General features: G+C 38.9%; 3 protein-coding genes across 5 annotated transcripts; all 3 read right to left on the bottom strand.

Annotated features, from left to right (window-relative positions):
- Positions 1-83,034: 83,034 nt before the first annotated feature.
- On the bottom strand, positions 83,035-100,158 carry HSD17B3 (hydroxysteroid 17-beta dehydrogenase 3). The gene is made up of 11 exons (XM_087715110.1): positions 99,950-100,158; positions 98,279-98,325; positions 95,218-95,293; positions 93,691-93,798; positions 91,868-91,935; positions 89,970-90,005; positions 87,296-87,330; positions 86,371-86,452; positions 85,367-85,432; positions 84,906-85,055; positions 83,035-83,557 (listed from the first exon to the last, which is right to left on the bottom strand). Exons 1-11 carry the CDS (start codon positions 100,098-100,100, stop codon positions 83,462-83,464), a joined length of 915 nt encoding a protein of 304 aa, XP_087571236.1. The 5' UTR covers positions 100,101-100,158; the 3' UTR covers positions 83,035-83,461.
- A 16,598-nt stretch (positions 100,159-116,756) lies between these two features.
- Positions 116,757-134,156, bottom strand: SLC35D2 (solute carrier family 35 member D2). Of its 3 annotated transcripts, none has more exons than XM_014069258.2 (12): positions 133,884-134,153; positions 131,290-131,323; positions 130,630-130,716; positions 127,123-127,190; positions 125,311-125,382; positions 123,729-123,797; positions 122,297-122,399; positions 121,124-121,216; positions 119,539-119,606; positions 118,872-118,950; positions 117,077-117,159; positions 116,757-116,992 (listed from the first exon to the last, which is right to left on the bottom strand). In XM_014069258.2, exons 1-12 carry the CDS (start codon positions 134,027-134,029, stop codon positions 116,887-116,889), a joined length of 1,008 nt encoding a protein of 335 aa, XP_013924733.2. In that variant the 5' UTR covers positions 134,030-134,153; the 3' UTR covers positions 116,757-116,886. The 3 variants fall into 3 exon arrangements, with proteins under 3 accessions (XP_013924733.2, XP_013924735.2, XP_013924734.2); XM_014069260.2 differs by having other exon boundaries at positions 134,040-134,122; XM_014069259.2 differs by lacking the exon at positions 117,077-117,159 and having other exon boundaries at positions 133,884-134,156.
- Positions 134,157-136,062: 1,906 nt separating this feature from the next.
- ZNF367 (zinc finger protein 367) lies at positions 136,063-142,400 on the bottom strand. The gene is made up of 5 exons (XM_014051652.2): positions 141,802-142,400; positions 140,863-141,013; positions 139,002-139,121; positions 138,529-138,667; positions 136,063-138,263 (listed from the first exon to the last, which is right to left on the bottom strand). The coding sequence occupies exons 1-5, from the start codon at positions 142,180-142,182 to the stop codon at positions 138,026-138,028; spliced, it is 1,029 nt and encodes a 342-aa protein (XP_013907127.1). The 5' UTR covers positions 142,183-142,400; the 3' UTR covers positions 136,063-138,025.
- Positions 142,401-144,179: the final 1,779 nt, after the last annotated feature.

Raw genomic sequence — 144,179 nt, 5'->3', positions numbered from 1 at the left:
AAATCTAATAGTTCAGTCATATGGAAATTAAACTTGGATCAAGGTTTAATTTTCAGGATACAATTTCAGTCTCCATGAACAGTAAACAAATGGGCACAGATCATGAATGGATTTCAATCAGTGGTGGGATTCAAAAAATTTTGCTACCGGTTTTGTAGGCGTGGCATGGCTTGGTGGGCGTGGTTTGGCGGGCATCGCAGGGGAAGGATACTGAAAAATCCCCATTCCCTTCCCACTCCACTAACCTGCTTTCCAGCTCCATTCTCCTGTGCAGGGTAACAGAAGAAGACTCAGCCAGTCAGCTGGGACTTGGGAGGCAGTGAATAGATTGGGTGGTGCCAGTCAGTGGTGGTATTTGCCAGTTCTCTGAAGTACTCAAAATTTCCGCTACCGGTTTGCCAGAACCGGTCAGAACTGGCTGAATACCACCTCTGATTACAATCAAGTAATGCTATAAACCTATCGGTAGTAAATGAAAAGTAATTATTAGCTTCCTTTTATTGCACAATGTTAATTTCTAGTAAAAATAAATATGCCAACTGAAATAAATATATCACTAAGAAAGAAGACATGAAGCATCAAGAAAAAGAAATTTCAGGATCCCTACATCTCTTTAAAAAAGAAAATTTAGCTTTATTAGAAATATTTATTAGAAATCAGGTAGACTCACCACAAATTCTCTAGAAGATTCTGTTTCATTTCTGGCTGCACCGAACTGGAATTGACACCACACCAGTGTATCCTCAGGGTGCTGTGAAGCTTCCAGAGGTCCTTGCATGCTAAGCTAGTCAACTTGGAGCTTGATTGTTGCCATAAAGAAAACGCTCTGAAGAGAGATTTTGCAGCATTTTTTTCTGGAGCTACAGATTTTAGTTTCACAGTGATGGGTATAATTCATCTCATTTTATTTTTTGGCTCCTGGGAGTTCTACTGGATTTTCCCTCCTGAAGACAACTGTTTTTGAAGTGTCAGACAGGGAAAGAGAGGAAAATGGCAACATCAGAAAAGGAAAGAAAAAATGGGTTGCAGAAGTAAGTTTCCTGACATATTATTCCTAAGAACATGTGTACCTTAAAAACAACGTTTGTCCGTCTTATTATAGGAGGAGCTGGGAGAGAAAGCTTTGAATGACAATAAGCACAGCTTCTCTAAAAAGCCAAGAGTAATTAATAGCCTGGAAACTCCTCAGGATTCGTCACTAGATAGTTAATAGCAATGTCCAACATAAGCACAGCCTCCAAATGCAGCTGGAAAGAAAATCAGCCCAGGCTAGGCGGCCAGCTTTTCACACACATTATGAACTCTCCTTGACAGAACATGGAGCAAGTTTGCGTATTTCATTTCATGGAGTTGAAGAAGGAAATTGCCATTATCCATCATAAGGCTTTGGGGGATGGGGCAATGGATATATCAGAACAAATTAGCAATAACATGTGTTATCTTCTCTACCACTTATATCATTCTGTTTTGCCAACTGCTAATGTTTCTCTGAGTCAATGCTGCTTCAGGTCCATTTCAGTTTCCTCTTGTGACACCTGTCTGTCTTGTTCTGTCTTTATGCATTTCTAAAATCTGTTTTCATTCTTTGCACACAGGTACCAAACTGTGAATCGGGCATCTCTATGCATTTGAGTAAACCTTTGTAAAATGAGCTATAAAGGTTTTAAAGTTAAGATTTTTTAAAATATAATACTCACTCAGGAATTGCACTGTGATGTACTTTGCAGAACTATTTGTCAGCACTGAAATAGAAAACCAATTCACACTTCCAGCTTGCCTCGGTTTGAGGTGGGCTTCACATCATTTGAGGCTGGCAAGAATGGAGAACACTCCTGAAAGCCAGCCAGCCTTCTGGGAAGTGGTCTCCACCTGAGTTTTCTTGTTGTCCATCAGAAGTGGCTCAGTCACATGATCATGTTGTTTAACAGTGGAATTCCCAGGCCAATTAGCATCATTGAAGACAGACTGCCAGTATAAAATTGAAGGGTTTTGTTTTGTTTTTTTAAACTGAGTGAAATTGAGAAGAATTCTGCCAAGCTTCCCTTTCTAGTGAAGTGACAGGAAGAACTGTAAAACCCCTATCACCTCCTCTCCACTTCACCAAACTTCAGAAAATATCCTCACAAAAGGAAAGGAATTGGCACTTGATTTTTCTGGCATGGGAGAAGAGCAGAAGAAACAAGGGAATTCACTAGTTGAGGCTCATATAAACCTTGGTCTGGATAGAATACCTAGCCATCACTGTGGCCATAGTAGAGAACTGGATTCATTTCCACTTGATTCACTCATAAGAGACAAATAGTTGAAGGTTGCAATATGGAAAACCAGAGATGGTCCTATTCAGGATCCAGAAGGAGTAGTGAGGATAGTTCAATTTATATTTTGAGAAGCTTTCTGATGCCACAAATCTTGTACCTGAACACAACTAGAGAAACATATTGATAGTCAACAAAATTGACATTTATAACATTCATAATTTAAACATTAGAGAAAACTCAGGCATTTTCTGCATTTCTTGTAAAATCTCAGTGAAGCTATATGCATTGTCACAAAATCTCCCACAAGCTGATTAAAATCTTAGAAATCTCAATAAAATATTGAAAAACCCTAATCTCATATGAACTCTTATGAAAGCTGAGTCATTCTAATTCATGAGATTACCAACACTGATGAGATTTTGTTGTCTTGTGATCATAGATGACTTTCAAGTATTGTTCATTGGTAAGAGCTACAGTGTAACAGGAACCAATGGATCAGTGTACATACTGCATTGCTGGGAAGTCACATTTGCGGAGAAAAGCATGGGGAAAAGAACTTGGAGAAAATAGATTTTATAGGAAGAAATAATGCTAAAGGAATGGGTTGGGAAGTATGTTTTGGGAAGTATATTGCATGAGTTAAACATCTTAGTAGTGACACGCAATAAATTGAGTCTAAGAATGACAACAAAAATTGCAAAGGGATAGACTTAAAATCATGAGATCAGTGATATCAATAAAGAGACAAACTCTATATCATTTGGGACAATATGATGCACAAACTTGTTTTCTGTGTTGAAGCAGATTAATTTGGATGGAATTGCAATGTATATTAACCAGATTCATGACTTTATTTTTCTATTTCTTTTTTCAGATTATTTTACATGTCATTTTCAACAGTACCATTCCCTTTCTCACTTATTTAATACAGTTATTCCAGTGTGGCTCTGCAGAACCAATTCTTCTCTCTTTTTTTTGTTCCTGTCATTCTTTTATTTATACTGTAATTCTTTGTAAAGTACTACATTAATTTATGGCTCTCATAATTTATACTCACTTTTAAGGATATATTTCAATATGGCTCTCAGTGTTATGTTTTTGTAGTAGTTAATATCATTCTCAAGTCTGTTTCTCAGGCATTTTCTTTTTTAACAGCTTTTTTAAAAAAAACCTTGATTTAAAAAAGAAAAGCAAAGAAGAATTTTAAATGTTTTTTTTTCTCTGCAGTTTGAAAAGCAAAAGATTAAAAAAAAAACATTTGTCGTATTACAGTCAATGGACTGTCTGCAGCATTTGCTTGTAGCCAAACAGAATCTCATAGCTAAAGTGGCAAAAACAAAACAAAAACCTTCTTGCAAACAACTTTGTTAGAGACAATGTTGTGTGATACAGAATGGGCAGAGCCTGAATGTTTTTCCTTTGGAAAGTATTTCAGCACAGCTGCTGCTCTTAACTGTCCCATATGGTTGTATTTTTAAATATGGCTTGAACTTGAAGCAGTTTCCATTTAGAAAAATTCTTCAGCAAAACCATCTTTCCAATAATAATAATCTTCATATGTGTGCCTTTGCTTCTGATGTTTTCTCCCCTAATTAATTAATCTCTTAAAACATCATGCCCTTGGACTCATGCTTTTCTGCACTGGCATTCTTTTTCCTGCCTTGATTCTTAATGGCCTTAAGAGTGTGGAAAGGTTAGGCTACCTTGTTTTTATTTCAGAGAACTTAGACTTGTGTTATTATGACAATGTGTATATAATGTCATGCTCCAGATGTGGTGTCTCTCGACATTACATACTCAGCCTGATTTCTGTATGTTTAATGCACTCATTGAAAGAGATTCTTGGTCTGCTCCGTGGCTGTTTGGTTCTCATTGCAGGATTTAATAAATGGCTGAATGATTAGTGAGTGTTATCATTTACATGGCTGCCAAGGAATGAAACATATGCTATTGGGGGGGGGGGTGCTCAGCTACCTCTGATCCTCTCCCTTTCCTTCACCCTCCTTCCTGCAAGAAAGCTGAGGTCCACGACACGCTGTGGTTTTCCTGAATCAGGACTGAGCTGGCCTGAAACAGGACTGAAAAGCTCCTCCAGGCTTTCTGAGCAACCAGTACACAATGTGTTTTTTTTGCTGAAAAATCTACTCCCTATACTCAATCTGCACTCTAGCCAATCAGGATCAAGTCTGGTTTGGGAGTGTATGTTCTTAAAGAGATTGAGATTATTTTCAAGGAAGGTTTGCTCTATACCTTCCTAAATCACAGATGTTGCATTTACGCTAGTAAGAACTACCCTTAAATGTAGTAGTGTAAGATTGTGTGCAAGGTGCTAAACAGCTGTTGCGATTTCTCCGCAGGTCGCCCATGAGGCCAATGATGAGGGAAGACACGGACACAAGTTTCCTCGGGATGAGACGACCCAGAGCAAAGTCCGGGGCTTCTTTTATTGAGTATACACAAAGAAAGGTGGAGTTGCAAGGTCTATGTAGGCCAATCATACTATGGTATAGTAAATCATCTATTGCCACACAAACCTCTGACCCTACATAATGCTCTAAGTCAGCAAGTTGTGTTAATGACCTTATATGGAAATAATCGTTACTGTTGTTGTAGTCCCGCATATGTGTTCCAGCATGCCTATGCATGCCTGCACTTATGCTACAACAAGCCGTCAGACAGACTCTTTACCAAAAATGCTTCCTTGCATTTTCACTTTTCACTGAACTGTGTTTGATTTTAGTCCCCTTGAGATTTTTCCCATCCATGAAATCTTACTACATTTACAAGTGTTGGTTTTACCACGAACTTCTGATATTTCCTTCCTGGGCATGGATGGTACTGTTTTGGTTATATAGTTGCTCACACATAATTAACTGGTGGCATAGAACTGTTTCCTTCAGTATTTCTGGTATGCTCCATAAAAACAACAAACAGGATCTATAATTTGACTATAAACTTCTCAATAACCCTGCCGAGTGGAGAAGAGAAAGAACCACAGATGAGTTTGAAGCAACTGGGAAGAGACAACTCTTTTAACGATACTCAATCAACTGCCAACAGGAGTTCCAGTCTTTGAGTGTGAACATATTCTGCCTCTTCACAAAAAAGGTTAAATTTATCTACTTTCACTCCTCTATCTTTCCCTAGTATATGTCCAGGGGTGGGCATGGGAAAACCCATAGCTAACATTATGGCCAGTTCAGAGAACCTCCAAATCCCACTCTGCCCACCCCTGCCCACCCCTTCCACTCCATCCCATCTAGGAGTCTCCACGTGTCCCGTTTTGGATGCAAGGTAAGTACAGGGTCCGCGCGGAGGCTTGGGGAGGGAGGGAAATGGGCCTCTTGGCCTTTGGGGCCCGGGGGAGGCAGTTTTCACCCTCCCAGAAGGAAGACTCCAGAGTCTGGGGAAGGCAAAAACGCCCCCCCCCATACCATGGTGTAGGTGGCCGACTAGGCAACACCCACCATGGCCACACCCACCCAGCAATCAGGCAGAGAACCCATTTTTGAACCTTACCCCTGTATATATCAAACAATTAGCTGCAAATAACTGGGTGAGAAAAGGACTTGGTTTGAAGTTGATGGCTTATTATACAAAATGCTGAAAATCAGAATGATCTTGATATATATATATATATATATATGATCTTGATAGATATATATACATATACATATATATATATATATATATATATACATATACATATATATATATATATATATATATATATATATATATATATATATATATATATATATATGTGTGTGTGTGTGTGTGTGTGTGTGTGTGTGTGTGTGTGTGTGTGTGTGTGAGATGTATGTATGTATAAAACTACACTAATCCATTTTTATTTTAAGGTAACAAATCTTGATTATTCTTAAAATGTACTATCAGGTTTTTTAAATAACTTTTGGCTACCCTAAACTAACATAGTCCTCTTCATACAAAGTACACCCAATGATGGTAAAAAGTTGTTTTTTTTAAGTAAGATGGGCTGGTAGTTTGTCTCCTGCTAAATGAGTGGTTTCTAACTGCATGCCTGCCATGGCAGTCATTTTTTGGATAGGCAAGCCATTTTTCAGGACAGACATTTTGTCTATGTGAAAGAGAACTATCGTAGGGTTTAAATATAATAATGTTGAATCTCTTGTTGTGATGATTGTACTCTTGGCAAATAATGCAGAATTCCCCCACTTAATCAGAATGGAGGCAGCAAAGTGTCTACGGAGGTTCTCAGTGGTCCAAGTCATGGTTGTCCCAAAGGTGACAAGAGCTGAAGAAGCTTCCTGGATGAGGAGTGAAATGTCTTCAAAGAAAAACCAGAAAGTCCAGTTGCCTCTTGAAGGCACTTTTGGGAGAAGGCAGCAAAGTTACGGGATTAAGGAAGCATGATTAAATGAGGTAAAGATCTGACATAGCAACATGCAAACGTGGGGAAAATTTACAAAAGGAGAAACAGAGCAAAAGGCCAGATAAGATGCGATCAGAGACATTGTGAGTGTGTCAGACAGAACATTGCGTGCAAGTGAGGGTAAATAATTTCTGACATGTTCTCATTGATATCAGTGGAGTGGGACAGTTAAAACAGCTTTCTCTGTTTTCTGGAACAAAGCAAAAACTGTCTTCAGAGCCATACTATTTGTCCCAACATGGTGTGTGCACACTTTGTTCATTCTTCTGGGTTCACACAGGGACACAGAAACCATTTTCATAATTTCATGCCAGCCACCCTCCTCCTGGTGCCCTTTAAATATATTGGCTGACCACACACATACTAACCCCAGCAAGCACAACTGTGAGTTGGAGTTGCAATTCAACACATCTGGAAGGCGTCTATATGAAGCTGTAAATTAAAAAGTGGCTTATTTGTGAGAATTTAATAGATCAATTAATTTATCTCACCAAATATATCGGATTACTTCTTTCTGCTACAAAATTCTGGAAGCAGATTGCAGATACAAAGCCAAGACTGTCTACGGGTGTATATCAGCCATCCTTAAATTCTTTTGTTAAACTGGAGGCCAATATGCCTTTGGCTCTAAACCTATTTCAGGCAAGACATTTGAACCAGATGCTTTATGTCTTTCAGTTAGGTATTTTAAAGGATAAAAAGGATAACTAGAAAGGATGCAATCCAATTTTTTTTTAGAAGTATACTATTTCTGCCATGATGTGTGCCAGTTGTGCCAAATGTTTCAAATGGTAACCAAGATTTCACAAAATGAGATGAGGTGATGAGCTAACATTTTCAGCTTTGCATTCAAATTACCACTTTCCTTACTGGGGTTTAAATCCTTCACTACCTTGGAACAATTTCTGGATATCTGGGAAACCTACACAGGAAACCAGTGTGATTTTGCAAAGTGAAAGAGATTATTTGCTGGCATATAAATTCTGTTGATGTTCAAACCAATACAAGTAGAGCATCTAGTCGGGATATGCCCTTTAATAAGGAGAGTTTCCTGAATCTGTTTCACTGATCTTATGCCTATAGAAAACAGGGATGCTCAGTGCTCTAGATTCTATTTAGGAAAGGCACTTCTGAACACACAAAAACATAAATGTAACAACTCTCCGTGACTCATTAAAGCAGCCACATCTACTTTCAGGATTTCAGGCTAGAAGTTACTACTAGTAGGAAAGTATTTAAAGAAGCAGATATTAATATTCTTTGACAGTCCTTTTAGATTGAAGATTGCGATGGATTCTGTATTCTGATAAGAGCTGCCACTTGGAATAAAAAGAATAATCTCTGTTGTTCAGGTATTGTTCCACTATGTTTATTATAGAGACTTTCACGTAGAAGTTATTATTCCCTCTTTTAGATAGGACTGAAGATTGTCACATTTGCTTTCTTTTAATAAATTAGGATTTGGAGATAACAGAGAAAAAGCCAGATGTTGTGGTTGAAATTATTCAGTTCAATAAGGTAATTGTACAGATATATACTGTAGTATGTACTATATATACCGTTAGTAGCTATTTCTACTGCAGAACAAGATGGGTTAAATTCTGAACTGCTTACTGTTTTCTTTCTCTTTCTGTATTCTGATCCATGGTAGCAAATAGTTATCAATCTATTCATCCTTAATTACACTGTGGTGTCACCAATTCAATGGAATAAGCATTCCACCATTCCTTAATTTAATCCTTTAGAAGACTGAGTTAATTTTATTAATTAATTCTTCTTAATTCTTCTTCTTAATTACACTGTGGTGTCACCAATTCAATGGAATAAGCATTCCACCATTCCTTAATTTAATCCTTTAGAAGACTGAGTTAATTTTATTAAACTGTGTCATCTTTCAAAGAATCCCAGCTCTGCAGGCATTAGGTAGTCCTCTATCCTCTAAAACACAACTCAAACTTGCCATGTCAGATTGCCATCATATGACGTAGCACAATGTTTTCCCTTCCTGGAGCTGGGTGTGGCCTGCGCATGATGCAACCAGGCATGGGCCACCAGTTTGACACCCCTATTCTAAAACTAGCCCTTCTTCCCTCTTTTCTTAAGTAGCTGAAAGGTCTGTGGGATGTATAGTGTACATGCTCTCCTATCATTTTAAATCATGTGGAAGCATCTGATTTTATGGTCAGTCTTTTCCATAAAAATATGGAATTGCCTTCCATAGACCATTTTGTGTGTGTGTGTGTGTGTGTGTGTGTGTGTGTGTGTATGCATGCATGCATGCATATATGTATGTATGTAAATATATACCTTCTTCCCTGGTTTCAGCTGATGAGGACCTGTGGCTTAATGGCTAAGACGTCTGCCTAAGATGTAATACAGCACAGGTTTGAATCCCAGTAAGGGTATGGCTAGCTGATGAGAGCTAAATAGCTTGAAATAGATCTATACTAGTCTCCCTTTATTTATTTATCAACACAAATATAACACAAATGTAACAAAGACAACAGTAATAATATTGGGTTTCTGTCGTGATGGTCTCTTGTGACGAGCCGATTGACAGATAATGGAAGCAGTTAGTTTCCTCCCATAATTGAGGCATACCAAGGGTTGTGACACTAAATTATATATGGTTGTCTGTGCAATTGTTCCCTCACCCACCCACAGATGTAATAGAGATGTTTGTCAGTGCAGCTCACTCCCTGGAATGTTACTGTGGACCTCCCAAGGTGTCACTTCTCTGGTCTGTATGGAAGCCAGGAACCTGAACTGCATGGACAAGCATCTACAAGCATCTATGTAAGATGGATACAACTACAGAGGCAACAGCAGCCACACAGAAAATATATGTAAGGAGTTATGCCAATATCTTTGACCAAGATGTGAGCAACCACAAAGCAGAGGCTGAACTTAGAATAATATGAATAAAGGGGTCTTAATTCCAATATAAACTATGGCTTGGTCCAAAGTAGATTTAGAGAAGAAAGTTCTAGGTCCAATAATACTCAGTAGTGATGGCTTCAATGATCCATTAACAATCATGAGTCTGCATATCTGGAGTGTCACAGATTCCCTTCTCTTTTTCAAACTTATCCCAAATGACAATAAAGAAAGATTTGAAACCTGTCTAAGAATGGAAGATTACCAAGTTAACTGCAAACAATGGCACTTTTGATACTACGCTTGTTAATATTTACAAAAGATATGGGGAGATTATGACCCGGGGTGTCCAACTTTGGCAATTTTAAGACTTGCAGACTTCAACTCTCAGAATTCCCCAGACAGGCATGAAATTCTGAAAATTGAAGTCCACAAGTTTTAAAGTTGCCAAGGTTGGACACATCATATCATCTTGAACTGAAACTAGTTGTAGTACTATGGTAGTCCAATCCTATAATCCTGTTGTAGTCCAGCCTCTGGAGATTTTTAAGGTTATCAGTCTTGATTTATATCATTGGACTAATAGCATATTTGAAACAGGATATTTTTATGAGGTGTATGGGGTTGATAGAAAGGCATAACTCTTTCATCCATACCATGGTTGAGATCCAGATCTAGGTGTTACTTTGATTGGGGTGGAGATAATAATATGATGTGAAAAGAAAGAAAAAGAAAGAAAGAAAGAAAGAAAGAAAGAAAGAAAGAAAGAAAGAAAGAAAGAAAGAGATGAAAAAAGAAGGTAGGAAGGAAGAAATAATCAACATTGCTGCAATATTACATTACTTTTCTCTGGAACTGTATTGACATTTTGGGACTAATCTAAATTATTCCACAGGCAATCTTGCAGCATTTGAGTTTTAAGATTTCCTTCACTTATCATCATGAATATCAGGAGACAGTATTTCATAAGCTATATTGATGAACAATGGATGATTATGACTGTACTTTATGGTAAAAAAATAGAGGTGATGAATGAAAGATGATCCACCTTTTGACTTACTAATCTAAGTCAAGGGAGCTGGTCTTTGCTGGAATTGTCATTAAAAGGAAGGCAGAGAGCTAATGTTGCTTTCTGCAGGAAATCCTATAGCATTCTGGATTCCTTAGACAATTTGATGAGGAGCAGGAATCCCCTGGAGCATGGATTCCTTGCAGCTTTCATCAGCTTTTATGAGTGCAAAATATTCACACCACTTGAAAGCTGGGTATACTTGCCTAAAAAGAATAAATCAGGTGGATGGTGTCATGGATGTATATGGGATGCTCATTCAGAAGTCAGCATTATTTATCCTACTGTAACTGCAGGCATCTTTTTTAGATCACCTAGTCAAAATAAATTTTAGAAAGACCTTTCAGAAAGGCATCTACAATACATGCACACATCTCTATCTATTGAAAGATTGTGTACCCCAGTATTAATATTTATTATTGGTTTTGTAAAATTATCTACCATTCATTAGTATAAAATAAAATATCATATTTATCCAGGAAACCAAAATAAACAAAAACATATCGTATTTAATAGTAATACCGCACCAATTAAGAATTGCCTGCCTGATTTAAATCAGCTCTGGTGATCAATCAATTAATTTTTAAATAAAAGTTTATAGTTCTACTTTATGTCTTTTCCACAAATATCTGATGAAATATTATTTAAATTTCCATTTAGATAATTTCACTATATCCAACAACAACCTAACTAGAACTTAGAAGCAGCTTTGAAACGTAAGATCAAATTCATTTCATACTTCTAGCAATTTTTACACGTTCTCTAAGGTCACTGGACTCTGACTGTGAACTACAGCACATTCTGTTCCCAAAGCCTCATGTAGGCATCTAACAATTGTTATGTCTTAAATCCTTCTTTCTTTTCCCAGTGACTTCATGAGATAGTAATCTGACTTCATGAATAACTGCAATAAATGTGCAATGTGGAAATGTTGTTACAAGTCTACAAGAGCATTCCCGGGCTTTCCGTTGAAAGATAAGTACAAGTTATAATTATTTTGAGGCCTTAAACAAAATCTTGTTTTGAACTCATTTGTCCAGTTTTTCTTTCTTTTTAATTTTGCTTGGACAGTTATAGGAAAGCTATTCCAAAGATGAAGTACCTCATATATCATTATTTCTCAGCTTTGGCACTTAAAGATGTGTGGACTTAAAGTCCCAGAATTCCTCAGACAGCAAGTCTGTCTGGTGAATTCTGGTAGATGAAGTCCACACACCTTCAAGTTGCCAAGGTTGAGAAATACTGATATACAAGGTACTTCATTTTCACTGTACTGACATGCACTGTCCTATATACAGAGGTGGGATTCAAATAATTTAACAACTGGTTCTCTGCCCTAATGACCAACTGGGTAGGTGTGGCTGGGCGGTCGTGTTACTGGGTGGGCATGGCCAGGGTGGGCGTAATACGGGACTCATGTGGTGCTAAGGCAGGACTTCCCTGAGTCCCTCTCTCACTCTCCTCCAGTTACAAATGTAATAGAGCCTGCCAATTACATTTGTAACCTGAGAGTTCGTTTGGTTGTATCAGGTTAAATAAATATGATCACTCCCTGCTTTCCCCAATGCATTTGTTGATCGAATGCACAGGTCTTTAAATGCACATGAGATATCTCAAGCTGGGAACAGCATGTGGGGCTAGTGCTGAAGCAAACCATCCAAAGCCTCCGCCAATCCACTGAGATACCTCATGCTCCACTGGGGTCCCCACAATTGCTTCCCCCACCCCATCCTGCCCTGCTGGGTCTCCACCGACTGGGCCTGCTTTGCTAGAATCTCAGATTCCACTTACTTCTGCCCACTCCATTTTCCATGGCTTACTTACTTTTTGAAGATCTCCAGAAGACCAGAAGAGGCTGACCCACTGGCAGAGAAGCCCTTTCAGATGGGGAAAGCTGTTTTCCTCACATATCACGTTCTTACAGCTTCACTAGCTTCTGAATAAAAGACTTCGGCTTCTCTGCCTTGTGGGTCAGCCTCTTCTGCAGCTCTTTGAAAAGTAAGTATAGTAAAGCCATGGGAAATGAGGTGGGGAGGGTTGGGTTGGACCCAGGAACCCTCCATTTCGGCCTGTAACAGGCTGGGGGAGCCCTATAGAGGCCCTGTAATAGGCCATTCATGCTGGCAAAGAGGCAAAGAAAGGCTCACCAGGCAGGAAGGTAGCTGGGTCTCATGGGAGGAAGCAGAGAATGGTAAAGGAGGGCTTAGAAGGGAGCTGGGCTGCGTGGGACAATGGGGCGAATGCAGGCGTGGGCTGGGCTGCCATGTGGTTGAGGCAAGTGAGCTAGCGAGCAAGGGAGTCAGAGAACAGTATTTGCTATGCTGCGGCCAAGGCGGGTGAGGCAAGATAAGGAGTGACTGGGAGAGGTGGGGGTGGGGGGCAGACCAGGGCCAGCCACTGGTGTTTTATGAACTGCACAAAAATTTAACAACCGGTTTGCCCGAACTGGTCCGAACTGACTGAATCCCACTTCTGCCTATATAATATCCTGATGCTTTGAGGGCAAATTCTTCTTATCACTGTATCTACTATATATTATTTCTATTTCATTTAGTTCATGTTTAATTCGCTATCTGTCTGAGTTGAGTACGCAAATATGCAGTGACCTGGTGAAGATGTGCTGTTTTCAAATTCCCAACCATGACTGTATAACAGATATGTATGCTTCTTTGCTGTTTAGGCACAAAATTTCACACACCCCCTCCTATTTTCACAGTTTTCATAGTATTGTATTACGTTTACGCATATCTGTGATTTTAAAACTCTCAGATTTTCCTAATGTTTTTAACAAGCATTTTTTTTAGCATGGGTTATTGAATAAGTAACTATCTGGCTTCACACAACTCCTTAAGGAACTGAAGTATGATTTACAAAAAATAGTAGCTACATTAAACATTAAACTATATCTAACAAAATACATTATGGCTTATGTAGCACTATCATCATCATCATCATCATCATCATCATCTTCACCTCATCAATTTGCCAAATCTAGTTTCTCTGTGACTTACATTCACTAGGGGTAAACAACATCATAACTAATCCAATAAGGACAATACATATAATGGATGGCGGACTTTATAAAGTTTTTATGAGCAGGTTTGTTGCTATCATATGATAATCTAAATACTTTTCATACAACTTCTGCACAAAAAGATGTTTTTCTGTGTAGGAATGTTTTTTAAAAACCTACAGGTTTCTCTTTCAATATCAGATTATCAATGGCCTGGTCACTTTCTTTGAGCCCCACGACTTTCCTGCATCCCCCCCCCAAGGAATATAATCTGACTTTTGCAAGCAATAAGGTCTCTCCTTTTTATTTTGTTGTAAATGTTGCCATCACTAAATTTCATATATGCATCCTGGTAATTGCATTTAGAAATTCAATTCCATTTGCTTGGATGCAACAAACAAGCTGAAGTCAGAGTGAAATACAAGGAGATTTCCTTCCCTAAATATTTACTTCAATTAGACAGTCTGTTAAATTTGCCTTCTATCCACTTTGGTGCCAGTCTGTTGCCAATTTGTTTCTCATTATTCAACACAGTGGAAAATTATTACAGTGAGATAAATGTGGAATCCACAAGGCACTGATGTATCTGTCATCAATTACAGTTGTTTTCCACAAAATCTAAGCTTTTATGATTTAAAGGGATAAAGAATGAATTGTGCTAGTTTGTACCCCCTAGGAAAATGAAAAGAGAGTGTGGGGAGTAGTCTCTGATTATTGCAATTAAGAATAAAATATAGAGCAATTTTTATAATGGGCAGTAGAGTTTCATGCCACAAGATTTGATATGGTAGAATGCTAGATAGGTACTTGAGACAATCAAATTAAAAATAAGTACTATCACCATCTTGACCTTTAGACCTTGCTGCAGATGCTCCTGGATAGGCATGTGGCTTTGCTTGCACAGTGATGAACAACCACATAAAGCACATTGCTCATGTGTAATGTATGAATTGGGTAGTAGCCTGCATCTATCTTAAAGGTTTAATGTCATACATATCTTTGTATTCTTCCCAACTCAACAGAAATTGGAAATAAATTGTGTAAATGGCCCAGATACAGCTGTCCATCTTCTGAATAGATAGGGATCAAGTTTGGCATGGTGTGAAAAAACTGCAGAGGGGGGAGTGGGGGGAAATCTAGCACAATTTATGAGAGGCCAATCAGGCAATGGCTTGGAATGTTGCTGATGGCTCCATTCTTAAGATCCCCCCAGTCCTTGGATTTATTAAGAAGGGGTGGAAGGACCTCCAAAAACTATGTGTTGTACCTTTCCCTACAGTGTTTCCCTTGCAGTGAGTAGCAACTACAAGGAGGAGGGCCTTCTCAGCAGTAGCCCCGACCCTTTGGAACGAGCCGTGGCACGACAAAACCGCGCTATGCAAAATAGCGGAGATTAAATCGCGTCACTAAAGTCGCGACGTCATCATCGCGCGTCATCACAAGCATGTAGAACGCCCTTCTGTCACCGCGCTGTTATCGCGGCGGTAGGGTCGTTTTTTTCTTAGCGCTTCAGACGCCGCGGATTTGCCTCCGCACTTATGTCGGCGCGGATAAGGACATCGCGGTTTTGTGGTGGAACCGGAACGAGCTCCCCGTGGAGATTCGTACCCTCTCCACCGTCCAAGCCTTCCGCATAGCCTTGAAGAACTGGCTCGCCCGTCAGGCCTGGGGATAAGGATCGTTACCCCGCCCGAATGATGAATGTATGTTGTTTATTATTTTATTATATGTTGTTATCTTAATGTTGTATCCCCCCCTTCCTGGTTTTGTGTGAGCCGCCCTGAGTCCCCTCAGGGAAAAGGGCGGCCTACAAATGCTAATAAACCTAAACCTAAACCAATAGCAATAGTATTTAAAGCAGGGGTGTCAAACTCATGCCATCATGGTGGTGTCATGTGATATATTGTGACTTTTCCCCCCATCGCTAAACCAGACGTGGGCCAGCACATGATGCATCCAGCCCGCAGTCCGTGAATTTGACAGCCCTGATTTAGAGTTATATACTGACCCATAATGCTTTACAGCACTCTCTGGGAGGTTTATGATATCAGCATCATCTGGATATTGCCCCCAACAATCTGGGTACTCATTTTACCAAGTTCAGTAGGATGGAAGGCTGAGTCAATCTTGAACCCTGTCCGGATCAAACTCCAGGCTGTGGGGCAGAATTTGTGTGCAATGCTGCACTTAATCACTGGGCCACAGCTCCTAAATGACAATTCTCATGACATGTGATCAAGGTTAAGATACCAGAGGAGGAATGTAACTCTTTTGTTGTATCTTATGCTCCTGTTACTCACAGGAGAAGGAAATTACTGACAAGAACAAAATGCATTTGCCAAAGAGCAGACTTCAAAAATAGTGGTAGATCATCATCAGGATTACAAGTGAAGAGAAGTGATTATCCTACTTTCATATTGGAATCTCAGCAATTCCTAATTACAGATTTTAAAAATGAAAGAAGTGTAATATTAAATCATATATTTAACATTGCTTGTAAATCAGTGTTAAACTGTGGGGCACCTAGTACTTCCAAGATGGTGATCCATAGGTGTTTTCACTGAACTCAAGGTGGATGTCATGAGAATTAAAACCTTGAAACATTTCTTGCTTTCTTAGCAGCTTTAATCAGAGCTGGAACAAGCGACCAGGATGACTGAACAAGATCCAGCTCTTTTCAAGGAGCTCATCAGTCAGGACTCAACATTGCCAATTTCATTCTCATTTGAGCTACATTTCACAAAACAGCCTTCCTCAATAGGCTTCTTTTTGGATTTGTGGGTGACTGCTTTTATCAACTCCACCAGCAGGACTCTGTGTTGTGAATGATGAGATTTTTAGTCCAACAGATGTGAATGGTACCAAGTAGATGAAAGAGGCTATATTTATTTATTTATTTATTTTGCCAATTCTTTTTTAAATGGAATTTCCCGTGCTAAATATAAGTAGCTTGTTTATGCTGTTAACCATGATTGCATTTTAATGTTTTAATATCAGTTGTAAACAAGGAGGGCAATTGACACTAAATAGCCATTTAGAATTATCTTTAGCACTGGATAGTTTAATTTCATTGAATTTAGACAAAAGGCCATGAATTCATTTTCCTCTAATTGAAGTAAAAATGGCAAAACTCTAAGAATTTTATGCCCCCCCCCATTTTTTTTGAAAATCCAGGCAATTCTCACAGATTGCCCTTCTCCTCAGAGATAGTATTCTGCCGGTTCTGACTGGTTTGCTCAATCTGGTAGCGGAAATCACAGGTGGCCCCACCCACCTGCCCCGGCTCTATGACATCTCATTTAGCCCCCTTTTTTAGGCTGAGCGCATGCGCAGACACACACACTTACATTTGCGAACCGGTAGGGAAGGTAAGAGCTTACCCCCCCCCCCTGCTTCTCCTCAGTTTCAACATGTACTATATGGTGGTCAGGAGAGGGAGAAGAAAGGGTTTCTGTCTGGCTCTGTTCATACCGCATGACCTGCAAAGGTTATATCTTTATGCCTCTCTATATGAACCCCCAGACACTGCATTTGCATGTTGATAGTTGTAATTCCCAAAGATATGATCTTGTACTTGTAGCCTTGGCCCAAAAGTTAGCACATTTTTTCTATGCACAGATCATTATATATGTGATGAAATGTATATAGCGTGCTTGTGGAAGAAATGCTTTCTATTCAAGAAACATATGAGAAATGGAAAGATACTGAGTTATGGTCTCAGGGCTGGGAGTCAGATCTCCTGCTGTCTCAAGAAGGTCTACTTTCCCCCTCATGCTTTCGTTCCCTGTTAATGTATTGATGTGGAATTTCTGTTATTTACCTCTTTTACTTCTGATTGCTGAAGAAGTTCATGTTTGAAAAAATTTCCATTTCAATTTACAAATTACATTTGCATTGGCTGTTTTCTTTTGACATGTCAAATCACAGTACAGCTTTCTAATCAGAAGATTCAATGGGCTATTTTTAAAAATGCAATCCGTTATAGGTTGTATATAATGTGTGTGTGTGTGTGTGTGTGTGTGTGTGTGTGTGTGTGTGTGTGTGTGTGTGTGTGTGTGTTCCATCATAACTCTGGAATATCTCAGGCAATTTCAACCAAATTTGATACACAGATGGCTTATTCTGTGGAGAAAATTACTGGGGGGGGGGTAAGACACCCCTAACACCCTGTGGGGGTGTTTTGTTAAGATGCTGCCTGTTGTGCCTTTAAATGGCTTCTACTGTACTGTCGTTAAATGGCTTCTACTGTACAGCACAGTACTGTACTGTCGTAAAATGGCTTCTACTGTACAGCACAGTGAAGTTGCCATGATAATAGCTTCACAGTACTCCACAAGGGGGCTCCCTCTGGTAAGGGGGAAAATCCAACATTAGAAATTACATTTGATCCAGACGTTTTTCCCCCTATAAATAATTACCCAGGCAATCCTGGGTTATCGACTAGTATTATATACACATGAAAGACACTCAGCACTTTTAAGGAAGGATGTGCCAATAACATTACTAGAAGGCTATTGTGATATATTAGCTGAGCCTTTTGCAGATAATGTCACTTATATTCACTCAGAGTTAGAACTTGGCTAGACAGAGTCTGAAATAATGCTATGTATGTATGTATGTATGTATGTATGTATGTATGTATGTATGTATGTATGTATGTATGTATGTATCTCTCTCTCTCTCTATCTATCTATCTATCTATCTATCTATCTATCTATCTATCTATCTATCTAATGATTGAAATATGTATCTGTCACTTTAAATGCTCAAGTGAGATGTGATTGCTTTAATCAGCCATAAGAGGGAGTAGGAACTACTACTGTTCGTTCCTGGTTGTTCCTGTATGTTCTCCGTGCTTGTTATTGGAGTTGAATACTGTATATTGGATGGTGGCTACTCTGTATGTTAGTTACCTGTCTACATGGTGCATCGTGAGTTGACCATCTATAAACCAACGTGTTGTATCATAGACTGTTTATAAGACTACTTATCGCTTGTTTTGGAGAATGTTTATCCTACTTTATTTTTGTTAACGCAAGTTATCCTTGTTTTAACTTCAGCAGCTGTGATTGATAGTGTGACTATTCAGCGGCACATTCCTTGCTACCTTCTGCTACTCAACTCTAGTCTCCAAAATGAGATATACCTAACAGCATCTGCAGACTAAATCCCTGCCCCACCTGGCTTTTGAGTGCAGCCTGAATAGGTTTGGAAGATGGATATACACCATTATTAGGAGGGGAGGTGGCAATGTTGATGCACTCCTTCCTTAAGAAGCTAACCAGGAATCTAGCTAGAATGGACAACTATGGATCTGTCTAAAAGCTTCTCTCAGCAGGTTGTTGAAAAAGTCACAAAGGACTCTGAGAGAAGCAGAATACAGTACTTGACAGTTTTAAGACTCACCAAATTTGTATTTTTGACGGGGAAATGTTGCCCTGATACTCTTCGTTTGTTTGGTTCCCCAGACTCTATGATAAGAAAAGGGGGGGGGGGCTGTGGAGAACAGGCAGGAAGTTGGCCATGCTGGAAAAGTCACTGACATACATAGGAAAAGGGACAGACAGGAAGTCCTTCTAAATGGAAGCAAAGGGCCACGTGGTAAATCATGTGGTTTGTTTGGCACTCATTGTTTTTAGTACTTGTTGCGCCTCCTGGAACCAATGACAAGTACTGAGCTACCACTGTACCGAGACCTTTTCCAGTCTCGACATGAAACAGAAGCAGCTTTGGTTGCCCTCGTTGATGATGATCGGTCTGGATTTCTCTTAGACATTTTGGTTATATAATGAAAAGGAAAGAGTCATTTAAAAGACTCTAATGCTTGCAGAAACTGAAAGTAATTGGAAAAGAGGGCAAGCTGGTTAAATACTATCATTGATGACAGAAGTGTGAACTTACAAGAATTCAAAGGACCAACTATTGACAGACAATCTTGGCAGAAGTGGCTGAACCAAGGGGCAACAGCAACTTTAGCTCTATTTTTTTAAAACATTCCTGCTGCAGAAACCAGCAGGAACCAAATCGTGATCAACATGTTCTTGAATTCTTTGACAGCTGAAATTTTGGAATGGTGTTTATTTTCCATTGGCTTATGTGTTCCTATTAAAGAGTCACTCCATTTTGTGTGTGTGAAGAAAATAATAAACCAAAGCTCTGTCCCAGCTGTGTCGTGCTGTTTTACAAGGTCATAATTTGATCACCTTGCTGGAATAACACATGAACTCTTTATTTTTAAGGCTCTTCCATTTGTGGTTAGGATCACTTAAGCCATATAAAACAGCAGGATGGTACAGTTCCTCCTAAAAAGTGTTAAGTCATCCACTTATTGTCCAACACCTTGATTTCATGTGATGTAATATTTATATTCTTCAAGACACCATATAAATGGGTTTGCAGTTGTAACACCTAATAATTTACCCGGTGTGAAGCAACAGCAATCCTTTAAAAAATCCTGCTCATTTAATTTATTGTCTCTTCCCCCCCCCTCCTTCCCACTTATATGATCTGCTACCTTGTTGCTGTTGAAGCCAAATGCTTACACTGGAAGTTTTAAAGTTTAACAACAGTTGTCCAATGAAATCACCTTAGGAAAATGCTGATGCTAAAGATTGGCCTAGGAGTTAGCATCACAAGATTTTCCTGATATATATATATATATATTTTGTAAATTATTGACATTCCACTGGCGAACAGGACAATGAATGGCTGCTTGTTTCCATTCCCACTCAGGATGGATTATGAACCTTGGCAATTTCAGTGTTGCATTAGTTAGTGGCTGAACAAAGCAGACAGGTGCAGTAGCATCCTCCTCAGTTGAGGCGTGGGAGAGCAGAGGAATTTTATACTCTGTTCCTTGGCCACTCTATATTTTGTTTAAGAAGTGGTTAGCATCCCCTTTCCCATTCTTCAGTTGTGAGATGAACAATTGCTGGTTGTATAGCCAAGTAAGAATGTTTCCTTCCTCTGTTTCATTAGCTTTTGCTTGGAATTCAACATGAAGAAGTGAAACAGTTTTTCAGCCATTTCACATTCATTCCATGCACCATGAGGACCTACTCCAAAGGGCTTCCTGTTTCAATTGGCTTTCATGAACTAAATAATAACATGAAGTGGAATTTGGGGGAGGGGTAATTTCTGCTTTTATTTCCTTTATGTTAGGCTATGTTCCTTACTGCCCTTGTAAGAATGGTAAATCCAGCCCTATCCAATATATAAATCCCATATGCCATATTTACTCAAATAATACTTGGGTTATCAGCAGCATCCTCTGTTGTAATGGTTGCCTTTTTTGGACACCTGTTTAATTCCTTATTACAGCACATATTCTCTGGAAAACCATTGCCTCAGACATGTCTGTCTATCTGCCTGCCTGCCTACCTGCTTACCTACCTATCAGCCTACCTATCATCCTCTCTCTCTCTTCCTTTCTTTTTCTCTCTTTCTCCTTCTCTCTCTTTCTCTCTCTCTCCACACACAAACTTAAAAGTCTCATGATTTTATTACATTTCCTGTGAAAAAGGAGTGATAAAAAATGTATAATGATGTTTATTATAGTTCATCCCTTTGTATAAAAACCAGGTGACATGGGATCATTTACCCTATTTATGCCTTCACATGTCTGTTATGTATTAAATATACATTTAATAATAACAAATGTGGTATTATACCCATATACAACAGCTTATACCCTGTTACGTATAAGCTGGGTTGACAAAATCAGAAATGAGGTGATAAGCCGCCTGGGAAAGCAAAGAGAAATCATCAAAACCATTGAAAAACAAAAGAGACTATTTTTGACATGTGATGTGACACGCCATACTTCACTTAATCCTCCAGGGAAAGATTGAAGGCAAATGAAATCCAGGCAGAAGAAGAACATCATGGTTTCAAACTCTAAGGGACTGGTTTGGACAAAATTCAGCAGCTCTTTTGGGTGCGGCTGTTGATAAAAATAGGATCGCCAACATGATGCCAATGTCTGATGACAGATATGGCACAAGAAGAAGAAGATATCATACATTTTGACATGTTACATTGATTATCAGGTTAGAACTTTCTTCAACAAGTGACATCACCTATGACTATAAAACTTTGTATAGTTATATATAATGTTTGTATCTAAACATTATTTCTAATGATGAAGATTTGGAATTTTGGCTTCCACCATAATCTTCTCCAATTGTTTTTTAAAAGATTTTTAAAAAAACAAAAATTAGTGGGAAATTTGTATATTGTAATGAAATCACCTGTCTTCAGCATCATTTTGAATTTCAACATTACAGGTATCACATAAGACCCATACATATTACTAGAAATAAAAAGGGAGGATGACTTTGTTTGGAAGTTGACCCTTTTGTTGAGGAAAGAAAGCTGGAAATTATTAAAAAGACTAGGCATGATGGACCTTGTTACGCATTTGTCTCCTGGAAAATGGGCCAATTATGATGGGTCTCGTTCTTCATTGGAGCCATTTTCTAAATCATCAGGGATGCTCCATAGAAGTCATTTTGCAAGGTTACCTACTTCATGGTCACAAATGTGCCCATTAAATATTGGAGAACTCTGTAACATTAAAACAATATGGGATTACCAATTCTTTTTGTTACATTATTTCTTTTTCAAAGCATAAACTCAAGGCTAAATTAACCACTAAAGTCAAATTCAGGAAAGAAACCTGTTCAGTACCAACTACCATGAAACAAACCCACAGGGATGCAGTTTTCCTTCATGCTCCCCAGGTATGATAGATTTTAGCATATAGAATTTTCAACCTTGCCTTAAAAAACCGAATTTAGTGGAAGGCAATGAGGTGCTTGCAGATACCAGTGTTCCTCCAGAAAACTTTTCTACTGTTCACCTGAATTTATTTATCAATAAATCAATTTATCAATAAATATTAATTTATTAGTTTATTAATGATATTAATAAACTAATAAATTAATATTTATTGATAAATTGATTCTCTATCACCTGAACAATTACTTTAAATGATCATCAACCAATAAATGGTTGTAAAAGAAAGCTTTGTCTTTAATACATTTATTTATAGTACAGTAATACCTTTGGGCTTCCCATTGTTCCACTGGAATGCTTAGGGAGTATCCTAGAGACCAGTTCACTTTTTAGTAAAAGGGTGTTTTGTTACTGGACAATCTTTCATTTAAGCCACAGGTGTTAAACTCACGGCATCATGTAATATTTTGCTATGCTTTTCCCAGTCATGAAGTTGGGATGGGCAGGGCCAGACTCATCCGGCCCCTGGGCTGCCAGTTTGACACCCCTGATTTAAGCTATTTGGACATGTGTCCTCAAAATTCCAAATCTTCACCAGTATATTTGAATGCTAGCTGTTCTGTCCCCAAAGCATTTGCTGCTCTGGCAGGACAGGGTTAATTTCTTTCTGTTTCACTAGCTTATAGGCAAATTTTAGCAACCCTGGCCTTACTGGCCAAAATAGGTCCAGAATGTTCCCTTCACATGTTCCTTGTTATTTCTTGTTACAAAGCAAGGCTGGGAAAGAGAATGGAAGTGAAGCCATTCCAGCCTCTCCATCTTTCATGTAGAGAAGCCATTCACAGTTCCTCAATTGCAAACTTGAGCCATCTGGAGGTATCTCAGGTGAGCAATGTATCGCTTCATACCTTTAGGCAGTTTTGGCTCTGTAGGGCAGGAGTGTCAAACTCAAGGCCTTTAGACACTGTAGGGAAGAGGTGTCAAGCCCTGGAAACAGCGAAGGTCTGGCCCGTAGTGTCTCTGCCAAGGAAAAGGGCATGCGGAACACCCAAGTTCTGTTTTCGCTGGCAGAGGATTACAGGAGGCCATTGCAGCTGAAAACGGAAGTCAGAAGCCCATTTTCACTGGCAGGGCACTCAGGCCACCACAAGCACCCCCGACCTGAGTGATGTCAAGCTGGCCACATGCCCATCACCCCCCAAGGTCAAACACACCCCTGATGTAACCTTTAGTGAAATTGAGTTTGACACCCCTGCTGTAGGATATAGAATAGTTATACTTTTTAGCCTTGATAGTGGACCCACCATGTTATAGCTAGGAACACATGGCTTCTTTTATGGAGCATGGCTGCTAGTTATTATGTACGTATATTCATACCTATGTGTGTATCTATTCATATGCCATTGCTTATTTTCTAAAATAGTTTTAGTTGAACTTGCAGCGTGAAATACTGTCTCCTTTGTTGAATGGCAGGAAAACTTAACTGATGGGACAGCTTTCCATAGAGCCACGGGGTTATAGGTTCCTGAGTCCAAGATGCAAGTGATTCAGCATCCAGGATTTCTTTAAAATAAGTTATGCACTCAGGGAGGCAATTCAAATGGATGTAGATGCCCAGGAGCACGAGGCTGAGGATCCCAGTTATACTATTTCTCAGTTATGCCTGACAAATGTTTTTTTAAATATGAATAAACTTGTTACACAGTTCGTGTTTTATTTAATGTTTTGCAATTTTCATAATTAATTTCAGAATACAGCCTACAGCTCAGGTATGTGTGTTTGTGTGTGCGTGCGTGAGAGGGAGAGATGCTGGAATTAATAATTCTGAGTGAGAGATTGGAGTAGATTTCTCATATTGCTGGGTTGTGTTGCTTCCATAATGTAATCTGGCTCTGGGCCCTGGAGGGCTCTTTTCCAACAGACAGAGTCTTATAGACATGGTGATTCAGCTCACAGCTTCCCACAGCTACTTCTGCCTGACTTGGGAAAAGGCAGCTGAAATGCTTTTGCCAGGAAAATATACACAGCTACATTTCCCACATGTGTATTGTTATGACATCACGTCAATCTGCAACAGTTTACAAAATTGATTGGCAATCCCAAGAGCTCTTAAGCTTCTGCAAATGACTTGTGCTAGTCTAGTGGAATTTGGGGTGTGTCCTCCTTCAATTTCATAATCAGTTAGCTCTCTTGCATGTGCGGACCGGATCCAAAAGTATATTTTTGCCAGAAGAATGAATACCAGTGATGGATTTAATTTTCTATCACTTTAGTCAAGTGCATATCCCCAGAATTGCTCCAGGGGTCACTGTGGAGGGTATTTGGGAAGCATGGGAGAGGCTAGCTAGAGAAATTACTTTTGTGCAAGTCAGAATTCCTTTTCCCAACAATGCATTTTGTCCAACCACATCAATTTTAAAAGGGGGAAAGAGTGGCTAGTACCCATGTAATTAAGCTTCTTGGATGAGAAGCAAAACATCCTCAAAGAAAAATCAGAAAGTCCAGTTGCCTCTTTAAAAAGCAATTTTGGGACACCCATGTAATGGCATTAATATTTTTAAATATTATGAATTGACGCAAGTCGTGCAAAAAAAGATAGTTGAAGGCAGGCTAGCACCGCATTTTGGGTTTTTTTTGGTGTGTGTGTGTGTGTGTGTGTGTGTGTGTGTGTGTGTGTACGGATTTTGTATTACTCCAGAAGCTGTAGCAGGTTAGCAGTTGAGATATTAAGTCTTGTTTTTGGAACTCACCAGTTGATCAACTGGAGGAAGAACTCAGTGGAAGTTCCTTTGCATTGTAAAGCTTCTTGCTGCTCTCAATTTTTCTAGGCCAGCATAATTATGGAGGGTGGGAAGTGGGGGGGGGGAGTGTAACATAGAATTGACTCCAAAGTGAGAGAACCCAGCATTTCTGCATGTAGAGGGTAGAAGGAATGGCCCTGAGGGACAGCAGGAACAGCCACTATAAAGACAATGATCAGATAAAAGAGGATTGGCTCTGGGGCAAGAATGTAATCTGAGTAAACATCTGAGACAAGCCCCTTTCTAGTTCTCACAAAAAAAAGGGAAGGAGGGAGAAGACTCTATTACTTTAGCTTTATAAAAATAGCTACATAATAAATACAATAATGAATAATTTTACAATAACAGTAGTACTGCATATATGAGATTGGATTCCAAATCTGATCTACAGTATCTTGAAGGGCTGACAGAATCACTGTTAGAAATCATGTCCTATTCATTCCTCTGGTTTTACTCATCCTCCATGGTTCTTAGGAGTGGGAGTTGAAAAGGCATGAAGACTACTTTCCCTTTGGAAAATCACAGTGTCTTCAGGCAGGGGTTCTTACACACAGGAAAATGAATTGTCCACAGTACTCCGTACATTTTTTTTAAAGATTGGTTTTTAATAATTTCTAACACTCTAAAGCTGAAACCAGAAATAATTTGGCTCAATTCTCAAATGCCATTCTCAACCATTTTCTAGGATCACAGAGGTCAGGAGTGCTTACAAATCAGTGCAGAGAATTTATCTGCACCTCTCTATCCTCTATTTGTCTGCCATGACCCCAGACAATGCTATTCGCAGTTAAAGCAAATTGAAGATTTTATATAATTTGGCCTTAGTGTATGGGTTTGCTTACACATCTTGGATTTTCTTCTCTGAAAAAAAATGGAAGGTCTGTGAGACAAGGAGGGTGATGCTTCCTTCCCAAACCACACTCCTAATACTTTGATTCCTTTTTTAAAAGAGAAATTGCAGATAGCTTGAAACAAATTACTTAACATTAAAAAAGCTATTTAATTGCATCTCAGCGTCATTAGTCCCCCTCTGCCTTCCTTCCTTCCTTTCTACTTCCTGTGGCATCATCCTACTGTGAGCTATTCCTTGATGCTCATATAAATCAGAGCAGTTTATAAACTTCCGATCAGCTAGAAAAAACCAGATCCAGCGCAAGTTGCGGCTGCTGGAATCCAGAGGAATGAGGAAGTTATATTTATGCTATATTTGCCTTCTCCCCCATGTTGGCACCCGTTCTGAACATTTCATTTCACAAACAAAGATCTGGCCACTGGATTTGCTTCACTTCCCTCCCCTTCCCCTTTGATATTTAATGCACCATGATGATAGTAATTACTAAAGCCAAAGGAACATTTGTAAGCTATCAAGAGGGGAAGAGCCACTCACACAATTAAATGGGAAACAGTGTTGGGTCTTGGGATATTTATAGAAGACTAACCTGACTGTCATTTGACTTTCCAGGGAGGTCCACCCGATCACTGATCCTGTGTGCTTTGGCCATGTGGCGCTGTATACTATATTGCATGCAGTACTGAGCATTACAGCTTCCCTGCCCCAGTTTCCTTTTAACTTTACAGCTCACCACAATAAGCGCAGCCCACCCAGAAAGCTTTTGAATGGTGGTTTTTCTCTGTGTGTCTGCACATGTGTAAATGTGAACATTTTGAGAAAGTTCTTATCCGTAGCTTTAGGATCTGCTGCTATTGCATACAAGAAAATTATTTCTGCTTCAATCCACTCCTTGTGTCCTGCTTTCTGCAGCCGTCATCTACATTCTATGGTGCTAATATATTGCTATTTGAAATCAGGAGAAAAATCTGGCACTCCTTTTTTTAATTTTTGTAGGCAGTTTTTGTGATTTCTATGTAGATCAAGTGTGGTGGGGGGGTTGGTTTGCCTGGCTTTTTCCCTCATATGGCATGTTAAGCCATGATTTTCTCCACTAACTTAAAACCAAAATGACTGAGTGGATTTGCTACAAAAAAAAAGCATTGTGTGTTAGTTTGCTTACAACCCACAAACAAAATCAGGAAAGATTACAATTTACATAATGCAATTTTGTTAGATTGTAAAATTTACTGGTGACCCAAGCTAATGTACATTTAAAAGGCGTTCTAACCCTCAGAGTTGCAATGAGATTCATCAAGTCCAAAACCTGAAATGTTTTTCAAGAATTTTTGAAGAGTTCCAATGTTAGCATAAAACTCTAAAAAGAGGTAGATATGCACCATTCATCAAATATTATCAATTGCAAGTTGATGAGACCTGGATGTTTTTAAAAAAATTACCGAATTTTATTTATTTGAAACCAAACAGGTATTTGTTATCCTTCCTTCTGCAAAAACACATTTGGTCTATATAATTAAATTTCTTATTCAATATTCTCATTCTTTGATTTGAATTTATTAATCCCCATGCATAAAAATGACAAATGTTCAGAAAAGAAGAGCAAAATCAGGAACCTTTTCCAAACACTTAAACTACGAATGTGTATTTAAGGTAATATTAATTTTTTTATTGTCAAGGAGGAATTCCATATAGGTTATTTGCCAACAATTATGCATAAATGAAACAGAAAAATTATCTGAGTAATAAAGCCAAGTAATAGGCAATATAATTGGGTATCTTGGAAAGAAATACCATATTTTTCAGAGTATAAGACACATCCTTTTCCCTCAAAAAAGAGGCTGAAAATCTGTGTGCGTCATACACTGAATACAGCATTTTTTGCCTCCTGAAGCCCTGCCCCTTCACCAAAATGGCCGTGCATAGCCTTTAGGAGGCTTGTAGAGTGCTCCTGGGGGCCGGAGAGGCAGAAATGAGTGAAAAATGGGCTGTTTTTTGCTCCATTTCCCCCCCCCCCAGCCCTCAGGAGCAGTCTGTAAGCCTCATAAAGGCTATGCATGCCCCCCTTTTTTTACAAAAAACAGGCCTGTTTTCATGAAAAACAGGCCATTTTTGCTCATTTCTGCCCCCCATCTGCCAGGAGCACTCTACAAGCCTCCAAAGGCTATTCATACCCTTAAAAAAAAATGGGCCCATTTTCATGAAAAATGGGCCATTTTTGAGAGGTCTGCAGAGTGTAAAAACTTTTTTAAAAAAATTTCCTCTTCCAAATCTTGGTGCGTCTTATACTCCGGAGCACCTTATACTCTGAAAAATATGGTATACCACATATTTTGTTTTTAAAATAGCTTTCTTTAATTTTATTTCAAAGCTAGATGCATTGGAATGCTGTGTGGGATGAATGAGATTATTCCAAGATAGGAGACTCAGAGCCTATATGTTCTATCAAAAAATAAGAGTTGCTGAATTTATTCAATAGGCATAAGATTACAACATTTATAAAAGAAAAGTGAATTTAAAAAAAAGTAAGAAAAAAGACACAAATCAACATTGCAGTATACGAACATATAATTAGTTGTTTTTAAAGGTAGTCAGGTTTCACAAGATCAATTCCATCCCCAGGTAAAACAGAAGAAATATATGTGAAATTTGGGGAATTAATTTGAATGCCTAAGAACTAAGCTGTGCTCCATGGTTTAGGATATGAGGGAAGAGTCACCTGTGACCTGTGGGATTCTACATTGTGCTATGGGAAATAGAACATAATCACAGACAGAATATTGGTAATGCCTCTTATAGGATATAAATTCTTGTATTAGAATAGAATAACAGAGTCGGATGGGACATTGGAGGTCTTCTAGTCCAACCCCCTGCCTAGGCAGGAAACCCTACACCACTTCAGACAAATGGTTATCCAACATCTTCTTTAAAACTTCCAGTGTTGGAGCATTCACAACTTCTGGAGGCAAGCTGTTCCACTGATTAATTGTTCTAACTGTCAGGAAATTTCTCCTCAGTTCTAAGTTGCTTCTCTCCTTGATTAGTTTCCACCCATTGCTTCTTGTTCTACCCTCAGGTGCCTTGGAAAATAGTTTGACTCCCTCTTCTTTGTGGCAACCCCTGAGATATTGGAGCTCTGCTATCATGTCTCCCTTAGTCATTCTTTTCTTTAAACTAGACATACCCAGTTCTTGCAACCGTTCTTCATATGTTTTAGCCTCCAGTCCTCTAATCATCTTTGTTGCTCTTCTCTGCACTATTTCCAAGACAAGGAGAAGAAAATTCATTGTTTTCCAGTGTTACATATGTAATTTGTACTCAAGCGTCCAATGGAAAAGTCATTGAAGCTAGAGTGAAATACTATCCCTCACTTGATCATTCTTAGATCTCATTAACCAGCCTCTGAAATTTCATCCAGTTTTCAGGGAGGCTTTCACTTCCCACACCATGAATTCTTGAAAATATAATTCTTGAATGTATTGTGTAGTGCAGTGTTTTTCAACCACTGTGCCGCGGCACACTAGTGTGCCGTGACATAGTGTAAGGTGTGCCGTGGGAAAAACACTTTATATATGGTCAATATAGGCACAGAGTTAATTTTTTTTAACATTTTCTAATGGTGGTGTGCCTCGTGATTTTTTTCATGAAAAAAGTGTGCCTTTGCACAAAAAAGGTTGAAAAACACTGGTGTAGTGGGCTTCAGTAGACAAGAACCAGACCAGCATAGCTGCAACAGCACTTATTGCCTCAAACAGGGAACTGAGGAACTGCAGGCAAGTGCAGTTTGCCAATCATAGAACTAGAAAAAGCTCACCCGAATATAAATGATCTACATTTCCCTCCAAAACAGTTGGGGTCATCTAAAGGTTAGTTTCACTTTAACACAGTTAACAGTTGGGGTCATCTAAAGGTTAGTTTCACTTTAGCAGAGTTAACACAAATATATACATTCAATACATAATAGAATGTAAGGGATCTTGGAAATCACCTAGTCTAGTGTAACCTCCTGCCCAGTATACAAATCCATTACTAATATGCTAACCATGGAATAATATGAAAAAGTTTGGTGACAGTTCCTTTTTCTCTGTTCCAATCTTTTTTGTTATCATGGGTCTTTATTAGAAAATATAAAATCTTTTGGGAAATTCAATATTTCAATTGTTTTTGACAAAATCACTTTTCTACTGTATGTGCCTGGTGGTTGATCTTATGATGTGGGACAGCAACTATTTATCAGGAATGCTATCTTTTCTCTGTGTTAACAAGAAGAAAAATAAATATAACAGAAAGTTAAACATAAAATAAAATGGGTTTTACTGTTAACTAAATCCCCGCTTTTTCTAGTATAATTGTTTATTTTTCTACTAACTTCATACTACTTTTGAAGTTTCATAGGTGTTAAAATTAGGGAAGAATGAGTAAAATGTTCTAAGCCACTGAGTTATTTTTGTAAGAAATAGAAGGAAGTTGATGAAATTCATAACAATTTGTAGAATCTTTGGAACAACATGCTTAAATGTTTCCTTCTTATAAATGAATGGGAAGTTGCTTTAAAGTATGTCAAATAGTTTCTTTTGACCTTAAAATGAGGTTAATACACAGGTAATTCTATTTCAAGGCACCTCGGAGAATATTTAACGAGGGTCCATTGGAATTTCCATGTTGCTGGAGATGTACATAGAAAGTGAAGCATTAACTTACAATGGCTGCTGGATTTTTCTTATTTTGGCTTGAAATCCCCAAGATGGATAATATAATTTTAAAGGAATTGTGGATTATTAAGACTTAATATTAAGACACCAAATATTGTGGACCATTCGTGCATGTGGACGAGGCCCAAATAATAATCATTGAAGACTGAACTATTGGTACGTGCTCACTATTTGAATTAGGCTTTTTACCAGAAAAGGAACAAGGGGTTATTGGACCAATTATTTGGACTTGTATATTAGATATTTTTCAGGCATTTTCTTTTTCTTCCTTTATTCGTGTGTGTGTGTGTGTGTGTGTGTCCTTGTCTGTGTCTGTGTCTGTGTGTGTCCCATTAATTTGTTTCTTATAATACATTGTGGGTTTTTTAAAAAATAACAATCTTCACAATGTATGCATCATAGATAAAAAATGACTGAATTGAATTGAATTGAATTGATTTTATTTGTAGGCCGCCCTTTTCCCTGAGGGGACTCAGGGCGGCTCACAGAAAACCAGGGAGGGGGGAATACAACACTAAGACGACAACACATAATAAAAATAATACGCAACATGCATACAACATTCGGGCGGGGTAATGGTCCTTATCCCCAGGCCTGACGGGCGAGCCAGTTCTTCAAGGCTGTGCGGAAGGCCTGGACGGTGGAGAGGGTACGAATCTCTACGGGGAGCTCGTTCCAAAGGGTCGGGGCCGCTGCTGAGAAGGCCCTCCTCCTTGTGGTTGCCAGCCGACACTGGCTGGCCGATGGAGTGCGGAGGAGGCCTAACCTATGAGATCTTATAGGTCGTAGGGAGGTAATTGGCAGAAGGCGGTCTCTCAAGTATCCAGATCCACTGTCATGTAGGGCTTTATGGGTGATCAATAGCACCTTGAAGCGCATCCGGAGATCGACAGGTAGCCAGCGCAGCTCGCGGAGGATAGGTGTAATGCGGGTGAATCGGGGTGCACCCGCAATCACTCGCGCGGCTGCGTTCTGCACTAGCTGAAGTCGCCGGATGCTCTTCAAGGGCAGCCCCATGTAGAGCACATTGCAGTATTCCAGCCTAGAAATCACGAGGGCCCGAGTGACTGTTGTGAGGGCCTCCCGGTTCAGGTAGGGTCGCAACTGGCGCACCAGGCGTACCTGGGCGAATGCCCCCCTGGTCACAGCCGCTATATGATGGTCGAATGTCAGCTGTGGATCCAGGAGGACTCCCAAGTTGCGAACCCTCTCTGAGGGGTATAAAATTTGACCCCCCAGCCTGAGTGTTGGATTAGTGGCCGAATTTTTGGGAGGAAAACAAGACTGCTTTGAGGAAAGAGAATATTTCCAGTATTTTGGGATATAGCTTCTGTTTGTTAAAATCTATGAATTGACAGACTATCTAAGATAATTTTATCTACATCTACTGTTAAATGTCAGAATCAAGTTTCCTGTACATGCATTGCATGGTACAATAGGAGTAGATTTCAGTCAATCAATTATTCTTGCTGAGAGATTTCTGTCATCTGGTGTCTTTTGGCCTGAAATTTTAGGAGCAACCAAAGGATGCTCCTGAAAAATAACCCCTAAAATGGTGGTTCCTTCAGAGAAATGGCTGCCAAGATCTGTAGAAAATTGAAAACCACTAATTAGCTACTGAGGAAATTCTCAATTTCTAAAAGAAATGAGGGTGCACATACCACAAGAGTCTTAGATGAGGCACTACCACCACCATTGACCAAAGAAAAATGAAAAAAATAAATTATGGGAAATGCAGTTGAGTAAATCTGAAGAGTACCAAATTGGGGATGAATGGACTATACTTCCCTCTTATACTTACATATACAGATGCATGCACTGAGTTTATTATATAATACATTTGCCATTAAATTACTTCAATTGAATTGGAAATGGGTAGTAATGTTACCAAAGGTACAAATAAATGAAATGCTTGTATATTTTAAATTTTAACTGCCTCAGTACTGGTACATATTAGCTAGCCATTGTTCAAAGGTCCCACCAAATAAATTGATATTCAGATCTCTGTGGTTAATATAGATAAATAAAAGACATCGCAATCACCTGTCATAATATCCTACATGATTACAGGTCAACAGGAGAAGCCCTTCTGTGAGGGTGGCAAACTTGCTGTGAGAATTCAAAGGCTGTTTATCCCCACTAGTTAAAGACCTATAATTGCAGCCATTTGACCTCCAATAAGGTAATTACTCTACAAAAGCTCTCTCCAGGAAACCAGGCATTAGTCTTGGCTAATTAGGCCAACATTGATGTGCTGCCCTTATCGAAAGGCAGCTGGTTGGAAAAAACATCTAGAATGCTGTCTGAATTGTTCACATAAAACAGTGGCAGCTAGGAGTGGAATTATTTTCTCTCTGAAAAGGAAGGAAGGAAGGAAGGAAGGAAGGAAGGAAGGAAGGAAGGAAGGAAGGAAGGAAGGAAGGACACCAGACATCAAAACCATTTATTATGGAGTTGCATGACTCCAAGACAGCCTAAGACTGGATAGTTCTTTACCTTGTTCATCGATTGATACACCAGTAATATTCCAATACATTGCAGAACTGTTAATTGCATTACATTACTTTATAGCTGGTCACTTATACATATTGGTACAAATAATATAGAAGACTATTTAGGAAATGCAATTAATTTTCTTTAAAATCATGGATGAATAACCATAAAAGGATGTATGTTCAGAAGACCTTATATCCTGACCACTAAAAAAAGAACCCCATCATTAGGAATATTGTCTGAGCACAGGAGATATTCCCTTTTGGAAATTAACACTAAAGGCAGCATACTAATTTAGCGATGGTTTGCAGAAATTGTCTTTATTATTATTATTTTTCATATTCATTTCATTTTCATATTTTTCATATTCATTTCACATTTTCATCTTCAGCTCTCCCATAAATATTTAAAAATTGCTGATCAATGTGGCCAAACAAGGAAGGAAATGAACAGTGCTTTTCATCTTTACACTTTTCAGATGTGGAGATTAATACATTTGACGAAGACCGAGATTGAGAAAGGTTAATAAAATAGAAATATCTATAATAGTGCTAAGATGCATAGATCTTTATAGAGCCCATTGGTAAGGCAACTGGCAAAAGATGCACAATGGTCTCACAATGTCAAATTCATGATAAGCATACTTATCTGTATACTTTATGCAGATTTTAAATTTTAAACTTTAAGTTTATAATGGCAGCGTTTGCCTTCTGTATTTGTTCATGTTTTTGACAGCATCTACATTTGTTGTGGACAACTATGGATGAATAAAAGAAGGTCAAATGCTGCTTGGTGTGTACTTATGTAGCTATTTTCTTAATTTCAATGATTAGGGAGCACTTTCAGCCATGCTCTCCTGCAGTCTACCACATAACTACTACAATTAAACAAAGTTGCTATAACTTTGGGGGGGTCTTAGAGAGATACAGATGGATCTAGGAAGTTAATAAAGGTAAAGGTTCCCCTCACACATATGTGCTAGTCGTTCCTGACTCATCTCAGGGCAGTGCTCATCTCTGTTTCAAAGCTGAAGAGCCAGCGCTGTTCGAAGAGGTCTCCATGGTCATTTGGCTGGCATGACTAAATGTTGAAGGTGCATGGAACGCTGTTACCTTCCCACCAAAAGTGGTTCCTATTTTTCTACTTGCATTTTTACATGCTTTTGAACTGCTGGGTTGGCAGAAGCTGGGACAAGTAACAGGACCTCACTCCGTTGCATTGCACTAGGTATTCAAACCCCCAAATTGCCCACCATTCTTATCGAAAAGCTCAGTTAATAGTTAACTATTAGGATAGTTAATACTGACAGGCAATTCAAAGTACATACCAGGAATATTAGCACTGCCCCACAGAAGGTTTTCAGAAATATGTGTATATATTTGGGGTCATATGTCTATTCCTACCCGTAAAAGGATTTTGATGACCATAGAATGTTGCATTACAATACTAATACTAAATTATATTAGAGACATCCAAGCATTGCCACTAGTACAATGGTATTTCTTAAAAGGGGGATTTGCCAGAATATTGGCTACTCATGAATAATTTGTAAAAGGCCATTCCTTTGTAACATATTCACAGCAATTTTTTTTATGAAGAAGCATTTGAGACTGCTTAGAAAACCCAAAACATTGCCATTATTTTTCATCTCCTAAATACAGGGGGTAGGCAAATAGAAATAATGGCTTCAGTTAGAGGCAGATACAGGGGTTTATATTGTAACATTTCATATGAACCCTGGAAGGTGAATCTATACTAAATGTTATGTTGGCTGAATTATAGCACAGGTTCATACCTTTACAGTTTGCTTTCAAACTGGGCTAATATTTGTCCAAGTGTCTTTGGTTTCTTAGTTGTTTTGCTCTTTCCTGCCATCCCAGTGTAAACTGTTTTTGTATGCAAGATTTCCCAAATTAAGTATGTCATAAAGAAACAAGGAGGTCTTGTGTCTGAGAAAATAAAACAAACATTCACTGGATCTACTGAGGAGATATTTGCATACCATTACCAGATTTAATATATTAAAAGACCCATTCTGTTTCCCCATTAGAAATTATTGTGAATTAGAAGTCTTGTTCATTGTATATTTATGGCAATGGCAATCTTTTAGAAGAGATCAGATCCAGGCCGTAAATGATTAGTTTACACAGTTTAATTAAGCCATTTTATATAAAATACAGTTTATTTATGAATTCATTTTTAATGGACAAATTATGTATTCTTGAATGTACATCAGTGGCTTTATTTTTCCAAAGGTATATATTAAGACGATTTATATAAAGAAGGAGAAGCTATGAGTGGGATAAACATGAATCAAGAATGAGAAATATTAATATCTCCCCAGATAAATATTTGTTTCAACCCTGCTTTTTTTAAAAAAAAAAAAAAGGTAAACCCTTCTTTCTGTCTTTAAAATAATGGTGTTCTATCAAACTTATATTAATATCATTTATGAAATTGACAGAGGGGAAGTCTGAAGAATCACACTCTGCTTTCACAGTGAGTTACAATGGAGGAAAAATGGAAAAGAATCTACTCATCATTTCTGTAGATTCAACTTTATGCGTAATACAATGAACAAAGAACTAGATATACTAAGTTTGACATTATTGCGGTACAGCAATACAGTGGATTTATCATCTTTCAGGCTCAAAATACCTTGATGTCTGATCCAATAGGTACCATGGAATTTCATGAGACATCTGGAATTCTTAGTTTAAGTAACATCAAAGGAAATGGAAACATGCTGGTTTTTAAAAAACAAACAAACAATAAGCTTATTTAAATATGGTTTACTAAAATGTAGACAAAAATCAGAAGGAGTTTGGTATGACCTTTTTAGACTAACGAATATTAAAATGTATACATTTCTTTCAGCTTGGCTTAGTTCACCAGATACATAGAATAGCTAGATTGATTTAAATTGGGATTAAATTGGGATGAGGTGGCACGGAAGGAAGAGGTAAGATAAGTTGGTTATATATATGATGATTACATATGGAACACATTACAAGTACCTTATAATTAATAATTGCAATATATTAAAAACCATTCTGCATATTGGGCCCTTCTGAGATAAACAGAAACCTTTTAAGATTTATTAATTTAGCAAACTCTTCCTCAGTTGTGCTGGTAAAGACCTTGTTGCCAAAATATTCTGATATTAATTTGTCATTGTTTTGAGTTCTGATTTCAAACTTGTGTCTATTAATACTCTGATGGTATGTGTGATGTTACTGGAGAATGTGATAATGTTATTGATATAATTTTAAGGGCAAAGTAGACATCTAAGTTCATTTTAAAATCTGATTCCTATGTTAGCATCATTGTTCAGTTGTTTATTGTTGATTGTGAAAATCTATAGACTATAAGTGACAACCAATAGAGTTCCATCGTTCTGTTTTTGTAGTTCTCTTTTAATAGATCATTTTTGGTAATTGATCTGGCTCTGTTGATTTATCTGTTGACTGCCTGGTGGCAGCTAGGTCTCCTGAATCTCTGGCTTAATTGACCATCTCTGGCCCTTAAAGGGATCAGAACAAAAAAAAAAGTTTTTTTTTTTATTATTCTTTTCTTTTTTGTTCTTTATTTTTTATTATTTTTTATTATTTTGTAACTTCTAATCTATTTGGTTTCAATATACTCCAGACTTTGCTTGATAAAGAACGATGCCGGGAATGGGACCTGGGAAGTCGGAAGGGGGTCAGGGAGGGGGGTTCAGGGGGTGGGTGGGGGGGAGGGTGGAAGTATAGACTCAATTTTCAGAACAATGAATGCACTTGGATACTGTTGCTTTTTTTTCTTTTTTTCTTTTCTTCTTTCTTTTCCTTTTATTTTTCTTTTGTTTTAGTACAAAACAAATAGACCAATGATGAGTTGTTTATTGCTTCTTTTTTTTTAACTGCACAGTATTTAAGTGATTGTATAAAGGAAAATGAAAATGTAATAAAAGAATCTTTGATAGGAAAAAAAAAAAGGGATCAGAACAAATGTGGGCATAGTATAAAGCTGGCTATAGATCATAGATTTGGTGGTGTATTCCGAATGGAAGCTGGAAGCATGCAGATATACATAATGAAGAGAAAAGAAAAAAGAAATGGATTGCAATAAGCTATGTCACTTATTTTTATCCAGGCATAAATCCTAAAATTTTGTTGCCTCTACATCCTTTATTATTCTTGAGATATAAAATAGTTATCACAGTTTAATAACATTTGTCCTGACCAAATTTCACCAAATTCCACATGGTCTTATCAAGATTCTTTATCCTCTTTTAACCTCTTACATTCAGGAGCTCAAATAATCATCTTAGTAAATAATAATAATAAAACGTTTTTATTTTTGTTATGCGGGTATCTTATTTTATTTATTTTACTTTTATTTTTGCGTTGTATTTTTTTCAAATTTTGTTGGTCATTGACTGAGTAGTGTTTCAAAAGATTCAATCAAAAATCTCTCTGTAAAAGATATACATTTATGGATTCTGCCTGAAGAAGGAACACAACACTGAAAAGAAGAACTGTATTTGGTTCTGGGGGAAGCTCAGAGGTCCATTTGTCAGAGGGGCAGGTTTATAAATATGTACATTTAGTGCCAATAAAGGCAAAGATTGATAGTTTAAAAAATGTGCAATATTAAAGGAACCAGTTTGGGACCCAAATTAATATATTTAATAAAATTAATTCAATTCCTGCTTTAAATTCATTAATTCATTTCATGATGTGTGGTTTTTTATTTTCTCACTTTCCACCTACTCTCGTTATCGCACATATAATAAAAGAGAAAAAATAAATAAATTCTGAGCCAGAAAGGTTTGGTGCAGTGGTGGATTGCCAATTTTTTTACTACCGGTTCAGGTGCTCTCATGTGTGCTTGCGTGCTTGCGCGATGCTTCTGTGAGTATGCAGAAGCATCCGGCCAGTTGGCCGGAGCCTCCTGCCGCTGCTACTACTGGTTCGCCCAATCTGGGCCGAACCGACAGCAACCCACCCCTGGTTTGATAGTGGCAGCACAACCAATCTGAAATCCGTATACAAGTATCTGATCCATTACAAACCTCAATCAAAATATCTTTGCCAAGATGGAGAAACATCTTATCCAGCCAGGCAGCTCTTGAAGATGAAAATTTCATATCATCTTAGCAGTTGGCAGAGTTTCCACTTCTCATCCTAATCAGAAAGCAAAAATTTATGGCATGATAAATGTGGAAAACTATAATCTGACAAACTTACATTTCCAAATGATAAATATTTAAATAAGAAAAAAAATATCATTGCCAAACGCATTTGTTTCCATTTCTGCTCTCTGCTGTGGCAAAGGATGCCTTAGATTTGTACTCATCTGACTTTTGATATGCCATATGTTTTCAAAGCTGCGCAGGACAGTTTTGCTATGTTTGTGAAAAGAAAGAAAAAGACGACTTGCATTTGTCCTGGCTGTTCTCCTTCAGCATTTGTTGTTCATTTACAAGTTTCTCACATCCCTCTGATGATTTCTGTCAGCCTGTTTACATGTTTTAAATTTCCGATGGAATGTGTGATGGCCATACAGGATCTGCTGCAGATTTTCCATAGGGAAAGCACAATTGTATGTGCTGAACATTACTGAACACTGACCACACCTGGAGTATTGATGAATGAGGTAATGTATCCCAAAATAAAATGCTGGTACCCTCCAAGTTGCACAGCATACTAGAATCAAAAACATCCACCTGGGCTTTGACTAAAAAAATAATACTTTTAAAGGTGTTGTTTAAAAACTTGCCAAGATTTTGGAATCCAGGAAAAGGATTTCTCCATATGCTATGGCAGTGATGGCTAACCTTTTTGTTGTTCGGTGGCAAAAATGCGAGGGAATGTGCTGGCATCCATAAGACAAAGCACCCCCCATGCACATGCGTGCATAACCTCCCCCACGCTCCCCCCTGCGCGCCACACTACTCACCTACCAAGCTGAGATTGGTATTTCCTCCGGGAGGCCAGGGAAGGCCGATTTCGCCCTCCCCAAGCTCCAGGAAAGCCTCTGGAGCCTGGGGAGGGCAAAAAACAGGCACAATGGGCCAACTGGAAGTTTGGAAATGATCCATTTCCGGAGGGCCAGGGAAGGCCATTTTTGTCTTCCCCAGGCTCTGGAGGCTTTCCTGAAGCCCGGGGAGGGCAGAAGCAGCCTTCACTGGTCCCCCAGAGGGCTGAAAATCAGCTGGCCAGCACATGCATGCACGATGGAGCTGATGGCTCGCCTGCCGGCAGATATGACTCCATGTGCCACCTGTGGCATGTGTGCCATAGGTTGACCATCACGGTGCTATGGTCTCAGTCAATGGGCTGCCATTGACAATTGGTGGTCCTTAGACTAGGAATGATAAGCAAACAAATCAGAGAATACTGATGAAGGTGATAGAATAAATGGAGATTCTCAGTCATCAAGGTCATGGTTGTCCCAAAGGTGCCTTTTCAAGAGGCAGCTAGACTTCTGGTTTGTCTTTGAAGATATTTCACTTCTCATCCAAGAAGCTTCTTCTGCTTCTCCAGAGCTGAAGAAGCTTCTTGGATGAGAAGCGAACTATCTCCAAAGAAAAACCACAAAGTCCAGTTGCCTCTTGAAAAAGTACCTTTGGGACAATGGTCGAAGATAGTTACTGATAATCTTATGTTATTATTTTATGCTATGCCAGTGGGGAGAATGTTAACTATTTGTATGAACTGAAGATACACAATAAATTTAGCTTTCTGACCAAAAATTAAGAAGGCTGTAGGCAACATCTAAAGTCTTATGGAAGGGGATTTTAGGATACTAGTCTTCCTTCTCATTCTTTTCCTATACTTTTTTCCTAAAGCTTTTTTCTTAGCTTTAAGTCCTGATATGAGAAGGACAGAGAGGAAATTAGCTGTATGGACTTCTTTTAGTGTAAACTACTTTATGTACTGTATGTAATGCAGGGAAAAAACTAAAACATATTGAATATAATTAATGAAAATCAAGAGATGAGAAAAAAATTAATAATTAAATCTACTGCACAACAAAACTATTCACTATACCTTTTCTTATTTTTCTGTCCTTGTAAACTATCCTCATTTTTACCATGTTCATACACCAATTCATATATTGTTTTAAATTATTTAATATCCACATCTCTCTCCTTCAGACAATCTCACCAATTCTTCTCAGCCACAATTTTCTCATTCTTCCTCTTTCTCCAATGACTTGTCCTACTTATAGTTGTTTTCTGATTTGGTCTTCATTCAAATAACTCCTTTGCCAAGAAATGTTTGTTCCAAATAACAGTCTAATATTTCACTATCCATTTGATAATGTATGGAATTGCAAGTTGAATTTTTCTTCCCACATATATCAGGAGAGAATAAAATTACAATTTTGTTGTGCTGTCCTAATTTTTAAATCAATCCAACAATAAAAAATAGCCACAAAATGATTTCTAAAAAGGTTGTCCTTTTTTTTAAAGGAAGTGTATTGTATATTGCTGTATGTGTACGTATGCTTCATGGAAGAGAAAGTGCTTTTTCACGTGTATCCTGGAGAAACAAGCTGCACTTAATAAGGATGTTATTGACATATTTCTAAAAACACAGTTCTGCAAAACTGTACACATTTTTGTAATAATGTAAGTAACATAACCTGTTCAAAATGTTATCCAGAATACAGCTGGTATTTGTTGCCATGAGTTATCTTCATTTCATGGGTTATCTGAATATTAAAAGGGATCATTGGAGAACGAGCAGCTGAGGAACAATAACATCAGTGTTGTCCTTTTATCCCGATGCCATTGTCCTTCTTTTCTTTGTTCTCTTAAAACAGAAGATCTGGAGCCAAACTTGCACTTTCAAAGTAGAAGGAAGCCAAAGGGCATGCTTGGGAACCAGTCTGGAAATAGTGCAATGTTAATTAAATTGGACTGAGCTCACCAGCATTCTTTGCCTTAGCTTGCTATTTGCTTTCTTAAATTCAGCTTCCAGAGACTTTATTTTCCTAACGTTTTTCAAAGGCCTTAAAACCTGTCACCTATTAATGAAGTATCCCAGGTTAAAGATAATGGGTATGAGGATTTGGGGGCCGTCGTGACCCAACAAATGTGCGCACGACAAAAGCATGCCAACAAAACTGCAGTGAGAAAACCGCGACATCATAAACACGCCCACAACAACGCGCCGACAAAAGCGCGCCCACAAAAGCGTGATTTAAGTTAAGGTAAGGGTTAGGTTCAGGGTTAGGTTTAGGGTTAGGTTCAGGGTTAGGTTTAGGGTTAGGGTTAGGGTTAGGATTAGGGTTATTAGGTTGTTATTACTTGTTTGTTGAAGGCGCGCTTTTGATGGCGCGCTGTTGTCGGCACGCTTCTGCACTCATTCATTGGTGCGATTTCAAACTTGCGGTTTTCTCACCGCGGTTTCGTCAGCACGCTTTTGTTGAGCGTGCATTTGTCAGTGAACCGGGGGCCGTAGCCCATCATCTTCAAACTTGCAATATACAATACAGGTAGTCCTGGACTTACAACCACAATTGAGCACAAAGTTTCTGTTTTTAAGTGAGACATTTGTTAAGTGAGTTTTGCAAAGTTGCTTTTTTCAACATTGTAACTTTGAACAGTCACTAAGTGAATGGTTGTAAACTGAGGACTAGCTGTATTAGACATATCCCATTCGTGTAAATGTTCTATTTTTATCTGTATTTTTGTTTAAAATAATTTTACCAAAATCTTAAAAACTACAGAATCATAAAGAAAAAATAGCAGATAAAAATATGAAAAGATAAAAGAAAAAGTGAAAAAAGTAAGTCAAGGAAGGGATGTCTAAAGAAGTAACTTCCAATCTTTGCAGCAGTTACAGACTGCAAATATATTCTCATGGTTCTAGGGGACTCTAGAAACCATCTGAGGGACCGTCTCTTACAGGTCACATCTACCCGACCCATCAGAACAGGGAGGCAGAGAATGTTGTGGGTCTTATCCTTGAGGGAGATATACCTAGTGGGACCCAGAAGGAGGGCCTTCTCCATGGTGGCTCCCTCCCTCTGGAACATCATTTCCCCGGAGATTAGAATGGACCCCACTCTAATACTCTTCAGGAAGGTGCTGAAAACCTGGTTCTGCCAGAGGGCCTGGGGAACCCAGAGCGGGATGTGATCAGCTGTCGCTGGGGTGGGAGGTGGGGGTGGGGTGGAGTTGATTTTATTACATTAATTTATTGGATTTTTAAAATTAGTTTTAGGATTTTTAGATATGATTTTTATATTCTGTAAGCCGCCTTGATTTGCCATGAGTTAATAGGTGGCAATCTAAATTTAATAATAAATAAAATAAATAAAATTGAATATGAATGTTCTCTCAGAGTGGCTTCTGGAAGCTGTCCTCTCCTTAGTCACAAGGCAAGGAAACCAGGGAACTTTGGCCTGAAAGTCTCTGGTCTCTTCACGCCAAAATTTTAAATCTGTTTTGCATCGGTGTGGATTATGAATAACATTCAGCCCAAAATAGATTTGAGAGACAAATTCCAAAACTGTAATGCTTGAACATTCATTCTTCTTCTGATTTTTTTCCACACAAAAATTAAACAGTATTTAATCATGATATGCTCCTAATAGAGGCACTTCAGAGAAGTCAGAAGGCTTGAAAGACCTAAATGGTTTTCTAGCACCATCAATCAGGGCTTGTGGAGAGAGATTGTGTGTGACTTGTGTCTCTTCCGGTTTTCAGGAATCATTTGGAGATCAGGAGTGTAGACCAAAGGCAGCCTCTAGCTCTTCTCTTCATGTCCTCTGTTGGACCATGACTGGGAGTTTTAATACATACTACTTGAAGATACTGGATTGGAAATGCCTCATACATTCAGCAGACTTTGGAGGACTTAATCTTTGCCTTTTACTACAGCTTAGAGAGTATTTTTGATTTTACCAGAATGGTTGATCTGGAATCTATTTTTTTGTTAAGATAATAAGAAAGGAGAAACGAATAATGTGTGGATGTGTGAACTTGCAGCACAGCAAAAGCAGGCAAAGCTAGCTTTCTCCAGCATAAAATCCAGTGGGTCCAGAGGTATTTCACCAGAAGAGTACTCCACTCATCTGCTCACAATAGAATCCCTATGCCACCAGGCTCAAAATTTTGGCCTCAGACTGTTATGACCCAGTGCGAGGGGACTTAGATACTGAGGCGAGACAATTGGAAGGTAACCATAAGCATTAGTTTGACAGCAGCTGCCAGCCTTTTGACAGTTCCTTATATAGTGGCATCAGTTTTTCCTCAGCCAATCAGAGCTCAGCAGCTTCTGTGTCAGGCATGGTTCAGAGGGAAGACTGGACACAGCATGGACACTGGAACTACACTGCCTACAGTCAGCCCTAAGTTAGCCCTAAAATTGTCTGCTACAGTGTCTTACCTGTCAACAACTACTTCAGCTTCAACCTCAATAATACAAGGGCAAACAATAAATACAAACTCAAGGTAAAGTGCTCCAAACTCGATTGCAGAAAATATGACTTCAACAACAGTGGTCAATGCCTGGAATGCTCTACCTGACTCTGTTGTTTCATCCTCAAATCCCCACAGCTTCAACCTTAAATGGTCTATCGTGGACCTCACCCCATTCCTAAGAGGTCCATAAAGGGGGCATGCACAAGCGCACCAGCGTGCCTACCATCCCTGTCCTACTGTCCCCATTTATTTCTACTTATTTCCTCTGTTCATGTCCATGTTTATACTTATACCTGTTATCTTGTACGTGTTTGAATAAACAAACAAACAAATAAATAAATAAAGCATTGTTGATGTGTTCGCTGTAACACCCACAATTTAAGGACCCAGACTGTGGGGGCAATATGCTGACTCTGTAAACCGCTTAGAGAGGGCTGAAAGCCCTATGAAGCGGTATATAAGTCTAACTGCTATTAAAACCATCAAAATACAGATGATGTAATAAGATTGCTGGCATTACAGTCCAATGCATTTTAAGGCTGCTAGGCCAGAGATGATTATGCTACTCTTATCTTCATGCCTGTTGTGTGAATTCGATTCACAAGGGTCATGCTTTATTTAGGACAAGAAGTCCCAACAAACTTGCCTCATAATATTGTCCAAAGTAGACCAAAACCAAGACTGCAGTCAACAGTGGTCAGCATGGATTTTTGTGGAAAAATGGATAATCCATGAAGGGGCGGGGAGCTTACAGTCCAACTACATAAGGCTAAAGGGTTAAAATCAATAATTAATAATAATAGTTAGTCATTAATGCTTATAGGTAGGTAGCGGACCACCTGTCATCTGAAACAATTCCAACTATTTCATCGGAATTCACTTTTTTTGCTTTTGCTTTTTTAAAGCAAGAGACTTTCAAAGCTGCCCTGGATCTGCCCTGCTTATTAGAAAAACCAGGTGCTAATATGACACGGCTGGGACAGGGCTGATACTGTTTGGCCACAATTTGTTTGTTAGGTTAGAGCTCAGTGGGTGGCATCGATTCTCCAATTTTTTTTAAGCCTTCTTGTAAATCTCTCCCCTCTCTTCTTTTTTTAAAACTCTCTCTAACAAAAATACCCATAATAAATCCCAGGGGATATTGGAAAGGAGAGTAGGTAGGAGGAGGAATGAGCATTCACAGCTATCCTGAGATACTGACTGGTTTATTTCCTCAAACAGCAAACACTCAGCCATCCAGAAGTGCGGTGACAGAGGGCAGTTCCTGAATTGGGATGAGACAGGGTGTCTTCACAGGCGCCCACCCACATCGAACAGGGCTCTTTTCCTTGCCAGGAAATGACAGCTTGAGTCATTTTGTGTGTGTATGTGTGTGTGATCCAAAGGATCTCACAGGCTGTTTGCTAATAGCCAAAGGCAAAACTCTGCTCCTTATTTTCCTCTCCCTCCTCCCTCCTCTCTCCCTGCCTCTCCTCATTCTTCTCACTCTTCTTTGTATAGTGTGCACAAAGGCCAGAGTGGTTGGCTGGACGGAAGAAGGGAGAGGGAGGGGGATGCAGGGTAAACAAACAAAACAAAGCTTTCTAAGAGCCAGGCCTAAAAGTGACCTTTCATTTTAGATGGGGACCACTGGGAACAAAGGACTTCCTGGCAAGCAGGAATTGTGAAGACGAAAACAGCCCCTTGAATATGAGAAACAAAACGTTGAAAGCAAACGGAAAGATGGAAACAAGAAACGGTTTCCTTATAAGGCCTATTCCTGGTTTATTACTGGGAGATTTTGGTTAGTTGCTGGTTGCCAGTAAGGCTCTATCCATCAATGAAGCTGAAATGTTAGAAAATGCATTATGAGAGGGATGGAGGGAGGGGAGGAAGAGGGGTGAAGGAAGAAGACAGTATTACTGGAACACTATGAGAAAGCCAAAGAAAGCAGAGACAAACTATTTAAAGTATCTGTCTCATTTCTGACTTAAAGGTCTCTGGGAGATAGTTGGATTTCACATCAATGGTCTGTGGAAGGCAGATATTTAAAGACAGACCAGGACAAGTCTTGCAAATGATTAGCCCAGTTCTAAAATATTTGAAAAAGGGAGGAGAAGGGAGGAAGGGAAAGGAAATGAAAGGAAAAGAAAAGAAAAAAAAAAGGAAAGGAAAAAGGAAAGGAAACATCTTCTTTCCTGGACATTTTGGTGTGAACTAACCTGAACTCTTGATTCTTGGAAGAAACACGTCTTGCCAGGTTTTATTATACTTGAGAAACCTTTGGTATCATAATTACTGAATATTTACAGAAAATCTGCAGAGATTTTAGCTACTATATTTAGGGACGGAGTAGTTCCTTCAACTCAGTGTTGACTCTTGGAAACTGCCTGGACAAATCCCTGCGGTTTTCTTAGCAAGGTTTTTTGACAGTGGTTTGTGATCGCATCGTTCCTGGGGCTGAGAGAGATTGACTGACTTTGTTTTACCCAACTGACTTTGTGCCTAAGGTAGCACTAGAACTCACAGTCTCCCAGTTTCTAGCCTAGTGCCTTAACTACTATAGCAAGCTGTTTGATGTAACTGATACGATTTTCTTATGGAAAGTTGAGTGATTCAGCCCTGTATGAAGATGGATGCCAATACACAAATTACTGAAAGTTCAGGATCACAAAATATTTGAAAGTAATTAACTCTCCCTCTGTGCTAGAGAAAGCCTTTACATACTGGATATTTAAAAGAAAAGCAGGATACATTTTATATACCTCCAATATCTGCCTTTAGGGGATACAGTGTGTTTATGGTACTTTCAGCTCAGAAATGTCTGGGTGTGTTTATATGCACCCATTAAAGCTTTTTTTTTTTTAACTTCACTTACTTGGAAAAGCCATGGAATGTAGAAAAACCTATTTCAAATGGCTTGGGGACATTTCCAAATAAGTAGACCTTAATTCCAAATAAGTAGACCTTAATTCCAATAAGTAGACCTTATATAAAGATACACATTTCAAATATATTTCAGAGCCCAGACTTGAAAGATAGAATGAATATTTAGGCAGTTTCAACTTATGAATATCTTAAATTGATAGCAATAGCATTTAAAATTATACACTACTCCATAGTGCTTCACAACACTCTCTGAGCAGTTTACAACATCAGCATATTGCCCCTAACAATCTGGCTTCTCATTTTACTGACCTTGGAAGGCTGAGTCGGGATCGAACTCCTGGCTGAGGGCAGAGTTAGCTTGCAATACAGCATTCTAACCACTGCGCCATGGAGAAAGCAGTACTTATGATTAATTGTTAGCTCTTTAGGAAATATAAAATTATAATGTTAGTAGCAGGCCATGTGCTGCCAAGTGTATGTTATATCCAGGAGTTCCTGGAAAAAAGTGGGTTGTAAATTTAAATATCATTGTTGCTAATATATATGAACAGCAATCTATAATTCGGGAATTTATAATATGGAGTATTTATCATAGTAGTACAGCGGAGGACTGTGCAGAGAATCATAGTTATTTTATATAGATAAATAAGGAAGAAAGGAAAGTTTTAAAGGAGTTTAAAGTATGCCAAGGTATAACGAGGAAATTGCTATAGTTCAGTATTGTAAAAATAATCCCAGAAGATCTTTAGACTGAGTGAATTTTCTATCCAATAGCAGGAAATATCTTTATTGCAGTCTTTTAAGAGGGCTCTTTTCATCTGTAAAGGTTCAAATGTTTGCCAGAGGGTTCTTTTGCCAAATGGCAGGGATAAATGTGTGTCCTTAAGGGAGGTTGGGGTTCAATCCCAGTGCAGGGTGAGACATTTGGAGGCTAGGTGTACATGAAAACACAGATCCATCATGTTTAGCAGATATACCCAAACACAAACCTGTGTATATACATCTCACTTCCATCTGTGTGCTTAGATATATACTTCCTGGTTGGCACTTAACACCTGGTAAACTGTCAAAGATGTATAAGGTTGTGTCAAATGTATGCTGGAAATGTAAACAATTTGAAGGGACTTTTTATCACCTCTGTTGGACATGTAAGAAAGCAGAGACTTGTAGGAATCAGAGATGCATTTTAAGTCAGAGAATTCTTAAACTGAATGTACAATTGAAGCCAGGAGCTTTTCTTTCAGACTTGATGGAAAAACAGATTAGAAAAAAAAACATGGAATTTTCTTTTTATATATGACAACAATCACAAGGCTTTTGTAGAGATGCAAAGACCTACGTATAGCCACAGTAGAAGAATGGATGGTAAAGTTAATAAAATTGGAAGAAATGGCAAAATTGACTGCTTTGATTAAAGAAAATACTTTATTTTAGTTTCATTTCTACTTGGAAGTTATTCTTAGATTTTTTTGGTTGAAACTGAAAATTTTGTTTTGGGTTTTCATGATTAGATATGATGATAGAAATATTGTTTGTTATGGTATTCTAGTTCATTTATAGTTGATTTCCATTTGATTTATAGGTTTTTATTTGTATTGAAGAAAGTCAGAAGTTTCTTTTTTTTCTTTAACTTTTTGTTGTTGTTGTTGTTGTTGTTGTTCGTACATTCTAATTTTTTGGGTTAGCTCTTTTGCTGTTTTTCAGAACATGCAGTAGAACTACGGAATGTACCATTTCCACTGAGGACAATTGAAAGTAAGGCAAATAATCTGCCAGAATGAATCACATGCTGAGTTCAGGAGAAATTATACTTCAGCTCTATGTTGTCCTGTCCACCTTAGACTCTCATGGAAAATGAAGATATGTATTGGCTAAATGTTATAATAATTCGTTATAGGAGGAAGTCAATATGATTTAGGTTGAAGTCTTATTGGGAACAATGATAACACCAAAATTAACACAAAGCTATATTAACACTGAATGAAGATCTCTTTCTTACTCTTGGATACATATTCCTTAGCCTCAACATCAGGCCCTAGTGACAAGCAAGTTGTTCAATTCCCATCTCAACCAATGGATCAACTCAGTTGACACCTCCCCCCCAAATGAGCCATGCACTTGTGGGAAAATGTCAGGAAGAAAAAAAATAGTCTAATTTTACCTGACTGCAAACTGCTCATAAGGCAGAACTATTCAAGTGCATCAAATACTTCTAAAGAGCAACCCACGAGTGAAGGACTTACTTAAAAAGTGCAGGGAGCAATATAGAATACAAGTTTGATGAAGAACAGGAAAATGCCTTGGGAGTTTCCTACATCATAGCATAGACTCCATCACATTTTATCAAGAGTGCACAAGGTGTGGTTGTATTCTGCATTCCCAGAATGGAATTCTTTAGCCCTGAAGAATTTGCACTAATAGTAATTTTTAACATAATATACTGTATAATTATTAGGAACAGGCAAAATTCCCATATTTGCTTGATTAAATGAAATGAAATCAAAGTTAGCTTTTCTCCCAAACATGACTTTATTTTGGACTGTGGCTGCGTCCAGAAATACCAAGTGTTGTCCAAATATAGACCACAAAATAATTGTTTATTGGCTTATTTGTTCTTTTTCTGTTGATAATACAGAATCAAATTTAGATTTTATTCCTGTCTCTGGCATCTTGTTGAGGTATTATACTTCCAACACATTACTCAAAGGTCATATGCAACCCTCAGCCTGAAAAATACTTTGTTTCTCTAACTTACAGTTGTCCTGCCCTTTGTAGTTTTGGACAAACCATATCTGGAAAACCTCACCAAGAGAACTGTGGGCACTTTTCCAGGCAGTCTCTGAGAATCAAACAAAACTGAACAGAAGAAAAAGAAAATCCTGAAACAGGGATGGGCAGAAGGTAATCCTGATCTACAGGTAAAGGACCTCTCTATAAATGTCACTTAAAGCTAGAGGAGTTCTGTCTCCAAATGTTAAAATGACAGCCCCCAGACCAACAAACTATTGAAACAAAGAACTTAGGATATTCAAGAATAGATTCTTGATGGAAAGACTATGAGTCAAGTTCTATCAAGTTTTGGTTAGGTCTTTTTCAAATTGATTTCCAGATGATTTCTTAATATGTCCATGTAGTTTCTTTGGCAAAAAAGAAGGAAGTGATTCCTTCCTTCTATTTCCTCCTCTCTCTAGTCTAAGTTACAGTCCTTGAGTTCTGTGGTTTCCTAGGTTCTAGCCAGATCTGACCCAGTGAAGTCCTACTTCCATCTGCTACAATTCAGAATAGCAATAGCAAGAGAACTTAGACTTATTTAGCACTTCACTGCCCTCTCTAAGCAGTTTACAGAGTTAGCATATTGCCCCCAACAATCTGGCTCCTCATTTTTGCCAACCTTGAAAGGCTGAGTCAAACTTGAGTCAACCAGAATCAAACTCCTGGCAGTGGGAATGCAAAATTAGCCTGCAAGACTGCATTTTAACCACTGCGCTGCCACAACTCTTAGAACCAATACAAGAATACATTTCTAATGTAGAATTTTTAAAATTTGAGAATAAGTCTTTTGTATGAGATTCTTATTTTTTGTTTGTTTGTTTGTTTGTTTAGTCAAGCATGAATTAAACAATAGATATAAGTATAAACATGATTATGAATACATGGAATGAAGGGAAATTAGGACAGGGACAGTAGCACGCTGGTGCACTTATGCCAGCTCCTTAAAGACCTCTTAGGAATGGGGTGAGATCAACAGTAGACAGGCTAAGCTTAAAGTTTGGGGGATTTGGGGAAGAAACCACAGTGTCAGGCAGTGCATTCCAGGCATTGACAACTCTGTTATTGAAGTCATATTTTCTGCAATCAAGTTTGGAGAGGTTTACCATAAGTTTGTATCTGTTGTGTGCTAGTGTGTTGTTGTGGTTGAAGCTGACATTGACAGGTAGGACATTGTAGCAGATAGTTTTATGTACTACACTTAGGTCGGATTGAAGACAGCGAAGTTCTAAGTTGTCTAAGCCCAAAATTTCAAATCTGGTGGCATAAAGTATTTTGTTGCGAGCAGAGGAGTGGAGGACTCTTCTTGTGAAATGTCTCTGGACTCGTTCGATTGTATTAATGTCTGATAAACAGTGTGGGTTCCAGACAGATGAGCTCTATTCAAGAATTAGTCTGGCAAAGGTTTTGCCCTAGTTTGCAGTTCCGGAGAAGAAGAGAAGATCTCTTGCTAGATCTCAGGTGTTTACTAAATACATAAAATAAAGGTTTTAAGTCTGGCCACCTTTACTGTAACAGGAGAATGGAACAAGTTCAGAACTGCTATTAACAAAAGGTGAGAAGCAGTCTTGCTGAAGGGAAAATTCCTACATAAACCCAGACGAGTCCTTAATGATCCATACTTTAGCCCAAATTGGGGTAAAGAATAGCAATCTCCTTGGAGATATTTGGAAATGTATTCCCTTCATCTTTTACTGTGGCTTGTTGAAGAAAGTGGTTTCTTTCTTCGCCCTAATGAAAGGCTATGTAAAAGAGTGGAGGGAGAAAACCCAGACAAAATTGGAGAGAAGCAGACATAAGGAGACCCACAAGAGAGCATATTGAACAGCTGCTAGACCCATAGAAGCCACACTATTTCCTGTTATCAATTGTTCAGGGAGCTGGGCTTATTGAAGTCAGGGTGACTTAGAAGAGCTTAGAAGGGAACTATTGAGTGAAGAGTCCCCTTTTGTATGGAACACCATTTATCCAGCAAAAATTTTTTATGACGGTCCTACTTTTCAACAGGAGGAATTGTAACAAGGAAAGTTTTATTCACGATCTCTTTATGAAGTGGGTGAACCCCATCCTACATTTCTCTATAGATTAAGAGCTCTGCTTTAAGAAGCCTGCCTGTATTTAGCATGCTAAGAAGGAAAGAAAATAAAAGGATCGGTCTGGATTTTTGTAGTGAAAGCATTTAAGAGGATTTCTCTTTTCTTCTTGTTGTTGTTATTATTAGGTGGTCTCTATAGTCTGAAACCAAGGCTTCAAATTGGAAGGCAATCCTTCTACAAAACAGTGGAGACTTTCAGGGTTATTTAACATTCATCCAGAAACAGGACAGTTCCTTTAAAGCAGCAGCTACTGTTATCCTGGTCTGTTTAATGCTAGGCATTAAGGCACTCAGATTTGCTCCTTGTGCATTTGTTTCTAAATGTGTATTTAGAAGTTATGAACTCTGGACAAGTAGGCCAATAAATCAAATCACTAAAAATGAACAGATGACTGTATTTGTTCCTATGTAACAAAACTTCTATGTTCATTTCTACACAGCAAGACCTTATTAAATGATCACTTGGAAGCCCTACTTTAGAGGTTTAAAAGAGGTATTTAAAAATAATCCGCATCCTCTAAGGTACATTAGGAAGACCCTTTAGGGATTGTTTCTTTATAGCAATAAAAGGGTTTATGCATCCCCATGACACTATGACTTAAAACAGTGATGGCAAACCTTTTGGAGATCGAGTGCCCAAACTGCAACCCAAAACCCACTTATTTATTGCAAAGTGCCAACATGGCAATTTAACCTGAATACAGAGATTTTACTACCTAGAATAATGATAAACAAGGCAGAGTTCACCTAATTGTTCTAAGAAAAACATGATAAATACACTTTTATGACCCTTCGTTTTTTTCTACTTTGAAATATTATGTTTAGCAACAATAAAAAAGAAAACCTTTTGAAATATCATTTCTCTTTCCCTCCCTCTCTCTCTATCCTCCCTCTTTCCCTCTCTCTTTTCCTCCCTCCCTCTCTTTCCCTCTCTCTCTATTTTTTTTCTCTCTTCCGCCCTCTTCCCTTCCCTTTCTCTCTATCTCCCTCCCTCCCTCTCTCCTCTTTCTCCCTCCCCCTGGGGGAGTGGAAGAAACCACTGAACTGGTGCTGGGTGATGGGAATCTGATGTCTGGAGGCCAATGAGCCCAGGAGCAGTGCTCCCACGCTCAGCTGGTTGGTTGAGAACCGAACCCCAGCTGGCTGGCAGGAAGGTGGGGCGTCCCAACACAAGCAGCTCTGCAGAAAAAGCAACCAGGAGGCAAGAGTGAGCCCACTCCGATGCAGGATCGCATTGCGATTCTGCATCACAAAGGGCTCCAGGAGGAGGTGGGGACCCCGTCTCCCCCATTGTGAAGCACACTAAATTTCACTGTTCTGTGCAAGGGGCAGGTCATGGAGGCAGCAACAGCAAATGCACTGCAACAAAAAAGGAATGCTGTTTCGTGCATTTTTTTTAGCCCTGCAAATGACGTTGAGAAACGTGACAGAGAAACACAATGGAGCTGGGCTGGGGCGATGGCGCAGAGAGGGCTTTGTGTGCCACGTCTGGTAGACATGCCATAGGTTTGCCACCACAGACTTAGATCATTAGGAGTGAAATAGAAAGATAATTAAAATTGACAAGAGAAGTCTCAACAGTCTCAAATATGCTGATCTTATTATTCTAATGTCTGTAACACAGAAAAGAAGTTATTTGTTGAAGGGAAAAGAAGAGAAAAGCTACTATTAAAAACAGAAAACAAAAAAAACCCCTTACTTTATGGCAACAGACAATGAAAGCCAAAGGAGGAGGAGGAGAAGCTGAAAGTTTTATGTTCCTAGGTTTGAATAACTCCCAGGGATGGGGACTGAAGTTATGAAAAAGGGAAATGTCTGCTACTTGAGAGAAAGACTTTGAGAGATATAGACAAAATAATAAAGTGCATGTGTATATTGTCAGGGCTATGGTTTTCCCCCCTAGCAGTAACATATGTCTGTAATTGATGGACCAACAGGAAGTCTGAACAAAGAAAAACAATGCCTTTGAATTGTGGAGCTGGAAAAGGGTGTTGAAAAGATCTTGGACCTCAAGAAAAACAAATAATTCAATACTAGATGAAGTAAAAAAAAGCTTCCTTGTTGCGAGCACTAATAATAAAACTAGAGTTTGGGTATTTTGGACACAATGTGAAAGCAAGAGTAACTGAAGAAAACCTTATTGCTTGAAAAAATGGAAGACAGTCAAAACAGAGACCAACAGAACAGAAGGTAGCTAGAAACCACCACTGATGACATAAGCATGAGTTTCTAAGGACTCAAGGAGATCATTGACAGATAATACTGGTAAAATGATACGAGTGACAAAAACATAGTTAGGATTGAGAAATAGCTAACTGCTAGTAGAGGCATTGCTCTTTTGGTTTGCCATGTTTTGTAATATCATCTTTGGGTGAAGAAGCCAAGTGTCAATCACTTCCTTAGCCTTAAAAATTATGGTTTTTTTAATTGACAAAGTGAAAACAAATTAAGCAGACATTTTTATGGGTTCTCAACCCACAAATAATTGGATTACTGGCAAGAGAGCACATAGATGTAAAACACTGAGCCATGGATCACCAGAAGGAACTGGTGCACCCCTTGATGGTCTGCAATATATCTTGAGAACATAGCTCCTAAAAATCCCTGACCTATTGAATATTTAGTATTCTTGAGAAAAAAGAATCCTATCACTCCCACATGAAGAGATGCCTGCAGAGGTAGCTAATATCAAAATGACAGGCGTGACTGGATGATGGACACCTCACCACTTTTTAAATATATGTATCATGTCCACAGATATACCATTCAATAAATAAATCCTGCCAAACAAATTATTCTGATAGAAGAAAAGAGATTTTTGTCAACATTGCAAAAGCAGAACACTGGCATGAAACTCAGGTACTAATGTTGATCAACAACATACATTATTTTAGAGTTCTGTCTAAACTTTGGGAAGGAACTTGTTTTACCTAATTTACCTAATTAATTAAATATTTGTTCATGTCTACTTTTCCCCTTTTGAGGAGAGAACAATTGATATTTGCTCAGATTTGGACAAGAGGCATGTTGTATTTCCTGATTTAGCCAGTGGATCCAATGTTCAGGAACCACACAACCTACTTTGAACCATAAATTAATCCATGCTGTACTGCACAATATCCTAGGCTGAGATATGGTTGAGTTGTTTCTACTTTCAAGATGTCCCCCACACACAAGCATTGCCCCAAATAGTGGGACAATTCTATGACCTCTGAATGAATCTAAGCAAGACATGCCCTGATAATTACTTTTTGTTGTTGTATTGTTCATATGTGACTTGGGACAGCCATAAAGTAATGGTCTCTTTTTTCTTGTAATACTTGGACTTAAAAATATATGTCTTCTCTTCCAGATGTGGCAAGTTCATAGTATTCAAAGGACAGGGGCTAATTTGCAGGTAACAAAGCTTTAAACCAAGCCACCTGTAATTCACAGAGAGCCTGATTCAGAGAAAGTTTGACTGAGGGAGGAGCCACTGGAGATAATATCCTTACAAATTTACTAATCTTAGATGCTGCAAGATAAAGATTATAGTCATTCCGATTTCTGGATCAGATAAATACCATGTTATTTACCATGCCTGGTGTGTGGTCCTAAAGGAAGGGATGTTTGAACTTGCAGTGATTAGATTTTCAAAATCCAGATGGTATGTTAAATTTCAAAAAATGCTACTATCAGGGTATATTAGTATTAAATACTTGTGATTTAGTGAATAGCCAGTCTGTGAGATGGATCTTATGCATGACAATATACGATAAAGAACAGAAGGGGGGATTTTAATCACAGAACAGGTTGAGGAAATCTGGTTTCCTCCACTAGCTCTCTTGAGCCCCCAACCATCCCAACTAATGTTAAGCCATTGTGGGAATTGTGTCACTGTGTATTGTGTCTCAATAAACAGCACAGAAAGAAATCATGAACAGAGGTTAATGTAAGCCTAAAAAAGATGTTACAGGGCACATACATGGGAGTCCCATATTATTCTCTTCTCTATGGATTTGTTTACTGGGGAGGAGAGAGCAAAATACTTCTTCCTCAAGCTCTCTGAGGTCAACTGTTTGTTGCTACTATCTCTTACTCATAATGTGATTCAGGGTAAATTTGCAAACAGAGATGAAACCTGAGCAGCGAAGTAGAAGGTACTCAGTAGTAGATTGCTTTCTAGCATATAAACCATACCTTGGCAAGCTTTGACATCAGACATATGGGAGATAATATTTATTTTGGACAGTGACCAGATAAAAACATATCTAACTAAGTAAGGCAAAGAGAGGACAAAAAACAAGCCAACCATCCACATAACAAACAAAAAAATCTGAATAGGTATGAGGATGTCATCCATATATAATGCCAGTTGTTTGGATACATTCACATGAGCTGTACGGAACATTGCCACATGTGGGTGATAACATTTTTCTTGTCTGATAAGAGGAAATTGATGTGAAGTTCCTTAGGATGATTTGGTACCTGTAGCAAGAGACTGTTGGAAGAAATGTCCATCTGGATTCAGTTCCAAGTGGGAAAAAGACACTGGAAACATGGAGGCTGTTTTGAAAGATGGTTTTAATGGTGGACAGGACCACATGGTTTGAGATCCTGGGCAAAAAGAAGATCACATGCTCCGAAGATGTTGAGTGAAGAAAAAGAAGGGGAGGGGCTTGTTGAGAGTTCCTGAGTTTTTTATACTCTCTGTTCTGCCCCACCTCTCTGTTTCCTGTTCCTGTGTAAGAAATGTATTTTGATTGGTTGTGAGACTCCCAGGGGCGGGGGGAGGGGGGATTTTAGCTAACTTTGTAGATTATGTGTCTTTTGAGTCCCAAGCTTGGTTGAGTTCCCAGATACCATGCGGTGAGTTTCTGTTGCAGATGTGTCTTCCTGAAGGAGGTATATCTTTGTTATATAGAATAGATGGGCTCAGGCCTTTTAATGGCCCATTGACAAAGATGAAGGGAGCTATTAAGAGTGAATCTGTTTCCTCCCTAAAAAATGCTTCTCTGGCTCCACATTGAGAAAGGTGGGGGAGAATGAGTTTCTGCCTCCCTTTAGGGGGAAATATTCTGTCCTTTTAATATTTCCTAAAATATTTCATTTTCTAGGAGAGGGGTGGGTGCTAACTTCCTACAAGAGGAAAGAAGAGATATAATTGTGGAAGGAGCAGCACAACAACATGTGGAGAATAGATTCAACTGAACCATCAGCACAGGGGCAGGTCCACTAATCATGGTAGTTTTATTTTAAAAAAATAAAGGTGCTGAGAGTAGACTGTTATACTTGTTACAATTTTATTGGGCTGAAGAGTTGAGAGAGTTTTATGTGGTTGGCTGGTTTCCACCTAACATAGTGAAACTGAGTTGGATAGAGTTGGGTGTAATTCCTCTTTCTGGACTTCAATGCCATACATGAATTAACTATCACTTTTTTCCTCATAATAAATTTAAAAAGGGCATAGCTAATATACTAACATTAGCTAATAATATCCTTCTATACTAATAGCAATAGCAATAGCAGTTAGACTTATATACAGCTTCTTAGGGCTTTCAGCCCTCTCTAAGCAGTTTACAGAGTCAGCATATCGCCCCCACAGTCTGGGTCCTCATTTCACCCACCTCGGAAGGATGGAAGGCTGAGTCAACCCTGAGCTGGTGAGATTTGAACAGCCGAACTGCTGAACTGCAGTCAGCTGTAGTAGCCTGCAGTGCTGCATTTAACCACTGCGCCACCTCAGCTCTTAGTTAATATCTCTCAAGGCTAACCAAGCATTAGATGAAAAGACAAATATTTTAAGAAAGATCAAACTATATGACACATTGGCCATTTATAAAGTAGGAAAGACATCAGTGGTGAAATTCAATTTTTTTACTGGTTCTGTGGGCGTGGCTTGGTGGGTGTGGCAGGGGAAAGATATTGCAAAATCTCCATTCCCTCCCTACTCCTGGGAGAAGGTTATTGTAAAATCTCCATTCCCACCCCGCTCTGGGGCTAGCCAGAAGTGATATTTGCCCATTCTCCAAACTACTCAAAATTTCCGCTACCAGTTCTCCAGAACCTGTCAGAACCTGCTGAATTTCATCCCCGGGGGACATAACCTCTGAATTTTCCGATTTACTGTAATTTAAAAAATAAAGAATTATTTAACCCTTCTAGAATTCAAGATGTGTTGCAACATATATGGCTACTATCCTATCTATTTTAAGAATCCAGTTCCTTCTTTTCAAACTCTTTTACCTATGAATAATACTGCATGGGGAAGATTTTTTTTTTGAAAAACAAACCTATAATGACAAGAATCATATATATATATATATATATATATATATATATATATATATATATATATATATATATATATATATATATATATATATATATATATATATATATATATATATATATATATATATATATGAACCCCTGTACCTCTTAATTATTGTATTCTTTTATTGATGTGTTTTTTCTTACCATTGTTGTTAGTTGCCCAGAATTGTGTTTCACAAGATGTATAAAATAAATTTTAAATTTTAAAAACTCACACTTTTGCTTACTTAAGCAGTGTATGTCTGGTTCCCCCCCAGGTAGGAACAAAGACAGGAGCGAGCAATATTTCTTAGAGCTTTTAAGAGTTATATTTCCTGAGTTTCTGAATGTATATTTTTAATCCTGTCTGTGCAAGCAAATAGTGCACCATAGTTAAAAGCTTGTTTCAAAACAAATTACATCAGCAGAGAGACTCTTGGTTATGGCTAATATTGCTTATCTAGGTGTGTCTGCAGAAAGAGTGATTTATACCAAGCTGATGAATTATCTGAATTGTTACTCAGCTTCCTGGTGAATGTGTAGTATGAGGGGAAGAGGACCAAATTTGGTAGCAGGACAATGAAATTAGTTAAGGACAGGAATAGAAAAAAGGATCCAGTTTCTGTAATGTGCAGTGTTGAGAAAAGTAAGACTTCATAGTTTTTGCTCATCTCCTTGATGGGACTGCTCTTTTTTTTTTTTTTTTTGATTGACAGCCTGATTGCAATGTCAGAATGGCACGTCCTGATCATTGCAATGTCAGGCTGCCCAGAAATCAACATTTCCCCATGAATTGTACCCAATAGAGCTTGCATATTTTGACTTTGAAAAAAGAAAATGGCATGGCGAAATATCTGTTGTCAGGCATATGCAAATAAGTTGATTTATGGTTGCTGCTCTTCTACAGACATACTGCAAATGCTTATTCCATCTTTCATTGCTTCCCCTGTAGCTAGCAAAACAGGTTTCAAAAGTCACTGCTACTTTTAATCTGCTACCTGTAATAAAACTAAAAGTATCTGCCTCCTAACCAGGATTGTGACATAATATCAGACCTCTTTGCAACTTGAGTGTTTGCTATATGGAATAACAAAGTCTCTGCAACTAAAATCCACAGGGTGGATAAAGGAATGGAAATATGCTGGAGCACCATCCTGGCTTGAGGAATTAACTCTGTGAGGAATGGAAATGAAGACACTACACTACACTACAAACAAAACAACAACAGAAGTATGGTTATGGCAATCTTAGGTAATGTTTGTGCAAAATATTTTCTGATGCATCATTCCCACACCCATTATTCTTGATAAATCTAAGCAAATGCATAATGTAGTTGTATGGAAATGGGCTACCCACTAGTTAGAAAAAAAGGGCCCCACAGAAGACATTATCATGTGTTAAATATGACTTGGAGGCTATGTCATGTTATTTTTCTGCAAATATGAAGTCAGTGAAATACCTTATTTACTATTCTTGAAAGAATACTCAGTATTCTTGTGATACCATTATGCTGTATGATTCCCATTCCACCTCACATCGAGTGGAAGATGTTGGATGGTGCGTATTGATTCCAAACAATATCCATTATTTATATCAGAATAGCCTTTCCTAGAGAGGGGCCTTCAAATATATTGAATTTTGATCTGGGCTTCAAAACTACAGACAATCATAAGTGACAGCAAAGCGTATTCTATATCCTTTCTTATCTTATAGTAGTCAGAATAGTTTTCTGTATCTCCTTGGTGTTGGAGTCTAACAGTTCTCCAGATCTGCATATAGCCTTCAACTTCACTTACATATTCCTTAACCAGTGCCTAACTGCTACATAAAGATTATGGAAGTTATAGTTCTATGATTTTTTGAATGTAGTCAATTAGGGAAGGCTCTCTTGCACACTGAAAGAAAAAGGATACAAATGCAATAGAGCGAATTCTACACTTTTTCTAAAGGTTATTTTAACCCCTTTGGGAATGTAAACAAAGAAAAAATTAGAATGTCCTATTGAGTTGTGAGACAGAGTTTGTTTTTAATATTCATCAAAGTGAAATACTTCCACAAAATCCATTGATCGAAATGTAATTCCAGATTCAGTCCTTGGCATTTTCAATGTTAAGGACCAGAGAGCTAAAGATAAGAAATCCAATTCTAACTGGGGCTCTGAAGAATTTAAAACTCAGGGACAAAGTCTAGTCACTGACTTGGCTAATACATAGCCTAACTCCAGGTGAGACAACTTTCCGTATGCTTAACAAGAAACTACAGCAGAAAGCAGCCTACTTTTTTCCTCTCTCTGTATATGGCAAATTACACTTCTCTCTGTGAAAAGTTCTGCGTTCCCATCCAGAATAAAGGAAGGAAGGAAGGAAAGGAGGGAAGGAAAGGAAGGAAGAAAAGGAAAGAAGAAATAAATAAATATTTTTTTATTTATTTAAAGATTTTTATAGCGTTCCATCTTAAGCAATTCTGAGCAGCATAACAAGTAGTAATAGTTGTTTTTCCTCCTACAGGTTTTGAAACTTTGGCATCCAGGAGAACAAACGGCAGTGCCAAACATCTCTCATCACAGGAGCCCACCCAATAAGTTATCTTGATGCTGCACAAAACGCCTCAGAAGAATATATTACCGAGAGCGAGTGTCATTTGAGAACCACAGCAAAACCTTGTCAACACACCAGCCCTCCCTTTGCACCTGAAACAACTGAGCTCCTGGATAGAATTCCATGTGGGTTCTTCCTTCATTAGCCTACACCCAAACACTCATTTGCCTGAAGTCATGTTTAAGAAGGTATTTATGAAATTGCATTGACAGGCATGCATGAAACAATCGGTACGTCCAGAGCTGCAACATTCCCAAGCTAAGAGTACAGATTTTTCAGATGGTAATCCTGCCTGCCTGGGAGATTCTTGGTTTTTGCTTGCTCTTCTCAGTTGACTGAAATAAACTGCTGAGGTAGGAGAGCTTGAGCATTTAAGACCAAGATGACAAGTGGTGAATTGGTGCCCATTTTAGAAGGTCTTGTGGAGGAATGGCATTTTAGGAGGCCTGTCTCGTTCCATTTGGGAAGTGTCTGGGTTGTAAAGGAATGCAAAGTATTTTATTAGCATTGTGTCAAGTACTATACTCAAAGAACCTGTTTCTGCGGAATTTGGTCAGAGGGAATGTGTTATAAGAACACCAAACAGATAAATAATCCCCAGGATTAAAATTTTATCCTACAGCAAACCTAATCATAACATCAAAGGGCCACCAGATCCGGGTGAAAAGGTCATTCCAATTTTAGCAGCCTCATTTCTCTGAGGATTCCTGAATCTAGGCCTCTGTCCTATTTGCTAGCCTTCATTCAAGAAAAGGAGCTCAAAATAAGATGGCTGAAAAAACAAGTCTATCCATTACAGAATTCCCTGCCAAGGTTGGCATCCCAGAATGTACTTCCCAAGCCATGCCTACTGCCGCTGGACTAGTCAATGGGGAAGAGAGTTGTGAAGTTAAGAAGCCTGGTCAGTCCTTTTCTTGTACAAAGACTCATAGGTTGTTAGTAACATTCTATAGAGAGTGGCTGGGCCCACTTAGATTCTCAACATTTTGGTTTTTCATCCAGTTAGTGGGATTGTGTACTGTCATAATCAGTACAGCACAGCAATCTAGGGCTGGAAGGGACCTTGGAGGCCATCTAGTCCAACCCCCTGCTCCAGCAGGAAACTTTATATCGTCTGGATTATTTTGGTGCCTCTAGCAGAGAGGAAAATTGCCATAAAGGAGAAGGAGTTTACTAGGATAAGGCTACCATGCAGAGGAAGACAGATATAGTCCTTGACTTATGATCACAATTGAGCCCAAAATTTTGGTTGCTAAACAATGGCGTTGTTAGTGAGTTTCATAAGTGGTAGTGGTTGACTGGATAAAGCATTTGTGTGAGCACACTCACCCTTAGGAATTTTTTTGCTTTAATTGGGGCTATTGGTTTTACAGAGGACAGGAGGAAAGCTAGAGTTACTATATCCTTTTACTACCATTTAATTATTGTTGAGAACTTTACAGTCTAAGCTGAGAAATTGTAGCTTTTATAGCTCATGCTGAAGAAACAAGTTATTGTTGGGGTTTTATTAAGCAATTATTTACATCTTTGAAAATGAAAAATGTATCAAGGAAGAACTTTGAAGAAACTTCTATTAACAATAGGATATTTGGTAGAAAACGTATAGCCCTTGGGAAACTTTTAAATTAAATTTTGCTCAACACCTAAGCAATAAACTAGTATATTTGAGTGTGGTCTAAACCAGTAACACTCATAGTAATGAACTACAACTCCCAGCATACCTAGGAAGCATAGCAAGTGGCAAATACTTTAATAGTCTATAGCAGGGGTGTCCAAACTTGACAACTTCAAGACTTATGGAAGTTGAAGTCCACTAGTCTTCAAATTGTCAAGGGTGCATATCTTGGTCTGTAGAATTTATCCTGGTCAAGTGTACTGTAATATATAAACCCAAAGCTGGTAGTTTAACTAACAAACCATGGTGGTAAAAATTGTGGTTGGCTGCAATAGGGTACCTTGTACAAGGGTTTAAATTGCATGAATAAAACTCCCATTCAAAATTTCCCTTCCAGTTTGCCTGGCTGCCCTCCACAAACCTCATAATCAGTTTTCCTAACCACATGTCTTTCCCTGAGTCTTCTGAAGTTTCTTTGCTTATTTTACTTCTTTTCTGGCTCAGCTTCATTACCAGCTGGTCTACCAGGATCAGCTACTTTTCTTAACCCTCAATTTTTCTAAATTATCACCTTTAGATTTTGCTGGAGAAATGATTCCCAAGATCTTTCTAGCCTAGCTGTTTGCCAGTCTTCTTCCTCAAGGAGATACCCATCTCTTTCACACATGCAAGACACATATAAAATTAGGCAGAGCTTTGACTTTACTTTTGCATCTGCCATCCGGTTTTTTGGGGACATCCCTGAATACTAATTGTCTAAATCAGCTGTGTCAAACTCAAGTCGTCATGGCGGTGTCACATGACGTATTGGGACTTTTTTCTTCATTAAGCCAGGAGTTTGATAGGCTGGGTCTAAATCAGCAGTCATCAACTTGTGGTCTGTGGACCACTGGGGGTCCATGAGAAAAGTTTGGTGGTCCACAGAAAAATTATTTGCATTTTTTATATTGGACTAAATTGGGGGTCCTCAAACTACGGCCCCTGGATCAGAAACGTGCAATGAACATTTGTGTTGCTGCAGAGAGTATCCCCCTTTGGGGTCTTTTTGTGTGGGTCAGAAGGGGGAAGAAATTCCGACTTGGGGTTTGCTTCAGCCTCCTGGTGCTGGACTTTGGGCGAAGGCTGGAGGGAAGTACCACTGGTGGCTAAGAGCTAGAGGGCCTCATTCCACTGCATCACGGTCTGGAACTGGCTGACCATCTCAGCTCGCTGAGTGTGCAGGCACCAGTACCTGGCCTTGCATTCCTGCAGATCTTCTCTCTGCTTGGAAAGCCTATGCTCATAGTCCTCAGTGAGGTGCTTCTGCTGAGCCTCCTTCTCGATCAGATCCAATTTGAACTGAGCTGTTTTGCCAACTCTTTCTTGTGGTGGCTGCTGAGCTCCAACAACTGCTTCCTGTTGGGGTCCTAAGGAGCCCAGTGGGGAGGCGAGGAGTGGCTGGCAGGGAAGGGGTGAGTAGAGGCCAGCAAAGTGCCTCTCGACATGAGTGACATTGAATTGGCCATGCCCACCCAGTCACATGCCCACCTAGCCGTTCTCACCCAACCAGTCATTAAGCAGATCACATTAGTGGTCCACAGGATTTAAAATTATGAATTTAGTGGTCCCTGAGGTCCGAAAGGTTGGTGACCCCTGATCTAAATCATGCCTGGGCATGGAAAGAATTGCTGTTTTCCAGTTGCTGTTAATGATAAGTGATTTATTTATACCTCTGCTTCTTTAAATCTCTTCATTATACAGCAGTAGCCTTTAGGCTTATATACCATCCCATAGTGCTTTAGAGCACTCCATGGTGTTTTACAATATAAGCTTTATTTGCATATTGCACCTAATAATCCTGGGTCCTTATTTTTACTGAGGACTTTTTGGTCTGACAATTTGTTAAAGATAAGGAACAGAAGCTGCCCCACCACCAACAAATGGTGAAATAGGCAGTGTTCACTGCTTCAGCAATCTATCAGACCTTTCAAAAATGTATCTAGCTCTTTTGCACATCTGCCCTTTTTACAGGCCCTCTGAAGGTGTCAATGTGCCAAGTCATAAAGAGATACTTATGAAAACTTCACGAAATTGTAGCTCTAGAAAACTAGTGTTTTTTGCACGTTCAAATTCTCATCTGGGAGGCACTAAAAATAATCCAAAAATCATGTTTGTTACTGATCTCATAACAGAGTTTGGATACGCAAATAGTCACATTGGAATTTCAATGTGACACACTTGTATTTCCCTTTTATTCTTATTTATGAAATATACCTAGACCTGGCATGGAATGGCTGTGAATAAATTTTCCAATTTTGTTGACATTCCTATGAATGCAAGAGAGGAATAATTTAATTTAATGTAATAGAGCTGGTTTCTCTGGTCAAGGATTGCTGTTGGCTTATAGATTGGGAGTTCAATGAAAGAGCCTCATTTAACCATTAGTTCTATGCCATTTTCACAGGCTAAATCATCTTTATAGGCACACTAAGGTAGTCCTCATTTAGCAACCACAATTATGACCAGCAAATCAGGCACTAAGTGAATGTGCATGACATGGTAAAATCACATGCCATGCCTGCAATTTTACTTCCTCTTTCCTTTGTTTTACAACAGAGGTGTCAAACTGGCGACCCACGGGCCAAATGCATCATGCACAGGCCAAGCCCACTCCTGCTCTACAAAGGCAAAAAAGAATAATGTGACGTGATCGACTTTGACACCCGTGTTTTACAGCATCATAAGGATACAATTTCAAACTGTCAGGTGAGGGATGGTTTTTAGAACTCATGAAAATCCAAGTAAAGAGACAAACCATACAGCCCCTTTTTTTCTCATTCCCCCACCTCCTGGAATGCTTACCCTGGCGGAGGGATAATTAACAAGAAGGGAAATAATGTTTGTATTTACATTCATTGGAGAGAAAGGGATTACAAGAAAGTAAGCAGGCAGACAATAGGGAATACACATAGAATGTGCTAATGCCTGCTGTTTTCCTAGCAAGTTGGTGGCTGTGAGCCTGAAGTCCTTCGGGACTTTGTTTCTCAACCTTGCTGCCAGACTTAAACATGCCTTAAAGTTGCCAAGGTTGAGAAACACTGCTTTAGGAGGAAAACCAAGCCTTTTGTTTGAAACTGGTTAGTGTCTTATCAGTTTCAGGCAGCAGCTGGCAGCTGGGAGAGTTCTGATCAACTAATTAAGATCACAGAGTTGAGCCTACTAACCTGTGGTTAGCATTTTTTAAAGAGGAAAAGGGCCTCAGAAAGAGAGAACTTGGTTAAGAGGAGGGGGGGTCAGGCACAACACCTACTGATTGTAATAACAAGCACATGGCTAAGAGAGATACTGCAACTGTCTTAAATACAAGCTTCGGGCGCAAAGATACATTTTCATCACTGTCTGTGAATGGTGACTGAAGAAGGCATTGCTAAATGAGGGCTACCAGCATTGGTAATTGTTTTTCTTCTCTAACTTTACTCAGTTTGTCTCTTAATTCCTTCCAGGCATTTCTCCAATATTTGGGAGGGAGAGAGGATGCTTCCAGGAGGTTTAAAAAGATTTCCTGAATATGGCCTGCAGATTGTGCCCTATGCATCCCTGATCTAATAAGATATCTACAGATGAGGAAGAAATGTGGCATAAACCACATGGGAGAATTTGGTAAAGCACCATTTTCTCAGTGCCATCTCCAGTGGTGGGATTCAAATAATTTAACAACCAGAACAATTAGGGTTCTCTGCCCTAATGATTTCTTCCAACAACCAGTTCACCAAACTGCTTAGAAAGTTAACAACCAGTTCTCTAAAGTGGTGTGAACTGGCTGAATCCCACTACTGGCCGTCTCTAAGGAGGTTTTCTGCATTTATATTGAGCATCTTTGCTTTGTTTTCAGGCCTAATGTTTACAAATGATTAGACAATAGAAATGTCTTAAAACTGATACAATCATCTGATGGAGCATAAAGACGTTTAGTTCACTAAATAAATAAAATTGGAGTTCCATCTCTATAAATACACATATGTACTTCTTTTCAGTGATTGAAAGAAGTGCCTCCCAAGCCAAGGCATCTACATTCCAACATGAACTCTAGTGCCATGCTTTTCGGCTGAGTTGCCTTATCGGGATGAAATTGACAGGTGTCTCACTTTTTCCAGCACGGCTAATAAAAGACGTGGTGAAACAGAAACAGTTGCTGCAGGGGGTGACTTAATTTGTGCATTTGCCGTGCCTTATTTGTGGAATTTTACCTTGAGGGGGAGAAGATACCCTTAACACCTTTGTTCTTGCAACCAAAAGACTGTTAGGGAAGAAAAATTGAAGTTGAGGGACAACATGTTTTGACTGACCAGACAACGTGCTTTTCATTTGCAATTATTTCTGGAATTTGATTTACAATATGTATTTGCATTAATGCGCACACGTAGCAGAGGACGAATTTGAACAACCACAAAAGCACACATATGTCAATCTGGCCAGTCTAATGCAAGCAGCCTTACAAGGTCAGAAGGCAACTCCCATCCATGTGTATATGTTCACAAGGCCACAATGCTATTTTCATCATTTTGACCAAATTGGAACAGCTTGCAGGCACCCAGGGACACCTGTTTGTCATCTCTGCGTCTCTGTGTATTTCTGCTTCCCCTCATATTGTATGCAGTATGTATGTTTCCGTGTGTATGTGTACATTGGAAAGTACAGAGTGAACTGCATATTGTACGTGCTTGGTCATGTGATCAGGAAGCCTAATATGGAGCAATTGGCAGCCCTGCCCCATTGCCTCTCCATTAGAATATATTTGGAGAATTTTTCTTTTTTTCTTTCGCCATAACTCATGACCAGATTCAGCCTTTTTTTTTTAACACTCAGACTTTGTTTTCCTAACTTCCCCTTCCATATCAGAGTTGGTCTCCTCCTGTTCTGTTTTCAGATAGTGGACAGAATTTTGAGCTCATATCCATAATTTATTTCCACCATATCATTGGAAAGCATAAATAAGCATTCTAATTCCAATAAATTTGCTGCATATATCTCTTCTCTGCAGTTTGCATGAAAGGTCTGTCGAAATCTGCATGTTTTCAGGGAAGAAATCTTAGGCGCTGTACGATTCGGTGGAACTTATTCCTAAGCATGTTTGCCTAGAAGCAGTTGAAACGAATGTCGGAAATTCACGCACACTCTGTTTTGATTTTGCCTGTTTTCATGGGGATTTCTTTAAGCTGAACTTTGCAAAAGATGCCATATTCCACAGTTGTCTTAGAAAAAGAAAAAGAAGGTAGGGGGAACTTGGAGATACTGTGAAATAAATTAGCAGTGTATTTCTCTGGGGGAAGACTTGACCTACCTACCTGGCACAACCAGGCTTGAGACTCACTTCTCATGTATGCACAACATACTTCATTCACCCTCTGGCTACCTTCATGGAGTAACTAAAATTGAGCTCTCACTGCTGTTAAACATACCTCTTTGTGCTGCTGCAGAGTTACTGGCCTGCTTTCATAGCTGATGATATAAGGCCACCAACAGGCATTAATTGACACTCCAGTCTCCTATTTTCCTTTTCTTGCACAGGGGAAGTTATTCAGACCCCGCTGATTGAAAACTTCTGAAGGCATTTCAGATCAGTGGTTCCTAGGTCCCCATCTTGCTCTTTTCCAAGGGAGCAGAAAGAATTCCATAATTCCCAAGGAACTGCCAACTATTCTGGCAAAATGAGATGTTGAATGATGCATCCAGGACAAAAGAACAGCAGCAATAGCAAACCTTTACAGCAGGGATTACATTTTCATGGCTGAATTCTTAAGTCTTTCAGATATCACTGAATAAATGAAGGGGGGCATCCATAAAGTCCCCTGCTATATTTAAAAATATTGAAAATAATATTGAATAACTGGCTATCGCACATATATCGTATGTAAAGCCATTTACAGAGACTCCAGGAAAATTTTTGTCTGTGAAGATTCTCAGCCATTCAGGTCATGGTTGACCCAAAGCTGCTTTTTCAAAAGGCAACTGGACTTTATTTGTTTTTCCTTGAAGACGTTTCGCTTTTCATCCAAGAGGCTTCCTTCTTGGATGAGAAGCGAAACGCCTTCAAGAAAAAACAAAGAAAGTCCAGTTGCCTTTTGAAAAGGCACCTTCATCTAGGGCTGATGGAGCAATTCCCCTTACAGGTTGTCCTTGACTTACAATAGTTCATTTAGTGACCGTTCAAAGCAGTGGTGGGATTCAGCCGGTTCGCACCTATTCGGGAGAACCGGTTGGTAACTTTCTAAGTAGTTCAGAGAACTGAATTGTTGGAAGAAATCTCCTTTTGTTTTTTCCACTTTACAGGGCTAATCCTGTAACGAAGACAGGAAGGAAACATTCTGGTGTTGTTTCTAGCCTAATCTTTATTGCCCTGCATATAGAAACTGCCCCTCCAGTTAACCCTTATTACATTGTAACAGCTAAGGCAAAGCGTCCATCCACGTGAGTGACATTGAGTTGGCCATGCCCACCCAGTCACATGACCACCCAACCATGCCTACCCTGCTGGTTATTAGGACAGAGAACTGGTTGTTAAATTCCCCACTGGTTCAAAGTTACAATAGCACTGAAAAAAGTGACATGACCAGTTTTCACATGATTCTTGTAGCATCCCCATGGTCACATGATCAAAACTCAGACGCTTGGCAATTGACTTATATTTTTGATGGTCACAGTGTCCTAGGTCATGTGAGCCCCCTTTGCGACCATCTGACAATCAAGAGCCAATGGGGAACCCCGATTCCCTTAACAACAGTTTGACTAATTTAACAACTTCAGTGACTCACTTAACAAATGGTGGCAAGAAAAGTCATAAAATGGGGCAAACTCACAAATGTTGCATTTAGCAATGTAAGTTTTGGGCTCAATTATGCTTGTAAGTAGCGGAGTACCTGCATTTTGACTGAATCCTCTTTTTTCACTCAGCCCATACAAATAAAATAGAAGGGAGATTGCTACTTGTATGTACAAATATTTGGTAGAAACACATGGCCTCTTCCGCCCTCCCATCTGCATACACCCACATACCCTGCTTAGGATAATGAGCATGTACTATAATTCTGTCATGAGCTGAAACATCACCCGAAGCAGCTCCACAGTGCACAGTGAAGGCCAATTTGTTTTCATTTTGGAAGCTCTCCTGCCCTCGTACTAGCAGGGTGGGCTGGGGCTGGATGATAATCACCTTGGTTTTCAGAATTGCTCCGTTTGGCAAACTGTGCCATCCACTCCCATCTGGAATAGAAACTAACCGTTTTGCGGCAACCCCCAAGGAAGTCAGTTAAACGTTGAATAATATTCTTTTAATGGGGAATAATCATGCTGACCTGGCAACACTCGTTCTGAGTCATTCAGCATCTACATATGGCTAGCACATGATGTGCCTGCTGTGCCCTGCATCAGATTACTCTGTTGGCTTTTTTTTGGGGGGGGGGAGTGTTCGGCCTGGGCGGTTCAGCCGCCAGCATAAGATTGGTGATACTTTCCTTGGAAAGAAAAGAGATCACAGGCGACTGAAATAGAGAGGCATGAATGGAAATGAGTCGACAACAGAACAATATTGTATCCTGTGCTATCAATCTACCTGACCTGAGCACCTAAACACAGTCACTGTGCAGACCCCACCGAGAAGGTTCTCCTCATCCCAAATTATGCTCGCTTGATAAGTGATGTTTCCCCAGACTTCATTATCTATCCAGTTTTCTTGTCCATGTTCCTGGTAGATCTTGGACAGGATTAAAATTGACAACATCTGTGGAGAAAGTTATGGGAGCTGAATTGGCAAGCTCTCCCAGTAATTAAAAAGAGACGGACGTGTTCAGCCTGGTGGAGAATGATAGACAGGATCTCTGAAGAACTGTCTTATAGATGATGGAGCGGATTTGTTGCTCGTATGGGAAGGACTTGAAATTATGGCTTCGATTTTGGTTTTGATTAAATTTCAGGAAAACCTGATTGCACTGGTAGGCTCTTCAACAATGCAACAGATTCCTGTCTTCTTCATTAAGAGGCTTCTAGTGGGAGTTTTTAAATGCTATCTTTCATTAATTCTGGAATTCATCAGAAATAAGTTGAGTTTATGAACATCTGCTAAGGGCAAGAGACAAAAGGAATGTTGTACTGCAAGCACTATTATATGCAATCTTCGTTCCTTTTGACAAAGTCAGCAAAGTCAATGGGGAAGCCAGTTTCCCTTAACAACTGGGTTACTAGCTTGCCAACTGCAGTGATTCACTTAACAACGGTGGCAAGAAAGGTCGCAAAATGGGTCAAAACTGACTTTAAAAATGTCTCACTTAACAACAGAAAGTTTGGACTCAGTTGTGGTCATAAGTCAAGTACTACCTGTACTGTCATTTCAACTTTCAGGACCTTTTGAATACTGCTCATTCATATATGTAGTTCCCATTATATGTAAAACAAGCTGCGAAATAACCTAATCTATCCTTGGCATGCCATTGTATTTTTTTAAAATCTCTTTGCATAAAGAGAACATTTCATCAACTGAGCCTTCACACATGGTCTGAAGTGTTGCAATCCAGACATAAGTTCATCACCTCCTCCCCTACAGTTTATAAGAACTAGGCCATAGTAGGCAGAGAAAGTGGGGGGGAGAACAAGATTGCTTAAAGAAATATGGTGCCACAGTGCCCTCGTGTGGGACTTTTCAAGCAATTCTTGGCAGCCCTGTTAAAAATGTTATATAATCAATTTAGGATGGGGTTACACAAACGTTGGATGATCCCGTTTACTGAACTCATGTCTCTTGGTCATTAAACCACATACACACATTTCCCATTCTTGCAGAATAAAAAATAAAATTTTACTCTTATTAATAAGCAAATGTTTTATACTGTACTTCTGAAAATTGTCTCAGCTAAGAATTGGCAAATTTCTCCATTCCGATTTCCGTCTAGTTCTTATTGTTTTGACTAGAAGTTGGTTTTGGCCAAACTTTCAAGGACAAAAGCTGTTGATTAATTTGTGAACTCCAAAGGCTGAAATAAATTATTTCTCTTTTGCCAAATAAGGGGAGAGGATTCTTTTGCTACTGCGGGGGCAGTGATTTGTTTGTTATTCTCTGTTCTCTATGATTTTGAGATCATTGAATCCTCAAGTTGCAAGGGACAATTTAAACTAATTGTTCAATGCAAGTGTACCCCAAATTAAGGAGTCCCTACAGGCATCTTAAAAGGGACATGGTGGCTCAGTGGCTAAGGTGCTGAGCTTGTCAATCAGAAAGGTCAGCATTTTGGTGGTTTGAATCCCTAGTACTACATAACGGAGTGAGCCCCCGTTACTTGTCCCAGCTTCTGCCAACCTAGCAGTTCAAAAGCATGTAAAATGCAAGTAGAAAAATAGGAACCACTTTTGGTGGGAAGGTAACAACGTTCCATGAGCCTACAGCATTTAGTCATGCCAGGCACATGACTACGGAGAGATCTTTGGACAATGCTGGTTCTTTGGCTTTGGAACGGAGATAAGCACTGTCCCCTAGAGTCAGGAATGACTAGCACATATGTGCGAAGGAAATCTTTACCTTACAGGCATCTTTCTAGCTCCATGTTTCTCAGCTTCAGCTTTGATCAAATGGACTGAAAGAAAACACATTAAATCCACCACTGCACTTATCTTTGTGCTTTTTACTTCTAGACCTATTAGGTTCAGCTGTCACAGCAAATACAGGAATTCCTCCTCCTCCTCCTCCTCCTCCTCCTCCTCCTCCTCCTCCTCCTCCTCCTCCCTATTTTCACTTGTGAAGTGAATGGAGCTTTGACTATCTCAAAGTCCCCCTACTCGCTTTGTTAACTAAGGAAGGAGTAGAACTCCCACTCATACAGTCCAGCATCTTAGCCACCACAGCAGACAGTTTCTCTTTCCCTTGTTCCCTGCAATCTTTTCTTCAAAAGGGCTTATTGGATTACTTGAGGGGCCCTCCTTCCCCTCTGATCTGGTTCAGCAAGATGGGAATGCTTCGGTGCCATAGGCCAAGGAATGCTGGTTGTCTGGCCCTAGTAGGTGTGCCTTTTCTGCTGTAGCACCTGCCCTATGGAACACTCTGTATTTTGTTCCTGGGAGAAGCCTGCTGGTGGTGGCAGCAAAAAAATCAGCTGCCTCCGAATTCCTGGCTACCTGTTTAGAGGATCTTCCATCTGACGTCTTATCAGGTTTTCTTATCCTTCAGGCAAGAAGGAAAGAAGAAATTGTTTTGCTGGCAAATGCTCTTCGATTTTTGCAGCTTTTGTGCTTGCAGGGAAAGGGGGGCTAGCCCAAGGCAGAACGGCTGTCCGTGCTGGGAATTTCAAACTGCCTTGTGCAGGACAAAGTAGGTCTCCCCCACTCAGTTCAAAGTTTTGTTTGATTTAATCTTATCACGAGCTGAATCTGTTTCCGTGGACAATAATTGTTTATCAACATTTTAGCTTCTTTTCTTTTTCTCCTCTGAAAAATTATTTACTTAGAGGCTTTTAAAATGGCGCCGAGCAGGCTGGTTTCTCCGGTAATAATGAACACTTTTTGTTAATTCTCACAAGAATTCAAAACAAAAGAGATTGCTTATCATATGTTTTGGTTTCACAATAGGCCAGCAGAAGCTTTTTAATTAGTTTCATTTCTACAAGAATTTTACTCCTTCATTAACTTTGCTTATCTGGAAGTTAAATGGTGATGAATCTGCTGAACGGTCTTGTTACAATGTTTACTCACTGAAAGTTTTGCCAAGCCTTAAACTTCAAAATAAAAGGGGAACTCAGCCTCTTTACTTAAAGCTGCATATTCAGGCAATAGAGTTTTATTAACTGCAGGCAGATAAATTTTGAAATGGCTTCAAAACCAAATATTAACTTGAAGTTGTAAATTTTTTTCTTATTACTATTCAAAATACCAGCTTCAATTTTGTAAAAGGCTTTCTTATCCAGCTGCGTTACAAGATGGCGATTTTATAGCTTCTGCGTTTGATATATGACACACTCAATCAGCTCTATTCTCCTGAAGACTTCTCCTTATTAACTGTTAAAAGTCTATAAATAGTATCCCATTTAAAACCGAGGGGAGCAGAGACTTTGTTTGTTTGCTTGTTTGTTTGTGCGTTTTTTATAATGGCTCCCAAATCGAAGCAGTCTAAGCGTTTCCTTAATAATACATCTCAAGAAATTGTTACAAAATCGCTGCCCTTGCCTCCCACGCCCTCTACTGGAGATCTTTTAACGCAAGAATTTCTTTTTGAAACCCTTAAAGAGTTCAGACAGGAAATTAAACAACTTTTATCGGACTTATATGATAAACTGGATGCCAAGATTGCTCAAACAAGGGAAGATATGATCGGAGTTATGACAGACTATGTTTCTGAAATGGAGGACAAATTGGAACTTTTGGAAAAAGCTAATTCTAATTTGACATCTAAAATTCAAACGTTACAACAGGAAGTTGAAAATGCTCAAAAACAACTCGTTATGATAAATTACAATAAGACTGCGTTTGCAATAAGAGTCAGAGGATTGCGTGAAAAGGAACAGGAGAATTTGAAACAGACCTTTTTTGAGGCTTTCAGACGTTCGGTGGGAAGTCCGGGATTTAACTTTGATTGGCAGATTCAAAAAATTTATCGCCAGAACTCATGTGTAGCAAAACAATGACAGCTTCCGAGGGACATAATTATATATTTCACCACAAGAGAATCCAGAAATGCGATAATACAGAAGTTCTACAATAACAGGCTGCGAATCGATGGACAGGACTTGATTGTTTTTAAAGAAATACCATCTCAAATATTAAGAGCAAGGAGAGACTACACTTTCTTAACTGAAAAACTCAGAGATTCTCAGATACAATATAAATTGGAAGTGCCATCTGGTATCACAGTCACATTTGAGAACCAAAAATATCGTCTCAATTCTGTTTGTGAAGCCCGAGATTTTTACTACAAAACTCTGAAGGCGGGACTTCCTGATTCACCCGGACTTGGAGAAAGACAAGGAGAAGGAGAAGATAAGCAGCGGGACACGTGGCTACAAGGCGGAGGGTGTTGCTTTCCCCTTCCGGAAGGGCAGAAGAGTAAAGAATAAAGATCCAGCTATGCCTTTAAAATACTTCTTAAATTTTTAATCTGAATAAAATTTCAGGACTCCTGTCTGGTATAAAATGACAAAGCTGTATACCGATGAAGAGATATTGAGACTGAAAGAAGCGGTGCTGAATTTGGACATATATTGTATGGGACTTATATAAGACTTGTTTGAATCTTAATTTAAACTGCGCAGGATCTATTCTTTGGGGCGAGGAGAGCGGAGATCGTAGTTTTCTTGGATTGTGGTTTGGGATGAATGGAGTCGGGTGGCGTGGGGTAGATGGAAGGGTAGTGAAAGTTCAATTAGATTACCTTGATCCAGAATGTAAGCTGATTTTTGTATAAATTGTTATTTGAATACAAGGTTAAGAAAGATTATCTGGAGAGTCTACACGAGGGTGGAGTAAATATGAGAGGAGCAATGGATGAGGATAAAATATGTATGCGGACACGGGTAAAGGCAGGATGGGAGGTATAAAATTTATATGCGGAAGCAGGTAAAGACATTGTTTAAGATTTTAAAAATAATGAGAAGCTGAGTTTAATGTTAGAGAGTTTATTGACTTCTCTTTCTTGGGGGGGGGTTTTCCCCCCCCTTTTTTTTCTTTTTATTATTCTTTTCTTTTTTGTTCTTTATTTTTTTTATTTTTATTTTATTTTGTAACTTCTAATCTATTTGGTTTCAATATACTCCAGACTTTGCTTGATAAAGAACGATGCCGGGAATGGGATCTGGGAAGTTGGAAGGGGGTCAGGGAGGGGGGTTCAGGGGGTGGGTGGGGGGGAGGGTGGAAATATAGACTCAATTTTCAGAACAATGAATGCACTTGGATACTGTTGCTTTTTTTTTCTTTTTCTTTTCTTTTCTTCTTTCTTTTCCTTTTCTTTTTCTTTTGTTTTAGTACAAAACAAATAGACCAATGAATACTAGAAATACACCGAAGCGAGGTGTAGAGGGAAAGAAGAGGGGGGAATTAAGAGGGAGTGAGAAGGGAATGTAAGGAGGGTGAGATGGTGGGAAGGGGAAAAAGGAATGGCTGAGGGGGAGGGGAAGTAGAAGAGGGGATTGTTGGAAGGGAGAAATGAAAGTTGGAGGGGTAGGAGGAAGGGTGTATGTAGGATAGAAGTGTTATGAGTTGTTTATTGCTTCTTCTTTTTTTAACTGCACAGTATTTAAGTGATTGTATAAAGGAAAAGGAAAATGTAATAAAAGATTAATCTTGGAACGCTGTGTATTTTGATGTTTATATTTGAGATGGGAATTGTTTTAATACATTTTAAGATTGTGTGTTGCCCAGTGTCACTTATTGAGGTGAGATAGGTGGCCATACAAATTGAATAATTAAATAAGTAATTCTTGCAGATGTTTAATTACCAAACAAGCTAACGTCATCAGATGTTGGTAATGAAATGTTTGCGACAAAATAACCAAGTTCAGAAAGCACCAAAGGCCCCACAGAAAATATTATCTTCTCCTGTTACAACATGGCTATGCCCAGTGGTGGCATTCTGCCTGTTCGTATTGGTTCGGGTGAACCGGTAACGGCAGCTGCTGGAGGCTCCGCCCACCCACCCCAACGTAACGCATGACCTTCTGCACATGCACAGGAGGCAGTGCACATGTGCAGAAAGTGACCCCTGTGAGTATACCAAGCATGGCCACGAGCACGCTCACATTTGCGAACCAGTAGTGAAGGTAAGTGAATCCCACCACTGGTTATGTCTATTAAGTCAACAAAAGTTAATTTGCATTCACAGTTTTTAAAAAAATGCTGATTCAAAGAAGCACACAAAACACATAAAAGTACTGAGAATGTAAGCAGATTTTGCAAGTAATGGCTGAAACATTGATTTGTATAATAGTTTTATTACATTTGTTTATGGAATAATGTAACTTATCAGTAATATCTTTATGTAAATGGGAAAAAGCAACCACTGAGAACTCTGGAAATTTCGGTATCATTCAAAAACTTTGTCGAACAAAGTTGCTGAATTAGTGATACGTTGCACTCCTGCCAGCAGACAAAAACAGTAGGCATAAAATTGGCTTTATATAATTTAAAAAACAAAGGAAAGTCCTATGCCTATTAGCCATTTATGTTAGATTTCTCAAGAGGCAAGGATAGCAAAAAATCTATGTCTATTATAATAACATCTTCAAAAATGTTGCAAATTTGTCCAAGTTTCTCTTGCCTCCTTTTGGACTAAAAAAATTTGAAATGGGATAGTTTCAAGTTCTTTCTCATACTTCCCTCCCATGAATGTGCCAAGTTGCTCATTTCTTCCTTATTCCCAAAGTCAGCTGTAATTCCTTTACCCTCTCAGCCTAAAAGCTCAAGGAAAAATACCCCTCCCCAATCCATTTTTGTCATCATTCAACCCGTTGGACATCCATGAAATTGGGCTAGAGAGAACCTCTAGATCAGGGGTGTCAAACTCAAGGCCAGCAGGCAGGATCCAGAGTGCAGGGTGCTTAGATCTGTCCCGAGGGCTGCCCTGGAAACAGCAAATGTCTGGCCCATGGTGCGTCTGGCAGCGAAAATGCATGCGGTCCCCCCAAGCTCCATTTTCACTGGCAGAGGGTTGCAGAAGGCTCTCACAGCTGAAAACAGAGCTCGAGAGCCCATTTTCGCTGGCAGAGCATTCTGGCCACAGGCGCCCCTGACACAAATGATGTCAAAGGGGGCATGCCCACCCTGGCCATGCCCACCCCTGCCCCCTGAGGTCAAACACAACCGTGATTCGGCCCTCAATGAAATCATGTTTGATGCTCCTGTTCTAGATCAAACGAATCTAAAGCTCATATGGTGTTCAACGTCTCTGAGTTATGGGTAGCATAAAATGAAATTAGGAGAATGGGTGATTTTTACATGAGTTAAAAATATTTTTAAAAATATTTTGGGGCATACAAGGTTGCATTATAAAGTCAAATACATTAGCATTTTATGAAAGAGTGAGTTAGTGATCCAAATGTTGAATCAAAACAAGGGGGGATTTCATTTCAAATCCTTATTTGCTTAGCCACTGAAAAAATTATTAGGTAGTAACATGGAGGTGGGATGGAGATAAGGTAGGAACTAGATGTGGTTATAAGCTGGAAAGCCAAGAGTGAAATCCTTAGTTGAGTCATTAACTAACTAGCTGGGATATCTTCCAAAACAGAAGTGGCATCTTTTCCTGGTTTAAACTGAACTTTGAGGGGCATCCCAGTAGCTGCACTATAAAAATTAAACTGTAGAGTCAGATCAAAAAGTAAGGTTGATTGGGTTTACATTTAATTGGATTATACTTCAGTGTTTTATAAATTCTCCCTCTTTCACAATTTTTAAAATATCACAATGTGGTAATAATTTTTGGAAATCTTGCAGATGCCCCTGGAAGATCTACAGAAATGAAGAATATATTATGACTATGGTTGTGATGATTTTGCAATAGAAGCCAGTCTTTGGATCTATGAAATCCAGGAACAGTACATCTCCGACAATAGAAAAAGAGGCTTGCAAGACTACATCTTTGAGACAACATGGCAAAAGAGAACAATGGCAACTATTTAATTCAACATATCTGGAGGGCAGCTGGTTAAAGAAGATTAAAATAAATAATTGTGGCATTATTTTCATAGGATGATAAAACTTTCTGGTTGTACATACCTTTTCACTAACAAGGTCAAGTGCTTTGAAGATTTTAGGCGAAAGTTAGAAAAGATCAAACTACATTTTTTCATTATTTTGTTATTTGGTATCATATTTGGCAAGGAACCTGAGTCAAATGTATCCAATTTTCATGTGAAACGGTAGACTGCCCCCCCCCCCTTGTTAGTCTTGCTTTTATTTTTAAGAAGGATATTTCCAAAAATACATGCATTCTTCCACCATCAAGGACCAAACTCTTGGGAGGTTTTTGCAAGTAATGCAAAGACAGCACAATAAGGTAGTCACAAGAAACTGTGATATCATTTGTCTGTATTATGTATGAATGTACAGTATATACAGTGAAAAGAAGAGGCCCGTTCATACTGTTATTGTTGTTGCCTTTGTCATCGTCGTCGTCATCATCATCAGCATCAGCATCAGCATCAGCATCATCAGCATCCCACTGTACTTTTTTTAGTATTGAGTGTGCTGCTATGATTGCTGTAAAAACCCAGGCTCATTAAGGCAGAAATCTTCAAGCCATGTTCTTCAGAAAAGCCTACTAATATGCTGAAATGAGTCCCTTGCAATAGTGGATTGAGACCTGAGACTTTGAGTTATAGAACCTATACAAATTGTTATATGTGTCCTTGTTTCTTTGCTTAAATACTTGCATGTCTATTAGTATATGACAGATACAGTGTAAATATTCTGAATGGATTGATGTCCCTATTAAGCCCAACTGGAAAGCTTCATAAGTGAAAATTATTCATGTTTAAAAACTCTAAAATGTAATTCATGGTTATATATTGAGATCAATCAACATTTTTCTGAGATAGAAAATAGATTACCATATTTTTCAGAGTATAAGATGCACCTTTCCCCCCCCCCCCCAAAAAAAACAAATTTGCAAAAATGGATGTGCAGCGGGTTTGAGAGGTTTGCAAAGTACTCCTGGGGGCTAGAGAGGGCAAAATGAGTGAAAAATGGGATGTTTTGCCCCCCCAAGCTCCCAAGAGCACTCTACAAGCTTCTCAAAGCTCTGCATGCCTTTTTTATGCAAAAAAGGCCCATTTTTGTGAAAAATTTGATGTTTTTTGCTCATTTTTGCCTCCCCCCCCAGCCACAGGGAGCACTATACAAGCCTCCCAAAGTTCTTCATGCCCCTCCCCTTTTTTGTGCAAAAAATGTGTTGTGCAGAGGGTTTGGGAAGCAAAAACGTTTTTTAAATTTACCTCTTCAAAATCATGGTGCATCTTATACTCCAGTGTGTCTTATAGTCTGAAAAATACAGTACTAGCACAGATGAGCTTTAATACAAGATAAAGTCCTTATGCTATTTTTCATAAGTATATAATAATCATGTGTAGAAAATATCAAGCGTAGTGACTAAGCTCTCTGCATTTTTCCCATGTTCTTGGCTCAGCAAATAAACTGGTAATTCACATTGTCTACAATACTTAAAAGTATTGGACTTGTTGTGGGGAGACTCAGCTTGAAGTCTTCTCCAGCCATGAAGATTCACTGAGTCAGACAGGCTCTTTCAATAAAACATAAACAGGTATGTGAGTAAGCAGGCAGGCAGGCAGGTAAGTAGATACAGAAAAACAGGCAAACAGACAGAGGTGCGTGGTGTTTTTTCTTTTACCAAGAAACTCATTCAGAAAGTCAGCTATTACTGACTGTTTTGGTAAAATCCTAGGATGTGCTATGTACCTTTATTGCGAACAAGATCACTTGTTCGTGGAATAATAAGACAGAAAGATGAAACGGCACATCCTCTCATTTAAAAACTTGAATATTCTAAATAATAAAGATAACTTGAATCATTTCTCTGAAGTTTGGGTCAAAGAAAATAACAATGATCATTAATGGAGGAAAATCAACCACCTGAGTGACATAGAGAACTGCACATTTGCAAAGTTATCTGGACAACTAAGAATGTGGCATTGTTCTATTCCCTGGCACATGAATGAATTTCCAAGTGACTTAACTCTTTCATTAAGCTGAGGAGCATTGCTTAGACTATTTATCACATTTTAGAATATTATATGTGTATGCATTTGTGTATTTCTGTATTTGTTTAGCTGCGGTTGTTCTGTTCTCTAATGTCTGTTTTTAGTGACTCTGCTTCTTTGCTACACAGCCTTCTTTTCTTATTTTCATCTCCATTCAGATCCATACTAATCATGGTAGACAGATGTTTGATCATATTTTCCTGGTTTATGGTTATCTATTAGTCCAGTTTCAAACGCAGGCACCGAGCCTGACAAGAAGAAAAAGGACATTAGCCAACTTATAGTTGAATTGTTTTATTGATGGTCCCCAAGAAAGTTTTATTTGAAGAAATAACTTCGACTGCATAGGATCATCTGATTTCAGAAGTGAATGTTTATTCTTGCCACTTTCATCCTCTGCACATAGAAGCATTGTAGTTAATATTCATATTTTCAATGAAAGAGAAACCCATTTTTAAAATTTCAGAATGATTTTTAAAGAGAGAAAAATATTTTTAATGGAAGTATTTTTCTCTAGAGAAATGCTTCTAAAAACTTAACTCATAGAAAGATGGCAAAGTAAAGTATCATAAAAACATTCTTTTTCAGTCAAATGGATGTCAGCAAATACTTGTCAAAGAAACATATTTGTACTGATACCATATCTCTAAATGACTTGAAAAATCCTCTTGACATGTGTAATTGTGAACATGTGAGATTAAATGTATACAGTCTTGGCAAATTTAAGAATTCTGGGAGTTGAAGTCCATAAATATTAAAGTTGCCAAGGTTGGACACTCCTGGTGTATATAGAAAATAATGCCACAGATCACTAAAGATACCTGTATGCTTGTGTGCACATACCTCCACAAAGTGAAAACAACCTTAACTGCTTTATAGATCTATATTTTTAGCCCAGCAGAGATGGTGACAATTATCAGATCAAGTTCTGCTGTTCCCTATATAACACTTATCAACATGTTTCTTGGGTCTCAGAGTTCCCTGTTCTTCTATCTTCACTCGCAGCCTTTCTTTTCAAGTGAAATTATTTTTAAAATAATAATATTTTTTTTAAATATATTTTTAAAATTATTGTTATGGCACTGTGGCAACCATTTCATGAATGGACGGTCCTGGCTCTCTCAAAGTAGCCCTAGAAACCCATGAGATCCTTACAAAATCCCAAATATAACCATTTACCAAAAAACCCCAAACACCTGGGGCTCCCTCGTTTAGTGAATCCTGTTCAATTAAGGAGTAATTTCCATTCCTTCCATAACTATTTCCCCAGATACTATGTAATTAATTTTTAAATGGTTCTATTTGAACCTAAAATTAATAAAATATTTGGATGTGATGTGACTATTCATACAAGCTGGACAACTAAAAGCTGTAGTGTTGTAGGTGGTTTGGGCTATCTGAATACACGCATGCATGCATGCATACATACATACATGCATACATACATTATTAGGCCTGTATAAATTATGGAGTCTGTGACACCCACTCAGATCAGGATATGGATTCAGAAAGGATTCTTCTGGAAGAAGTTAAGTCTACACAGCATTTGGAGAATGATGATGTCAGATAAGAGACAAGAAGTTGAAAATGATATCCAAAGCAAGAAATATGTCGATGTGAACTGGATGAGGCAGTAGAAAAGTATCGGCTAGTTTGAGAAAAGTACTAAGAACTCACTCCTCTGTGCACAATCCTTGCTGAAAGTTGCAAAGAATATGGGATATCTATTTTTTTTTAAGTGATCACATAGAGTAAATATTTTACTCAACTATTCCACCTAATTTCTTCTGGAACTTAAACATGTCCCAGTCAGTTTAAAATCTGAAATATATAACTGTGAAAGAATGTACATGTGGATGGAATGTTTAATTCAAAAATTGAACAATAATAACCACAAGTCTTCATCTGTTTCTATGTTTTTCGAATCTCTTGATAAAAATCAGCAGATAACTCTGGATATGTCATGGCTCATTTCCTATTCTGTAGTGTGACAGCAGAGAGCCACAGGATTGGTCTGAATACCAGTCAATCAATGGCTTCCTTGTAGCTTCTTGATTTGTTAAGTATTGGGTTTTTGCTGTTAAACAGACTAAGGTACAACAGTTTATTGTCTATTGATGATGGAATTCTTTAGCATCACAGTTTAATTAAAATCAAAGACATTACTAGTAACTATCTCTTTTTTCCATTTCTAAAAAGTAAGCAGAGTTTTATTTACACTGAAACTCACAGATGAGAACTAATGTTGTTCGCTAGTGTAGTCTCAATCAGCATTGACTTTCCCATCTGTTTTCATGATCTGATTTTATCATGTATGTACAAATCTTGTAAATATCTTGCCAAGAAAGGATTTAGTTGCCTGAACCAGAGGTGGTTTCCTATTGGTTCTGACTGGTTCAGGTATTTAGGTAGGTAGTAACTCAGCCTGCCACACCCCCGAACCAGTTCTATCAGTGGCACCATAGGCGGTGGCATCTTGTTTTTTGCTTCTGTGCATGCGCAAAAGCATTTTTAAAGTACTGCGCATGCACGCAGCGCATCCCTGAGTGAACCGGCAATAGCAGCAGCTGGAACCTACCCCTGGCCTGAACATATCTTTTATCGAGGAACCCAATACGGAGTACTGATTTTGTGGCCCCAAATTAAGTATTGACCATTTACTGAAAGATACTGCTTTCCTTGATGTTTGCTTAGAGGAGGAGAAAGAGAAGAATGGAAGGGCCAGCTACATCTTTAAAGTAGCTACTTTGACCTTCATTGTACCTAAGTAAACATTCCCTTACATCTTCACATGTCACGTGGCAATAACAGACCAAGTAATGAAAAAAATGTGGTAAGTGATTTATATGTGTGTTGGCAGTGTAAAAAAGAAGTGAGAGAGACCTTCAACATTCCCAGTTCCTTAACAAGTTTTCCAATCCAGTCAACCTAGTGAATTATAACCACATATTATCTGGTGAATATTTTTTTAATCAAAGTCTATTTTTGGGTTGATTCATTCTGAATTCAAGCAGTTGTCTTCAGATGTCGCTTGGTTGAATTACAGAAATTTCAACCAAGATACAGCTGAAGACAACTGCATGTGTTCAAGACTGAATCAACTCAAAAATAGACATTGATAAAAAGAAATACCTAATGCTAATTCTTTCTCAACAGGTATGGATATTATCAGTACATAGCTATTCTAATTATCACTCTGTGAACTGGTTGTTTGGATTTCAAAATAAAAATAAGGAAGATACAGAAGCAAAAGAGAAAACAAGTGACTTAGAATCAGCATTTATTAAGCTATAGAAAATGCAGGCGGATAAAAAATAGAAAAAGAGAGAGAGAGAGAGAGAGAGAGAGAGAGAATCAGAATTATATTTTAAAGCACATCTTCATTTCTTCTAAAGTGATTCCCATCTATCATTTAAAAAGAAGAGTATTATCCTTTAGGTTAAATCACTTTATTACACACAAACAAAATCAAATAATTGACTAGAATTATATGATAGTCAGCTTTGATTTACAGATGAAATACATACTAAATATATCATATCTCCATTTGCTCTTGTTCATACCTAACACACTGAACTTTTCCCTAAAATAATTATATACCATTATTTCCCACTAAAGCTATTGTGAAAATAAAATCAACAGTATAAATCATGGTTGGAAATCACAATGCTTAAAAATATGCATCAGCAAATAATGGAAGCAATAAAATGGGTAAACAAAGCAGAAATGAACACATGATTTTAAAAAAGATACTGAAGGGCTGTTTTCATGCATGTTTCAAAATCTTGCAATTAATCAAGTTGACTGCTGCTATAATTCATACTAGATCCTCAAGCAGGCTCACTGAGGTGGATAAGATGTTATCTTTTGATATGTTCCGTCATAAGACATATCACAGTTTCTTGTACTTTGTTGCTCTGGAGCAACCAAAAAGGAATACACTGTACAAATCGTGCCTTTATCAAAAGAAGGAGAAGGAGAGAGAGAGGGGGGGGGGGAAGATTACGGTAATTAATTCCACATATGATCTCACACTTTTATAATTTAGAACAACACAACATTTGGTGCCCTATAGCAAGACTAAGCTAAAGGCATTTTGGGGCCAGAGGCAGAGCTTCAAATCTCCCATCACAGGCATTATCATGCATGGCACCCAAATGCAGCCATGTTACTGTAGTATATTTAACACCTTTCCATGGCAGTGAAAATACCTTTAACAATACATTGGAAATCTTGTATTGTTGCTGCACATTTGTGCTTCAGCTCACCTCTCAGCAAGCTTCTAACAATTGTCTTTCTGGTTCCACTTGCATATTTTAAGTATAATAGATATTCAAGTAACATTGTGCCATCCAGATGTTTTTGATTCCCTTTGCCATAACATCCAAGCAGCATATCAACAATTGTGTTGGTTGGAGTTTAAGGTCATTAAAGTTTATCATGCATGGAAGGTACCAAGAAACAGTTTTGTCTACCACCAAAAGATCCAAGATCTTTCTTTAACCAAAAACGCCAGGAATTGTCTGGTTCCAAAGAACCTGGGATTTTCTACATGCAAAGCATGTGATGTAAGCTAGAAATCCTTCATCATTATAGTGTTATAAACATTCAGATGCAAAGCCATAATCAATATGGATTCGGTGAAGCACCAAAAAGATCTAAAGTTTTCTTCAGTATGGCATAATACAAAATCTATTATCTAAAGTATTCTCAATGTACAACCCCAAGTCTTTGCACCATACATGGCTCCCAGCTATTTTAAAGCCAATTTAATTTTCAGATTAAAAGAAAAATAGATATAAGAAGCAAGAATTAATTTTAAGTTTGTGATAGGATTCTTCACAAATCTCAAAAATTCAATGTGGTATTTGCATGGCCATATAAAATCGTATAATATATGGGCAGGCAACTGGTCTTCTTCCTTAGAAGACTAGTTTTGGTGTGTGAATTACTGACACTAAAATTACGGCTAGAGCATTAGTGTCTCATGTACTGCTAGCTAAAACTCAGAAGAACCTTTTGCAGCTTTTCAGACTAACCATTTTTTGTATTAAAAGGCATGAGTTTTCATGACTTACAATTTACTTCAACAAATGTGATCATAATCAACAGGCTTTTTAATAAAATGTATTAGTTGAAAAAAAATGCTACCAGACTCCTAATTTTTTGGCTACAATGAGCTGTGGACTTCAACTTCAAGAATTCCCCCGCCAGTCTTGAAGTCCACACATCTTCAAGTTGACAAGGTTGAGAAACATTGTGCTAGAGGAAAGCACTCAAACTCAAATTCATAACTCGGATTACCAAGATTTCATGGGCTAAACATCCAAATGTTTCATCACCAAATGTAACATATCTCAGTGACTCTCGTGCAAATTCTTCTGCTGTTTTGGTGATCAGATTGGGTTGCTTATGCATGATCATCGGAGTAGAAACAGCAAAGGGAGTCACTGCCTGAAATAAAGAGAAAAATAACAGTCACTGTTCCACATTCCAGAAAATGCTGTAAATTGTAACATGTTCATACTTCATTTGAATAGATAGATAGATAGATAGATAGATAGATAGATAGATAGATAGATAGATAGATAGATAGATAGATGATGATAGATAGATATAAAGAAGGAAAAGGAGTTTTTATAAGAAAAGAAGACTTATTATAAGGAGAAAAGAAAACATGATAAAAAATTCCAAAGCCCCCAACATGCAATCTATTCAGTTGATTTGATGCTTACTGCAAAAAGACAGAAAGAAAATGTAATTACCTGTATCACAATTCCTTTTGATTGATATTCCACTTGAAGTGCTTTGGAAAATGAATATACAAAAGCCTAGGTAGAATTACAGAGAAATCAAGGGACAGTTTTAAAGACTATGACATTGATTGTACATATTTGTCAAATTATTTGGTTGATTACATTCAAAACCCTTTTTCAAAATCTTTCCATTTTTTCCTCTCTGTCACTACCTAATGTCATTGCTGACTAGTTCTTTTCTATTGAGAATATAGAAAGTTGCACCTACATTCAGTTCTGTTAATTCAGGTATAAAAGACCCCTTGAGACATTCACAAAATATATATTAATTTGGAAAACAGGATTATCCAGGAATCCCAATCACAAGAGAGCTGCATATATTCTCTCTCTATAGTGAACTGAGTTATTTTTTTATAAGTAACATGTTCAGGTATTCCAAATAACTATTTGAAAAAAGAATAATAATTTAAGAACTGGGACAGATAAACAAGCTTGCTATTATAATAATGGGGAAGAAAGATGAAATGGCTCAAAATAAACTGAGTTTACCCAATTCTCTCCCTCTTGTTTTGGACAAATCATATTCATTTTCTGGTAACTTTTTTTTAAAGTAACTTGGGATTAAAACAAAAATACACAAAGTTTCTGCCCTTTTTTTGTCTTGCTTAATTTGTGCCAGCAGACTAATAAATAAATGTGTATATCATGGGCTGATGGGATGTTGTCCTCTGTTCCCATTTCATCAGTTCATGGGAGAAAAAAAAACATTTTTTCTTTGGTTTTCCAGTTTCTTTAACATCAGGACTCTGAATAACCTTTGCAAGATTCATCACAGTCTTGTAATGGGGGTATGTCCGATTTTAGCTTTTAATAAAGAACATCAGGAACAGCCCAGCTGTTCAGATCTCCCTTTAGGGAAGCCTAACTCCACTATGACAAGGTATTTTCGTAGTCTCATAACACCAATAACAATTGATAAAATCTAAAACACACAAAAAAAATTCAAGTCATACCTTAGATGCAGAATAGAGTGTATATAAAGGGCAAGGAAAGGTGCCAAGGGCTGATGAAATGTTAAGAATTAGACCTTTGTTTCTGAAATGCAAAATGAAAATAACTTTCAGGTATCTTGGACACACTAAACCAGTGGTGAAATTCAATTTTTTTACTACCGGTTCTGTGGGCGTGGCTTGGTGGGCAAGACAGGGGAAGGATACCGCAAAATCCCCATTCCCTCCACACTCCTGGGGGAAGGATATTGCAAAATCTCCATTCCCACCGCACTCCTGGGGAAAGGATACTGCAAAATCTCCATTCCCACCCCTCTCTGGGGCCAGCCAGAGGTGGTATTTGCTGGTTCTCCAAACTACTCAAAATTTGTGCTACTGGTTCTCCAGAACTTGTCAGAACCTGTTGAATTTCACCCTTGCACTAAACTAATATGCTTACTCAGGTTTCATAGATGCCAGTACTTACCCAAGCTCAATTTTCTTAGATCATTAAAGATTTATGGCATTTCATTGAGTTAACAAGTATTTACCCTCATATAAGACAAGGCCTGCAAGATCCCTTTCTTTCCTTTGATGTTTGGAGAAATCCACATTTAAAAAATCTGCCATAATGTATATCTTTCAAGGCCAATCTGCAAACTGCTAGAATTTAACTAATGGGTTCAAATGCCTGGTGATTAGCAGTTTCAGTTGCTTAATTTATGGACAGAAGAGAATTGTTATGGAATATCCTTTCTATGATATTGAATGAGCTGCATATGTATATTCTGTGATATGGCCTAATATCTGGTTTGCGACTATGCAGTACTCTGGAAAATGGTGTAATTTATGCCAACTCAAATCAGCCCAAAGTTCATTAAAATCAAAAAGCTTCCCTAAAGAAAATAATAAATAAATAAATAAGTTATAATGTGGAAAATTGCTTTACCTTGCCACCATTTGTTTCAAAATGATTCGTGTCATCTAAAAAAAAAGAATAATTAAAATTACATCTCATAGCTTGTTTGAGGCAATTCAGCAAACATTGGCAATATAGCCACTGCGATGCCCTAAACATATGGATTCCCAAATATTAGATATTGACCGTGTGTGTGTGTGTATGAGAGAGAGAGAGAGAGAGAGAGAGAGAGAGAGAGAGAGAGAGAGAGAGAGACAGAGACAGAGACAGAGACAGAGACAGAGACAGAGACAGAGACAGAGACAGAGACAGAGACAGAGAGACAGAGAGAGACAGAGAGAGACAGAGAGAGACAGAGACAGAGACAGAGAGAGAGATAGAGAGACAGAGAGACAGAGAGACAGAGAGACAGAGAGACAGAGAGGGTGGAGGGAGGGAGGAAGATACTTTTTTTCTTTTATTTAAAGTACTTCACCGTCTGAAAACATTCATAGAATTGTTGAGTCAGAGGGTTCCATGAAGGACATAAATTTAAGCTGATTGCCAAATGCCCCAAATTCAACCGTATCAGTGTTGAAATTCATTTTTTTTTACTACTGGTTCTGTGGGTGTGGCTTGGTGGACGTGGTGTGGCTTGGTGGGCATGGCAGGGGAAGGATACTGCAAAATTTCCATTCCCACCGCATTCTGGGGCCAGCCAGAGGGGGCATTTGCTGGTTCTCCGAACTACTCAAAATTTCTGCTACCGGTTCTCAAAACCTGTCAGAACCTGCTGGATTTCACCCCTGAACTTCATGATTGGACTGTGCACAGCAGTCATAACTGTTTAAGGAAAGGTCATAAGTAACATTTTCTAAATTCATTGTAACTTTGACCAGTCATTAAACAGCTGATTGTAAGTTGAAGACTACCTGTACTCTCATCATTTCAAATGTATCCTCCATCCAGTGGTGGGTTGCAGGCGGTACGCCCTGGTAGGGGCGTACCGGAGCCTGACCGGAGCACCGGGTACCATTCTGACACAGTGCGCCAGAGGGCCCACCCGCCTGCCCGAGCTCCTTACCTGTCCTTTAAAGCCTTCGGTGCTTCCGCGCACACGCATGAAAGGTACAGCCCCTGCGCAACACTCCGCCGAGCAGCTGGAGTGTCACAGAGGCTTGCGGAGGCATCATTGGAAGGTACAATGCATGTGTGCGCCACACATGTTCATGTGGAGGACGCCGGGCCCCGTTGCAACTGTACCGGTTGCAACGGGATCCGAAACCCACCACTGCCTCCATCCTAAAAAAATATGGATTCAAGTAGCAAGAAAATCATCTTGCACCTTGTTAAAGCAAACTAATGAGAAATTATAGTCAGAATTTTCCATGAATGCTTCCAGGTAAGGCTTTTGTTATGCATATGTTTCTTCCATATTTTTCCTGCTAGAAGAGGAAAAAAACAGACTTGCCAATAGGGGAAGGTACAGTTCCTTAACTCTGCTGAGGCTGCACTGAATAGTATTTTTGACAAATCGTCAAATCTAAAATCAAAGGGCCTATTTAGAAATGCATACAGAGACCAAAATATTTTGCATCTTTTGTTGGTTTGTTTTTGTTGGTTTGAACCAACAAAAGTGTTTGAACAAATATCAAAGGAGCAGCTGTCAGATTCTGTTTAGGGGAAAAAAAGCATTTGATATCACCTAAAGATGTTTGAGATAAGTTATAAACAAAAGCAGCTTTTCCTGATAGCTCAGAAGGAAATGTGATAGTGAAGGCTTTAGTATCATATTATTAGCTAAAACTGCAGTGAACTTGTATCGGTTCAAATTATGTTGCTGTCCCAAATTGTTAAGAAAGAAATCCTAGTTTTGGCAGGACAAGAGTCAAGAACTAAATGCTGCATTATAATACTTTTAGAGGGAAAGAAAACTCAGCCAGTGATCATTCTGCTGAAGTAAAGGCATTATACACAAAGAAAGGAATTATGACAGATATTCAAAAACAGTCTTATCAGTGCCACCCCTTCCCCGGTTAAGAAAACTGAAAATTGACCTTCATGTTTACATAAACCTCAGCTGATTAAAGATAGTGATAACAATTATTAAAGATAAAGATAACAATTTTTCTATTGAAGGAGGCATGCTCAAAACAATCCAGCCATTTTCTATGGTGTTTGGAGGCGAGGTACAGGCTTTAAGCCTGTTGGTGTCCTAAACTAGCACTCATTTTGTTTTAAAAAGAACATTGTGGGAAATTGTGTCCATGTACTTTCCTACATTGCCTATAGCTAAATGATAAGCAAAGATACTATATATCTGTTTTCACATATTTACCACTAAAATTCTTTTGATTGTATGATGTGATGGGAAACTGGCATGTCCAGCTTTAGAAATTTTGTTTTGCTATCACACACTAGCCATATTCAGTTTTAGCTAGCCTAGGTGGTTACCCCTTCTGATGTCATGTCTCAACATCCAAAGAGGAACCAGCATAAAAGTAAAATGGAGGAACAGAAAACTATTGGGTGCAAATGATACAACAGAAGGAGAAGAGTTGTGTAAGTACCATCCTTAGTCTGAGGGATGACAAAGAGTTGCAACCCAGCAGCTTGTGGAAGCCAGGCGTTGTCAATGTCTGTGCTTCTTTGCATTCAGTTCAAATGTCATACCTTGCTTTTTGGCAAACAAACATAAAGAGCTTTTCTGGTCTGTAATACATACCTTAGTGACAGACATGATGTTGCAATTAATGAGGTCCTGTTGAAAATAATAAATGGATTACATGGCAGTTGTGCTGATTTAAAGAAAATAACACGCTCAGAAAATTCAGTTTGACCTCAGTTTCTAAAATGAGATGTTTAAAAATCTGTTCCCATCAAGGCTGCATGAGCCTTCTTGTTTCATGAGGATTAATTTTCTTATATAGGATAAGTCAGACATTATTTAGCAAGATGGCTTGTATCACAGGTGGGGTCCTACGGTTTAACAACCGGCTTGCTGAGCGCGCATGCGCAGTTTACAGAATACTTAGCAATAGCAATAGCAGTTAGACTTATATACCGCTTCATAGGGCTTTTAGCCCTCTCTAAGCGGTTTACAGAGTCAGCATATTGCCCCCAACAACAATCCGGGTCCTCATTTTACCCACCTCGGAAGGATGGAAGGCTGAGTCAACCCTGAGCCGGTGAGATTTGAACAGCCCAACTGCAGAACTGCAGTCAGCTGAAGTAGCCTGCAGTGCTGCATTTAACCACTGTGCCACCTCGGCTCTACCTTATCTTTTGGATTACTGCTTGGGAAGGAAAACAGCTGAGGCACAGCAATCCACTCTGCCGCACAACTCAGTTGGGAAGATAAAGGTAGGTAAAGTGCATGGGTAGGCGTGTGGGCCCACTTGCTCATGGGAGTGAACTGGTTCGCTACCAACTGATCTTCGGAGTCCGAAATGGTCCGAACCGGTAGAATCCCACCCCTGGCTCGTATGTAGCACAAGTCAATCTTCCACAATCTGACATTTTTCTTTTCAATAAAATTGGTATTTTGCTGCAGAAATAAACATCTTGACTGCCTACAATCCAAAGCAACCATTTTGTAATGTCCCATTACACTTCCTCCAACATCCAATTGTGTCCAGAAATGCATGTTTGATTCTAGTCAAAATGTCAGGCAAGAACAACCAGATCCACACATGCAGAGTTCACTTTATTATGCTCTGCCTATGATACATGAATCTCCCCAGACTAGAAGACTTCTCTTGGGAACAATAGATCAGGCTCCAAAGAAATTAGTGGGAGTCAATCCTAGCCTTTTGCCATTTGTATAGTGAATCCAGGCTTACTCTGTGCTTGAATTATCCTCCCTACCAGGTTGAGTGCTTCGTGACACAAAATTTCATTAAAAAATATTCAAACGTGAATCAAGGGTCAATCAAATTTAGAAAACTTGATTATTGGCTACCTATTTACTTCAACAAAACTTAGTCCCATATTCTAGAGAATATGGGAGATGATTAGGATTTTAGATAATATGGGGGATGATCACAACAGAAATATACAAGAGCTATTACATGAAGCATTCTTTAAGCCCTGATAAACAAGATAGTATTTGGGAAGAGGCTCAACCTTGAATGCTGGAGTATAAGAAGGAGGGGTAGTAAAGCACAGTTGAGCTTACAATACTCTGTGTTATAGTTCAACTCAATAAAGTATTATTTTATAGTTCCTGTGGAATTGATTCTCTGGTTTAGCTGATACATTGGTGGGTTGCAGGCGGTATGCTCTGGTATGGGCATACAGGTGCCTGCCCGGAATGCCGGGTACCATTCCAGTACGGTGCTCCAGAGGGCCCATCTGCCCGCCCGAGCTCCTTACCTGTATTTGAGCTCTTCAGCGCTTCTGTGCACACACATGGAGCGGATGGCGCCGAGCAGCTGGAGCATTGCGGAGGCGCCGCAAGAGATAAGGATGCATGCACAAGCTGCATGCGTTCATGTGGTGGACGCTGGGCCCTGTTGCAACCTTACCGGTTGCAACAGGATCCGGAACCCGCCACTGGGCTGATAGTACATTTTGTATGAAAAAAAATACATGATCTTATTACTATTATAGAATAATCCTTACCTCATCTTTGTCTGGAATATTAAGAAAATGGCATGGAAAGCGATTAGGTAGCATCCCAACATTGTTAACTAATAAAAAAAGGGAGGAGGGGAAGCAAATTAGAATCATAAAATACAGTGAAACTATTAGGGCCTCTGGATCACATGCAGCCCAAAGTCACACTCTTTTGGTTTCCACAGCATCTCCTAAGTTGTACTGGCATTTTCATTTTCAGAAAAACTCAATGTTTCTCTGCTGAAAAATGAAGAAAGAGACCAAAGCATTTACGCCCTTGTCTTTTTTGATGAAATCACCAGCTCCCTATGATAGGCTCTCAACCCTGACCGAAAATGCTTTTTTCTGAAGTTAGAGAATACACAGAATCCATTCAGATAAACATGATGGTTCAGTGTTGTTTTCTAATAACACTAATGTCAGATCAACCGTGTCTGCCTGATGAAGACAATTGAATGGTATGTAAATTTAAAGGCTACAAGAAGAGAAACTATCATACACAATATTTTGCTGAGTAATTTATTGGGATGCTCTTCAGCCATGATTCAGGCTGGGTTATAGTACCAAGCAACATTGGTACCCTGTTTCCCTGAAAATAAGCCCTCCCAGAAAATATTGCAACAGAACCGCAGCCATGAGGTGACCACGCTGGCCACTTCCTACACCAAAAATAATAAGACCTCCCTAAAAATAAGGCCAAGCGCTTATTTTGGGGATAAAAAGAAAATAAGACCCTGTCTTATTTTCAGGGGGGTCCACAGTAGCATATGTGAGCAATTTTTGGAGGGCTCTGGATGTGGGTAATACAGTCCTTCTGGTCCTTCTGGATCCCTCAGTGGCTTTTGATACTATTGACCTTATTGACCTGACTTCAAGAACTGGGAGTGGAGAACACTACTTTGCAGTGATTCTCCTCCTTTCTCTGTGGTCGTTAGCAGTCTATGTTAGTAGGAGAGGAGGGGTCCAATCCTGAGCCCCTATCATGTGGGGTATTTAATGACACAAGTCTCTCTCTCTCTTTCTTCTTATCTAATTTATAAGAAGCCACTGGGAGAGGTCATTCATCAACATGGGATTTGGTATCAGTAAGCTGATGTGTAGAGGGTACCCAATTATATATTTCTACGCCATGCTACGCAAGTGACGCTCATCAGATGCTGACCTAATGCCCGGAGGTTGCAAGGTCTTGGATAGAAAGAAGCTGGCTATGACACAATCTTAGCAAGGTGCAGTGTTTGTGGGATTTTGGTCCATCAGGGTCAGAAGAGCAGAGATTTCTGACTCTAGACAGGTAACACTCTTCTATATAGGGAAAAGGTAAAAAGGGCAACTGACAAACATTGTTTTTATCAGTTGTTGTTAGTTGTTAGTTGTGAAGTCATATCCGACCAATCATGACCCCATGGACAATGTTCCTCCAGGCCTTCCTGTCCTCTACCATCTTCTGGAGTCCATTTAAGCTCATGCCTACTGCTTCGGTGACTCCATCCAGCCACTTCATTCTCTGTCGTCCCGTTCTTCTTTTGTCCTTAATCTTTCCCAGCATTAGGCTCTTCTCCAGTGAGTCCTTCCTTCTCATTAGGTGGCCAAATTATTTGAGTTTCATCTTTTTAAAATCTTTTTTATCAGTATCCCCAATCAAAGTAGTGGTTAAAAATCAAATTCTTTTCAATTCTGGTTGCTTTTATTGATGGATGAGTTTTTAAAAACCTTACGAACATTTTAATGTTCAAAAAAATGGTTACATTTAACTAATTCATAAAAAGGAACACCTCTTTCAACCAGTTTAATTTTTGGTGACTTCATTTTTCTATTCTTGGTTAACTTACCCAAAATTCCAATTTCTAATCCTTGAAGATTTTCTTCAATGTTTTCATATATGTCATTTTCTGTGAAGTCAGCTTGTATGATTTTCACAGTTCTCTTAGTTGTTTGCTCTGCATGGAGGAGAAAGAGGGAGTTTCATTTTAATTTATTTTCTCCTATAATTGAATTAAGTTTAAATAGATTAAATCTATGAGCACACCAAAGCAGGGACCTTCCCTGGAATATTACATTCATTTAAACATATTTGGAGCCAATATGCTGTTTATAAAAGTGGCAGAACCACTGGAAAACAGTTACTATACGACTTAATATCAGATATTCAATTAATTCATACCCAATGCTGGAAGTCACATAATGAACAAGAAGGAGCTTCCAAAATTTATTGTAACTTTTACTAAAATTTTATTTTAGCAAAAATGACACGTTTTGTTTCTTTAATGATTAACAGATGATTTAGCATATAAGCTTTAGTATTAATAAATTTCGGTCAAATCCTTAGTAAGCAAGGCACAAAGTGATCATGTGTTATGCGATGAATAAATCAATTTTTGTCTTCCAGCAGTTTGTGGTGTTTTGCTATTAGATTCAATAGAATTTTCTTGAGGAAGATAGAGTGAGTCATGGGGCAAGATTACCTCTACTGCTGTTGCAAGGTTTCTTTAATTGATGATATGTTAGTTCAATAAAAATAGCTTTAGAACAATATAATGCATTATTTTGATCTATTGATCATAATGACATTTGAAACATAATACATGTCGTTCTCGCTTTCTGACTTTTTGTTCAGTGACTGAAATTACAATGGTGCAGAAAAAGATGATTTGTGACCTGACCTCAAAGTTGCAGCTGTCACAACGTCCCTGCAGTCACCGATCACAATTCAGGCAATTGACACACATTTACGATGGTCACATTACCCACAGTGATGTGGTCACCATTTGTGGCTTTCACAGTCAGTTGCCATCAAGCAAAGTCAAGAGGGAAGTTGCAGGAAGTTGCAAATTGTGGTCAAGTGATGTTGCATTTCACCCACTGTGATTCACTTAATAAACTGCTAGTCCTAACTTCAAATTGAATGTGAGCATAATTTGTACAGGAAGCCATGATGGTTCATTTAAAAAATAAAATAAAATTCCACAATTGCACTTTATTTAAATTTAACTGAATTAAGCCTGATATCCCTACCCAGGCATTATTCTAGAATTTAAAGCTTTCTGCCTGCAGTATTAAACCAGTGTTCTTTCTCTCTATTCCCATCCTCTAAATCAGTGTTTCTCAACCTTGGCGACTTTTAAGTCCTGGGGACTCAACTCCCAGGATCTTCCAGAGTTGACGTCCCCAGGACTTAAAGTCGCCAAGGTTGAGAAACACTGCTCTAAATGTAATATTCAGTCTGATTAGACTTGAAAGCTTGCTCATTGTTTTGTATCATTTTTGCTTTATTCTAATGAAGATTTTTTTTTCTGCTGTGAGGCTACAATGTGAACATGAGACATATTTGCCAAAGTTCCTTCTTTTTAGAAACTTACCAATTTCCAAGGCTACCTTCTCCATGTTTTTGAGTGACCGACTTATGAGAACCACATTTAACCCATGCTTGGCAAGCTGAAAAACAAAGTTTAGCAATATTTAAAATTTTATGCTGAATTAATGGAGCATCTCCTATGTGAAAAAGCATGCTTAAATGCTGTAAACCCAGTCCCACCATTTAGAAGAATTGAGCATGGGTATTTGTGGGTGTGTCTTTGCATATTTACTGTGTAAAATTTAATACATTCTCTTTATATGATTTCATGAAGAAAATCAATGTGGTTTCTAGAAGTCAAAAATATCTTTGCACATCATCAATTAATCAATCTTTGTATGAGTGTGTTCCAAAAATCACCTAAAAATTCTCTTCTCTGTAAACTAAAATATCCAAGACTTTTTATAGATTATAGGGTGACTACTCAAAATACTTTGTTTTTTATCTTTTACATTTTTTATAGCTATTTTCTTTCCTGGTTTAAAAATATGGTGTCATAAAACAGTGTTAGATCTTGAAAGAAGTATATTGAGTTTTCACTGGTTTGTTGTTTGGTATGATCCATCACACATAGGTCCCAATTTCCTTCAGCTGAAATAGCAATATTCTGTGCAAACAGGTGGCTTTTATCTCACCCCCTGGAATCTGATGCCATGGAAAGCATCTGATGATACTATCAATTTATTGACAAAAAGCTCAGTTCACTTCCTGGATTTGAAGCCATCTTAGCAGTGGGGGAATTCACTTACCTTCCCTACCGGTTTGTAAATGTGAGTGCACTTCCACATCTGCACATGCACACCACCTTCTTGGCATGTGCAGAAGGTCGTGCATTATGTCGGGGTGGGTGGGCGGAGCCTCACGCATCCGCCACTAGTGGTTCACCTGAACCAGAGAGAACCGGCAGAATACCACCTCTGATGCATAGTAATGTCCATAGACATCTTTATCATGCAGAACACAGTCTGTTTGTATCAAGTTGTTCTGAACCCAGATAATTATTGTAGGCAATAGATTGTCCCTGTATTAAAGCAAAGTATTTTTTAAAGTATTTTTGTATTACTGTTCTTATGCAAGAGGGGACATGATGGCTCAGCAATTAAAGAAACTGAGCTTGAACCTAGGTTCAAGACCCAGGAGCTGTGCAAAAGTGTGAGTTCCCATTCCTGCCTCAGCTCCTGCCCACCTAGAAGTTCGAAAGCATGCAAATGTGAGTAGATTCATAGGTACCACTTCAGTGAGAAGGCAACAGTATTCTATGCACCCTTGGCATGTAGCCATGCTGGCCACATGACCATGGAAATTGTTGGCCAAGAAATGGAGATGAGCACTGTGCCCTAAAGTCAGACATGATTCGACAGGGAAACCATTACCTTTTGCTCTCATGCAAATTGATGGGAAAGAAATTAGTATTTATAAAAGAACACAATGCCAATGGAAATTTAGATCAATTCTCATGGTTGGGGTAGGGGCAGTTTATGTTGTCTTTTAGTAGTGTGGTTGAATGGCAAATATTTCACTCTGTCACCATCCTGCCAGTGATCTGTAGCAGGAGGTTACAGGTTCTCAGATGTCAATTAAAGCTGAAGAAAGGGGGAACTTATTTTTTTCCTACCATTCAGGGGCATGCATGGGCATGTACCAGAGTGGTAGATAGATTGGTGGAATGATTTTTGTTGTTAGTTGCAAAGTCATGTCTGATCCATCACGACCCCACGGACAATGTTCCTCCAGGCCTTCCTGTCCTCTACCATCCCCCTGAGTCTATTTAAGCTCATACCTACTGCTTCAGTGATTCCATCCAGCCACCTCATTCTCCGTCATCCCCTTCTTCTTTTGCTTTCAATTTTTCCCAGCATTAAGCTCTTCTCCATTGAGTCCTTCCTTCTCATTAGGTGGCCAAAGTATTCAAGTTTCATCTTCAGGATCTCATCTTCTAAAGAGCAGTCAGGGTTGAGGTCCTCTAGGATTGACCGGTTTGATCGCCTTGCAGTCCAAGGGACTCATAGGAGTCTTCTCCAGCACTATAGTTCAAAAGCCTCAATTCTTTGGCGTTGAGCCTTTCTTATGGTCCAACTTTCACAACCATACATTGCAACTGGGAAAACCATAGGACCGTGATGGCGGAGCCATTTGTCAGGGTATGTGGGGTGTTGCCCTGTCAGCTGACTTCGGCCTTCTTTTGAGGCCATTTTTCGCCCTCCTGAAGGCTCTGGAGGGTGAAAAAAGGTCCTACAGACAAACTGGAAGTCACTTCCAGTTTGCTCACAGGGCCAGTTTTTGCCCTCCGGAGCCTTCACGGAAGCCTCCTGAAGACCCCTGAAGGCTCCAGAGGGCGAAAAACGGACCTACAGGGAACCCGGAAGTTCGGGAATGGTGACTTCCAGTTTGTCTGTAGGGCTGGTTTTTGACCTCCAGAGAAGGCTCCAGAGGTTGAAAATTGGCCCTACAGACAAACCGGAAGTCACCATTCCTGAACCTCCGGGTTCCCCATAGGTCCATTTTTCACCCTCTGGAGGATTCAGGGAAGCTCCGGAAGCCTCCAGAAGCTTCAGGGAAGCTCCAGAGGCCGTCTGCAGGAAGGGTGGGGGATGCTGTTTTTGCCCTCCATAGGCTCCTAGAAAGCCTCTGGAGCCTGGGAAGGGCGAAGAAACCATGGAAAAAATGGGGGTGGGGTTGCTGGTCGTGCACATGTGTGCACGGGATGTGTGTGGTGTGCATAGCATTATGGGTGTGGCATACCGGCGCATGACCCCCCCCCCTATGTTCTCCCATGTTTTTGGCACAGCAGCCAAAAAAGGATCATCATCTCTGCCATAGGTGGAATGATATATAACCATAAATACCATTATGGCTACCCCCTTATAACTCTAACATTGGCATTCCAGCAATGAAGTAAAAAACAACAACACCTGACACCTCTTTGGGAAGGCAAAAAAATCTTTCAAGATGTTGGAAAATGAATTTTGGCACAGTATTAATGATAAACTATTTACAAACATATAAGAATGTATTTTAAACTATCTGAGCCCAAAATATTTGGTCATAAAATACATGTTTACTACCTCCAAGGAGTAGGCTCTTCCAATTCCATCTCCTGCTCCAGTGACCACTAAAAAGAAAAAAAAAAGAATATAATCTTTAAATATCTTATTCCCTTTATACATCTTAATATGTGCCTATATTTCCCTCTCACTTTCATCTTCAGAGGTAAGACAGGTAAGGGCCTTGCAAATACATTTGATCTAATTTATATTAGAACAAAGTTTTTATTACATTAGTTTTGAAACAGCATGGAAAGCAGCAAATGGGGAATTTGGTGATTTGGTTTTATAATACACATCAATCAAATTGCTTGTCTAGAATCTCTTTAAATTGCAGCCAAGGCTATACTTGCTGGGAAGTGGAAAAAAGAAGTTAGATTACTCAAAAGGTTGTACTTTAAGAGAGTTTGAAATTAAAGGCAGACATTGTCTTAAATGTAGTAAAAGTCCGAATACCAAAAGTCAGAAGAAAGTAAATTATTACTTAATTTCTTGGACCCTGCTTTAGGAAGATATGGACTCAGTAAAATTCACTGAACATTCTTCACCTGGATATAATAACAGATCTAAGCGAGAAGCTATACAATATTATAGAAAGTCAGTGCATAATTGAGAAAATATTGTTTATAGAAAATATGGGAATGAGATATCCAATCATGATGTATCTAAAAGTAAAAATCTGTCCTTTCTCTGAAAAAATAAATATTGGTGAATTCGAGGGCATTTTCTATAGACATAGGAAGTAACATCTTTACAAATCCTCTATTTTTTCTTAATTCCTGACCATCAGAACATCATGCTTTCAATAAGACTTGATCCTAGGAGAGGGCACTTAGGACTGCAAATTAATTTCACAGGGCTCATATTGCTTACATTTGTTTCCTTCCAAGAATTTACTTTGCAATGATGTAGCAAAAATACCCCTGTAGAAAATTGTAAGAGATTAGGGAAAAGAAAACCTGGGGCAGTTCAGCAATCATAAACCTAGTATGGTTGTGATACAATTTTACCAACTTCTAATAAGATAACCTGTTTGTTTGTTTCTTTTTCTGCTGAAGATACATGCAGATTTGAATGAGAAATTTTAAAAAAACACCCAGTGGTTCTCAATATTTTATGTCTTCTCATCCAATCCTTCTCCCTTTATCAAAGAATATAAATCCCAACAAGAATCTCTTCTCAGGAATGGCAATTACATGTTTACAGGTGATCTAAGATACATAATTAATGGTTAAAATTCCAGTCTTATTCTGTGATGCATCCCCACCATTAATGAACTACATTCCAAAAGAAAAGAGAAAAATTATTTGCATGTAGAAAATGAGGACAGATACAGAATTATACTGGGGAAAAAATAAAGACACACATTCCCATGAAATAGCAATTGCATTCTTGAAAAGCAGAACATTTAGTATTACAAATATATAAAATTGCATAACACAAACAAATAGCCAGTTGGATTCTAAGTCATTACTTGCCCATTTTTCCAAATAAAGGGAAATCATTTTCTATGCTCTGCAGTAAAAAAAGAAAATGAAAGGAACCCTGTAGCAATGCATTAGAACAATGACACAAGTTCCTATCTTTCTCTAGACTTTCAGAAATAAACCATATGGAAAATTGACTTTCTAGCACTGAACTAATATTTTTCCCCTTCACATTGGCATATAAAAATAGCAAAGGTGCCTTTACCTGCCCATTCTCCCATTGAACGAAAATAAGATGGAGGCAAAATATTCCATATGTAAGGAAGAAAATACTTCAAAAACCAAATGCACTTTAGCAGGAAAATGGAACAACAGATGCCTCCAAGGAGAGCAAGCAGTGGCTGGATTTCATCCATGAGGAGCTGATAAAAGAAGAGCTTGGACAAGTGCTGAAACAGTCTTTGCTTTTGTCCAACCTACAACTACTTTGAAAGCTGGGCTGGTAGAAGAGAAATAAATATACCCAATCATAGCTTCTGACATCATTTGAATCTTGTTCCATGGATTACACTCAGAATAATAACAAAATGATGTCTTCGTCCTGATATGTAACAGTATAGTAGAAAAACAAATCAAACATGAATTCCAGAGCCAAGTTGATACTTTTCTGTTCTTTTTATAAAAATAACACAATGTTTGGGCTTCTTGAGATGAGCTCATTCCTAATACATGGAAGATGTCATGATGTCACATCATCTGATGGTGTTGATCTGGTCTCTCAATTTGTTACTGAGAGTTACTGTTATCTCCTTGCTTATAAATTTCACTAACCCTATAGAAAAGAATGGAATGGAATAGAATTCTTTATTGGCCAAGTGTGATTGGACACACAAGGAATTTGTCTTAAGATTTTTATATATCATCATTGAATTTGCTGTTGTTTCAGGCAACATTATTTAGTGGATACCTTAGCAATCTTCTATTCAATAATAAATCCCATTAAATACATTAGATGGCAAATATAGGATTGCAATCTATATGTCACCTTTCCTTCAAATGGAAAGATTAGCATTACTATTACTACTAATATTACTACAACTACGACTGTGGATGACGAGCCAAAAGTACATACTTCAGAAGGAGCACAGTAAGAATATGAATTTGTTTATGACTATTCCTGAACAGAGAAGTGCATGAGTGTTTAAACATGTGCTGGGACCAGAGGTGGGTTCCTACCGGTTCAGACTGGTTTGGCCAAACTGGTAGTAAAAATTGGGACTGGCTCTTTGAACTGGTAGGACCAGCAGACTGGCCACACCCCTGAACTGGTCCAGTCCTCTGGCCTGTCCCTGCTCGCTCGCCCCGCACGCCTGGTGGCTGCTCATTCCTTGCTCGCTCTCACGCTCTGCCTGTCCACACCATGCTTGCCCTGCCTGCCCACCTGCCCACCGCTCACTGACTCACTGGCTTGCCGATCGCTCCACATCTGAGAGCCCTATACCGTATATACCGCAGTGACCACATGGCCCACTACTGTTATTGACCTCGCCTCGCATCATCACTTGGTGACTTCCTGAGTACTGCCTGCTGTGCCCCAATGGAACTGCTGCCTCCTCCTGTGGCTGCCTAAAGGTAAGTAAACCTATGCAGGCCTTGGCTGTGACTTCGTGGGGCACGGATGGTAAGGGGGTGGCAAAAAACTGTCGAGAGTGTCAGTGGGCTTCATGGTCTATCCAAGGCCGGGGAGTGGCTGAGGCGTTCCTTGCTGCCAAAAAAATATTTCTGGTTTTAAATCCATATCTTGCTTTACCATTGCTTCTAACCATGACACCACTAACTCTTGAAAAACTACTTGTACTGACCTAAGTACTGAACCTAATTCACATATTTCTGTTTTTTGAACTATGGAATAAATTTCAGAAAAAGAAATCTGTATTGCTCTGTGAATCTACGTATGACATTCCTTCTTCTTGATCTAACTTCTTAGATGAAAAACTATATATTTCCTGTTTGTTGGGGGACATCCTTGCTGAAAAGACTGTACATTGTTGGGTGAAAACAGAGATCCCTTCTGTTACCTGTAGTCCTCAGCTTACAACCACAATCAAGTCCAAAGCACAATATTGTTTTATTTCTTTTGCAGTTAGTATTATTTAACAGGATGAAGAAGAGGCAACAGAGTATGACCGCTTTCTTCACCAAGAAACCAAGACAGAAACAATCAGCTGATCCAAAACAGTCACCAGCACCACAAGCACCAGCACCACAAGCACCACCACTTCCACTACCTGAAGTTGGAGAAAGCAGCAAGTCCATCTCCTCAACTGAAAGTCTTCCCGGTCTTCTTAACTGCTGGAGTTTGCAGCAATACAGAAACTTCCAGGAAAAGTATGATGGGCTAGCAGTTTCTGACAAAAAGTTAGGTTGTGAGTGCTGTGTGAAACACAGGTTCTCATTAGAGAAAGGCATTCATGTTTCCAGAGAATGGAAAATTTCCAGATCGAGGCAGCAGGGACAAGTAAAGAGGTGCAGCAAGCATCTCTCAGGAAAAAAAAAATGAAGGAACATTTTAAATCAAAATCACACACCATTTGCAGAGAGAACATTAAACAATGGGAGCAGGATCCTATAACAAAATCAGTAGATAAGTCAACTGAAAAACATGTATCTACTATTTGCACAGTATTTCTTACAGTTTACAATCTGGCACAAAGATGTAAACCAGTGATGGCGAACCTATGACACACGTGTCAGTGCTGACACGCGTAGCCATTTGGGGTGACACGTACAGGATTTCATGCGATTCATCCTCGGCTCCTGCACGGCCGCCGAGGATGAAAGAATCTGTGCTGGAGGAACGGGGGGGACGACGTGTGATCTCCCCCGCCCACACTCACTTACTGTATTGCCGCCGCCCCTTTCTGAGCGCAGGGGCTGCTGGTAAGGCGTGCGTGCCATGCGCACACACGTCATCAGCGCGGCGAGGGAGGACCCGCAGGAGAGGAGCGCGGGAACAGTGCGCGCCTCTCTCCAGTCAGGCCGGCACAGAGAGTCTACTCCTGGGACTGTCGGTTACGACCGCACCACAGCAGGGAACAGCGGAGTGCCAACGGGAACTGTGAGCGCCATTAGCAGCAACTATTGGGGTGCCATGGACTTGTAATTGCCCACAATAACTGAGATAAGTGAGGGGGAGGTTGTGTTAGCTTGTTAGGCTAGTTAACCCCTAATTGGCTATCTATAATTCTATCTGCTGTCACTGGCCCACTGATGGAGCACCCAAAAAATAAAAAACAAAGGTTAAGTAAAGGGAGTGGTAGTGGCAGTGGCCGACCCTTTCAAGAGACATGGAGCGAGATGTATGGCATTATAGAAAAAAATGGCAGATCATTTTGCGTTCTATGTACTGAAACGGTAGTAAGCAGAACGTGGAATATAAATAGACATTTTGAAACTAATCATTCCCAGCTCTTGGAAAAAAGTGAGGATGAAAGGAGGGAATACATTTCCAGGAAGCTACACCTTTATAAGAGCCAATCTAACTCCATCCTTAAATTTATGAAAGGCTCTACAAATTTAAACTCTGCAAGTTTGCTCACTCCATAGCTCAGCATGCAAAAGCGCTTAACAAAGAAGTTACTAAGCAGGTATGTTAAATAATTTGTTTTTGGTTTATTAAATACAATTATATATTGCAATTATACATTTTTGTAGTTTAAACTATAAATTGCGTAAAATTATGTTTTTGTCGAAGTGACACACAACATGAGTTATGCTCGATTTTTTGCCGATTTTTGACACACCACGCCAAAAAGGTTGCCCATCACTGATGTAAACCATTCTCAGACATTGAAGGACAGATAGATTTGCTAATGGCAATTGGAGTAGATTTGGGAGTAGGCGTGCATTCATGGAGATCCGCAGTGAAAACAGATGATTTCATTGCAAAAGAAATTAAAACCAACATGTTTACCAGCATTATTTCAAAGGATCTGTTTCGGGCAACATTATTTAGTGGATACTTTAGCAATCTTCTATTCAATAATAAATCCCATTAAATACATTAGATGGCAAATATAGGATTGCAATCTATATGTCACCTTTCCTTCAAATGGAAAGATTAGCATTACTATTACTACTAATATTACTACAACTACGACTGTGGATGACGAGCCAAAAGTACATACTTCAGAAGGAGCACAGTAAGAATATGAATTTGTTTATGACTATTCCTGAACAGAGAAGCGCATGAGTGTTTAAACATGTGCTGGGACCAGAGGTGGGTTCCTACCGGTTCAGACTGGTTTGGCCAAACTGGTAGTAAAAATTGGGACTGGCTCTCTGAACTGGTAGGACCAGCAGACTGGCCACACCCCTGAACTGGTCCAGTCCTCTGGCCTGTCCCCGCTTGCTCGCCCCGCATGCCTAGTGGCTGCTGGTTCCTTGCTCGCTCTCATGCTCTGCCTGTCCACAACATGCTTGCCCTGCTTGCCCTCCTGCCCACTGCTCACTGACTCACTGGCTTGCTGATCGCTCCACATCTGAGAGCCCTATACCGTATATACCGCAATCACCACATGGCCCACTACTGTTATTGACCTCGCCCTCGCATCATCACTTGGTGACTTCCTGAGTACTGCCTGCTGTGCCCCAATGGAACTGCTGCCTCCTCCTGTGGCTGCCTAAAGGTAAGTAAACCTATGCAGGCCTTGGCTGCGACTTCGTGGGGCACGGATGGTAGGGGGTGGCAAAAAACTAACGAGAGTGTCAGTGGGCTTCATGGTCTATCCAAGGCCGGGGAGTGGCTGAGGCGTTCCTTGCTGCCAAAAAAATATTTCTGGTTTTAAATCCATATCTTGCTTTACCATTGCTTCTAACCATGACACCACTAACTCTTGAAAAACTACTTGTACTGACCTAAGTACTGAACCTAATTCATATATTTCTGTTTTTTGAACTATGGAATAAATTTCAGAAAAAGAAATCTGTATTGCTCTGTGAATCTACCTATGACATTCCTTCTTCTTGATCTAACTTCTTAGATGAAAAACTATATATTTCCTGTTTGTTGGGGGACATCCTTGCTGAAAAGACTGTACATTGTTGGGTGAAAACAGAGATCCCTTCTGTTACCTGTAGTCCTCAGCTTACAACCACAATCAAGTCCAAAGCACAATATTGTTTTATTTCTTTTGCAGTTAGTATTATTTAACAGGATGAAGAAGAGGCAACAGAGTATGACCGCTTTCTTCACCAAGAAACCAAGACAGAAACAATCAGCTGATCCAAAACAGTCACCAGCACCACAAGCACCAGCACCACAAGCACCACCACTTCCACTACCTGAAGTTGGAGAAAGCAGCAAGTCCATCTCCTCAACTGAAAGTCTTCCCGGTCTTCTTAACTGCTGGAGTTTGCAGCAATACAGAAACTTCCAGGAAAAGTATGATGGGCTAGCAGTTTCTGACAAAAAGTTAGGTTGTGAGTGCTGTGTGAAACACAGGTTCTCATTAGAGAAAGGCATTCATGTTTCCAGAGAATGGAAAATTTCCAGATCGAGGCAGCAGGGACAAGTAAAGAGGTGCAGCAAGCATCTCTCAGGAAAAAAAAAATGAAGGAACATTTTAAATCAAAATCACACACCATTTGCAGAGAGAACATTAAACAATGGGAGCAGGATCCTATAACAAAATCAGTAGATAAGTCAACTGAAAAACATGTATCTACTATTTGCACAGTATTTCTTACAGTTTACAATCTGGCACAAAGATGTAAACCAGTGATGGCGAACCTATGACACACGTGTCAGTGCTGACACGCGTAGCCATTTGGGGTGACACGCACAGGATTTCATGCGATTCATCCTCGGCTCCTGCACGGCCGCCGAGGATGAAAGAATCTGTGCTGGAGGAACGGGGGGGACGACGTGTGATCTCCCCCGCCCACACTCACTTACTGTATTGCCGCCGCCCCTTTCTGAGCGCAGGGGCTGCTGGTAAGGCGTGCGTGCCATGCGCACACACGTCATCAGCGCGGCGAGGGAGGACCCGCAGGAGAGGAGCGCGGGAACAGTGCGCGCCTCTCTCCAGTCAGGCCGGCACAGAGAGTCTACTCCTGGGACTGTCGGTTACGACCGCACCACAGCAGGGAACAGCGGAGTGCCAACGGGAACTGTGAGCGCCATTAGCAGCAACTATTGGGGTGCCATGGACTTGTAATTGCCCACAATAACTGAGATAAGTGAGGGGGAGGTTGTGTTAGCTTGTTAGGCTAGTTAACCCCTAATTGGCTATCTATAATTCTATCTGCTGTCACTGGCCCACTGATGGAGCACCCAAAAAATAAAAAACAAAGGTTAAGTAAAGGGAGTGGTAGTGGCAGTGGCCGACCCTTTCAAGAGACATGGAGCGAGATGTATGGCATTATAGAAAAAAATGGCAGATCATTTTGCGTTCTATGTACTGAAACGGTAGTAAGCAGAACGTGGAATATAAATAGACATTTTGAAACTAATCATTCCCAGCTCTTGGAAAAAAGTGAGGATGAAAGGAGGGAATACATTTCCAGGAAGCTACACCTTTATAAGAGCCAATCTAACTCCATCCTTAAATTTATGAAAGGCTCTACAAATTTAAACTCTGCAAGTTTGCTCACTCCATAGCTCAGCATGCAAAAGCGCTTAACAAAGAAGTTACTAAGCAGGTATGTTAAATAATTTGTTTTTGGTTTATTAAATACAATTATATATTGCAATTATACATTTTTGTAGTTTAAACTATAAATTGCGTAAAATTATGTTTTTGTCGAAGTGACACACAACATGAGTTATGCTCGATTTTTTGCCGATTTTTGACACACCACGCCAAAAAGGTTGCCCATCACTGATGTAAACCATTCTCAGACATTGAAGGACAGATAGATTTGCTAATGGCAATTGGAGTAGATTTGGGAGTAGGCGTGCATTCATGGAGATCCGCAGTGAAAACAGATGATTTCATTGCAAAAGAAATTAAAACCAACATGTTTACCAGCATTATTTCAAAGGATCTGAAAGTGTATTTGATCATTGATGAAGCATCAACACTATCAATGAAACCAGTTGGGATAGTTTTTGTAAAAGTTGAGGATTCAGAATGCCCAACAACCATTTTTGTTGAGCTCGTGGAATTGGACAAACAAGATGTGGAGACCATATGTTCTTCAGTGATGGGAAGCTTACATAAAGTTGGGTTTACCACCTAATATCTGCAAAAACATTTAATAGCATTCTGTTCCGATGGTGCCAGCATTATGCTTGGGAGAAAGTCTGGAGTGAGCACCAGAATAGCTAAAGACTTCCCAAACATTGTCATCTGGCACTGCTTGAACCATTGGCTCCAACTTGTGCTGGGTGACTCCATAAAGGACATCAAGCAACCAAACCTCTTCAAAATACTGACAAGATTCATACCATTTTCCATAAATCCAGCAAGAGCCAGATGGAAGTTTTTCAAATCTCCACCATTAACCATAAGACATTTGTAAAAATATTGAAATGCTACAACTACAGCATAGTGGGGTTTTGTTGAAAGGATGCTTTTTGGGAGGAATGTATCTTTAAGCATACTGCAGATCCAAAAATTCTGCCTCCTCGCCTGTTCTTGCTAAATTCCATCATCTGGAGTGGGGTCTTATGACCTCTGGAGGTCCCACAACCTCCTCCCATGGATCCAAAACTATTTGCCAGCCTAGGTTGAAAAATAATCAAATATTAAAATCCCATCAAATAATTGTGAAAAGTGGTAGTGGCAGCCAATGCACCAATTTGAATTTTTAATACTGATAAATATAGATAAACATAATCCATACGTACAAAAGCTTTCTTGAAGTCTTCCATTATTTTTAAAGTGGGAAGGAGTCCTGAGATAGAAAAATGTAAGAAACACTAGCCTAGCACAATGTTCTCCAATTTTGGCAACTTCTAGATCTGTGCTTTTCCATTCCAGTCAGCCTGGCAATTGCTGAGAAATGTTGGATATGAAATCCACATATTTAGAATTTGTCCAGTTTGGGAGAAAGACCTGATAAGCATTATTTGGAAACATCCATTATTAGATTTTCCACATTGTGCATGGGGTTGTGGCTTTTAATAAATTGAAAACAAGTTACCAGTAAATCAGGCTCTGGCAAGGTAACAGAACATTATTTTTCTGATCAAAATTGATGCCCATTTTCCATTCTGGGCACTCCTTATAATAATTCCATGCTGGTGAGGAAAGAGGTTTGGAATTCTGAGTCTATGCTGTTTGAGAGTGGAGCTAATTTTTTGAAGTTACTTTGGCTCTGTAAAATCTATATGGTCTAAGATTCAAGATTTGATTAGGAAGGTGTGACTGATCCCAAACTCATTGACTAGGACCAACCAGGGGTGGGTTTCAATTTTTTTTACTACCGCTTCTGTGCGTGTAGCTTATTTTGTGGGTGTGGCTTAATTTGTAGGCGTGGTTTGGCGGTTATGTGACTGGGTGGAAGTGGCTTGGCAGTCATGTGACTGGATGGGAATGGCCAAGTCGATGTTACTGAATTTGTTGCATTTAACAATTGGCTGCCTGTATTTAGATGTTTGCAATCCATCAGCCTTTTCTTCAAATTGGTGATGATGCTTTCCAAAAGTTTTTCACAAGGAAGTGCAACAAATAATTGATTTTGAACAAATGTTACATTTTGGAAGGCTTCGGAAGTTATTATTCCATCTTTTTTTTTTGTATTAACCCTTTCCTTGTCTAAGCATTTCAAATGCTTTAATTGTTCACAACACCAATTTTTCAGCCTTGATGATGTCTGTGTTTCTCCCTTGCGGGGCATTTGACAGAAGAGAAATCTCATTTAGAATGTCAATTATGAGGGCAGAATCAGTCAAAAAATTTAAATTTTGAAGATGGGCAGCCATTCCTGAGTATTTTTCGTTATCCAGAAAAAACTGATGTAGCACTGGATAAGCACACCACACAGCTCTGGTTGACCTTAAACTACAGGCAGTCCATCTTGGTCCCAAAACTCTGCAAATCTTTACAATTTCAATGCCATAGAATTTAGAATATATAAGTATTTCCTGTATATAATTGTAGATGTATTTAAGAGACAAAGCAAAATCTAAATAGATCTTCAATAAATATGTTTGTAGAAGAATATTTCTCAGGAGCTTATTCTAGCAAATTGACCTTTGAATAAAATTAAGTTAGCGTATTTCTTCTAAAATATGACCTTCCTACATAGATTACATTGCAATAAAGTATGTAAAATAGGATTGACAAAGATTAGCATTCATAAATTCACTGCATTCTCTGTTTAAACAATGTAAATCTCCAAGGTTCAGTGAGCATTTGTTATATTTGCAAATTTCCCACCACTTTGGTTTGGCATCTGTGCAAAGGTTGCCCTACCCTGGTACTCATCTGCTCCATCAGGGGAAATACAATATTGTCACAGATCAAAGAGGAAAATTATCAGATCCTGGGTAGTTACAGACATACCCCCAAATCACTCTATTTTGCTAGGGTTGATTTGAAGTTTTTGGATAACCCCTTGTAGAACATGTTGCAATAATACAATCCAATTACTGAACCAATCTTTTCTGCTGCCTCAAGGTTTTGGAAAAAGCACACTTTGACAACAATGTGGGAAAACCTTACATTTTCTCTCCTTCTTTGTTTTCAGATTAATTTTTAAAAAGCGGTCAGAGATTCTGACTTGCATTTCATTCACTCAGTAACACTGAAGTTTTGCCTTGCAACAAATTCCCATATTAAGTTTTCTTTCATTATGTAATCTTCCCATTATTTAGGCAAAGGCATTAAAAAAACATGTGCTTATATGTGATAACAACATTCACTTGATGTATGGAAAAGAGGATGCTAATGGATCTGTTAATCATAGACTGGATCAGGTAACCCTCTAGCCTGCAATTCTGTGCCTATTATTCTGAGCACAGTAGGAGGATATTTTTTTAATGGACAGGACTATCTATGCTTTTCCTATTCCTATTCTCCTCCACTCTGGATGTTTCTATAGGGCAATGCATACAAAAACAACTAGACACAAAGACTGTTTTTCCCCATGCCATCACTCTACTAAACACCTAATTCCCAATTTAGGCAATGTCTTATGCCTAAAGATATCTACCCATGTAGTAGGGTTGTATTGCTATTAACCTTCTCATTTTTCCTATTACCTTCTCTTATTCGTATCTTATATTTATCACTTCATTGTTTATATGTACACTGACAGGTTATGCACTAGAGACAAATTTCTTGTGTGCCCAATTACACTTGGCCAATAAAGAATACCCCATAGTTTATTAATCGCACACTCTTGGTTAAAGCAAGGGTCAGAGCTATACTTTAGTCAAGAGTTCTTATGAGTAGTTTATTTATGTTAGTAATTGAAAACAACCAACATCATATTATTAAGCAGTCCTTTGCACACAGATTGTCTGTTCCTAACTATGTTAAAAAATGGAGTGGTGGGCTATATTTTTCGCCTTTGTTTTTCCAGATAAGGATTATTTGAAGCTTCTGTCACTGTATAAATAGTCACTATTTGGACAGCTACTAACTAAAAGGAAACTACACAGGAAGTCAGATAGATGAAACCATAAAACCCCAGCAATGCTGGAACTAGACAAGTAGTCATTTCAATCTTAGTAAACCAAGATCCTTCTGTATTTCTGTCTTCCAACATGTTTTCATACTATTATTATCTTTACAAAAAAAAAAAAAACTTTAGAAATGCAATTTAGATTACAGTTATTGGCTTTGCACTGCTTAAATGTTTGAAGAATCCCATTATTGAACACAGCATACCTTAGAGTGCTTCATTTAGTGAACATTCAAAATTACAATGGCACTGAAAAAAGTGACTTATGTCCATTTTCCACAGTTACAACTTTTGTAGCATTCCCATGTTCATGTAATCAAAATCCAGATGCTTGATAAGTGGTTCATACTGGTGACTATTGCTGTATCCCAAGGTCATGTAATCACCTTCTGGGACTTTCTGAGAAGCAAAGTTAATGGGGAAGCCAGATTCACTTAACAACCGCGTTACTAAGTTATATCAATTGCAGCGATTCACTTAACAGAGGTGGCAAGGAAGGTCTAAATTTAAATATCAAAATTCACTTAACAAATTTCTCACTTAACAACAGAAAGTTTTGATTCAATTGTAAGTTGAGGACTACGGTACCTATATTAACCCCAAGGGTGAAATCCAGCAGGTTCCGACTAGTTCTGGAGAAGCAATAGTGGAAATTTTGAGTAGTTTGGAGAATCACCTCTGGCTGGTCTGAGAGTGGGGTGGGAACGGAGATTTTGCAGTATCTTTGCCCTGCTATGCCCACCAAATCACGCCCATAGAGCCAGTAGTAAAGAATTTTGAATTTCACCACTGATTTACCCTTTATATAGCCTATTCACAGTACATATTACATATTGTTTCTAAGAAGCCATATTTCCCTTAACTTTTTGCTTACATTTCTTTTCATTCTAGTTAGCCATTAGCACACAAATGCACTCACCCTCTTGCTCTTCCCCACGTCTGTGCAACAGAGCACATAAACAATTTATCCACTTATCTTTTAACGAAATGCATAATATAGCTTCTTTCTGGTTTTCTTACTTCCTTCACTTTTTGCGACTGGGGATGAGCCCTTTCTATGGAGAGCATTCTTTGCTATTCAGCTCCTGCCTAAAAGATGTGCAGGTATCGCATGCATATGTGTGTCCACACATACAAACAATGCTCAGCTTCTTTCATTTATTATTTTGGCCCTGATAAATATTTACAAGCCATAAACAAACCTTACTTCCATGAATTAAGCAAGTCACATCCCTCTTCTAATTGGAGCAAATAGCAGTGCTTCCATATTCAATTATGTTTCTTTTCTCTGCTTCATGCGTGCTAAATTTATGTATTTATTAAGTACAAAGTGAAAGTGATTTACTTGATTGCCTTAAGTCACTCATGAAAACATTTCAATATGTTTAAGTTGTTTAATGCAATACATCTACGGGTTGTAATCCTGAAGTGTAGAATAAGAGCAGTGAAATTAAATATTAGAAGAAGTATTTTCCAAAATTTCCCCAGAAGAAACTGTCATGGAACTTCACCATGTCTGAGTACTTTGTAACAGAGATAAGATCTAGAACCATAAAGCTATTAAACCTAAATGTTCTGTTTCCATAAAGAATGATGAGAATGTAATAACTAATTCCAGCTTAGAAAAAAATATTTTTCAGAGCTTCACTTCACTATTTGTGTGAACAGCAATTTTTGGTATCTTCAGAAATGGATATGAAAAGAAATATAATGCCAAATAGTCCATAAAGAAATAAAAACTAACAGAAACCAAATATAAACTAGAGAGAGTTGTGAGTGATTTCAGCCGTTGGTTGCAATCCCAAGTGTTTGTCTATAGCAGGGCTGCCAAACACACGTCATCATATAACATATCAGGATTCCCCCACTCGCTAAAACAGGAATGGGAGTGGCCAGCATGTGTAGCTGTTCTAACCTTTTGTCCTTCTACTTCAAATTAGAATATGGGTAAATGTTCACTAAGGGGGAAACCCTCATATTGTTTTGTTTTTTTCTTGTTAGTTAGTTACGTGTTTTGGTGATTACAAGCTGCAGATTCCCAAGAAGCACCCAATGAAAAAATACAATTACCCAACTCTTTCTTGCTCCACAAGTGACACCCATCAATTGGACACAAAGACAGGAAATCTGAAAGGCACTATTGCCACTATTCTATCCTAGATCAAACACATTAATGTAAGAAGTGTATTAAATAAGTCAGCCCTAATGTTTCCAACAGTGCCAACAGGCAGGAGAGTGATCAAAATCTGGTCTATAATTCACACTGCATTGTTCTCGTTCAACTACTAGCTATTTATGCAAAAACAGAAGATGGCCATATAGGTAGCCCTCAACTTGAGCACAATTGAACCCCAAATTTCCATTGCTAAGCCCAGCAAGTGAGTTTTGCCCCATTTTATGACATTTTTTTGCCACAGTTGTCCAGCGAATAACTGCGGTTATTAAGTTAATCAAGCAGTCATTAAGTGAACCTGGCTTTCCCTATTGACTTTGCCTGTCAGAAACCAGCTGGAAAGGTTACAAATAGTGATCATGTGGCCCTGGGACAATGTAACTGTCCTAAATACATGCCAATTGTTAAGCACTTGAATTTTGATCACAAGGATATTGCAACAGCCATAAGTGTGAAAATGAGTCATAAGCCACTTTTTTCAGTGCCACTGTAACTTCAAATGAATAGTTGTAAGTCAAGAACTTCCTATGATACAAATCAATCTCCCTCCCTCCCTCCCGCTCTCTCCACAGCACTGATATGCATATACACATAGAGGGTGCACCAAAAGTCAACCACAAAGACAATTTATTATATAAATTATATTAAATGTTCAAATTGGTTTTTTTTCTAACCACCCCTTACACAAAGGTGGTAGTCAGCTGGTTTTGACCAGTTCTGGAGAACCGAAAGTGGAAATTTTGAGTAGTTCAGAGACCCAGTAAATACCGCCTCTGACTGGCCCTGCCCCCATCTATCCTTTGCCTCCCAAGCCCCAGCTGATCGGAAGAGAATGGGGATTTTTCAGTAACGTTCCCCTGGAGTGGGGTGGGAATGGAGATTTTGTAGTATCCCTCCCCTGCCATGCCCACCAAACCACGCCCACCAAGCCACGCCCACAGAACCGTTCGTAAAAATATTTGAATCCCACCACTGCCCGTACACATTTGACACATTGAATTCAAATGTTCCTAACATTTCCTCTGAAAATCAAAATAAAATTGATAGATCATTGTGGCTGGCCTCTGGGGCTGACTTTTAATACACCCTGTATATGCACAAATCTTTATGCCAGATCAAGAATGCTCGTGATAGCATTTTACTTTAACAAAGCCTTAAGATGCCGAAAAATATCTGTGCTCAAGCAGGCTTTTTCCAAAATCAACAGCAAATACTCTATTTCAGTATTTTATACCCACAATAACTGCAAGCATCCACTGGACATTTCCTGTTTTGTCCCCTTGCCTAGAACAAAGGTAGACATCAATACCTGCATCCTTATGGCTATACATATAATATGATTACTATAAAGTTTTTAAAAAAACATTCTGGGTCAGTTTATGTTTCTCCAAAATAGTTCTTTTAAGTACATCAGTAATTCTATTACAAAAACAGGATCTCATTTAAAACGAAGGTTGAGTCAAATCTATTTATTTATCTGATGAGTAGATCGAAACGATAAAAAACATCAATAGGCCAGTTAGCATAATTTATTACAAAAAATTGAAGTTCATATCAATTCTTCATATTAAGTAGCTCTATAATCGTAAGAGTCCTTCTCAAGGTTGGAGAGGCAAAAACAGAAAGATCAAACAGCAGGGTTTTTTTCTGAACAGCCTGCTTTTCAACAAGAATTCATTATGGTTCCCAAGGTCCCATGTCCTGAGCTGAGAGAACTGGATGGCAAGGCGTCTCCTGTCTGTCTCTGACCAGTTTGGAAAAACTTAGCAATGAAAAATATAGCACTGAGGGAACAGCACAAGCAGCTTGATGTCATGGCATTTGCTCCTAACAACCAACCGAAGCAGATCAAAGTGCATGTAGTTACTTCTTAACTCTTTTGAGCAGCAGTTTTGTACGTGGAAAAATATATTGTACTTTTCTATATACAGAGAAAGGGGTGGGGTACAGGGGTGATGCCCCTAGTACAGGGGTGGGAAACTATGGACCTTTTATCACTTGTGGACTTCAACTCCCAGAATTCCTGAGACAGCCATGCTGGCTCAGGAATTCTGGAAGTTGAAGTCCACAAGTGATAAAGGGGAATTTATCACTTGTGGAATTCTGGGAGTTGAAGTCCACAAGTCATAAAGGGGCCATAGCTGCCCACCTTTGTTCTGGTATAAGAAACATCTGTTTCATGGTACATTTTTTAAAGTTTTTTGTTCCCAATCTCCTTTTTAAAATCCCTATATTATACAGCAATGTTTCTCAACCTTGGCAACTTTAAGATGGGTGGATCCTAGAGTTAAAATGGGTGGCAATCTTAAGCTTGGCAGGCTGGGGAATTCTGGGAGCTGAAGTCCACCCATGTAAAATTTGCCAAGGTTGAGAGACCATTGTTAAAGGACAGGGGTATCAAACTTGATTTCATTGAGGGCCACATAATGGTTGTGTTTGACCTTGGAGGGCTGTGGGGGGGGCTAGGATGGGTGTGGTCATAGTAGGTGTGGTCATGGTGGGCGTAACACGGGACTGCAGTTCCACACACATGATTTTTATACACTTATAAAAATAGAGAGGCATACATTTCTGTGATTTTGTTTTTTTAAATACATATTTGATTTACTTGATCACCCTATGAGAGACCAGATCAAGAAACTGACTCCATAGGAAGCATTCCGACAGCCAAAGGGGCATGGGGGGGGGGCATGTGCGGCTCTCCCATGCCCCATTCTGAGCCTGGACAGCCTCCTGCAGCACTCTGGCAGCCAAAACGGCCCCCCACCTCACCCATTTTCAGTAGTAAGGGCACCGCAGGATGGTTCTTTGCTATTTCTTTGCTATGAGCCAAGGTGGCGCAGTGGTTAAATGCAGCACTGCAGGCTACTGCTAGATCAGCAGGTCAGCGGTTCAAATCTCACCGGCTCAGGGTTGACTCAGCCTTCCATCCTTCCGAGGTGGGTAAAATGAGGACCCAGATTGTTGGGGGCAATATGCTGACTCTCTGTAAACCGCTTAGAGAGGCCTGAAAGGCCTATGAAGCGGTATATAAGTCTACTGCTATTGCTATTGCTATTTCTAGGCTGGCCCTGTGGACCAGATCTAAGCAACCCACAGGCTGCATCCGGCCCATGGGTCTTGGGTTTGACACCCATTATAGAGGGAAGAGAATCCAGAAGCTTCAAAATAGAATTTTCACTAACTCTAACTATAGATTAGAGTCTATTAGATCTATAGGATCACAAGTGACTTCTCCTGTTGATCATTCATGGCTTTTTGTACTTAATTCAACAGTTGAAATTTGGATGACCCATCCATGATTATAAAACAAAAGATACAATGAAGCAGCTTTTGATTTCACAATGATATTCATGGAAATAAAGAACCAGAGATTAAGTGGGAGCCTGTATTTGCTACTTTAGGTACCGATTTTGTATGCTCAATCTGTAGATTACCCAATGGGCAACGCATCAGAAGTCTCTGGTTGCCACAAGAGGTCTAGAGATTGACAAACTGGTGTGAATGTTTATGAGGTCATAGTTGGCTTTTAAATAGAATGGGTAATTTTCTGGGAAGTCTCACTTGATTTAGGAAGACTATTTCTGTCTCTCCAAATAACACATTTATATTTCCTGTAGATTATCAAGCTTGGTGCAATTAGAAGGACATCTCATACAATGCCTTGCTTTGAGACATGGACAAGTCTCATCTTTCTAAGAATCGGAGGCATATTCAAGAGATTAGTGAGTCACCAATATTTTGCAACCTACAATCCAGAGCTAGTCAAAATAAAGAAAATGGCTGGGATCCATAAACATAGACAGTGTTATATTTATATCAACATCTATGGTATCAACAGGACTGGATTACTGAAGGCTCATTTAAATTGGTCAATCTTATAGATTCTCAGTGAAGATTCCTTGACCCCTGCCATCTATTACAAAACTTGCTAGTTAGTTTAAATTACAAATTACATTAGCAGTCTGCTGTTTCTATTTTTGATTTTAGCAGCTAGCTTTTCTAACGTATTTCAAAAAGGGAGGCCAACAAATATTTGTTCTTTTCTACTTCCTAGCAAATTTTGGGTACAGGCTAATTAATGCTACTTTTGTACCAGACAGAATGCTCTTGAATGTCTGCAAAAAAACATTTCACATTCCATTTGAAGCTTGGTGCAGACATAGCCTAAACAAAAGTCACATTTTATATACCCTTAATATTCTTTTTTGGATTTTTAATCATTAACAATTCTTGGAAACTCAAAAGTTTGCAAACTATTTTGTGTATATTGTTTTAATATAGGACGTGTATTTTCAGGTGCATTTTTATATGTTTCAGTTATGATCTTCTGTCTAAGGAAATATCTTTGCCTAAGTTGGCATCTTTGTAATTTTTCATGTTGTCTGCTTCAGTCAGCTCTTGGAACCTGGAGTTGCTTTTTCTTCATCTATGGAGGGGCAATCAGGCTTGTTCTGTCCTCGTATTGCCAAGAATGAATATCTCAGCCCTCCTGCCATGCTAGGTGGAAGAAGAAAAAATAGATACAATAATAAAATAATGAACTTGCTTGAGACTATGACATGTTTTTCAAAACTCCCTTACCTGATATTGAGTCCAATGAAGTTCAACATATTAAACATGTAATCTCCACCAAACAGCATGCCAATATAAGCAACAGACACATTCTATAAAGAAAAAGCAGTGTGTGTAATTGCTACAAATGCCCACTATGATAAGTTATAAAGCATGGTTAGCATGAATGCACCTATTGACTCCTCTTTTTTGAAAGGCTTAACTACTTAGTAACAAGTCTTAGTTTCTTTATTGTTCATGCCTGAACCTAGAATACTTGCTACTTCCATCTACCTTTAAACACAGCTATGGCTTGTTTATACCATTTTTCAGTGCTTTGCTGTAGTAGGCGAAAACAGACTATCCCGCATCTGAGTAACACACTTGTAAACAAGCATCAGACACAGTAGGTGAATTGGTAGGGAAAGGGACAGTAGGTACATTGCTACCAGTGGTGGGATTCAGCCAGTTTGCACCTATTCAGGAGAACCAGTTGTTAACTTTCTAAGCAGTTCGGAGAACCGGAAATCTCATTTTGTTTTCTTTCCCACTTTACAGGGCTAATCCTGTAAGGAAGGAAACATTCTGGTGTTGTTTCTAGCCTAATGTTTATTGCCCTGCTTACAGAAATTGCCTCTCTGGTTAACCCTTATTACATTGTAACAACTAAGGCGAAGCGCCCATTGACCTGAGTGACATTGAGTTGGCCATGCCCACACAGTCACATGACCACCAAGCCACTCCTACCCAGCTGGTCATTAGGGCAGAGAACTGGTTGTTAAATTATTTGAATCCCACCACTGATTGCTACCAACCAAGCCATATCATTTCATGCAAATCTTATTTCAGTATTCTAATGCCTTTAGACAAATTATAAGGTAACAACTAGGAAAAAACAATCCTGATCTTTCATGACTTCACGGGTAGTGGAAGATGGAAAATCTACTATACTGTTCTGTCCTGAGCCCTCTTCAGTCATTTATCTGAATATCTGAAAACTTGAAAGTAAATAAGAAACTAGGTCGAGGACAGGACAGGCAGGCAATCTAACCTCTGAGTATTGAGCCAAGAGGCTCATATTTCTTTGAATGCAAATATATCTCACTGGTTGATCTGCTGCAGTATTCATACTGTCCTCTATCTAGTTTTAAACCCTTACGTCTTGAAGTAGGCCTGTCCTCCACTTGATAATCACTTGATAAAAATGACTCTGCAAGTAACTTTGAACTGAATAGAACTGGATAAATTATTCCTAGCCTACAAAAACTTCCACCAAGACATTAATACACACAGTCATAGGTCAAAACTGTAGTCAAGACACAGGACTTTTGCAGTTAGTTTTAGTGGTGGCTGGGCTCAACATTACATGCGTACTTAACTATGGTTCATAGTTTATAGTTAGAGGTTAACATTCTTAGCAACCTAGTTCAGATCTAGTGCCAAATTATAGACCATGCTATACAACCCATAACTGGATTCATACATTATGCTAAAGCCAAAACAAACAATCCAGATTAACAGTGTAGTAGCGTTATCAGAGGAGGGTTGTGCCGGCTCGGCCAAACCGATAGTGGAATTCAGGCATGGGTCACAGAACTGGCAGCGACCCAGGTCTGCCACACTCCCGAACCAGTTTCCTTGCTGCTGCTGGGCCTCTGCCATTTTGAACAATTTACACTGAACAGTGTGTATGCGAGCAAAGTGAGCACGGGCGTGCATTGCACACGCATTGCAACCCTGTAGTACAACCAACAGCAACCCACCCGATTGTAATGTAGTATATTCAGCTACTGTTATCTAATATCAACCCCTTTTGCTTACTTACTTTTATAGCACCAACTACTGCAGTTGTTAGAGCAGAATTATAATGGCTGCAGAGAACTGTAGAACACATCAGAAGAAACCTAGCATTAAAAAACAAAAAAGGACTGCATAACTTGGTTTCTTGCTTTTTGTCAAATAAACAAATGATACATGCCATAATTCTACATTGATGCTCACTACCCTATTTTATGTTGAGTTTCAGTATTTAAAATAGCCTAAGCATAATCTAAAACCTGCTTCATTTGAAGATTTAATATAAAAGTAGACAAACTAAAACTGAACTTCTACTGACTCCATCATTTTTATACGGCACCAAGTATCCTCTGGAAACTTTATCACATGATTTGCAGGATTTAAAATGTGCAACATTATCAAGGGACTCCTGTTCTAATTTCACTGACGTGGCCACTGAAAATGTCCCAAAGCAAGCTATACTGGAAAAAAAAAATCAGAGAACAAGGGGAAATTATTTTTGCTTTTTAATAAAAGAGATAATTCTTAAAATGTTGTGCAGCCTGATACAAAAGTTGTACTATGAGAACACTGCAGGAATCAATTGGAACTCTCTCTTTTTAGCTTATCTTACTTTGCTAATTATGCAGAAGGAGGATTTCCAAGATGCAAATTCATGCCAGTCATTACTTGATTATTTGCCCAAGATCCCTTACCCTAGCACACAAGAAAGAAGAAACTGGAAGATAAATAAAACATTTGTCCATTGCTGGAAATTCGTGGCCTGTACAAATAAAAAAGATAAAATGTTAGATATATTTAGAGATAAAAAAATATCAATTTTTTATTGAAAAATCCAATTCACAAAAATAATTGAATTTAAAAGGGGAGGGGAAACTGCTTGATTTTTAGAAACCACACCGTGTTGTTCTGCTGGCTTCCAACAGGTTGGCACTGCTTCACATTACAGATTTCCTTTCCTTTGTAAATCATTAATTACTGGTTTTGAGGGTTTTTGTCTCTCTCTCCCAAGACACACGCATGCAGATTCCCACAGACTTCACAAGTAACCATTAAGAGCACATGACATCTCCATGCAACTCCATGCCACAACTCCCAAATAGTTGGTAGCCATTTAATGGTAGCCATGCAACGTTTAAATGAGCCAATTTGGTATAGCGTTAAGGTATCAGGCTAGAAACCAGGAGATTGTGAGTTCTAGTTCCACCTTGGACCAGTCACTTTCTATCAGCCTTAGGAAGAAGCAATGGCATACCACATCTGAAAAACCTTACCAGGGACACTGCAGGGATAATATGTCCAGGGAATCACTGAGTATCAGACACAAATGAACAGAAGAATAAAAAATGTTTGAATGAAGGTTCTCAAAGAAAAATAGTTCTTCTCAGTCAATACCAAATAACAGCCAAGATAACCTGAAAGGATGGATGCAGTGGTGGGATACGACTGGTATGCTCCGGTACGGGCATACCGGTGCCTGCTGGGAGCACCAGGTACTGTTCCAATATGGTGCTTCGGAGGGCCCACCTGCCCACCCGCGCTCCTTACTAGTATTTGAGCTGATCGGGGCTTTCGTGCAAGCGCATGGAGCATACGGTGCCTGCGCAAAGCTCCGCCAAGCGGCTGGAGTATCGTGGAACCATCACAGAGCATCGCAGGCAGTAAGTACGGATGCGCGTGCTGCACACGTGCTGTGCATATGCTGCACGCATGCGGTGGACGCACGGTCCAGTTGCACTCTACCGATTGCAACGGGATCCGAAACCCACCACTGGATGGATGGCTAAAGTTTATAGAAGACTAATATTGCTCCTTAATCTTAAAAAGAGATCTGTGGTGGTGCAGTGGTTAGCGTGCAGTACTGCAGGTTACTTCTGTTGTCTGCCAGCTACATGCAATTTGGCAGTTCAAATCTCACCAGCTCAAGGTTGACTCAGCCTTTCATCCTTCTGAAGTTGGTAAAATGAGGACCCAGATTGTTGAGGGCAATATGCAGACTCTGTAAACCACTTAAAGAGGGCTATAAAGCACTCTGAAGCAGTATGTAAGTCTAGGTGCTATTGATAATCTCCTGTTCTGTTCCTAACCAAAATGAGGTTTCATATCTTATACTAAACCATTACTTGTAATGTTATAAAATCAATCACCTCATAGAGGACAAAATCCTACATTTTTACTTCATGAGCAAAAGGGTCCCAATGATCATTCCAAAAATATACATTTAGGACCCAAGCCAATTAAAGCATTATTGTACCTGTTTGGTTCCTAAGCTCTACTTACCTGCTGGAAATCTCCAGTGAAAAAACTGATGAGAACTGTAGGAATTACCATAAAGCAGGCATTATAAAAAATTACTCCATATCTTCCCAGTTCCTGTATAAACAAATATACACATATACATATACATATACATATACATATACATATACATATACATATACATATACATATACATATACATATACATATACATATACATATACATATACATATACATACATACACACACACACACACACACACACACACACACACACACACACACATAATCTGAGAAATGGTCAGGAACTCTTACGTTCCTGAAGGATTCAGTGCTGAGATATTTATGGTAGCATATATAGAAGTCAGTAAATTAAATGAATCTTGAAGATTCTGTTTGAAAGCATGTAAGCCTGGGTAATATAAACTGTTTATCAAATAAGATTCTTTGTTGAAAATTTAGTGAGAATAACAGTATGGTAATGAATTACCATCCTGAATTAATTATCCTTCACTAAAACAGAACAAAGAGCCAATAGCAAGAATGTTTTCATATAAATGTGTAGTCAGATGGAAGCAATATGTATGGATAGAAATATGAGGTACCACTATCAGAGTCTGGAATGGCAATTGGCTTAAACCAGGGTTGAAAAACCTTTTTCAAATTGATTATGACATTTGATTCGTGATCACATTCTGGAAGTTGGCTCAGGCAGGACAAAACGTAGTTAAATTTGCATTCAAATTCAGTTCAAATTACACTAATTAAATATAATTTCAAGAATCAAATACTTGAGTGTATATACAATTTTTTTCCCCTTTAAAATGTCAATTTGTCAACTTTTTAAACCATGAGATCATTGCTTCCTTGCTTACATGAAGCACAGCAGTCAGCTACATAACTTAATACATAATAATTGACAAAACAGCAGTATTTAAGTTATAAAAGTGAATGAAAACTTCACAAAGACATTACAGTAAAATATTTATAACTTTGGGAAAAGACACTTATGGTCTACAAATGTTTTTTAAAAAGATATTCCAATATATCAGGCTTTTTATGAGTATTAAGAAAACTGTACAACATCTAAACTTTACGTTGACTTAATGGAGACTCTATGAAAACTATAGATAAAATTATAAAGCCCATGTTTACACAAAGGCAAAGAACACCTAAAATCTCTGCACAATTACCTGAGGGTCAATTTTTTGTTTGGTATAAACACCATTTGCTGCTGTGAAGACATCATTCAGCAAAACAGAAACATAGCCTTCCATGCTGAAAGCTAAATCTGATCTGGAAAATAAAATATGGAAATATAGACTAATTTAAACAACATAAATTTAAATAACAGTTTTCTTTGCAGTGACATATTCTGTCTGCTCTCCAAATTGTATCCATATTATAAACAAGAGATAACTTGCAAAGTAAGAACTCTGGAAAAAATCATTCTAGTCTTGTTTTTTTAATAAAGTAAACAGATTGAGAAGATTCAAAGCTTAGAGAAACATCACCTGGTCATTTTGTAAAATATATTATGTACAAGCTGGTTTGCTATTTAAAGTAGATTTCGAATGTGAGAGTTTAAGCAGACAACAATTACACCAACAATAAAATATTTGATGGAGATGTTGAAATTACAGTGGGATAAGACATTGGGTAGATTAAGAAGGAAGTTCCATAGAATCTTACTATATGAGCACAAACCACACACATGAACCTCAAGAAATAATAATATTATAGCCTTTATAATATATAACAATAGCAATAGCATTTAGGCTTATATATCACCGCACAGTCTTTTATAGCATTCTCTGGATGGTTTATAATGTAAGCATTATTTGCATATTGACCCCAACAATCTAGATCCTTATTTTACCAACCTTGAAGACTGAATCAACCTTGAATCCCATCGAACTCCAGGCTGTGGGCAGTTTGCCTACAATAGAGCACTTTAACCACTGTGCTACCAGGGCTATGTTTCATATTCAATTGCTTTGAAAATATATTTGTTTGGTTTGGCAGGAAAAATACTAGAAACTGCAGTTCTCCCAGGCCTCTGTTATTACTACTCTCCAATCTACCAGGACACTTTTATCATACAGTATAAAGCATGATTTATTGTAAGAACTTCAGTATAATTAACAATGGACTCAGGCCATTGTGATTCTAATAGTAAGTGACAGGCTAGAATAATTTCCCCAGTTCATTCCAAATTCTGAACTCCTGTGCAAGAGTCACATCAATTCATTTTGGATCATCTTTGTTTAAGAAAAGTCAATGGCATGTTCTTCTGTTTTGCAGCACAGTCGAGTTCATCTGAAAATAATTTCCAAATTACTGTCATTGTTGATCAAAAACACTTTTATCCATTTCATAGTTCTCTGAAAGTTCAATGATTACATCTCCCAGAACTCCTAGCCAATTGGCCAAGCTAGATGGGAATTTGGGGAGTTGAAATGCCACCTATATTTAGGATACTAGGTTGGAGAAGGCGGCTACAGAAAACTGCAGTGTACAAATATTTTACTGTATCTATCATTCTTCCAAACAATGACCTACAAAGGAATATTATTTCTCGCCAATATTAAGAAACAAGTAAGGTGTTCTAAAGAAAAGTCTTACCCTGCTGCTATTAAGGCCCCCACAATGATTGCAAACACACTGATTATAATGCCCAGCGGAAAGCGTTTCCTGTAAAAATAAATGATATCTCTCTAAATGCATATTCAGGAATTAAGACATTGAGATTCCAGAAGGAGTGAGACATCTTTGTTTTTACTTGATCCATAGGAGAACATAATCACATTTTCATCCCAAAGGATTTAAAGCCTCTACATGTAGATGGTACAAATACAACACTTGGTATATACAGAAAGAGTTTGGAACAATTCTTTGTTCCAAAAAAGGAATTCTTAATAAAGGACTAGATAGTACAGAACTAGGTGGCCCAATCTGATATATAGCACCACCACCCCCAAATCAGCCTCATTCAATAATTAATTAGTCAATCAAAGTCAGTGTTCACTTTTACAACTTTCTAGAGATTAAGCAGTACAGGTAGTCCTCAACTTACGATCACAGTTGAGTCCAGAATTTATGTTGCTAAGTGAGAAATTTGTTGAGTGAGTTTTGTCCCATTTTATGACTTTTCTTGCTATACTTGTTAAGTGAAACATTGCAGTTGTTAAATTAGTAACATGGCTGTTAAGTGTATTTGGCTTCCCCATTGACGCTGCTTGTCAGAAGGTCGCAAAAGGTGATCACATGACATTGCAACCGTCATAAATATGAATCAGTTATCAAGCATCCAAATGTAAATCATGTGACCATGGGGCTGCTATAACAGTTGTATGAAAAATGGTCATAAGTCACTTTTTTCAATGCTACTGTAACTTTGAACTTTTACTAAACAAACTATTGTTAAATGTCTATGAAGTGGAACAACGTACTCCACAAATACTGTCAAATTCTAAGAAGGGAAAAATACTGAGTTCAATAGAACTGATTCCTGGGAACTGAATCAAAAACTCAGTTACTCAGAGACAGCAAGCAATTAATAGATAACGCAACATACTAATATCTGTACTTTCTTGGGAGGGGAAACTGTTTTTAATATTTTTGAGGCTTGTTTATAGGTCAACAGAATATCCATATAGTTACAGGGAAAGTACTGGAGTTTCTAAAATGCAGGACAAAGAAAAAGATAGAAGAGAAAGACGAGGAAGACCTTGTGTGTAAAAGAAGGAAGAGGAGCAGCTGCAGGATGACTAGATGTTCATTTCAGAAATATCACAGAAAACATAACAGAAAACCCCTTGCTGCCCTCTAGGGGCCATCTGAATTTTGGCAAGCCAGAACTGGTAAGATGAGGATAGGAAAGAGACAAGGTGGCTAAGAGAAGGAAAGAAAGAAGGCAGCCAAACAGAAATCAGGAAAACAGTGGCTTAGAAGAAAAGGCAAAAGGAAGAGCCAAGAAAAAGATTTGTGCTTGACCAAAATATCACACTACAGTGGAAGAAAGGCACAAAGGGGAAGAGCTGCCTTGAACTGAAGCTACAACTGAAAACTGGAAATTATTTGCCCAAATAATTTTAAGCAGTTCAAAACGTCTCCTCAAATTCTTATTAGTCAACAAAATGCATTGGTTCATTATGTGACTCGATAAACCATTGTGGTAGTTCAGAAATGAGGGGCAAATACTCACCCAAGAATAATAATTTCCAGCAGTAATGTAAGAGGAATGGTAAACTTCCTCAGGACTGTAAACATTGGCAAACTGTATTTAAAGAGAGAGTGTGTGTGAGTGTAACCAGTTTGTGTCAGTAGCAAACTCCCTCACGACTGATTATCTATCTTTACTACTTTCATCCTCAGCTTCATCTGACATTAAGAATGCACTAAATAAATGCTCAGTTGCAAAGCCAAATGTCAGTCTGACACCAAAGTTTAGACAGTAGAATAGCTGGAAGTAAGAATTAAAAAAAAAAAAGACTTGGCATCAGTATCATACAATTTGTTTCCAGTAATTTCCTTTTTACTGAGTTAAAATTAGTTCTCAAGTAGTCAGTGATATGGTATTTTCCACAAATAGCTATCTAAATGCTGACAATCGAAGCAACTATGGAAAAGAGTTTGGTGAGCCAGAAGTCAGAAACTAATAAACAGTCTTCTTTAACCTGGACTGGAAGCCCCCACGCTGGGAGGGACTCTTTGACATCAATTGTTTCAACTTCTACCGTCAAAACGACGTTATAGGGCACTGTACACCAGAACAACTAGACACAAGGACAGTTTTCCCCAAATGCCATCACTCTGCTTAACGACTAATTCCCACAACACTATCAATAATTTACTAAGACTATATTACTATTATTCTCTTCCTTCCTAGTATCTATCTCTCCCCACTTATGACTATAACTATGTTGCTTGTATCTTTCAATTTATATTGTTTTTATTTGATTCCTAGTACGATTTGATAGCTTATTAGTAACCTTGACTATCACTAAGTGTTGTATATTTTTATTCTTGATGAATGTATTTTATTTTCCTTATGTACACTGAAAGCATATGCACCAAAGACAAATTCCTTGTGTGTCCAATTATACTTGGCCAATAAAGAATTCTGTTCCATTAATACAGAAGAATGTCCTAATATTACTGTATTAGATTAATGGATAATTAGAAATCCACGGGGTGTCTAAGTCAAAATGCAAATTCCAAATATTTATTCCTAGTTACCAAAATCCCAAAATAATCACACATACTTATGAGTACACTAGGGTGCTTCTTTCAGCAGAGTGGGAAATGATCAGTGCATGCCCAAGAGAAAAGTTAGCAACCTTTCCAGATATTTCCACACAGTTGCATGTCCTGATGCAGACAGCAAACAAATAACTGACAAAAGCTTGTGAGATCAGCAAATATGAGGATAGTGTATGCATTAGAATCTAAATACCATGTTACTTGAACTACACTCAAGATCTTTAGGTATGCTTCCTTGATGTACTGATATAGCTATTCAAACCTGTACATTGGGATTCACCTACAAATCTGTTAAGCAATGGGGTGAGACTGGACTCAACTAAAACTGTTACATGACATGGAATTTTCTATTTAGGCAGCAGACTCCTCAAGCAATATATTCTAACCATCCCTCTCAATTTTTCACAGGATGAATGGCCCATTGTCTAATCAACATCCATTTTCAATGTCCACTTTCAGCAGTCAAAGATGAAGAACACATCGGTCATCCAAAAGAGAGGAAGAAAATGTCAAAACACAAGGATAGAAAGTAGAATGACTAGTTGTAAAGTCTCTTTACAGGTATTAGTTCCTAAGCCCAACACTTATCTTTATAAACTGATTTTATACACTGGAATGTCCAAAGCAATGCTTTGGCAATGCTTTTGTGCAAAAATATAATCTATTTTTAACAGTCTTGGGGGGTGGGGTTTGAAATTTACAAAGGATTAAATAAGAAGAAACTATCGGTTTACGTTTACCACCTGGACTTTACCTTAGCTTGCCTATGCTTGATAATCCACTTATATGATTTCCAATATAAATCAGAGGAAGTGGAAACAACTGTAATAAAATAAATGCACCATTCAGATTATGCCATTTCACTCCACTCTGGAAGAAATCTGTTCAAATTAATTCATAAACCATAGGCTGTTTAACACCAATAGAAACAGACAAATTAGCAGGCTTTATAAATGAACATCACTTGTTAGTATTCGATTCTTTGTATGACCTTGCTCCTGTTTATATCAATAAAATTATATTTAAACTACCAAACAAAACTATTGGACCCATCATGATGACAATAAATTAACATACATAATGTTTTTTCTCTAGGCATCTGTTGCCATGATGAAGATTATCATTTGCATTCACTTGGAATTCATAAATATAAAACCCGTCCAGATTCATGGTGACTATGGCTATGTCCATGATGTTTACTTAGCAACAGTAGTGTTGGAAGAAATGTTCTTCTTGGTTCAGTTCCAAGTGGAGAGAAAGACACTGGAAACATGGAGGCTATTTGGAAAGAGGGTTTTAATGGTGCATGGGACCACATGCTTTGAGGTCCTGGAGAAAAAGGGGATCACATGCCTTGAAGAGCTTGAAGAAAAAGGGAAAGAGATGCTGAGAGTGGCCTGGTTTTATGCCCTCTCTGCCCCCCCCTTTAGAGTTTTCTGTTCCTGTACAAGAAATGTATCCCACTGGCTATCAGACTCCCAGAGGGAGGGGGGGTCTTAGTTAACTTTATATCCCAGGTGCCATGTGGTGAGATCTGTTGCTAGATGGGTAGAGTGCAAATTCTATCATGTCCTGAGGGCCATGTCTGAATCTGAAGGGGTAGATCTTTGTTATGTAGAATAGACTGGCTCAGGCCTTAATGGCCCATTGACAAAGTGTGTGTGTGCGAGAGAGAGAGTTTCTGCCTTGCTTTTAGGGGAAATATTCTGCCCTTTTAACATTTCCTAAAATATCTCATTTTCCTAGGAGAGAGGTGGGTACTAACTTCCTACAGTGGAGAAATAGTTTTCTACTTCCCTCATCTATATTATTTTTCCCAATTCCCAGCCTTGTCAATAGTGATCTCCTGATTCTTCATCTCAGCACTAAGAAGTCTGGTTATTTTATGAGGTAAGCCAAGTTTAGCTAAGTGCTGCCACCTACTGAGAACAATGGGATTTTCTAATAATTGCATGGTCACAAACATCTTGGTTGTGTAGAACTGATCTAGAACCAAAATCCCAAGAGCCTGAATATTAGATTAGCAGAGGGTTTCCCCCCCAACTAATATATCTGGAGACCCCATTTCATCCCAAGCCCCAGGATCTGAAATATTTTGTGGGTTTGATTTTTATTCAGAAACAATTATCATTGTGCAATTCAAATACATGCATAAGCTATAGCAACTGACGTGTATGTTGCTGAGTTTATTTTTAGGAAGACACGATGGAAAACAATAATAATCATGCATGGAAAGAATCTAGCAATTCTACCATGCAAATTCCCCATAAGGGTAAAATGAGCGGCAGAGACTCCTTAAGGTAGAGAATGTACAAGAGTCTGAAAGCAAATATTGGATCCACCAAGGAGAAGGAAGATTGAGAGATTCACACTTTCCCTTTTAAGCTTTCAAGAACAAAGCTTTACAACAAATGCTGTCTCCTTTGAAGCTTCAGTCGGTCAAATAATTATATGAAATTTCAACGAATGGATAAGTATCTTTAAATAGGAATGCATGTCCTGTGGTCTCTCCCACACTGACAGGCAAGTCTGGGACTGTAGCCTAGGCTGAGAAACTGTGGGCAATCCTTTCCCTTGGCAAGAGCTAGCTTTCTTGCTGTCCAGCTGGCATCCCTTTTGTAGGGAAGAGCCTTCTTCTGAGCCAAGGAAGGGAGCTGTTTCAAGGCCAGGCCTCTTTGAAGGGTCAGGGGAGTTTGGCAGACATGAACAAAGAAGGCTCACAGCTGTTTCTTCCACCCTGTGTTTTGCCTCAGCTTGTGTTCATCTCTCCATCTTCCTTTTCCTCTCACTCCAAAAGAGCCCCCATCCCACTCTCACACTTTAAACTCGTACGCTCTGCTTGCAAATACTTAGTCCTTGGCGAGGAGGGTTACTCCAAAACATGCTAAGAGTTTTCCCTTCACCATAAAATGGCCTGACTTTCTCTAGTTCCGTGTAATGGAGTGAGCTCCTGTTACTTGTCTCTGCCAACCTATCAGTTACTTGTCTTCTGCCAACCTAGCAGTTTGGTGTTTAGTCATCCTGGCCACATGACCACAGAGACATCTTCAGACAGTGCTGGCTCTTCGCCTTTGAAACGGAGATGAGCATCACCCTCTAGAGTTGGGAATGACTAGCACATAGGTGCAAGGGGAACCTTTACCTTTAATTTTTATGAGGAGTGTTTAAAAGGAGTAGGGCTTTAACCTATTGATTGGGCCTGTCCTTTGATTCCCCCCTCCCAATTGGGAGCATTTTAAGGAGCACAAATGGTGGCACAATTTTGTTGCTTAAACCGCCTTACACAGGCGTGGAAACTCCAGCTCTCCCATCCCAATGACATTGCGACTTACCCTTATGGCATCATCATGACATCACCACAAGGGAAAATAAAATCCCAGGCATGAGGCAGATTGTTCAAAATGACTTGCTGAATGAACCTCAACTGCAAACAGAGTAAGCTATAAAATGATTTCTATGGTTTTGACTTTAGCTAGCTGATGAGAGCTAAATAACTTGAAATAGATCTATACTAGTCTCCCTTTATTTAATTATCAGCACAAATGCAACACAAATGTAACAAAGGCAACAGTAAAAATTATGGCTTTCTGTCGTGATGGTCTCTTGTGATGAGCTGATAGACAGAGAAAGGAAGCAGTATGCTTCCTCCCATATTTGGGCATACGAGGGGTTGTGACACAATACACACACACACACACACACACACACACACACACATATGTGTGTGTGTGTGTGTGTGTGTGTGTGTATACCTGCCAGTGTGATTATACATATATATACATATACATATATATGTATAATCACACTGGCAGAGGTAAGGATGACTTTTCAGCACTGTTACCATAGATCCCACACCTTGCATTTAGAGCAGAAATTAACAACTAATTTAATGTTTAATTTAGCTCTAATTTGGTGACTGAACACTAAAGGAAATGGACTGGTTGGAATTCAAACATAACAAGTGGAAAAATGAATATACTTAATTATTTTGCATATTTCAATAAGTATTATAAGGGAAATGCTGATGAACAACTTGAAGAAACACCATGGACTTAGTTTGAGTAACTGAATTCTTTCTAACAAAGTAAATAACATTAGGAAAAAAGCAGTACAGTTCTCCTTATTAACCTTAGAGAATTAATGCCCTAACACTTTGATTATATAAGCACAGAACTGAATCAGGTGCATGCTCCAAAAGAATTTAAGAACATTTTTTCACTTGGCAATATTAAAACCCATGCAAGGAGTTAATCATTCTTACCTTTGTAGGGATGCTTTTGTCAAGATCAGGAAAATGAATGATCTTGTTTAATTTTGACACATATAAGATGAAAATAGTGGTTACCATCTAAAAGAAAGAGGAAACAATCACACACAGCAACAAAATATTTCCTTATGCAGCTTCGGTGGGTTATAGATACTTATGAAGACCTGTTTGCTTTGTTTTTAATAACCCCACACAACACTCAGTTTGCAAACTACACCTATGGCTACAGAACCCCAGTTTGACTTGCATGGGAGGTCTCATACATTTTTGTGCTCTTTTTCAACCGTGAAGATTTCAAAAAAATTAGATCATGCTTTAAAATGTTAATCCTAAACAATCTAGGATTGTAAACAATCTTAGCATTGTTTACAAAAATAAAGAAAAATCCCCTCAAGGAAAATTTTGACCCTGCTCATTTTGTTTTCATGACACCTACCTTTCTCTGAGCCTCCAAAACACTAACATTGTTTCAGTCACCAGAATTTGACCCATCCCTGTTACAATTCTACTTTATAAAAGCTCTTGAAAGGGGTGTAAGCAAAGAAAACTCTGTCAAGAGGAAGTGAATCATCTGCATTTTATCTTTCAACCACTGGAAAACCTATATTTGTAAATTAAAATATTTACCATTTAATCACTTATCTATGAACATACCTGTCCTACTCCTAGAAACATTGGAGATGGGAATCTAGAAAGAAAATAGTGACATTTGTTTATGCACGCATGTATTTGTGTGAGTCTGTGATTTTATTGTATATTTTAGTTTAGAAAGAAGGGGCACATATATGCAAACATGCACATATCAGAATCTATCAAAATTTAAATTGTTAAATATCTGTAACTTGTTTAAACAAAAAAAAAAGATTATCCAACGCAACAGTCACATATGGATTTCTTGTATGTAATGCAATCCATACAATATGCACTTTGGAAGCAAATCAAGCCTATATTTCTAATTACACAAAATAATAGAGCAGGGGTATGCAACCTTGGCAACTTTAAGAATCACGGACTGGGGAATTTTGAGAGTTAAGGTTCACAGGTCCACAAGTGCCAGGATTCAACACCCCTGTTATAGAGAAACAAAATAATAAAGAGCATGTTTTTTTTAAAAAAGCTGTGGATATCAAGGCTATACAAGACCATACAATAAAAACAGCCAGGAAAATGCCAAGAATAGGATCCCTAAAGATGAAAATGTGATTAAGAAAATATTAGATTGTACAGAAATGAGTAGATTAAAACTAGCAATTAAAGGAAAGGAAGAATCTGATTATTATAACATATGGGGGTTATTTTATCATTGGTTAGAAAATGAATATGGATAAAAAATATAAAATTAAATAATTTAGGAAGAGAAATGTTATAACAGGCAATATGTTAGGTTGTAATGTTAAAATAAGAATAGATGTATATAAAGAATTTGGTGGTAAAGTATAACTATTATGACACCAAAAAAAAATAATACTCAGACGACCCACTGATTAATGAATGATGAAAAGTTTATTTTAAAAGGCAAAAAATAAAAAAGGAAACCTGCAAGTGAAGTGTCAGACTATAAAGAGGCAAATGTTACCTAACAACAAAGATAGAGATACAATAACATTAATATTTGCTGCTAATCAATTCCAGGAGTCTGTCTTGCAAAGAAGCTACTCTTCTCTATTCTATACATGTGCCATTTGATAGACCTGTTTCCTTATGCCAATCTGTTTCATTAAAGGCCTGCAGGCTCCATCTGCTGGAGCCAGAGTTAATATCACATTTCTTATCCAACTGTACTGGCCTCGGAGCCCTCCCACAGCACAATATACTGTACAATCTTGCACAGGATCCTGACTTGTCTGGAAATATGGCCTGGCTTGTAAGGGACTTGGTCTTTGATCTGTTTGTGCCAAACTTGAAGTCCTTATTCATCTGGGCTAGTTATTATCTTTTTTTGTTGTTGTTGAATCCTTGCTGCTGGAGCAGGGTTTAAATTCTTAATGTGGATGATAAATTGGAGGGGGGGGGGGTTCTATGTGTCTGAAATGTATTTGTGCAAAAAAGCCAAGTTTACACAACATAATAAATCATAAATCATGAATTACAACTGTCAACAATTATAGAAAATTCATGAGTTGTGGTACGCCCGTAAGAAATTAGGGCCACAAGATCTGGACTGCAAGAATCAATGTAACTGCTAGATGGCCAGAAAGAATTAAAAATATTTCTGGAGCACATACATAGTTTGGTGTGATGTATCCATCTCAACTGCAAAATTATGGCTCCAAAAATGGCTAGCAAAAATGCTTCTTCTGCTTGGAGAAGAGCTACTTTGTTTGTACTTCAGGATTTTTTAATGGTCCACTGGCATTCAGCTTCTATAGCCTCTGTGTAGAAATTACCAACTTTGTAATTAATTTTCAAATATATGACACAAATTATTCCTCCTGGCTAATCACAGGACTCTGGACCTGGATCTGAGATCCAGAGCAACTAATGGTAAACTGTAACCACTTTGAGATACATTTCCTGGAAAAGATCCTGTTTTGGGGTTACAATAATATTGTAGACTGGTAATAAATTGGCTTAATGTTGAATTTATTGATGTAATGAAATAATTGTAAAAATAAATGAAATATTTGTTTTCATCACAAAAGCTCTTACTGTTGGTAAGGACTACAGGTTACAAAACTCCAGACAGCCACTAGATGGCAAGAAAGAATCAATTTACTGTAAATGTATCTATTCACTACCATTAGCTAAAATATTACTCAGATCTGGACAGTCAAGCTTTGGCTAAACAACTGTGATTGAAGAATGCATGTCCAAATTCTCCTCTCGGTCTGCTTCAAGTGTATTATGAGTTGAGCAAGAATTTTGGACTCAGCCTTCCGAGTCCGACCCAGAATCTGTGTGACTGCAGCTCGTATTTCTCGCGCCACTAATCAAAACCACCTTTTTAAAAAATGCACCGGTAAATTTGGAAAAAGCTGGAGACAATCCTAAAGAAGTATTTCTCTCTTCGAGGCTGCGCATAGAAATCCTCCAGAAAACGAGGAGGCAGCCCCAAGACGCTTCAAGAAAATAGGAAGCGGGAAAAGAAGACAACGGACCATTCCAATCCCGATCGCTTTTCGATGGGAAAAGCCCCCTCAGCTGAGACAGGGACGAAGGGAAGGCAGGCGTAGCTTTGGGCTGATTTGAAGCCCGACCGCTCCGCTTTCCAGCAGGTTCGCCGCAACACCTTCCTCCTCTGATCTCACCTGTACACTGTCAGCACTGTCTTGTTTACCAGAACGATCAAGAAAGAGCAGGTCCCATAGAAAAGGGCGGAGAGCAGCTTGGGCAGCGAGGACCGGGCAGGGAGAGATGCAACCGGCTCCTGGCCCGGCTTCTGGGCGGCTTTCATGGTTTCGCACCTGTGCAACAGGTATCCATCTGCCGGTCACACGAAATGACATCCCCGCCACAGGCCGGGCAAAGGGCGACTGCAGCCCTTCCTAAAGGAAACGAGGCAGAACAGGAAGCTCGTACCCGGTTTGCCTGACTCCACCCACGCGGCTGTGACACCCTCTTTCTTCCGTTAAAATGCCTCGGAGCCGGGCTGCCGCGGGCAATTCGACCGCGCCCTGGAACAAGCTTCGTTTATTGAGCGACCTGTGGAGCTCAGAGGATCGGCGTGCGCTTTGCGCTGCTTTAGTTTTCCTGCCGTTATTGAGCATGGAGGACAAGAGGGAACCTTGTCGTCATAATAGCCTGCCCGGGATCAGCCTTTTTCTAGCCTGGTGTCCTGCAGCTATGGTGCAGCGGCTAAGAAAGCTGGAAGTTGTGGTCTCACCAGACGCGGAAGACAGAAAGATGGGAAAGGTTGAACTAACCAAAATCAGTACATTTTCTCTTTCAGAAGCAGCTTTCCCCTCCAACAGAGACATTTATTTGAAAGGATTCTTGCTTTTGTGCTCTATCTTCCATCCTAAAAGGATGGTGAAAGTTCGGGTCACCCTTCTATTGTTAAGTGTGATGGTGATCTAGATCAACTGCAAAGCAAATTGCAAATTGCAAAGTTGATTGTTAGCAGCCATCTCTTATGGAAAAATGAAAACTTTTTCTACTATGTACCACTTTACAGTAAATTCATTGTTTGAAAAAAGGCAAAAAGGCATTTTTGCCAGAGCAACCTCCTTATTAGTTTTTAGTTAGGTGATTGGAAGTGCAGCTACCCAGAAAGTTTTTTTTTAATATTCATTTCCTATCTTTTTATATATAAAGCAAAAGTTTCTACCACCACCACAAATATGACATTAGCACAACAAGGAAGGTCATCTTATTACCAGCTACTCCTGCTAGGAAAGGTGAAGACCGCATCCCCATAAACTCAGCATTTGTTATAAATACCAGAATTTTTTCACATTAGATACCCCATTGGTTCCACAGTTCAAACTTGTTGCTCCTTCTCCCATCTGGATCATTGCCATAGTAATTATTATTTTCCTCTGACAGGTTGTCAAGCCAACCTTTCAAGGCCAACCCAAAAAGTAGATACCATTGAGATTCCAGGAATGCTACCTCTTATTCATCATTGTTAGGCTGTATTAAGAGTCTTAAAGGCTTGCTCAAGTTTTTCTCTGTCCCATCTTATGTCAAACAAAATCAAGACAGGAGTTTCTTTCTTATTACTTCTATTTTGGTCTTCTACAAGTCCTCTGTTAACGTCTCGCTCTTTTCTTCTCCCTTTAATGGTTTCTCAAAATACAGCCTTACAAAATACAGCTTTACATTCCTTCACAGATGCTGTGGGATACGGGAGTCATTGGTTAATCTGCTAATCCATAGTTTTAATTTGCATGATCATGATTCACTGAATAAATTATAAATGTCGTAAACATTGTTTTGAGATAAAGTATAGCTCCTATGATGAAGACCTGTTTGCTAAGGTAGCTTGGGGTTTTATGTAAATAGATGCTATAAATAATTTAAAATTCTGTACTTGTCTTAATTAGAAAACTGGATCAATTCAGACTCTGAATGTAAATTTATCATTTACATAATATAAAAACTCTAAATTGACTGTAGTTTGGAAAAAATGCAATTAAAACTAAAGTGTCTATATTGTAATTATTGTAAAAAAAAACACAAATGCAGTTAGAAATTAGGAAAACAGTAAAGCACCAAGCATCAGAATCCCAATTTATATTGATGGTATCAACCTTTGGCATAGTGAATTATAATTTATTTTTTTGAAATATATGTCCAAAGCTTTCCACAATGAAAATTGAAAGATTTATTTTCTTCAATCAAAGTAGTTATTAAATATTAAATTATCAAAATAATTGTTAAAAGATATCTGCTGGGATTTGTCCAAGAATTTTGGAGGAGTTTATGACATATTCAAAGATCTCTAAACTGCAATGAGAATTCATGACATTACCATGAATACAGATGTAAAATCCAGGCAACTTTTTATTCAAAGCTTAATAGAATTACAGCATTTTAACTCGTGCCAGAAGTACAGCTGAATCATACACAGCAGAGAATTCTTGAACTTCCATTTTTTAAAAATCCAACTTTTTACAAATGGTTATCTGGAGTTTTTTTCTCCCAAAGATGTATTTTATACATAATTGGTAAAGCAGCTTGACTTGCCTATAGCTAGGCAGAATGTGTTTTAAGTAAATACATATTTTCAATATGCATTCAGTGTAAATAAAATATTGAATTGTTTGTGCATCATCAAACTAGGCCTTACTTTCATAGCTGGGCAATATAATCATAAATTTACTCCTACAATGGCATCAACTGGATTTCATGAAGTGCAAATGCCATTCTCCACTTCTAAATCAAATTCAGCGAAAGCATCAAAGTTTACATTGATTTTCTAAAGGCTTTAATATAACTTTAAATGTAGCCCAAAGGTCAAAGTTGAAGTGCTTTATTTTAAGGATGAAGGTTTCAGAAAAATCTAACAACCTCCAAAATAAAACTATGTCAAATGTATAAACTTGCACTAACTTTCTGGTTTTATAGCCATTTGCCAACATTAATATATAATTCTAAGATATCAAAGTATAGATGGAACTAGGGAATAAAAACCATCTAGTGCTAGCTTGGATCATTGAAAAAAGTTATTTTGATAAATATCACTGATTTTATGTTCTTATGCCAGAAGCCTTGATTCTTCCTAAAAACAGAAATGTTAACCTATAATGCACTTGTATTCATTGTTTATACAGGCAGTTAGCAAGGCACACAGCTGGCATATGATAAATTACTTAAAACTATTTCTAATGTATACCACTAGAACTTTTGTTTTCCTTTAAGTGATCAAAAGCACTAAGTGCTGTACTACATCTTCACTTAGGGAAAGAATAGCCTAAACATCTCACACTTGTAACTACAGCTGAAAGCTACAATTAGTGAAAACAACTTGGCATTGAAATTTCAATTAAAATAATAAGGTGGCATCACGCAAAAAACAAACAAACAAAACACCCCAAACCCTATCTGCGGGAAAATGCAGGAAGCAACATTTTAGTGTTTGCTAGTGAAATTCTAAAATATTCTTAAAAACCAATGCTACCCTGTAAATATCTCCATGAACAAAACACAAATGCCATTGTTGTAGGGTTTAAGAGCTCTGACTGAAACCCATACTGGATGTTACTACAATGCCTAGAATTTGCAAGAGTAATCACTCCGTTATAGAAGAGTCCAACAATGTGCAAATATTCCCACATTTATAATGGGAATAGTAAGTGCTGCTCAACCAAAAGAACTGTAAGGTATCTATCCATAAAAGCAAAGTCAGCCTCCATGTCACCAGTCACAAAGAAGATTTTAAATGAAAATCTATCCAATTAATCTATTGTGCCATAAAATTAAGACATTCTAACATCTGTCAGTAATATTAGATAAAATATCTTCAAAACAGCATGGGTACATCAATGATTACATCTAATTTAAAAAAAAATCTATTAATTTGCTTTGAATGTATGTACCATTATTCCCATACAGGTTTAGAAAGTGCTTCCTGTGAGAACTGAAATAAAGAATGACTGGCACCCCAACTTTAAACACTGTTTTTATGGAAGCAAATATCACTGGTTGCGGTGACCTACTTCCATGCAACTGTGATTAAAAGCACCCTAACCTTGCAAATCTAGCTTTCTGTAAGTTGATCATGTTATACACTGCATCAGACAATCTCCTATTTACAAAATACTTTAAAAGCTTTACCATATAAAAAGTGCAATTCTTTTACCCATTTTCTAGGGTAACAACATTCTTCATAAATTCTATATAATAGCAGCGTATGGAAGCCAATAAGGTGCTTAGCTTATGCCAGAAGCTAATTGGTTTAAATAACAAAATTCAGTACATTTTGTTAATCCACGCTCCAGTTCTTCTATTACTGTCGTAGTGGGGCTCCGGCCAAGTTGGCAAGCTCAATGAGTGCCAGTGCCCCATGTAAGCGTTCACGTTGTTCTTGAAGGCGGCTACAAACAGATGAATGAGCAGTATTTTTTTCCTCCTCTTCCTCATCTTCAGACTGAAGATATTCCATGGGATCTTGCTGCTCTTGGTCAGGCTTATGAATAGATTTATTTTTCAACACAGGAGTGCGTTGTTCTCTCATTTCCCAATACCTGTTAATAAAGATAAAATTGAGCATTAGAAAACCTAAAATATTGAAATAATACTGAAATATTATTGCCAACTAGTTCACAAATTGACAAACAGTTATTTCAGTATAAGCAATTCTTCTCTCCCATCTGACTCTTGAGGTAATAAATAATAGGAAGCTTTTATTAGCATCCTGGCCATGGTTAAACAGAATACAGAACTGTTAGTTAACAAATGACTGTTCAATCTCTTTCAATTCTTAATGCTGCATTTTATGTAAATACATACTTTGCCAGCCATTCAGCAACAGCTTTGTTGTCTGCAGTTTGCTTTTTGTTCAGTCTATCTGTAGGTTCTTCTCGTCTTAATTTTGCATATGGATGCTTGGGACAATGGCGGTTTGCATGTGTGAATCTGCTTATACATCCTTAATTGAAGAAAGTATCAGTCAGAAATATTGTTAGACTAAACTCCCCCCAAACAGAAACACATGAGGAATTTATCTGTTGTCAGTTAATTTGATTTCTGAAGAAACACAGAAAAGTGAGTTTATTTTTGAAATCTGCACCTTCCCAACTTATGTAATAAGATTTTTAAAAACTATATTGCTTAGAGGCTGTCATGTTTTTCCAAGCTATTCATGCCTAAAGATAGGATACCTGGTTCTAGTAAAATAAGATAAAAACTAGGAAATTTTGTTGGCTTATTTTCAGATATTTATTCACTGGAGTTTGAATGAAAGCAATTTTCTCATGACTCACCATTTTCTGCACAGACAAAAGGCTTCTCTCCTGTATGGAGACGCTGATGTGTTTTAAGTTGCCCACTCTGAACAAAAGCTTTCCCACACTCTGGGTAATCACACAAATAAGGTCTTTCACCTAAGGGGGGAAAAATCCCTATCTTGAGTTTCTTCCAGGAATTTCTTGCATAAAATAAACAAAGTCCTAATTATGCTAAAATTTGCCAGAACCTGTCTGAGTTATGTTGCAGGTAGACTTCAACTTACAAATATTTAATGGCAGTTCAAAGTTATGACAGTGCTGAAAAAAAAATCACCTATGACCTATTCTCGAAATTACAATTAGTGTACCACCTGTCCAGTCACATGATCATAATTCAGGTACTTGGCAACAGCTCACGTTTATGATGATGACATGATCATGAGCTAAAATCTCCCTCGCTTCTGACAAGTAGTCAATTGGGGAAGGCAGATTTGCTTAATGGTGTGTGCAATTCACTTAATGTGACTCTCTTAATATAATAAAAATGGTTGTAAAATTGAGTCCAGTCACGTGATGACTTGCTTATTGACCACATCACTTACTGACCAAAATTCTGGTCCCAACTGTGTCAAAGGTGCTTTTTTCAAGAGGCAACTGGACTTTGTTTTTCTTTGAAAACTTTTGCTTCTCATCCAATAAGCTTCTTCAATTGTAACTGGATGGTGGGGAATGGAAGGATTTATATTCCTTGCAGATAGCTAGTTATTTGCATTCTTTTAGTGTAGATGAGGCCGCTCTGAGGTTTATCTGCTTACTCAGGATCACCTAGTAGTACAAATGGTTGTGGAGCATTCTTGGAACTGTTGAAAGGACTGTGTTGCACAGGCCTATCAAACTGGTGGCCTGCAGGCCAGATACATCATGTACAGGCCATGCCCACCCGGACTCTGTAAAAGCAAAAAACATCTTGATACATCACAATCCGGCCCATGACATGATTGAATTTGACACCTGTGGTATTGTAGACTTCGGATAGATGTGATATTCCTTCCCCTCTGTCAAGAGAGGGGTGTTCAATTTTGACATAGATGGTGTCTTTGACCCCTCTTTCAAACCAGTTGTCCTCTGTTACTGACTTCAAGAATGGCATTTGTCTTTAAATGCAGATGGACTGCTGAGTCTTCTCCTGATGGGTTTGTTCTCAACTCTTGGTCCCAACTGTAGTTATAAATTGAGGATTATCTCTGCATTGTTTTTTTTAACTCTTTTCATTAGTTTGAAAAGATGCTAAAAATCTGAGACAGTCCAACTAAAGGGGTTTTTGTTTTGCAAGTATGCTGTTAATCCTTTTTCTAGACCATTTAAATACTTTTTTTTTGGTAAAACAAACTTCCTATCACAGCCTCTTGAAAAAATGTTGTATTTATATACAAAAAAATTTCAGCAAGAAATAAAATTCCAAATTAAGCTTTAAGGCGTGAACAGAATAAATTTCATGAAAATTAAGCACATGCATTTAGTTGAAAAATTAAATATATATTAAATACAGCTTTATTCTTTATAAGTATTTAGCTAGCTCTTTAATAGCTGAAAATTCTAAGGAACTAAAAAGACATTCATGTGATTATTGCTTCTTCCTATCAATGGAAAAATACAATCCACATGACACCCTAATCCCAATTCACCTTATTTCAAGGTGTAACAAAACAACATGGGCAATACAGATCTTATTGTATTGTACTGAAGTAAATAACTTTTGATCTATGAGTGTTCACTGCCAAGTCCCATCTTATTCAAAATCTGAGGATTACAGCATGTCCGGAACTAAATTGTTGCATGAAAAATAATTCTAAAGTAGTGGGTCTAATAAAATATATTGTTTATGCAGTCCGCTTACCAGTATGAGTTCTTTTGTGTGCCTGCAAAGACTTCTCTCTTGGAAAAACTCTGTTGCAGACATTACAACGTATTCTGCTAGATGAATGCTCTCCCTCGCTTATTAGATCTCGGACTGTCTCTGCTCTTGGTCGGCCTCTTCTAATCCCATCCTAGTAAATTAAAAAGTCTGTTAACAATCTAAAACAAGTACTATATAGTACATTTTATTTTAAAATATCTTTTCTTCTGTCACATATATACTGTATATATTGTGTGTGAAAGAGAAGAAAATATATTTCTTAAGTCATAAAGAGCTAGTTAGAGCATTATATGGGATGCAGTCCTAATTCAGAGGGCTCTTATCCATTGCAGGCGCTGTACACATAAACCTTTAGTTTCTGTGATGCTAAAGAACCTGCACCTCCTTTGACACAGCACTGGACATAAGATGCCCTTAAGATACAATAAAATAAAATGTAATAAAATAAAGGAACTCTGGTTGAGATGACACCGCTTCTTCTTGTTCAGAGGGAACATTGAGGGGGTGACAACTTTTAAAATAGCCTGTCTCAACTACCGCAAATTTTAGTTATTCCATAGTAGAAAAGCGCATCCATCCAGAATTAAATGAGGGAAGAGCGGGGGGGAAGAAGAATCGGGGGGCAAGAGCACGGGCAGCACGCGCGCCACCCGCCTCGACGGAGCAACTTGCGCGCGCCGGCGCTCGCGGCCGACATTTAAATGAAAGGATGTTTTTGGCGCGCGGAGGTGTCGTCATCGGGGGGGGCGAATCACCCGCGGAAATGACTTAACTGCAACCCCGCGAGACGCTCGGGAGCGAAAGGGGCGGGGTCCCCGGGCTCCAAATAAGGTTCCTTTTAAACTGAAGCCCTTTTCAACCGTCGCTTCCCATGCTTCTCCTTCCCACAACCCCCGCCCGCTCTCTGGGCTCACTCACCCTCAAATGCCCGTTGCTCCCAGTACCGCTGTCGGGGCTTCCCGCTTCTTCGTCGTCTCCAGCGGAGCGCTCCACGGCGCTCCGAAGCCCTCCGCCGTTGCCTCCTCCTCCTCCCTCGCGGAGAGGCTGAGATGCGGCGGGCGGAGGAGGGCTGAGGGTGACGTTGTGCGCGTTCTCCCCCCAGTGCCATGGGTAGACCATGAAGTCGCTGAAGCCCGGGCTGGTAGGGATGGGTGGCGGCGGCACGGGCACGTGGGCGGGATCCTCGCTGCTGGTGAGCGGCGGCTTGACTGGGGTGGTTTTGATGACCGAGACCAAGACGCGCTTCGGAGAGCTTCCCGGACAGACGATAACGGGCGGAGGGCCCGGCAGCTCAGACATGCTGCGTCGGTCCGAGATTCTTTTTCTTCTCGATCCGCGGGTCGCTGGTACCGCTTGTAAACCCCGGACGGCTGCTTCCCTTGGCTTTTTTCTTTGGTGGCCGAAAAGGAGCGCCTCAGGTGTGCATGACAGGAGGACTCCTTCGTGGAGATGCCAACCCCATGCAGTCTCTGCCCGGCTGTCGGAAGCAATCGCGACTTCTCACCATTCAGCAGCGGTAACCCCCGACCACCGCTCCCGAGCCCTAGACTTTCCCGCGTTACATTTCGCGCCTGGGCGGAACCAATAGTCGAATCCGCTGCACACGTCATTGGAGTGACAGCCCCTCCCAGCCAATAATTAAAGAAGGCAGCACCTATTACCCTCGGTCCAAAGGCGGACCGCTTCGAAAAAAAATGTGCTGGGCGTGGCTTCGGGGCACTCGGATTAATCCATTGGCTGACATTTTGTGACACCAGCCAACAGAATTCGAAAGTTGCCTGGGAAGGTGGGCCGCCGGTATTCATCAAAGCCTGGCCTCCATCTTTCCCCATGCGAGCGGTCTGATTATGAGCGGGAGGACTTGGCTGGAGGGAGCATCTCTTCTGGTGGTAGGGAAAATATACCGCAAGCACATTTTTGCAGCAGACGTTTGGATCCAAATTTTGCCAAAGATCCCTCAAGCTCAACTTTCAAGGCGCGCTGTGCCGGGGTGCCATGTGATCTCCTAATCACGTGATCTATTTAAAGAGCAGAGTGCGGGAACAGCGAACACGAATTGCAACTTCAGAAGCTGTTCGGTTTACCACAAGAGACTGAAAAAACACGGGAGCGAAGTCTTCCACGTAAACAGTACAAGTGTGCTTTGATTTTGAAACCTGTCCACGGCCCATAAGGATATCTAGTCTGAGAGGCTTGACATCCTTTTGGCTCAGTTATTCACACTTACCCTTTCTCATCCAAGCATATTAAATGTCTTTGTCCGGAATGTGTCAATATCTGAAATAAGATCTGGCCTGCTGAAACATGCCTTGGTTATGTAAAAATTGGATTATTGGAATGTGTTCTGTTTGGAGCCGCTTTTGAGGAATGTTTGGAAACTGCAACTGAGTCAGAATGAAAACAGTCGAAAAGCTGGTTGGGTGCTTGCGGAATCATATTAAAATTTGCCTTGCCAATACAATGATGATTACTTACCTGTTTTGGAACAACTTCAGTTTTTATAATGATTTGAAGCCGTAAAGATTTATACCTGAACCTTTTATTGATATCTTTTCTCACATTAATCCTGCTGCTCTCTACTATTGGATAAAAGGGTTTTTTCCCCCTAATGATAGAAAGATTAAAATTGCCTTGCTAGATCCATCTTACTTTACCATTTCATTTTTCATACTGGCCAATCATGCCTTAGGGTTGCTTGAAAGCAGGAGATGGAGATTTAGTCACTTGTTCTCCAATTGATTTTGGAAACATGCTGCAGAAGGGTCTGCAGAGAAGTAAAAATGGCAGTCACAACTCTATGGTTGTAATCTTACCCCTTATCTGTGTGTATTCTAAACCCGGGTAATAATGAGTCTTCAATATTAATAGCATTCATTGTAAGGACTACAATAGCCTATATCAGAGGTGACATTCAGTAGGTTTTGATCAGTTCTGGAGAACTGGTAGTGGAAATTTTGGGTAGTCCAGAGAACCGGTAAATACCACCTCAGACTGGCCCTGCCCCCATCTATTCTCTGCCTCCTGAGTACCAGGTGATCGGGAGGAAATGGGGATTTTGCCATATCCTTCCCCTGCCACACCCACCAAGCCATGCCCACAGAACCGGCAGTAAAATTTTTGAACCCCACCAGTGGCCCGTATGTAGGACAAATAGGCAGAAGCCTAGCAGGCAATATAGCAATAGCAATAGCAGTAGACTTATATACCGCTTCATAGGCCTTTCAGGCCTCTCTAAGCGGTTTACAGAGAGTCAGCATATTGCCCCCAACAATCTGGGTCCTCATTTTACCCACCTC

This window comes from Thamnophis sirtalis, unplaced genomic scaffold (genome assembly GCF_051295495.1).
Source record: "Thamnophis sirtalis isolate CommonGarterSnake01/CBP01778 unplaced genomic scaffold, rThaSir2_p1.2 scaffold_5, whole genome shotgun sequence".
Lineage (NCBI taxonomy): Eukaryota > Metazoa > Chordata > Lepidosauria > Squamata > Natricidae > Thamnophis > Thamnophis sirtalis.
The sequence above is the reverse complement of the archived record's forward strand: the minus strand, read 5'-3'. Positions and strand labels throughout refer to the sequence as shown.

Coding starts and splice junctions, on each gene's coding strand:
- HSD17B3 (XM_087715110.1), bottom strand. CDS start 100,100: ATGGATGAAATCCAGCCACTGCTTGCTCTCCTTGGAGGCATCTGTTGT. Junction 90,006..91,867: donor ATATTCCAGACAAAGATGAG/GTAAGGATTATT, acceptor TATTTTCAACAG/GACCTCATTAATTGCAACAT. Junction 86,453..87,295: donor TTGAAACAAATGGTGGCAAG/GTAAAGCAATTT, acceptor TTTGCATTTCAG/AAACAAAGGTCTAATTCTTA.
- SLC35D2 (XM_014069258.2), bottom strand. CDS start 134,029: ATGAAAGCCGCCCAGAAGCCGGGCCAGGAGCCGGTTGCATCTCTCCCT. Junction 131,324..133,883: donor ACAGTGCTGACAGTGTACAG/GTGAGATCAGAG, acceptor TTTTCTTTCTAG/ATTCCCATCTCCAATGTTTC. Junction 130,717..131,289: donor TGTTTCTAGGAGTAGGACAG/GTATGTTCATAG, acceptor TCTTTCTTTTAG/ATGGTAACCACTATTTTCAT.
- ZNF367 (XM_014051652.2), bottom strand. CDS start 142,182: ATGTCTGAGCTGCCGGGCCCTCCGCCCGTTATCGTCTGTCCGGGAAGC. Junction 141,014..141,801: donor GGAGCAACGGGCATTTGAGG/GTGAGTGAGCCC, acceptor TTAATTTACTAG/GATGGGATTAGAAGAGGCCG. Junction 138,264..138,528: donor GTTGCTGAATGGCTGGCAAA/GTATGTATTTAC, acceptor CTTTATTAACAG/GTATTGGGAAATGAGAGAAC.